This window comes from Salmo trutta, chromosome 7 (genome assembly GCF_901001165.1).
Source record: "Salmo trutta chromosome 7, fSalTru1.1, whole genome shotgun sequence".
NCBI lineage: Eukaryota > Metazoa > Chordata > Actinopteri > Salmoniformes > Salmonidae > Salmo > Salmo trutta.
Genome location: NC_042963.1, coordinates 7,013,232 through 7,129,720, shown reverse-complemented (window position 1 = coordinate 7,129,720; position 116,489 = coordinate 7,013,232). Strand labels below are relative to the sequence as shown.

At 42.6% G+C, this 116,489-nt stretch overlaps 4 protein-coding genes, 1 non-coding gene and 1 pseudogene across 13 annotated transcripts; 2 read left to right on the top strand and 4 right to left on the bottom strand.

The window, feature by feature from the left end:
- Positions 1-14,982: 14,982 nt before the first annotated feature.
- On the top strand, positions 14,983-15,065 carry trnal-cag (transfer RNA leucine (anticodon CAG)). The gene has a single exon. It is a non-coding gene; the product is annotated as a tRNA-Leu (tRNA).
- Positions 15,066-16,715: 1,650 nt separating this feature from the next.
- On the bottom strand, positions 16,716-19,759 carry LOC115196830 (ADP-ribosylation factor-like protein 2-binding protein; annotated as a pseudogene).
- Positions 19,760-19,833: 74 nt separating this feature from the next.
- On the bottom strand, positions 19,834-42,279 carry rspry1 (ring finger and SPRY domain containing 1). The gene is made up of 15 exons (XM_029757764.1): positions 41,889-42,279; positions 40,830-41,274; positions 40,075-40,127; positions 32,474-32,586; positions 24,142-24,268; positions 23,228-23,286; positions 23,027-23,093; positions 22,800-22,931; positions 22,603-22,718; positions 22,282-22,425; positions 22,084-22,195; positions 21,823-21,925; positions 21,520-21,672; positions 21,279-21,383; positions 19,834-21,167 (listed from the first exon to the last, which is right to left on the bottom strand). Exons 2-15 carry the CDS (start codon positions 41,186-41,188, stop codon positions 21,071-21,073), a joined length of 1,740 nt encoding a protein of 579 aa, XP_029613624.1. The 5' UTR covers positions 41,189-41,274; positions 41,889-42,279; the 3' UTR covers positions 19,834-21,070.
- Positions 42,280-48,227: 5,948 nt separating this feature from the next.
- psme3ip1 (proteasome activator subunit 3 interacting protein 1) lies at positions 48,228-57,311 on the top strand. 8 transcript variants are annotated; one of them, XR_003878917.1, is made up of 9 exons: positions 48,228-48,274; positions 49,643-49,701; positions 51,014-51,147; positions 51,293-51,391; positions 51,934-52,055; positions 55,384-55,517; positions 55,697-55,770; positions 55,915-56,065; positions 56,409-57,311. XR_003878917.1 is itself a non-coding variant. In XM_029757763.1 (9 exons), the coding sequence occupies exons 3-9, from the start codon at positions 51,021-51,023 to the stop codon at positions 56,395-56,397; spliced, it is 717 nt and encodes a 238-aa protein (XP_029613623.1). In that variant the 5' UTR covers positions 48,228-48,274; positions 49,643-49,701; positions 51,014-51,020; the 3' UTR covers positions 56,398-57,311. The 8 variants fall into 8 exon arrangements, 6 of the variants coding, with proteins under 6 accessions (XP_029613623.1, XP_029613618.1, XP_029613617.1 ...); XR_003878916.1 differs by having other exon boundaries at positions 56,393-57,311; XM_029757763.1 differs by having other exon boundaries at positions 55,910-56,065; positions 56,393-57,311.
- A 2,157-nt stretch (positions 57,312-59,468) lies between these two features.
- On the bottom strand, positions 59,469-86,261 carry LOC115196827 (copine-2). The gene is made up of 16 exons (XM_029757756.1): positions 85,967-86,261; positions 81,709-81,911; positions 79,960-80,139; positions 79,747-79,821; positions 79,519-79,590; positions 79,228-79,311; positions 78,950-79,039; positions 78,678-78,776; positions 78,098-78,184; positions 77,542-77,601; positions 68,654-68,787; positions 68,291-68,345; positions 66,232-66,283; positions 65,890-66,023; positions 60,767-61,003; positions 59,469-59,979 (listed from the first exon to the last, which is right to left on the bottom strand). The coding sequence occupies exons 2-16, from the start codon at positions 81,880-81,882 to the stop codon at positions 59,872-59,874; spliced, it is 1,641 nt and encodes a 546-aa protein (XP_029613616.1). The 5' UTR covers positions 81,883-81,911; positions 85,967-86,261; the 3' UTR covers positions 59,469-59,871.
- Positions 86,262-88,074: 1,813 nt separating this feature from the next.
- nlrc5 (NLR family, CARD domain containing 5) lies at positions 88,075-108,077 on the bottom strand. 2 transcript variants are annotated; one of them, XM_029757755.1, is made up of 48 exons: positions 107,704-108,077; positions 107,025-107,325; positions 106,732-106,782; positions 106,105-106,185; positions 104,089-105,811; positions 103,917-104,000; positions 103,711-103,794; positions 103,431-103,514; positions 103,201-103,290; positions 101,132-101,182; positions 100,876-100,905; positions 100,665-100,748; positions 100,465-100,548; positions 100,238-100,327; positions 99,840-99,920; positions 99,630-99,713; positions 99,385-99,468; positions 99,185-99,274; positions 98,527-98,571; positions 98,378-98,434; positions 98,168-98,251; positions 97,880-97,963; positions 97,683-97,772; positions 97,517-97,576; positions 97,253-97,336; positions 96,917-97,000; positions 96,666-96,755; positions 96,493-96,558; positions 96,135-96,221; positions 93,437-93,520; positions 93,258-93,344; positions 92,859-92,918; positions 92,697-92,747; positions 92,495-92,578; positions 92,303-92,386; positions 92,104-92,187; positions 91,932-92,015; positions 91,766-91,852; positions 91,612-91,695; positions 91,406-91,507; positions 91,219-91,302; positions 90,660-90,743; positions 90,344-90,427; positions 90,136-90,219; positions 89,954-90,031; positions 89,760-89,843; positions 89,591-89,674; positions 88,075-89,457 (listed from the first exon to the last, which is right to left on the bottom strand). In XM_029757755.1, exons 2-48 carry the CDS (start codon positions 107,320-107,322, stop codon positions 89,376-89,378), a joined length of 5,559 nt encoding a protein of 1,852 aa, XP_029613615.1. In that variant the 5' UTR covers positions 107,323-107,325; positions 107,704-108,077; the 3' UTR covers positions 88,075-89,375. The 2 variants fall into 2 exon arrangements, with proteins under 2 accessions (XP_029613615.1, XP_029613614.1); XM_029757754.1 differs by having other exon boundaries at positions 106,105-106,188; positions 107,704-108,076.
- Positions 108,078-116,489: the final 8,412 nt, after the last annotated feature.

Genomic DNA, 116,489 nt, shown 5'->3' with positions numbered 1-116,489 from the left:
GTTGAAGAATACTAGTGAAAGCAGAAGGGGTATTTCTACTGAAATGTATGGTATTGAAATACACTTTTTTTCACCTTTATTTAACCAGGTGGGCAAGTTGAGAACAAGTTCTCATTTACAACTGCGACCTGGCCAAGATAAAGCAAAGCGACAAAAACAACAACACAGTTACAACATGGGATAAACAAACGTACAGTCAATAACACAATTGAAAATCTGTATACAGTGTGTGCAAATTAAGTAAGGAGGTAAGGCAATACATAGGCCATAGTGGCAAAGTAATTACAATTTATCAATTAACACTGGAGTGATAGATGTGCAGATGAGGATGTGCAAGTAGAAATACTGGTGTGCAAAAGAGCAGAAAAACAATATGGGGATGAGGTAGGTAGTTGGTTGGATGGGCTATTTACAGATGGGCTGCGTACAGCTGCAGCGATCGGTAAGCTGCTCTGACAGCCGATGCTTGAAGTTAGTGAGGGAGATATGTCTCCAACTTCAGTGATTTGTGCAATTCGTTCGTCATTGGCAGCAGAGAACTGGAAGGAAGGCGGCCAAAGGAGGTGTTGGCTTTGGGGATGACCAGTGAAATAGACCTGCTGGAGCGCATGCTACAGGGGTGGGTGTTGCTATGGTGACCAGTGAGCTGAGATATGGCGTAGCTTTACCTAGCAAAGACTTATAGATGACCTGGAGCCAGTGGGTTTGGCAGCAAATATGTAGCGAGGACCAGCCAATGAGAGCATACAGTTCGCAATGGTGGGTAGTACATGGGGCTTTGGTGACAAAACGGATGGCACTGTGATAGACTGCACCCAGTTTGCTGAGTAAAGTGTTGGAGGCTATTTTGTAAATGACATCGCCAAAGTCAAGGATCGGCAGGATAGTCAGTTTTACGAGGGTATGTTTAGCAGCATGAGTGAAGGAGGCTTTGTTGCGAAATAGGAAGCCGATTCTAGATTTAATTTTGGATTGGAGATGTTTAATATGAATCTGGAAGGAGAGTTTACAGTCTAGCCATACACCTATGTATTTGTAGTTGTCCACATATTCTAAGTCAGAAGCGTCCAGAGTAGTGATGCTAGGTGGGCGGGTGGGTGCGGGCAGCGATCGGTTGAAGAGCATGCATTTAGTTTTACTAGCATTTAAGAGCAGTTGGAGGCCATGGAAGGAGTGTTGTATGGCATTGAAGCTCGTTTGGAGGTTTGTTGTCACAGTGTCCAAAGAAGTGCCAGATGTATACAGTATGGCATCGTCTGCGTAGAGGTGGATCAAAGAATCACCCGCAGCAAGAGCGACATCATTGATATATACCGAGAAAAGAGTCGGCCCGAGAATTGAACCCTGTGGCACCCCCATAGAGACTGCCTGGGCCAGTTGCTGCGGGGGGTGCAGAGCGGTTGGCCGGGGTTGGGGTAGCCAGGTGGAAAGCATGGCCAGCCGTAGAGAAATGGTTATTGAAATTCTCGGTTATCGTGGATTTATCGTTGGTGACAGTTTCCTAGCCTCAGTGCAGTGAGCAGCTGAGAGGAGGTGCTCTTATTCTCCATGGACTTTACAGTGTCCCAAAACTTTTTGGAATTAGTGCTGCAGGATGGAAATCTCTGTTTGAAAAAGCTAGCCTTTGCTTTCCTAACTGACTGTGTATATTGGTTCCTGACTTCCCTGAAAAGTTGCATATCGCGGGGACTATTCGAAGCTAGTGCAGTGCGCCACAGGATGTTTTTGTGCCCTGCTACTAGAGCTGCCCTGGTCAACTGTAAGTGCTGTTATTGTGAAGTGGAAACGTCTAAGACCAACAACGGCTCTGCCACGAAATGGTAGGCACCACACGCTCACAGAACCGGAGTGCTGAAGCACATAGCGAGTAAAAATCGTATGTCCTCGGTTGCAACCCTCACTACCGAGTTCCAAACTGCCTCTGGAAGCAACGTCAGCACAAGAACTGTTCGTCGGGAGATTCATGGCAGAGCAGCCGCACACAAACCTAAGATCACCATGCGCAATACCAAGCGTCGGCTGGAGTGGTGTAAAGCTCGCCACACTTGGACTGGAGCAGTGGAAACGCGTTCTCTGGAGTCCGACAGATGAATCTGAGTTGGCAGATGCCAGGAGAACGCTACCTGCCCGAATGCATAGTGCCAACTGTAAAGTTTGGTGGAGGAGGAATAATGGTCTGGGGCTGTTTTTCATGGTTCGGGCTAGGCCCCTTCGTTCCAGTGAAGGGAAATCTTAACCCTTACAGCATACAATGGCATTCTAGACGATTCTGTGCTTCCAACTTTGTGGCAACAGTTTGGGGAAGGACCTTTCCTGTTTCAGCATGAAAATGCCCCCGTGCACAAAGCGAGGTCCACACAGAAATGGTTTGTCGGTGTGTAAGTTCTTGACTGGCCTGCACAGAGCCCTGACCTCAAACACCTCTGGGATGAATTGGAACGCAGACTGTGAGCCAGGCCTAATCGCCCAACATCAGTGCCCGACCTCACTAATGCTCTTGTGGCTGAATAGATGCAAGTCCCCGCAGCAATGTTCCAACATCTAGTGAAAAGGCTTCCCAGAAGAGTGGAGTCCGTTATAGCAGCAAAGAGGGGACCAACTCCATATGAATGCCCATGATTTTGGAATGAGATGTTTGACAAGCAGGTGTCCAGATACTTTTGGTAATGTAGTGTATCATCTGTCGAGACTGACTACTTCAATGACATGTCATGAGGGTCAACGCTCCAAGTTCAAGTCGAGTATCATGTTACAATATTTGTGAGACTCGATTCAAACCCAAGTCATAGGATTCAAGTCCACAATTCTATTGCTAATATAGCTACAATACAGTAATAGATCATAAATACAAGTACTTTCTGAGTGTGTACATGCTCAACTATCAGTAGATATTAAGCTATGTGAAGTTACAATTTGTGAAAATTGGAATGATGAGTGTGTAAGAGGTATGTGTGTTTGCCAGCCGGACCGTGTATAACGGAGCCATATTCCCATAGTGGAGTAAGGAGACACACCAAAAGGGATACAATATGAGGGATCTTTCTTCATCACCATGACAGCATCATACCCTCTTGCTACAGTGTGTGACATATTTAGTTAACTCTCAGTGACTATAAATAATAAATGAGGCCTCTGGTATTTTCTGAGTGGAAAGTGGAAGGAACAATAACCTCTCAAATAATTTTGATGGCAGCAGATTACCACCATGCTGTTACATTGCTTGGGTGGTGCTTGCTTTTGCTGACACACAGAAGCCCCTCTGTCCAGCTTACACAGGGGGCAAACAAGTGTGTCAGACACTAAACTGAGGAATGCTGTGACAGTCAGGTTTCGGGAAAATGGCCCACAGGACTTCTTCCTCATAGCACCTATGTGACAAGCTTCTTGACAGTTGACCAGTATGACAAGTCACACTAAGTCTCTCTCTGATCCGAATGTTCACACAGGGAGAGTTACTCTCCGCAGACCGCCACTGAAATAATAAGCATCTTTCATCCTCTTCTTCGCGCTTGTGCCAACGCTGAGACATAAATACTCTCCTCCTGACAGTGCGGGTGCGTGTATAAAAGCAACAGATACTATTAATAAGAAGGGGCTAGAAGAGTCCTATATGGTGAGCTACCGAGTGGCTAGGACAGGCAAGCCCCATACTATTGTGGAGGACTTAATTATTCCTACTGCCACGGTTATGGCTGGGACAATGCTGGGGGGGAAAGGCCCAAAAAACTATACAGACAATGTCTTCATCAAACAACACTGTTTCACGACGCAGGACATGGCAGGAGATGTTTTGAAACAATTACTGCTTTGCATACAAGCCAGTGAATTCTATGCACTACAGCTGGATGAGTCAACAGACGTGGCGGGCCTGGCACAGCTCCTGGTATATGTCCGTTATGTTTATGGGGGTCAATATAGGAAGACATCCTCTTCTGGAAACCAGGACAACAGGAAAGGATATTTTTAAAGTACTGGACAGCTTTGAAAAATCAAATAGACTTTGGTGGTTAGGATGTGTTGGTATCTGAACTGATGGCGCAAAAGCCATGACAGGGAGACATAGTGGAGTGGTAACGCGAGCAGTTGCTCCCGATGCCACTTGGGTACACTGCAGCATCCACCGAGAGGCTCTTGCTGCCAAGGGAATGCCTGACAGCTTGAAATATGTTTTGGACACTACAGTGAAAATGTGAAAACTTTATGAAAGCAAGGCCCCTGAACTCTCTTGCATTTTCTGCACTATGCAGTGATATGATATGTTACGGAATTCCAATTTGAGCAGCAGCAGCTGAAAAATGAGCTCCTACAAATATTGAAATTTACATGGTTTTTAGAGTGATGTACATCGGAAAAAATCAAAAGAAAACTGCAAGACTGAATAGGAGAAAAAACAAGCAACAAACAAAGAAGATAGGCTTTTGAAAAAAGTTACTATTTTTCATAAAATTGTAGTTATCTTAGCTAGCTGAATTGTTTACCAGTTGCTAAGCAGTTGCTAGGGACTCTTTTGGAAGAAGCTAGCTAGCTAACGAAGAATAACAAAGAATATCTAGTGAACAAAAGAAAAGAAAGAGAAAATCAGGACAGAAGAAAAAGGATATCAAAGTGAATCAGTTCTCTAAAGACACAAGAGACAATAATACAAGAAACAACACTTCTGTAGCTTGTCAACTATGTGTCTGTCTATCCCTGTTCTTTCCCCTCTGAACAGGCCATACAAACGCTTCACATCGCGTGGCCGCTGCCACTCTAACCTGGTGGTCCCAGCGCGCACGACCCACGTGGAGTTCCAGGTCTCCGGCAGCCTCTGGAACTGCCGGTCTGCGGCCAACAAGGCTGAGTTCATCTCAGCCTATGCTACCCTCCAGTCCCTAGACTTCCTGGCGCTGACGGAAACATGGATTACCACAGATAACACTGCTACTCCTACTGCTCTCTCCTCGTCTGCCCACGTATTCTCGCATACTCCTAGAGCATCGAGCCAGCGGGGTGGTGGCACTGGAATCCTCATCTCTCCCAAGTGGACATTCTCTCTTTCTCCCCTGACCCATCTGTCTATCTCCTCATTTGAATTCCATGCTGTCACAGTTACCAGCCCTTTCAAGCTTAACATACTTATCATTTATCGCCCTCCAGGTTCCCTTGGAGAGTTCATCAATGAGCTTGACGCCTTGATAAGTTCCTTTCCTGAGGATGGCTCACCTCTCACAGTTCTGGGTGACTTTAACCTCCCCACGTCTACCTTTGACTCATTCCTCTCTGCCTCCTTCTTTCCACTCCTCTCCTCTTTTGACCTCACCCTCTCACCTTCCCCCCCTACTCACAAGGCAGGCAATACGCTTGACCTCATCTTTACTAGATGCTGTTCTTCCACTAATCTCATTGCAACTCCCCTCCAAATCTCCGACCACTACCTTGTATCCTTTTCCCTTTCCCTCTCACTCTCATCCAACACTTCTCACTCTGCCCCTACTCGGATGGTATTGCGCCGTGCCAACCTTCGCTCTCTCTCTCCCGCTACTCTCTCCTCTTCCATCCTATCATCTCTTCCCTCTGCTCAAACCTTCTCCAACCTATCTCCTGATTCTGCCTCCTCAACCCTCCTCTCCTCCCTTTCTGCATCCTTTGATTTTCTCTGTCCCCTATCCTCCAGGCCGGCTCGGTCCTCCCCTCCTGCTCCGTGGCTCGACGACAGAACAGAACAGGGCTCCGGGCAGCCGAGCGGAAATGGAGGAAAACTCGCCTCCCTGCGGACCTGGCATCCTTTCACTCCCTCCTCTCTACATTCTCCTCTTCTGTCTCTGCTGCTAAAGCCACTTTCTACCACTCTAAATTCCAAGCATCTGCCTCTAACCCTAGGAAGCTCTTTGCTACCTTCTCCTCCCTCCTGAATCCTCCTCCCCCTCCCCCCCTCCTCCCTCTCTGCGGATGACTTCGTCAACCATTTTGAAAAGAAGGTTGACGATATCCGATCCTCGTTTGCTAAGTCAAACGACACCGCTGGTCCTGCTCACACTGCCCTACCCTGTGCTTTGACCTCTTTCTCCCCTCTCTCTCCAGATGAAATCTCGCGTCTTGTGACGGCCGGCCACCCAACAACCTGCCCACTTGACCCTATCCCCTCCTCTCTTCTCCAGACCATTTCCGGAGACCTTCTCCCCTACCTCACCTCGCTCATCAACTCATCCTTGACCGCTGGCTACGTCCCTTCCGTCTTCAAGAGAGCGAGAGTTGCACCCCTTCTGAAAAAACCTACACTCGATCCCTCCCATGTCAACAACTACAGACCAGTATCCCTTCTTTCTTTTCTCTCCAAAACTCTTGAACGTGCCGTCCTTGGCCAGCTCTCCTGCTATCTCTCTCAGAATTACCTTCTTGATCCTAATCAGTCAGGTTTCAAGACTGGGCATTCAACTGGGACTGCTCTTCTCTGTGTCACGGAGGCTCTCCGCACTGCTAAAGCTAACTCTCTCTCCTCTGCTCTCATCCTTCTAGACCTATCTGCTGCCTTTGATACTGTGAACCATCAGATCCTCCTCTCCACCCTCTCCGAGTTGGGCATCTCCGGCGCGGCCCACGCTTGGATTGCGTCCTACCTGACAGGTCGCTCCTACCAGGTGGCGTGGCGAGAATCTGTCTCCGCACCACGCGCTCTCACCACTGGTGTCCCCCAGGGCTCTGTTCTAGGCCCTCTCCTATTCTCGCTATACACCAAGTCACTTGGCTCTGTCATATCCTCACATGGTCTCTCCTATCATTGCTATGCAGACGACACACAATTAATCTTCTCCTTTCCCCCTTCTGATAACCAGGCGGCGAATCGCATCTCTGCATGTCTGGCAGACATATCAGTGTGGATGACGGATCACCACCTCAAGCTGAACCTCGGCAAGACGGAGCTGCTCTTCCTCCCGGGGAAGGACTGCCCGTTCCATGATCTCGCCATCACGGTTGACAACTCCCTTGTGTCTTCCTCCCAGAGTGCTAAGAACCTTGGCGTGATCCTGGACAACACCCTGTCGTTCTCCACTAACATCAAGGCGGTGACCCGATCCTGTAGGTTCATGCTCTACAACATTCGCAGAGTACGACCCTGCCTCACACAGGAAGCGACGCAGGTCCTAATCCAGGCACTTGTCATCTCCCATCTGGATTACTGCAACTCGCTGTTGGCTGGGCTCCCTGCCTGTGCCATTAAACCCCTACAACTCATCCAGAACGCCGCAGCCCGTCTGGTGTTCAACCTTCCCAAGTTCTCTCACGTCACCCCGCTCCTCCGCTCTCTCCACTGGCTTCCAGTTGAAGCTCGCATCCGCTACAAGACCATGGTGCTTGCCTACGGAGCTGTGAGGGGAACGGCACCTCCATACCTTCAGGCTCTGATCAGGCCCTACACCCAAACAAGGGCACTGCGTTCATCCACCTCTGGCCTGCTGGCCCCCCTACCTCTGAGGAAGCACGGTTCCCGCTCAGCCCAGTCCAAACTGTTCGCTGCTCTGGCAGCCCAATGGTGGAACAAGCTCCCTCACGACGCCAGGACAGCGGAGTCAATCACCACCTTCCGGAGACACCTGAAACCCCACCACTTTAAGGAATACCTGGGATAGGATAAAGTAATCCTTCTAACCCCCCCCCCTTAAAAGATTTAGAGGCACTATTGTAAAGTGGTTGTTCCACTGGATATCATAAGGTGAATGCACCAATTTGTAAGTCGCTCTGGATAAGAGCGTCTGCTAAATGACTTAAATGTAAATGTGCGTTTTTGGAGCATAGCCGGTCCTACATGGGGGCTGAGGCAGCATTGCTGCATGTGGGCTGGCTATGTACTGTAAATCCAATACAATTTTATTGGTCACATATACATATTTAGCAGAGGTTATTGCGGGTGTATAGACACAGCAGGGCAGGGACAGCCCAGATCAGGGGTCTCCAATCCTGCTCCTGGAGAGCTACCGTCCTGTAGGTTTTCGCTCCAAACCCAGTTGTAATTAACCTGGTTCAGTTTATCAACCAGCTAATTATTAGAATCAGGCGTGCTAGATCGGGGTTGGAGTGAAAACCTACAAGACAGTAGCTCTCCAGGAAAAGGGTTGTAGAGGCCTGGCCCAGATTGAGTGACTCCCTGGAATTACACCCCGTGTAAGTCATGAATCCCCTCTTTCACTACATCAGACAACACAGAAGTAAGGACAGTGAATTAGACACAGTCAACATGTACACAGACTCTGAAGAAGAGATTTAGAGCTGTCTGTGGTCTTCAGGAGGTCTTGTTCTTGATCCTTCCTTCTCCTGCGGAGGCAGCTGTAACACTTGGTGTGCAGACATCTCCATCAACACAGGCTGAGTGTGTGCTGCAGTGATGCCAGGAGGAAGTCACAGAATGGAGACAGAAACCTCTGCCCAGAGCTCACCCCCTCACAATAAAAACACTGTCCTGGGCTTCCTTCCAACATTCAGAACAGCAGTGTGTGTGTGTGTGTGTGTGTGGAGCGAGACACCCTCCCAGACCTGCAAGACCCCCTCCCGAAGGACCTGCACCGAGATAACCCATGCTAAAAGTACCTACACCCAGACCCCAACCAGCTGAGACCACCCCAAACAAACCCTGGCCACACCCTATATAGGCCCCCCCTTGATCAGACCTATGCTCCTTCTGCCACCCCCATGGCCCCTGCAGCAAGGACCTCAACATGACAGCCGCACATATGCCAGACCGTGAGAAGAACAACAGGCCTAAACCCCACTAATGCACCCCACAAAGCCCCATCTTGCGACCTATGAGGTATGTATCAGATGCTCAACATGCTCTGCTCACACCTACTGTAATGGTCCGGGCCTAAACCACACAAAAGCAACACTAGACACTATGGAACACAAAGCTTTTACTATGTCATCCTGGAATATACAAGGTCTGAGGTCATCTGCTTTTGGCCTAAAGAGCAGGAACCCAGACTTCATCAAAGAAATTGGAAATACAGACATTGTCATTCTATAAAAAGCATAGTATAGAGGAGACGGACCCACTGATGACCATCAACCAAACTACTAGGTGTGAAACAGGGAAGAGACTCAGTGGGTATGTTCATTTGGTAGCAGACCTAACCCACTCTATTAAATTAGTCAAACCAGGAACATTTCACATCTGGCTAGAAATTAATAAGGAAATTATCCCAACAGAGGAAAATGTCCTCGTGTGCTACCTATATCCCCCCAATAGAATCTCAATACTTTAACGATGACAGCTTCTCCATCCTAGAGGGGGAGATCAACCATTTCCAGGCCCAGGGAATGTCCCAATGTCAGAACTGGACAAGAACCTGACACACTCTAGGACACGGGGGACAAACACCTACCTGGAGGTGACAATATTCCCTCCCAAATATGCCCCCCTAGACACAACTATGACAAAACAACCAACAACAATTGTTCACAACTCCTGCAGCTCTGTACATAGTCAATGGTAGGCTTTGAGGATACTCCTATGGTAGGTACACCTACAGCTCATCCCTTGGCAGTAGTACTGTAGATAACTTTATCACTGACCTCAACCCAGAGTCTCTCAGAGCGTTCACAGTCAGTCCACTAACACCCCTATCAGATCACAGCAAAATCACAGTCTACCTGAACAGAACAATAGTCAATCATGAGGCATCAAAGCCAAAGGAACTGCACAATTTTAAGAAATGCTGTAGTTCAAATTGTATTTGTCGCATGCACCGAATACAACACCTTACAGTGAAATGCTTACTTACAAGCCAACAATCCAGTTAAGAAAAATACATTAAAAAATAACAAATAAAGTAACAAATAATTAAAGAGCAGCAGTAAAAGCAGTTGCCATACCAGGCAGTGATGCAACCAGTCAAGATGCTCTCGATGGTGCAGCTGTAGAACCTTTTGAGGATCTAAGGACCCATGCCAAATCTTTTCAGTCTCCTGAGGGGGAATAGGTTTTGTCGTGCCCTCTTCACAACTGTCTTGGTGTGCTTGGACCATGTTAGTTTGTTGGCGATGTGAACGCCAAGGAATGGTGGCATGCTCGGTCCTCCTTTTCCTGCAGTCCACAATCATCTCCTTAGTCTTGATTACGTTGAGGGAGAGGTTGTTGTCCTGGCACCACACAGCCAGGTCTCTGACCTCCTCCCTATATGCTGTCTCGTCGTTGTTGGTGATCAGGCCTACCACTGTTGTGTCATTGGCAAACTTAACGATGGTTTTGGAGTCGTGCCTGGCCATGCAGTCATGAGTGAACAGGGAGTACAGGAAGGGACTGAGCACACAACCCTGAGGGGCCCCCGTGTTAAGGATCAGTGTGGCAGATGTGTTGTTACCTACCCTTACCAACTGGGGGTGGCCCGTCAGGAAGTCCAGGATCCAGTTGCAGAGGGAGGTGTTTAGTCCCAGGGTCTTTAGCGTAGTAATGAGCTTTGAGGGCACTATGGTGTTGAATGCTGAGCTGTAGTCAATGAATAGCATTCTCACATAGGTGTTTCTTTTGTCCAGGTGTGAAAGGGCAGTGTGGAGTGCAAAAGAGATTGCATCATCTTTGGATCTGTTGAGGCGGTATGCAAATTGGAGTGGGTCTAGGGTTTCTGGGATAATGGTGTTGATGTGAGCCATGACCAGCCTTTCAAAGCACTTCATGGCTACAGACGTGAGTGCTATGGGTCAGTAGTCATTTAGGCAGGTTACCTTGGTGTTCTTGGGCACAGGGACTATGGTGGTCTGCTTGAAACATGTTGGTATTACAGACTCAGACAGGGAGAGTTTGAAAATGTGAAGACACTTGCCAGTTGATCAGCGCATACTCGGGGTACACGTCCTGGTAATCCATCTGGCCCTGCGGCCTTGTGAATGTTGACCCGTTTAAAGGTCTTACTCACATCCGCTGTGGACAGCGTGATCATACAGTCATCCAGAACAGCTGGTGCTCTCGTGCATGTTTCAGTGCTACTTGCCTCAAAGCGAGCATTGAAGTAATTTAGCTCATCTGGTAGGCTCGTGTCACTCGGCTGATGGAAGGAAATTAGTGTAGAAACCTACCAAGAAACTATTAGGCAACAACAAATTCAATCCCTTTTAGACAAGTTCCTGGACAAAACATTTCACTGTAATAGTGAAGGTGTACACTTTGTAGTAGAAAGCCTAAACAGTATATTTGACCCTTCAGCTTCCCTATCAAATCAAAAATTGTCAAACAGACAATCTAAGAAAATGAATAACATTGACAAATGGTTTGATGAAGAATGCAAAAACCTAAGAAAGAAATTGAGAAACCTATCCAACCAAAAACACTACGGAAAAAGAATGAACAGCACGTCAGAAATCAGCTCAATGTAACTGAAGAATCCATAGAATCTAACCACATCTGCGAAAATTGGAACACACTAAACAAACAACAGCACGAATGGAGATGTGTGGATAAACTACTTCTCCAATCTTTTTGGCTCTATAACAAAGAACAAACAGCAAAAACATATATATGATCAATTACAAATCTTTGAATCAGCTATTAAAGACTAGCAGAACCCACTGGATTCTCAAATTACATTGAATGAACTACAGGACAAATTACAAACATTCCAACCCAAAAAGGCCTGTGGTGTTGGCATCCTACATGAAATGCTAAAATAGACCACAAATTCCAATTGGCTAAACATTATAAAATCAATGTTCACAAACAAGTGAGTGGTAAAAAATGGCAAAAAGACACATTTCTTTCCACAGGGCCATGGGATGAGACAGGGATGCAGCTTAAGCCCCATCCTCTTCACCATATATCAACAAATTGGCGAGGGCACTAGAACAGTCTGCAGCACCCGGCCTCACCCTACTAGAATCTGAAGTCAAATGTCTACTGTTTGCTGATGATCTGGTGCTTCTGTCCCCAACCAAGGAGGACCTACAGCAGCGCCTAGATCTTCTGCACAGATTTTGTCAGACCTGGGCCCTGACAGTAAATCTCAGTAAGACAAAAATAATGGTGTTCCAAAAAAGGTCCAGTTGCCAGGACCACAAATACAAATTCCACCTAGATAACGTTAGAGCACACAAAAAATTATACATACCTCGGCCTAAACATCAGCGCCACAGGTAACTTCCACAAAGCTGTGAACAAGCTGAGAGACAAGGCAAAAAGGGCCTTCTATGCCATCAAAAGGAACATAAAATGTGACATACCAATTAGGATCTGGCTAAAAATACTTGAATCAGTTATAGAACCCATTGCCCTTTATGGTTGTGAGGTCTGGGATCCACTCACGAACCAAGAATTCACAAGATGGGACAAAAACCAAATTGAAACTCTACATGCAGAATTCTACAAAAATGTCCTCTGTGTACAACGTAAAGCACCAATTAATGCATGCAGAGCAGAATTAGGCCGATACCCGCTAATGATCAAAATACAGAAACGAGCCATTAAACCACCTAAAAGGAAGCGATTCCCAAACCTTCCATAACAAAGTCATCACCTACAGAGAGATGAACCTGGAGAAGAGTCCCCTAAGCAAACTGGTCCTGGGGCTTTGTTCACAAACACAAACAGACCCCACAGAGCCCCAGGACAGCAACACAATTATACCCAACCAAATCATGAGAAAACAAAAATATAATTACTTTACACTTTGGAAAAAATTACCAAAAAAACTGAGCTAACTAGAATGATATTTGGCCCCAAACAGAGAGTGCACAGTGGCAGAATACCTGACCACTGTGACTGACCCAAAATTAAGGAAAGCTTTGACTATGTACAGACATAGTCTTGCTATTGAGAAAGGTTGCCGTAGGCAGAGAAGACATGCTATGTGCACACTGCCCATAAAATGAGGTGGAAACTGAGCTACACTTCCTAACCTCCTGCCAAATGTATGACCATATTAGAGACACATATTTCCCTCAGATTACACAGACCAACAAAGAATTAGAAAACAAATCCTATTTTGATAAACTCCCATATCTATTGGGTGAAATACCAGTGTGCAATAACAGCAGCAAGATGTGTGACCTGTTGACACAAGAAAAGGGCAACCAGTGAAGAACAAACACCATTGTAAATACAACCCATATTGATGCTTATTTATTTTCCCTTTTGTACTTTAACTATTTGCACATTGTTACAACAGTGTTTGTCCATTTCACTTGCTTTGGCAATGTAAATATGTTTTCCATGCCAATAAAGCCCCTTGAATTGAAAGAGAGAAAAATTAAGACATGTCATGCAATTCTACATGACTGGAGACTTTAACAGAATATTTTTTAATAGCTCACAAATTATCGAAATGACAGGCTACTTTGACACTAACTGAGATCAATAAAAACGACCTTTGTCTTGAATCCATCAACAGCCTAGACCTAGGTGTGTGGAGACACACGTATTGTACAATATGAGGAGATTATATTCCTATAAATATAACAAGAGGCCAGACAAGGGAGGCAGATGGTTTGAGCTCTGATATGTATTATAGTCCAACGGGTAGGCAAAAGGCAGGTCGGGGACAGGCAAGAGTTCATAACCAGGTTCACTGTCCAAAATGGTACAGTTCAGCAGGTAGGCTCGAGGTCAAGGGCAGGCGGAATGGTCAGGAAGGCGGGCTCAGAGTCAGGAGAGGCATGGGTCAGAACCAGGAGGACGAGGAAAAACAGGGACTCGTGAACACCAGGGGCTAGGAGAAAACCGCTGGATGACAATACAAGCTTTCCAGTTTCACTGACTCACCCAATGACGCACAGCTCATTCACCAGCAATAGCCGAAAGCATCTCTCTCTCGTTGTTCGCTCAATTGGCCTATTTGTAAATTGACAACATTTGGTAGCCTACAGTGTTCTTTTTTTCAGCAGAATCCATTTCCTTTCCAACCTGAGTTTTCCAGCGGTTGTATTTGAAATATTGCAAAAGGCCTGTTTTGGCTGCATTCTGTTCACTGACAGATTTTCTGCGTGTTCCCGACTGTAGGCATGCCTTGTGATTGGGCTACACTCACGCCACAGCTAGGCTATTTATTTTAAATATGCTATTGATCCTCTGTGGCATAATTATAGGCCTACTTCTGGTGTAGTACTCTAAATTATTTCATTTCTTTCTGAACTGACAGCTGTAATTATATACATTTCGCAAATGTATTTCAATTTATCAGGGGTTCTGCAGCACGGTTCTGGCGGCTATCATTATATAAGGAAATAAATTAAGTGCAACGCTGGAGATGAATTGCTTGCTGTTTGGGGTTTTAGGCTGGGTTTCTGTACAAGTACTTTGTGACATGTGCTTATGTAAAAAAAGCTTTAGAAATTGGATTGATTCATTCATGTCTAGCAGTGAGAGGGAGAAAGATCATAGAAAGTGAACCATAAACCCGGACGGGCTCAACATGAATCAATTCTTAGAATATTAGGCACGTTTTCACATGACCTTTTTATGGGGTAGGAGAATTACAGAGGCAATTTGAATTAACTAAATGTTTACATTGCAAACAGTGAAAATAATGTTTCATTACACGAGAGGTACCGGATCCTGGAAAATGGGTAAAGGAACTGATCCTGTTCCGGCAGAACCGGCTCAAATTAAGCACTGCTACTGACCAATGCAACGAGACAGACCAATGCTGATGGGAAAAGTATTTTTAGAACGAAATATCGCCTAACAAGTAGCCGTGCTACATTGTTATTTCCCAATTCAACAAATAAATAAATGCTATGAGAATTGCACATAGCTTCCAACGGAGGACAAATTAAGAAAATCAAGCTTGCTACAGTAACTTAATGTTATTCAAGGGTTTGAAACAGCTAATTATTATATATGCTAGCTAGCTGCTAATTTGCGTCATAGCTCGCTGATATCCTTCCTTGTTTCATTATTTTTTCACTTGTTAATCGCCATACTATTGTTACAAAAGTAGCTCGCTGGCTATGTTTCCTATAATTTTATTGACAATTCTTACTCGGGTGCACATGTTCATAACTACTACAATAGTCTACTAAAACAACGTCAGGATGGCCGAGCGGTCTAAGGCGCTGCGTTCAGGTCGCAGTCTCCCCTGGAGGCGTGGGTTCGAATCCCACTTCTGACAATAGTTTTTGGTAATTTAATAGTAGTAGGTAGCCAGTAACTAAATATTCGTTATTTTTTTTAATTAAACTCAATTATTGAATTGATCAATAAATGGTGTTCTAAAATAAATAACTGTAGCCTATGATGATTACGCGGTGATAAAACATAGGGAAACATTTTAGGCAATGTTATTGTGAATATTTGTATTTTGCAACTAAAAGCAAATTGATATAGGCTAGGCTACGCTACGCTTGCATTATATAGGCTAGGGTTTGGACACGAGTTTGTGACAGGCACGGAAAAAAGCTATTGAGAGCCGATATAGACAATGTCTTAATCCAGACAGTAGGCTAACAGTGCCTTTAGAAAGTATTCATACCCCTTGATTTATTTTTTTGTCTCACCCATCTACACACAATACCGCATAACCTCAATGTGAATTTATTGAAAATAAAATACAGACATCTCATTTACATAAGTATTCCCTGAGTCAATACATGTTAGAATCACCATTGTCAGCGATTACAGCTGTACGTCTTTCTGAGTAAGTCTCAAAGAGCTTTGCACACCTGGATTTCCACATTCTTGTTAAAATTCTTCAAGCTCTGTCAAATTGGTTGTTGATCGTTCCGCTCCAGCTATTACCACGAGCCGTCCTCCCCAATTAAGGTTCAACTAACCTCCTGTGATTGTAATTCAATGGAAAATGGAACATTTAGGCTGTATGCTCATATAGTTTTTTCTTCTTTATCAACATCTGTTCTCTATCTTGTAGGTGATGGTGTATAATACTGTGGCAACCGTTCTGTACCTCGCAGCGTTTCTGGCCAATGCTGCATCTGTCACGCCTGACCATTACGGCCATATGGCAGCTGCTAAGGTAAGTCTAGAACAGAGCACCTGGTACAGACATACAAAGACACATGCAGACCGAAACATTGGCTGCATTTACACAGGCAGCCTAAATGTGATATTTTTTTCACTAATTGGTATTTTGACCAATCATATCAGGTCTGAAAAATATTTGACATGAAAAGATCTGATGTGATTGGTCAAAATACCAATTAGTGGAAAAAAGATCAAGTAGTAGGAGGGCCAGAAACAAACTTCTGTGTTTTCTATTCATTCTGCCCATAACTGTATAGAATGTGGATATCCACACTTCCTGTAAAAGGTTTTCTACTTGACAATGAAAAAATTGCAAGTACTGATTGGAATGTATTCAGACTCGGTCTATATAGCCCTCTGTAAGGGGAGCGCTTGTCTAAACAAGGGCTTCTCATGTGTTTCTGTCACTTATCAACTGATCAGAACTAGGTTAACCAACTATGAAGTCAGCCAGCCTGTCTGTGTGCCTTTTTACATGTCTATGGCTGTGTTTGCTATTTACAATGAGGCATATGACAAGCCCTTGATCTTCCTGGGAGGAACAAGCTAGTCACCATAACATTGGCCCTGTTGCACAAAGACATGGGGCTATTAGTGTGTCTAACAGAGCTTATCAACAGTTTCACCATGCATAGGACATTAAAGTGTGTTTAAAGACATGCATCTCCTGCCTTTTACAACCCAGGAAATCAGAAGCCCAGTGACTCTAGAGTAAAGACAATAAATATTCCCATCCTACCATTAATATTATTTGGCCAGAGATTTTCACAAACATCATAGATGTAGGTCAGGAGTCAGACTTTATCAATATGTAGCATGTATGGCATGACAACAAATGGAAAATGAGCTGGCTAAAGCCCATACAGATATGACAACAAGTACTGACAACCCACCTGCCCATCCTCGACATTGCCAGTTAAGAAATCAACAATATCAATTAACTGATAATCGAGAAATAATGAATGCAGGCATGTATTTTATGATAACATTCTGCTCTCATGTCTGATTTGGTCTTACTATGTGTTTGTCACTTGTTCTGTTTTTTTGGCATCGTACCGACATATACAGAGCCAGCACCTTCTTTTACAACATGGCCTGGAAGTCGAATGGAGGTAATGCAGTCTGCAACTGTGGTCCTGCATAGGACTACCCTACTACTTATCCTGAGAGACCTTCTCCATACACAGAGACTTGTACAGTGTGAACCGAACAGTGACAAGAGGAGATACCGAGCCTGCTTATCAAAGAACAGCTAGATTTTTAAAAACAGGCATCAATAGATTTTTGAGATGTCAAGATTATGACTGGAATAAAGTCTGGAAGCATTTTGCAGCCCCTTTCTAAGTATGTTGCTATGGTAACCCCACCACTGCACATCTATCAGTACACTCACTCATGACTCACATACTGTACATGCTCCCATACATAACCACTATGATCATATACTCTAGGAAAGTGTCATGAATTATACTATTTATAATGTAATACTTGTAGATACACAGGCATCCCAATGGTCATTCTGAAGACCAAGAGAATCATGTGTTGTGTGCGCTGTGGTTTATCCACACCAGTACACTTTTTAAAATAAAGTAGAATGTGATTTTACAGAATGTCATTATTTGAAACCCTTATTTACAGACAATGGGACATAAGCAAATATGCACAAACCGGTGACATTCACTGAGTGCATGACATAATACAAATACTGTTTGTTTTAGAAACTTCAGACATGTGTACTGATGTAAAAACTCAAAAAGTAATTGAGTTCACAAATTCAATAAAAAATCCTTGTACCATGAGGACAAAAGTGTCCATCTTCACCAGAGAATGGCTAGACATAAAATATACTGATACCATTCCCATTGCAAACCTGCAACAGTTCAAATACAAAAGGTGAGCATGGGCAAGACATGAACACTTATGTTCTGTCACCAGCAGCACTACACTATTTGACATGAATGTGTATGTTTGTAGGTTTGGGGATGATTCTTCATCAGTTATTTCAGTTCTGTTGTTCTGGAGGTGATGGGTTTAGAGGTTGCAGAGCTGAGAGACCTCACCACTAGGACATCACTGAGGTCCAGCCCTCGGCCCTCCCTCTCCTGAAGACAGAAGGTATAGGTGCTGAGCATAGACATCACATCATGGCGTCTATGAGAGCACAGGCAGCACCATTGATGATCTCCATTTTGAGGTAGTCAATTTTATTTTTCTACTACTTCTAGGAGTTGGCAAAGAAACTGAAAGGGTGCACACTGGCACCTAGAGTGTTTTGTTTGAACAGGTATAAAGCCAAGGTTGGTGATTTACTGCCATCTACAGTAATGGAATGTTTCCTCACAAGTATAATTTATAGGCTGATCCTTCCTGGTGACCTGGATGGAATTATGAGATCCTTCCTTAACCCTTAGGGAGTCCCACAAAGTTGACTACTTCAAAATGGTTAAAGTCCTCAATGGCACTGCCCATACTAAACTGGCTTTTGGGCACTAGAGTCCTCCACCTATCTCTATGTTTCTGACACACAACAACATAGAGACAATCCTCTCTAAACAAATGATTAGTGCAGATCCTAAAATTAAAACATCCAATCGGAAACATTCTGGGTTGTTACTCACTGCTCTGTAGTCAATTAACATTTCCTTGAAGGCCATAAAATCTGTAAATGTAAGCAACATGTCAAAGATGTCTCCTGACACCTCATCTTTGTGCTGCCTGAAGCAACATTATTTTTTTGTGAAACGAGAACCACATGTTGTACTCTGCAGTGAGGTGTACTTGGTTTACAAGGGGCAATGTGCCACCTAGTGGCAGCATGTAAAGAGGGGAAATGTACTTACTTGAGTAAATGGTTAAATGTGCTCATGTTGAAACAGGGAATCCTCTCCATCAGCTGCTGCTCAAGGCGTTTCTCAAGCATCTCAATCTGAGGTTGGAGTAAACAATATGTATGATCGAGACATACTTTAAGTTTTTTTTTAAAATACGCTCTACAGACAGTTAGTTCAAACAAGGGAGGCAGATTAACATTAACACTGCTTTACATATTCGTTGAAGATGGGTGTGTAGGTGAGTTTGTTCTCCTCTAAGTCAAACTCCAGGTAGTGTTTCTCCATGAAGCTCTGTTGCAGGTGCTGGAAGTCGTCCTCTAAGGTGGAAATTGAGTAACATTATAGCAATTAATTTAACCTTTACACACTGAAACATGTCTAAGACCGCAATTTACCAATGATGATGTCTTCAATACTCCCAATGACAGCATCAAAGGCAGCATCAGCATCTGATGAGCTAGGGAGGTTAAAACACCGTAGTCAGCAACCAAACAATATAAACCATTATTATCTTCTAACCTAGCTACCTCACTCACTTTCTCAGACATACACATACTTTCAAACAGCAAAATTCTCTTCCTCTAAATCAATCATTCCAACTCCACCGCCCAGCAGATCTAAAAAAATAAGACATTGCATAGAATTAGAAATTACAAAGGATCTCAATGATAACGTGTCAACACATTAGCTAGCAAGCCTAATGGAAGCTAACATTAAATTAGCATGCAAGCAAGTTACCACACTAAAGGCTAGCAAGCTCAGCAATAGATAGCAATCATTGCCATCCGACTGTATTTTTATGATTTACAATTTGTCAAGTTACTTACTTCGCTCTTTCACGTCCATTCTAAATCTACTTAGCTAGCTATCAAGCTAACGTGTAGGTTTGTCTGATTTTCGGTAATGGCTTCCAAAGCACCAAATTACCAAGGCAACGAAAAAACCGCTCCCTTCAGAAAATTAAGTCCCTGGAGGAAACAGATCCCAGCTAATTAGTTCCGGAAGTACAGTAGAGTACGGTCAGGCTCTCAACATCGTGTGAACTGAAATGAACGTTCAATGTTTAAGTGCGTTAATAGGTTCTTTATTGCAATCATGGACTACATTTATTTCCCTTTTCGTCCCATGATAATGCGGCATGGCATACACATCATACATTCTGGCTGATGATGCGTTTAGTAGTTATGTAGCTAGCCTGCTAAATCTTGTCAATAAAATTGGCATCTTTGTTGTACAAGCAACACAATATATTTATTACAATTATCATAATCCAGAAAACAATGATTATTCAGTAAATCACATCTTTGTGACCCCTGGGGCTACTCCATTAAAGACAGATACAATTGAACTTTTAACTCTTAATTTCTTCCATGACTAACTCATTGTCAGGAATGGACTGGAGACGACTGGTCCTCCATATTTACACACTGTGGCCAAATGTAGTCATTCATATTGATCAAGATGTAGTAGCTTCTGATTTTCCACAACCACTTCATATAACCCCGTAATTAAAATGATCCCAATTAGCTGTGATTTCAATAACCCAAATGTCCTTATATTTTGTTTGAATTGTAGATAAATATAATAGTATTTTGAATAACAGTTAATTCATTACGTTTTCAATCTCATTTATAACAGCATGGTTACTCAATCAACCCAGAAATGCTTCAAGAAGATGAGAGAGGGACACAAATCTGTGCTCAGTATTGTATGATCGAGCAGGGCCTCAACATCGTCACAGCCAACTGAGCCAACCAAGGCTGTCTTTTCGTTGTTGTGCCTTTACGTTTAGACAGAATAAAACAAGAGAATCACAGATACATGTAAAACCTCTGAGCAGAGATACACGGGACACATTGACCAGAGCCTAAGGGACGGAACATTAGGCAGATCCATGTGCAGACACTGTGTGAGTTTATGACATTAAGATTGATGGGGTGATTCTGGAAATGCTGTTGCCTGGTAATGTCTCTAATTGTCTTCCTCCCACTGCCCCCTCACTCTCCAAGCACTTTTTTTGCTCCCAGACGGGGTGTGGGGCCCCATCTCCTCACAGAGAGAACGCGCCATGGAGTGCAGCAGAAGAAAAGGTTATCCCTCCTTGCCCTATTCTCCCTACACTATCCCCCACACTGTATCTCTCCTGGAGCTCTGTCAGGTCCCATCACTCCCTCCTCATATTAGGCTCAGGGTCCGATCAGGAATCCTGGCACAGCCTCACAGTCCTATTGGTCGGGTTGATTACTGGGATAAAGGTGATTGGAGGAGGGGAGGAGCGTTCATGTCCTGGTTTGAAGGTGATGTGTCAGGACACGTGTGAGATGAGTCTGACACGTGTCTGAATGTCCTGGCGACACAACGGGCAAGTCTCCAGCTGTAAGGCACACTCCATACACATCCCACTAAGGACACAAACACACACAGAGACCACGTAAGGAGCTGTAATACACAGGCAAATGGCTAGATACTCAATACAGGTACAAGGGCTGAAACAGAGAGGGAAGTTGTTGTACCTGTGTCCGCAGGGTCTCAGCTCTGTATCGGCCATCTGGTCACAGCAGAGGGTGCAGCAGTTGTCTCTGATGCTCACCTGCTTGAGCAGGGCCAGGCGCCGGTGTCTGAGGAACACACACAAGCACAAACAGTCACTAAATGGTACATGGGTGTTCACATAATGTGCAGTTGTCCTGTTCAACTAGAGTGATCATTTAAAGCCTAACCATTTTGCCCAAGGCTACATTAGCTCAGACTTACCTGGGAAGGATAATCTTCTCATCAGATGCCAGCGAGGCAAAGTCATTGAAGGTGCTGAACTTGACAGACGGGGGATGGCGGAAGGGCTTCGCCCCAAAGTTAAACTCACATTGTTGGTAGGACATGAAACTTGCTGCTGCAAAGAAGCCAGACCTGGAAAAAGAAAGGAAGTAGGAAGACTAATAAGGATATTGGACGTGGAAGTGAGTTACTGAAATGTACAGTATGTCAATACTTGTGTGGGATGCACTTTGGATTATGGCCAGAAAATAGAGCAAGCAGGAGCAGGGTGTGTATACTCACGTTGCAGAGGAAAACACCTGCTTCTCTGAGGGGAGCTGATGTCCATTCAGGTAGAAAAGCATCTGCTTCTTACTGAGGTCCAGTAGGAAACCTATGGCATCTCCTACAGATCAAAGAAAGTGTAAGGCTTAAGCATATGCTTGTAAGGGACAGTCGTTCGGTAACAAATGTGTGTAAGCAGAGGTGTTGACAGACATCTCCCCATTGCAGCCTGCCTCTGAGCTACAACATGATACTGTATTGAGTTTGGGATGCACTTACCCTCTTTCCAGCAGGGGTGGGAGTGTGGTTTACTGCGAGCGTTGTACCAGATTAGCTGCCTGCAGCCATCATATGCACACGAGTATTCATCATCTCCTATCCCATAACCCTCCTGAAACACACACATTATGGCATTCAGTCTCTAGCAGAAATAAACACTGCTTGCTCTGTGTACCAGTACAGCATGTAAGCACATACATGGTTGAGGAACTTGCTGTCTTTGGTGGCCCAGCCAATCTGCATGACCCCGGAGGTGACCACTGTGACCTCATAGTACCACACGCCTGAGTCCACACAGAAGGTACAGCGGACACTCTCAAAGGAGGACGCGTCGCAGCGCGCCTTGGGAGAGGGGAGAAAAGGGCAGATCCATTATCTCTATGGAACAAGATGATACTGATCAGTGTAATACTGGCACTTAGCATGACAAACAAAGTATAATCATTTATTGTGTGCGCAACAGGGATCATTCCAGTCACACTGCTCTGCCAGGCGTGTTACAGAGAGAGGTCCCCTCACCTCCAGTCCACTGGGAGAGATCTTGAGATACTCGCTGACGTCGTTGCTGTTCAGCATGGCGTCAATGTTGCTCAAGTTCACCTTCTCGTAGGTGAACTGACGGCCATCTTTCAGGACTGAGGAGACAGGATAGAGGGAATATTAACAGTCAGTGGATGAGAACTGTCTTCCCTAACATGATGTAGCCTACTACTCACAGAGATTATCCAGGCTCCATTGGGAACAGAAGCCGACCTGGCGCTTCAGGTAGTCTGTGTGGTCAGCCCACGATTCCAGAACCCCCAGTCGGTCACTTATACACGACTCAGACACTGTTAGCTTGTTCTCACCTGCAACAGGGAAATAAGTTACTAGTCCGTTTTGTGGCCAATGGGATAGCATAGCAACCTTCAGAAGGATGTGCAGGACAAGGGGACAAACTCACTGGTCTGTGAGAACTTCTCCAAGGCTATGAGGGCAAAGAGCATTACAGTAGGATGGGCCTCAGAACTCTGGGAACAGAGATGTTCAGATAAATTAGACAAGGTCTCAGCCTCATTCTACAGAAAAATGACATGTAACCCAAGTATGACTACTGACAGCGCAACAGCATTTGGGTGGTTCTACATGTTTGTTGTGGTCTCACCAGGCTCTCCAGCAGGTACCCCAGGGTTCCAGGGCTCAGGAGTCCAATGCTGGCTGGACCTGAGACATGAGACATGTGGAGTGGGCATTAGGTGAAGGAACAACGCTAAGGGCCACAGTAAAGGCACAGGATTCCACCCACCCCAAAAAATTATTATATATAATATTATGTTTCACATGCGCGGAATACAATGGGTGTAGACATCATCATACCGTGAAATGCTTGCTTACGAGCCCTTCCCAACGATACCGAGTTAAAAAAGAATAATACAAAGAAAAATAGCAACACAACGCTTCCAGAGAAAGACAAAAGTTTGGGGTGTAAACAAACAGACATTGAATAGTAGAGGCAACCCCTGTTGGGTATGTCAGACAGACTGAGTTGTCTCACCCTGGCCACCCTCTCCCCAGCCCAGTGCTGCAGGCTCAGCAGAACTGTCAGAGCAAAGGCAGAGCATTCCGGCCGTGTCACGACAAGCATACAACTCAAACCTGCAGGATCAGCTCTTTCAGTTCACAATGACCATTTGGTATGCCAAATACTGGTTGGGCAACTAGGGTCAAATAACCTGTGGCGCTTGAGAGCATTTTCATTTTTCACTGTTGATTATGTGAGTTCAAGAGTATGTGTGTGGGGTTTGGTTTTACCATTTTTGTGGGGACCAGAAGTCATCAGGTTTAGAAAAATAAGGAAAATTTGGACAAGTGGGGACATTTCGCCAGTCCCTACAAGAAAAAATATTTTTTTAGGCTTAAGGGTTAGGTTTAGAGTTACAATTAGGGTTAGGTAAGGTTAGGTTAAGAAAAATTGGATTTTGAATGGGAATCAATTGTCCCTACATGGATAGTAAAACAAACGTGTGTGTGTGTGTGTGTGTAAGAGAATAAGGGAGATCAGGTTGCATCCACACTTACCAGCCAGTTTCTCAGCCAGGCAGCCCAGTACAGCAGTAGTGTTGCGGTGCTTAGAAGGGATGATGGCATCCTTGCGGGCCACAGTGGCACTCAAGCTCAGCATCTCGGACAGCTTCTGTAGAGCATCCTGACAAAGGAGGGGAAACAAGCACTGTTTTGAAAGCTCAACACAGGAAAACAATGTCTCTTGAAATCTATTGAAACTTCATAGTCTTTTCTTTCATAATACAGTTCCTTCAGAAAGTATTCATACCCCTTGATTTATTCTACCTTTTGTTGTGTTACAGGCTGAATTCAAAGTGTATTCTTTTTTTCCTCACCCATCTAAACACAATACCCTTTAAATGACAAAGTAAAAACATGTTTTTAGAAAGGTTTGCAAAATCTATTGAAAATGAAATGCAGAAAATCTATTTTACATAAGTAATCACACCCGAGTCAACATTTTGTAGATGCTCCTTTGGCAGTGATTACAGCTGTGAGGCTTTCTGGGTAAGTCTAAGAGCTTTTTACACCTGTGCAGCATTTTACCATTATTCTTTAAAAATATTATTCAAGCTCTGTCAAATTAGTTTTTGGTGGTTGCTAGACAACCATTTTCAGGTCGTGCCATAATTTTAGAAGTAGATTTAAGTCAACTGTAACTCGGCCACTCAGGAACATTCACCGTCTTCTTGGAAAGCAACTCCAGTGTAGATTTGTCCTTGTGTTTTAGGTTGTCGTCTTGCTGAAAGGTGAATTCATCTCCCTGTGTCTGGTGCAAAGCAGACTTAACCAGGCTTTTCTCTAGGATTTTGCCTGTGCTTAGCTCCATTCTGTTTCTTTTTTTATCCAGAAAAACTCCGTAGTCCTTAACAATTACAAGCATACCCATAACATGATGCAGCCACCACTATGTTTGAAAATATGGAGAGTGGTACTCAGTAATGTTGTATTGGATTTGCCCCATACATAACATTTTGTAGTCAGGACAAAAAGTAAATTGCTTTGCCACATTTTTTTGCAGTATTACTTAAGTGTCTTGTTGGAAACAGGATGCATGTTTTGGAATATTTTTATTCTGTACATGATTCCTTCTTTTCACTCTGTCATTTAGGTTAGAATGTTGTTGATCCATCCTCAGTTTTCTCCTATCACAGCTATTCAACTCTAACTGTTTTAAAGTCACCATTGGCCTCGTGGTGAACTCCGTGAGCTTTTTCCTTTCTCTCTGGCAACTGAGTTAGTAACGATGCCTGTATTTTTGTAGTGACTGGGTGTATCGGTACACCATCCAAAATGTAATTAATAACTGCACCATGATCAAAGAGATATTCAACGTCTGATTTTTGTATTTTTATCTACTAATAGGTGCCCGTCTTTGCAAGGCATTGGATATTCTCCCTGGCCTCTGTGGTTGAATCAGTGTTCACTGCTCAACTGCGGGACCTTACAGATAATTGTATGTGTTAAACACTTATTGCACACAGAGTGAGCAACATATTACGTGACTTGTTAAGAAATGTTTTACCCCTGAACTTATTCATGCTTGCCATAACAAAAGGGTTGAATATGTATTGTCTCAAGACATTTCAGCCTTTCATTTTTAATGAATTAGTAATAAAAAATAAAAAACATAAATCCACATTGACATTATGGGGTATTGTGTGTAGGCCAATGACCCAAAAAATATATTTAATCAACTTTAATATTTTATAAAATGCATCAGTCAACTTGTCCCGTGTGGGTCAGTTGGTAGAGCATGGTGTTTGCAACGCCAGGGTTGTGGGTTCGATTCCCACGGGGGACCAGTACGGAGAAAAAAAAATTATGAAATGTATGCATTCACTACTGTAAGTTGCTCTGGATAAGGGCGTCTGCTAAATGACTAAAATGTAAATGTAAATGATTTAACAAGTGCATCCTTGAAAAAAGCACTGTCGTTGCACCAATGTGTACCTAGCCATAAACATCAATGCCTTTCTTAAAATCAATACACAAGTATATATTTTTAAACCTGCATATTTAGTTAATATTGCCTGCTAACATGAATTTCTTTTAACTAGGGAAATTGTGTCACTTCTCTTGCGTTCTTTGCAAGCAGAGTCAGGGTATATGCAGCAGTTTGGGCCGCCTGGCTTGTTGCGAACTGTGTGAAGGCCATTTCTTCCTAACAAAGACCGTAATTAATTTGCCAGAATTGTACATAATTATGACATAACATTGAAGGTTGTGCAATGTAACAGCAATATTTAGACTTCGGGATGCCACCCGTTGGATAAAATATAGAACGGTTCCATATTTCTGAAAGAATAAAAGTATTTCTGAAAGAGTAAACGTTTTGTTTTCGAAATGATAGTTTCCGGATTTGACCATATTAATGACCTACGGCTCGTATTTCTGTGTGTTATTATATTATAATTAAGTCTATGATTTGATAGAGCAGTCTGACTGAGCGGTGGAAGGCAGCAGCAGACTCATAAGCATTCCTTCAAACAGCACTTTCCTGCATTTGCCAGCAGCTCTTTGCTGTGCTTCAAGCAATGCGCTGTTTATGACTTCAAGCCTCCCGAGATTAGGCTGGGAATACTATAGTGCCTATAAGAACATCAAATAGTCAAAGGTATATGAAATACAAATGGTATAGAGAAATAGTCCTAGAATTCCTATAATAAATACAACCTAAAACTTCTTACCTGGGAAAATTGAAGGCTCATGTTAAAAGGAGCCACCAGCTTTCATATGTTCTCATATTCTGAGCAAGGAACTTTAACGTTAGCTTTTTTTACATGGCAAATATTGCACTTTTACTTTCTTCTCCAACACTTTGTTTGTTTTTGCATTATTTAAACATGTTTCTATATATATATATATATATATATATATATATATATATATATATATATATACATACATACATACATACACACACACATATATATACATACACACACAGTGAGGGAAAAAAGTATTTGATCCCCTGCTGATTTTGTACATTTGCCCACTGACAAAGAAATGATCAGTCTATAATTTTAATGGTAGGTTTATTTGAACAGTGAGAGACAGAACAACAACAAAAAACTCCAGAAAAACACATGTCAAAAATGTTGTAAATTGATTTGCATTTTAAATGAGGGAAATAAGTATTTGACCCCCTCTCAATCAGAAAGATTTCTGGCTCCCAGGTCTCTTTTATACATGTAACGAGCTGAGATTAGGAGCACAATCTTGAAGGGAGTGCTCCTAATCTCAGTTTGTTACCTGTATAAAAGACACCTGTCCACAGAAGCAATCAATCAGATTCCAAACTCTCCACCATGGCCAAGACCAAAGAGCTCTCCAAGGATGTCAGGGACAAGATTGTAGACCTACTAAAGCCTGGAATGGGCTACAAGACCATCGCCAATCAGCTTGGTAAGAAGGTGACAACAGTTGGTGCGATTATTCGCAAGTGGAAGAAACACAAAGAACTGTCAATCTCCCTCGGCCTGGGGCTCCATGCAAGAGCTCACCTCGTGGAGTTGCAATGATCATGAGAACGGTGAGGAATCAGCCCAGAACTACACGGGAGGATCTTGTCAATGATCTCAAGGCAGCTAGGACCATAGTCACCAAGAAAACAATTGGTAACACACTACGCCGTGAAGGACTGAAATCCTGCAGCGCCCGCAAGGTCCCCCTGCTCAAGAAAGCACATATACATGCCCGTCTGAAGTTTGCCAAAGAACATCTGAATGATTCAGAGGACAACTGGGTGAAAGTGTTGTGGTCAGATGAGATCAAAATGGAGCTCTTTGGCATCAACTCAACTTATGCTTTGGGGGTGTTTTTCTACTAAGGATACAGGACAACTTCACCGCATCAAAGGGACGATGGACGGGGCCATGTACCGTCAAATCTTGGGTGAGAACCTCCTTCCCTCAGCCAGGGCATTGAAAATGGATGGGTATTCCAGCATGACAATGACCCAAAACACACGGCCAAGGCAACAAAGGAGTGGCTCAAGAAGAAGCACATTAAGGTCCTGGAGTGGCCTAGCCAGTCTCCAGGCCTTAATCCCATAGAAAATCTGTGGAGGGAGCTGAAGGTTCGAGTTGCCAAATGTCAGCCTCGAAACCTAAATGACTTGGAGAAGATCTGCAAAGAGGAGTGGGACAATATCCCTCCTGAGATGTGTGCAAACCTGGTGGCCAACTACAAGAAACGTCTGACCTCTGTGATTGCCAACAAGGGTTTTGCCACCAAGTACTAAGTCATGTTTTGCAGAGGGGTCAAATACTTATTTCCCTCATTAAAATGCAAATCAATTTATAAAATTTTAGAATTTGCGTTTTTTGGGATTTTTTTGTTGTTATTCTGTCTCTCACTGTTCAAATAAACCTACCATTAAAATTATACACTGATCATTTCTTTGCCAGTGGGCAAACGTACAAAATCAGCAAGGGATCAAATACTTTTTCCCCCTCACTGTATGTATGTATGTAATACAAATAATAATAAAAAATCCAAAAATGTAAAAAAAATAAAAAAATCGTCCGATTAAATCAGTATCGGCTTTTTTTGGTCCTCCAATTATCAGTATTGAAAAATCATAATCAGTCGACCTCTGGTTGAGATGTGTCTGTTACTTTAACTCTGAAGCATTTATTTGGGCTGCAATCTAAAGTTCAGTTAATTCTAATGACCTTATCCTCTGCAGCAGAGGTAACTCTGGGTCTTCCTTTCCTGTGGCGGGCCTCATGAGAGCCAGTTTTATCATTGAGCTTGATGGTTTGACACTGCGCTTGAAGAAACTTTCAAAGTTCTTGAAATGTTCCAGATTGACTGCCCTTCATGTCTTAAAGTAATGATGGACTGTCATTTCTCTTTGCTTATTTGAGCTGTTCTTGCTATAATATGGACTTGGTCTTTTACCAAATAGAGCCATCTTCTGTATACCACCCTTACCTTGTCACAGCACAACTGATTGGCTCAAATGCATTAAGGAAAGAAAGAAACTGCACAAAATAAGGTACACTGGTTAATTGAAATGCATTCCAGGTGACTACCTCATGAAGCTGGTTGAGATATTGCCAAGAATGTGCAATGCTGTCATCCAGCCAAAGGGTGGCTACTTTGAAGAATCTCAAAAATAAAATATATTTTGATTTGTTTAACCCTTTTTTGGTTACCACATGATTCCATGTGTTATTTTTTTGTTTCCTTTTGGAATTCAAATATATTTATGATAATGAAACAAGGAAAATATATATTCTATTATTTTATCTAAGAACCTTTATAAATAATGCTGCCAAATTACTTAGTAAAATCTCCTGCCAGTTCAGCATGTAAGAAACACTACATGACCAAAAGTATGTGGACACCTGCTCGTGGAACATCTCATTCCAAAATCATGGGCATTAATATAGAGTTGGTCCCCCCTTTGCTGCTCTAACAGCCTCCACTCTTCTGAAAAGGCTTTCCACTAGAAGTTGGAACATTGCTGCGGGGACTTGCTGCCATTCAGCCACAAGAGCATTAGTGAGGTTGGGCGATTAGGCCTGGCTCGCAGTCGGCATTCCAATTCATCCAAAAAAGGTGAGGTCAGGGCTCTGTGCAGGCCAGTCAAGTTCTTCCACACCGATCTCAACAAACCATTTCTGTATGGACCTCACTTTGAGCACAGGGGCATTGTCCTGCTGAAACAGGAAAGGGCTTTCCCCAAACTGCTGCCAAAAAGTTGGAAGCACAGAATCTAGAATGTCATTGTATGATGTAGCGTTAAGATTTCCTTTCACTGGGACTAAGGGGCCAAACCCGAACCATGAAAAAAAGTTTTTTTTTAAAAGTCCCAGACCATTATTCCTCCTCCACTAAACTTCACAGTTGGCCCTATGCATTGGGGTAGGAAGCGTTCTCCTGGCATCTGCCAAACCCAGATTAGTCCGTCAGACTGCTACACGGCGAAGTGTGATTCAGCACTCCAGTGAACGCATTTCCACTGCTCCAGAGCCCAATGGCGGCAAGCATTACACCACTAGGTGACGCTTGGCACTGCGCATGGTGATCTTAGGCTTGTGTGCGTCTGCTTCGGCCATGTTAACCCATTTCATGAAGCTCCCGAAGAACAGTCCTTGTGCTGACATTGCTTCCAGAAGCAGTTTGGAAGTCAGTAGTGAGTGTTGCAACCGAGATACGATTTTAACGTGCTTCAGCACACGGCGGTCTCGTTTTGTGAGCTTGTGTGGCCTACCACTTCGCGGCTGAGCCATTGTTGCTCCTAAACGTTTCCACTTCAAAATAACAGCACTTATAGTTGACCGGGGCACCTCTAGCAGGGAAGGAATTTGACAAACTGACTTGTTGGAAAAGTGCCATACTATGACGGTGCCACGTTGAAAGTCACTAAACTCTTAAGGCCATTCTACTGCCAATGTTTGTCTATGAAGATTGCATGGCTGTGTGCTCGATTCTATACACCTGTCAGCAACGGGTATGGCTGAAATATCCAAATCGAAGGGGTGTCCACATACCTTTGTATATACAGTGCCTTCGGAAAGTATTCAGACCCTTGACTTTTTCCACATTGTTACATTAAAGTCTCAATCTAAAATGGATTAAATAAAAAAATATCCTCAGCAATCTACACACAATATCCCATAAAGACAATGCGAAAACAGGTTTATAGCAAAAACCAAGCCATGAGTTCGGTGGAATTGTTTGTAGAGCTCCGAGACAGAATTGTGTCAAGCCACAGATCTGGTGAACGGGACCAAAAAATGTCTGCAGCATTGAAAGTCCCCAAGAACACAGTGGCCCCCATCATTCTTAAACAGAATAAGTTTGGAACCACCAAGACTCTTCCTAAAGCGGTCTGCCTGGCCAAACTGAGCAATCAGGGGAGAAGGGCCTTGGTCAGGGAGGTGACCAAGAACCCGATGGTCACTCTGATAGAGCTCCAGAGTTCCTCTATGGAGATGGGAGAACCTTGCAGAAGGACAACCATCTCTGCAGCACTCCACCAATCAGGCCTTTATGGTAGTGGCCAGACTGAAGCCACTCCTCAGTAAAAGGCACGACAGCCCACTTGGAGTTTGCCAAAAAGGCATCTAAAGGACTTTCAGACCATGAGAAACAAGATTCTCTGGTCTGATGAAACAAGGATTAAACTCTTTGACCTGAATGCCAAGCGTCACGTCTGGAGGAAACCTGGTACCATCCAACGGAGAAGCATGATGGTGGCAGCATCATGCTGTGGGGATGTTTTTCAGCTGCAGGGACTGTAAGACTAGTCAGGATCGAGGGAAAGATTAACCGAGTAAAGTACAGAAAGATCCTTGATGAAAACCTGCTCCAGTCCCAACAGGACAACAACCCTAAGCACACAGCCAACAACGCAGGAGTGGCTTCGGGACAAGTCTCTGAATGTCCTTGAGTGGCCCAACCAGAGCCCGGACTTGAACCCGATCGAACATCTCAGGAGAGACCTGAAAATTGCTGTGCAGCAACGCTACCCATCCAAGCTGACAGAACTTGAGAGGATCTGCAGAGAAGAATGGGAGAAACTCCCCAGATACAGGTGTGCCAAGCTTGTAGTGCCATACCCAAGAAGACTCAAGGATGTAATCACTGCCAAAAGGTGCTTCAACAAAGTACTGAGTAAAGGGTAAGAATACTTTTTATTACATTTTTATAAATTAGTGAAAATGTATAAAAAACTTTTTTCTTTGTCATTATGGGGTATTGTGTGTAGATTGATGAGGGGGGAAAAACAATTTAATCCATTTTAGAATAAGGCTGTAACCTTACAAAATGTGGAAAAGGTAAAGGGGTCTGAATACTTTCCAAAGGCACTGTATATCCTCAGTTTGTTTGATAGTTTTCAATTTTTTATCCTTTTGCACTTGTCAGTCATGATTGTATGTTAACATGTGTTAGCATCTCCATTTTATAATCCCCAGAACCACAACCTCGTATCACAAACTTACCTACTGGCCTTACAAGCCATCAAATCTACAGCCTACCCCGATGTGCTCCTGTGTCCCTGTACTGTGCTTTTTAGTTAGTTAATAAGTACCCTGAACTGGAAACCTTGTCTCCAACCATCATTCCTGCTTTCTTACAGATGCACCATAGTGGCAACATCACTACTCAACCCTAGTTATTTTTAGTAACTATCAATCCCCCACCCCCATCCCTACCGGAACATGAGCTTGGTGTGTTGTAATCAGCTGCTATCAATGAGTGTCTAAGAGTGGATGGCCATGCTTTGGGAAGTTGAGCTTTGAATTTGAGTTTTGTGTAGGCATTAGGCAAGGAAGATGAATCTTGGAGGCATTACACAGAAATGACCCAGATGGTAACTAGTACTCACTTTGGTGGGCAGTGGACACTCGTCAAGAAGCAGGGTAATCACAGCTGGTCCCAGTGGGTCGTCCAGCGGTATCACCCGGATCAGAGACTGGACCACCTCCAACCAGCCGTCATCTTAGGGTGGCACAGGGGGTGGGGTAGGGGGAAAAAGTGGAGGTTAGCAGGGGACAGCAGGGGACAGCAAAACTGGTTAATTAACAGCCTCTTTGTAGTTGTCACACTTGATGCAGATATGTGCAGTCTGAGGTTTAGTGTCTAAGCACGTCTGCTTGGAGGCTTTGTTGTGCATCACTCAGCTGTCCAGAAACTTAAACTCAATTACTGTTGAATTTGGTGGAAAGTGAGGTATTATTTTGGCTTCTCTTCCCCCTAGCCATCCTTAATTCAAAATAATTGAATAATTTCTAACCTTTCCCTGTGATAAAACTATGTAACTCAGTTTTAACTTCTGTGGCAACAGCAGCACATAAGGCGGATGGATGTCTTTTGGACATTTCCATGTAAAAGGACCCATGAACAGCAACTGCTCATAGGAGTATATGAAATTGGGTGTCAAATGAAATCTAAGCATCAATATTGAGAAGTGAATCCACATACATATCCATTTTACATCCTAAAAATTAGGAATAAGCATAGGCTTTGATTTCTGGTCAAACAGATAGAAAAGGGCTCCTTGAAAACATTGACCAGATTAAGGTATTTCTAATACCTTAAAACACAATATTGAAGTGAAGACCCCTGCAAACTACACCGAACAAAAACAAATGCAACAATTTCTAAGATTTTACTGAGTTAGTTCATATAAGGAAATCAGTCATTGAAATAAATTCATTAGGCCTTAATCTATGCATTTCACATGACTGGGAATACAGATATGCATCTGTTGGTCACAGATACTGTACCTTAAAAAAAAAGTAGGGGCGTGGATCAGAAAACCAGTCAGTATCTGGTGTGAACACCATTTGCCTCATGCAGCACAACACATCTCCTTCACATAGAGTTGATCAGGCTGTTGACTGTGGCCTGTAGAATATTGCCGCACTCCACTTCAATTGCTGTGCGAAGTTGCTGGATATTGGCGGGAACTGGAGCACGCTGTCGTACACGTTGATCCAGAGCATCCCAAAGTTGCTCAATGGGTGACATGTCTGGTGAGTATGCAGGCCATGGAAGAACTGGGACATGTTTAGCTTCCAGGAATTGTGTACAGATCCTTACATCATGGGTTTGTGCCTCATCATGCTGAAACATGAGGCGATGGCTGAATAGCACGACAATGGGCCTAAGGATCTCATCACAGTATCTCTGTGCATTCAAATTGCCATCGATAAAATGCAATTGTGTTCGTTGTCCGTAGCTTATGCCTGCCCATAACATAACCCCACCGCCACCATGGAGCACTCTGTTCACAACGTTGACATCTGCAAACCGCTCGCCCACACGACACCATACACGCCTTCTGCCCGGTACAGTTGATACCGGGATTCATTTGTTTTTTACTCCTTTTTCTCTCCAATTCCAAATTGGTATTTAGTCTTGTTCCATCGCTCCAACTCCCCTACGGACTCGGGAGGCGAAGGTCGAGAGCCGTGCTACCGCTGAAACACGACCCTGCCAAGCCCCACTGCTCTCTTAACCCGGAAGCCAGCCGCACCAAATGTGTCGGAGGAAACACCGTCTAGCTGGCGACCGAAGTCAGCTTGCAGGCAACCAGCCCGCCACAAGGGATCGCTAGAGCGTGATGTGACAAGGAAATCCCGGCCGGCCAAACCCTCCCCTACCCGGACGATGCTGGGCCAAATGGGTCTCCCGGTTGGCTGTGAAACAGCCTGGGATCAGACCCGGGTCTGTAGTGCCTTAAAACGTAGCGCCACTCAGGAGGCCCGAAGAGCACACTTCTCCAGCGTGCCCGTGAAGTTGAGCATTTGCCCACTGAAGTCGGTTATGACGCAGTCAGGTCAAGACCCTGGTGAGGATGATGAGCACGCAGATGAGCTTCCCTGAGATGGTGTCTGACAGTTTGTGCAAACCCCGTTTCATCAGCTGTCCGGGTGGCTGGTCTCAGACCATCCCATAGGTGAAGAAGCCAGATGTGGAGGTCCTGCGCTGGCGAGGTTACACATGGTCTGCAGTTGTGAGGCCGGTTGGATGTACTGCCAAATGCTCTAAAACGACTTATGTTAGAGAAATTAATATTAAATTCTCTGGCAACAGCTCTGGTGGACATTCCTGCAGTCAGCATGCCAATCGCACGCTCCCTCAAAACCTGAGACATCTGTGGCATTGTGTTACGTGACAAAACTGCACATTTTAGAGTGGCCTTTTATTGTCCCCAGCACAAGGTGCACCTGTGTAATGATCATGCTGTTTAATCAGCTTCTTGATATGCCACACCTGTCAGGTGGATGGATTATCTTGGCAAAGAAGAAATGCTCACTTAACAGGGATGTAAACAAATTTGTACACAAAATGTTACAGAAATAAGCTTTTTGTGCATATGGAACCTTTTTGGAATCTTTTATTTCAGCTTGTGAAACATGGGACCAACACCTTAATATGCTGTCTTTTTTTGCCGTGGTATAATTCTGGCATTGAGTATCGTGATACTAAACCTGGTATCGAAGTAAATTCTGGTATCGTGACAACACTACACTAGGTGAGTACAGTAAAATGTACTGTATGAGTACAGTATAATGTATTGTACTATACTGTGCTCTACTTTGATGTCCAAACTTGTGAAACAGACCTCTATGATTGGTTCAGGTTTGGTCCTAACCAACCAAATGAGGTGTTTTTTTTAGGGCAGAGCTCATTAAAATAATAGCCAGTGTGAAGAATATAAGTATGCAATATCCTCCTTACTTTTGTGTACCTATTCTAGAGCCCTATAAAAAGGGATGGGCAACTTTGATAGGGTGGGGGACCGCAGTTGTTCATTGGTCTGTGTACCCACATCCATACATGCAGTCAGAGCTGGCTCTAGCCTTTTGGGGTCCCCAAGCGAAATTATGTTGGATCCCACCATGTCGAACAAACAAATTATCTTTTGGCATTTATCAAATTGTACTGAAACTGTTTCCATCACAGCTGTCGTGATTTTTTTTTTTAATACACTATGACTTCACTTGCATAAACACTGTTGATGTAAATATGGTTAGTGACTGACAGAGAAACTGACAATGCACAACATTTCGAAATTGCACTACTACTACTACTACTACTACTCTAACGCTCAACAGTAAGTTGAGACCGACTGAGTTCATAAAATAAAAAAAATGTAGACACGGCCTACAAAAAGGGGGGCCGCAGGCCATCAGTTGCCTATCCCTGTACTACTACATCAGTTTATTTTTAATCCTAATAACGTTCTCTCCTGGGCTTTTTTCCAGGTTTCATTTCTTCTCCATTTTTTTGCTCTCAAAATCATACTTTAATAGATAAACAAAAACTGGATGTTCTAAGTCCGCAACAATGCTTACACCCCATCAGGAGACCACAAGGTCTAGAATTTTGTTGTTGTTGTGGTGTTGATACCCTAATTCAACTGCCCACCAGCAAGATACTTATTGATGCAAATAATCATGATATCAGGCTCCTTTGCAGTTAACATTTAATTGAGAGGGTTTTTGAGAAAAGTCTTCTGGTAGATGGAAAGGCTATCGCTAACGACTACACAAAGTGGTAGAGAAATGTGCCCACAAAGACAGGGGCATTACCGCGTTAATAGTGATGCATTTTGTTCATGGCTTATGATCATCTTAGGTATATTAATAAATATTTTAAAAAGTTCAATACATTTAATTGATTTCCTAAGTTCAATAATTTAAAAAAATATTGTTGAATTCTGTTTTTAAAATGTTTGGATTACATGATTCTGTCCACGTTCACAGCAAATGTTATAGGGCCCTACTATTCAGGCTATATCGCCATGAAGAGAATGACATTTATATCCATAATTATGCATTTCTGTATAGTACAGATCAGGGACCCATGATGTAATTCTGTTAACGGCTGTAAATCCACTTTACTTACTGTAGTTGAATAAGTCAAGGTGTCATTTCATAGCTGACACCCCATTCCTTCTGCAGACATCTTTGAATCTTAATTCGTAGCAAATATTTAAAAAGAGTTTTTGGTAAATATGGTACATAAAAAAGCTGAGGGAGATTTTACAGAAATTCTGTTTACAAATGTGTTTTTGTAAAATGTTCAGTGTAATTTGTTAAAAGTATGTGGGCACCTGCTCGTCAAACATCTCATTCCAAAATCACGGGCATTAACATGGAGTTGGTCCCTCTGCTGCTGTGACAGCCTCCACTCTTCTGGGAAGGCTTTCCACTAGATGTTGGAACATTGCTACGGGGACTTGCTTCCATTCTGCCACAAGAGCATTAGTGGCACTGATGGCTCGTAGTCGGCGTTCCAATTCATCCCAAAGGTGTTCGATGGGTTTGAGGTCAGGGCTCTGTGCAGGCCAGTCAAGTTCTTCCACACCGATCTTGACAAACCATTTCTGTATTACCCTCACTTTATGCACAAGGGCATTGTCATGCTGAAAAAGGGCTTACCCCAAACTGTTGGCGCAGAGTTGGATACACAGAATCGTCTAGAATGTCATTGTATGCTGTAGCGTTAAGATTTCCCTTCACTGGAACTAAGGGGCCTAGCCCAAACCATGAAAAACAGCCCCAGATCATTATTCCTCCACCAAACTTTACAGTTGGCACTATGCATTGGGGCAGGTAGCGTTCTCCTGGCATCAGCCAAACCCAGATTCGTCCTTTGGACTGCCAGATAGTGAAGCGTGATTCATCACTCCAGAGAACGCGTTTTCACTGCTCCAGAGTCCAAAGCCGGCAAGCTTTACACCACTCCAGCTGACGCTTGGCATTGCGCATGTCGATCTTAGGCTTGTGTGCAGCTGCTCAGCTATGGAAACCCATTTCATGAAGTTGCTGACTAACAGTTCTTGTGCTGACGTTGCTTCCAGAAGCAGTTTGGAACTCGGTAGTGAGTGTTGCAAACGAGGACAGATGATTTTTACACATTACGCGCTTCAGCGGTCCCGTTCTGTGAGTTTGTCTACCACTTCGCGGCTGAGCCATTGTTGCTCCTAGACATTTCCACTTCACAATAACAGCACTTACTGTTGACCGGAACAGCTCTAGCAGGGCAGAAATGTGACGAATTGACATGTTGTAAAGGTGGCATCCTATGACGGTGCCAAGTTGAAAGTCACTGAGTCCTCAATTTATACACCTGTCAGCAACGGGTGTGGCTGAAATAACCAAATCCACTAATTTAAAGGGATGTCCACATACTTTTGGCCGTGTAGTTGGATGGTTTGTTCAACTTTGTTTGGCATACATTTTAAAGTGAAAAATCTGAGTCTCAGCGTAATTCCGTTAACAGGGAATTACCCTTTTACAGATATCCACAACATCAGTGTGTAACATTAGAAAAGTCCCACTCCTATTCCTGATAACAGGCCCAGGAATAACTCCATTCTACCCTTCCCAGTAGCAGTGACTCAACACCTGACTGCTCTACTCCAAACCTACCAGTCTCTCTCAACCATCAAAACAACAGATGCATTTATAAATAAAGTAAACAGTACACAGCTGTAGGAACCAGTCCCCCCAGGATTCTGCAATCGCATAATTCAATGCAAAAATCAAACGGCGCATATTACGCGAAAGCTCACAATTTTGACCAATCCCCGCCCTTTTAGCGCATAAAAGGGTCCAATCAAAAGCAGGTTCGTAATTATGACCAATTACCGTGGAAAATGGCCCAATCCAAACACACATCAACAAAGTCCCCCCCCCCCCCCCCCCCGGCCTGTCAGTGTTTTCACGTGCAAAGATGGCTGATTGTTGATGGCTGACAGGCAGTACAATGAACAGAAATCAATCATTTTCCATCAAAAATAACAGCTAAAGTGCAAAACAATTTCCAAATGTTTTACATGAAAGTGGTGGGAAATTGTTTTGCACTCCGTGCAACGTTGTGCTGGAACACAAGATAAAGTCGACTATCAACAGTCATTTCGAATCAGCAAAGCATATGAGAAAGTCAGAACAGTTCCCACAGCAGCGGCAGAACACCATGACTGAAGTGGTAGCAGGGAAGACTGTGGCAAGCGCTGAAAGAATCAAGGTGAGTGGCGTTTTACTCAAACTTTTACTCCGCTAACCTTGGCTTTAGTAGGGTGGTCGGCACTCTGCTCTCCCCAGGATGTCTATGGGGAGCGCTGCTCAAAGCACGGAGTGCAATTTGTCAGCTTTGCCGTTTTAAAAACTCTCTGTAAAACTTAATACGGATCACGAAAGCACAATCTTCCTGGATTTTTTAGAAATGGTAATACTGTTTTAAAAGTACAAATCAACCACAATACTCTATTTCTACGTTTTCTGTTCTTTATCTCCCTTACGACCCTTTCAGAAAAAAAAAAGAAAAAAAAATCACAATCAAGTATTTTGAAGACAACTTATGCAAAATAAATATTGATCCTCAAATTGAAAGCATTTTTTGAGAGAGAGTGTGAGTGGGAGGTTCATCTCGTATTGATAGCAAGCCCCAAGCCTGATGGAGAGGTGTGTGTGAGTGGATTATGACACACGGATATATATTTTATCTAATTAATTGGTGCAATTGTTATTTTTCAGATTTTTCACCTTCAGAAAAAGAAACAGCCCGAAAGAGCACTTTGTCTCTAATTGTTTTCATGGAGGTTGACCTTAAGATATAATATGTCTTAATTGCAAATTGGACCCCAGGTGTTTCTTTTGTCCTAGTTTAATCTTTTTTAGTACCTACAGATTATGGGGTACATATTTTTACTGTTGAAAATAAACAAAATTGAGCACTTTAAATGCTTCTAATTGTTTTTGTATTATGTATTCTGCTTTAAAAGCGAGCACATATGACTTTTTATTGCTTTATATGAAATTAACGTGAAAAAAAACATTGCAAAATGTAGCTCGGAATTTCAGAAAAGATGCCACTAAATCAAGCATTTTTGGCCGCAGAAATCACAAAAAAGTCACGAAATCCTGGAGGGATTGGGCAACGAGAGGAGAGACAAGCTGGCTGGCTGGATACAGATGTTAAGACTGTTAGGCCCTGCTAGATCCACCTCTGAAACCAGCTAAAGAGAGGCTCAGACTGCCACTGACTGTCCACAAGAACTAGCACCATGCTCTGGCACTATGGGTCTTGCTGTGGGATCAGGTGATATTGTCATGATATTGTCATGACTAATAAGCAGGCGCAAAGGCATTTCATTATTGCCTTAGAGACTGAATAGGAAGCCTGCATTAGTATCATTGTGTGGGCTAGAAGAGCCTTTAACAGAGAGTAATGACTGGCAAAGCCTGGGAAACCTTATGATCCACTCTATCGATACCCAGAGGTTACAGCTGCCAAGAGGACACACTAATTACTTCATTTGACACAGAGGAGACAGCCACAGAGGACAGAGCTCCTGTTACTGTTCTATCTCATACAGAAGAACATGTACAATCTTTCTTGAGAAAGTTATGAAATCCATGTATTACATCAATGCTTACGTACAGTACCATATAAGGACATTTGTCTTACCCGTTTCTGCCATCTCATGCAGCGTGATCATGGAGTAGGGGGGCTCTTGGTCGCTAAAAAAAAAAAGTGTGATTGTGAACAGAGAATCTTGTGACAGTGAAGCTCAATAGTCATCACATGTAATGTGTGGGTGCATTGTTAAGTATCTTTCTCTAAGCAGTTATGAAATTCAGATGACAAGCTAGAGGCAGAGTGGAACAGTGCAATGGATGGGTGTGCGGCTGCAACTGTTGAGGATGATGTTTTGTCTGATAGAGAGGCTGGCCCATTGGCCTTCCTCATCCTGCCTATAAATCTGACCAATGACAGTAGACCCAATGCTACCTTGGGAACTCATCCTGGAGGATAATCCCAGAGAAGAATCTGTCTCTGCTCACAGGTTCAAGTCCTTCATCATTAGATCGTAAAATCAGACCCAGACCTCTATAGCTCTGAGGAAGCATTCGGTCAGCCTAAACACTATTGACAGGGTTCTGAGGGAGCAGAGGAAGCTGTCTGGAGGATAACACCTCAATGGCCAACAAGCTTGTAACAAGATGTAAGCCTATCCCGAGTGAGTTTACACACCCCTCAAACATCTTAAGACCACGGAGGTGCGTACTGTGAATGTCTGAAGTGCCAACAAAGGGCCTGCACAATCTGAACAAACTGTACTACAGTCCAGACACATAAGACCTGTGAAGGGAAGCAAAGTTTATTCTGCATGCCATGTCGACTTGCTTGGTTGGGAATTAGACTACATTTCAAACACTTACTTGTCAACTAGAGTCCTGATCACAGCTAGTGTGTCCAGCACCAACCCATCCACGTTTTGTTTCTTCCGGCGGGGTTCATGGGGTCCCCGGCCACGCCGTGGGGGTCTGACAGGATCCCGGGGCCGACTGCTTCGTGCCTCAGGGGGATCGGCAGCGGGGTGATCAACTCGCCTGAGTTGCCTGCGAGTTGTCGATCCATCCTCCAAGTCACTTTCTTCTCTACAAACGCAGCTGTTTCCCATAGTTCCAGATGTCTCGAGGCTTTCCCAAAACCGTAGCGATAACTGCTCCAATGAGAGCAGCAGAACCTGCACAAGGCTCCTGCTGGCACAGAATGCAATCCAGCTAGCTACTATCATATCATTTGGAGCCCTGGTGGAGGCGTCTCATGATGATTCCGGTGGGGACGTCAGTCATCCTGCTGCTGCGGATGGATGGCAGATAGCTAGGAGGGAGTAGCACAGATCAGCAGTGCTACAGTGAGCAAAAACCATCCTAGCAGGTGGAAGTCCACGTGCACTTCCCAAACTCTAACCTGTGTAAAATAACATGTATAGAAATAATAGCTAGCTACATGTTTTAGAAAAACAAAATACACTGCAAAATGAAATTATGTAGCTAACGTTAGCTAGTAATGTTAATCAGCAACACTAGCTAACATTATAGACGGCTGTTTGGCAGTTATATTTCAGGGAAATGTAGTTAGCTGACTAGCTAGCTAACTAACGTTAATTTGCTATTACCAATTTACGCCAAGGATAAATTGACTGGCTGTGACAGCCATGTTGAAATTGCTAATGAGTTACCTGTACTGTAGGTAGTTAACGTTAGCCATATGACTGAGAACTTTTATTAAACTAGCTAGCTATAATTAGATTACCAAATTATAACACTAACCTGTTGATGCCAGATAGTAAGCTAACATAAATAGTAAACAGGCATTTCCCACACGATAACTAGAAATAGGTCTAGGCTACTAGCTACATAGCCAATGTTGGCTCTCATGAGATGCTTGTTGGTTCTAGTACAGCAACGAAAAATAGCTCGCAAGTTACTTACCTCGCAAATGAGCTGGTAGTGTCCTCGGTTAACTATAAAATAAATTGTCAGGATGAACAGGCCTCAAAAGCTTTACGAAAAAAGCGTTTACGTTAGGTTAGCTAGCTAACGTGTAGCCTGTTTTGCTAGATAACGTTAGCTATATATAAAAAAAAAAAGGAGCTTGCTAACGCGAGCTGGTAAACTAGAACAAGCTAGTTAACGTTCATATTTAATCCACTCTTTCTTAATTCAATCGAGTATGTCAGTTACGTCCTCAAACCCCTTTGTTTGATTTCGTTGACGGCAGTACTGATAGCTAGCTAGCTAGTTCCGTAGTGTCGGCTATCCTCCATCTGATCAGCTGTCACCAGGACAGGAGTAGCTCGATGCGGCTTCGCTATTGTATTAGCACGAGTTTCTAAACTTTTTGTTCATTTTTTGGTTTCTTAACGACTGCCTTTGGTACTATGGACGAGGGAGTTCAGAGACCTAACCTCAAGTAATTTTAGATGTATATGTAATTTGGACTGGAAGCTATTGAACATTTGATCTGTACGTAAATTAATAACCACAGCTGTAATATAATACATATTTGTAGAAAATCAACAGGGAGGAATTTTGAAAAAATAAAAGGTGTCCATTTGATAAGAGAGGTCACGAAACCCAGCGCAATTGTCTGTAGATCTGCAGCTCATAGGGAGAGTGAGCTATTGAAAATTAGACCCATCACAGAAAAGATTCATAAAATCTGTGAAATTAAAAATTGCAATTATAATGGATGTACTATGGAGGGAGGTCAAGTGGTTTTAGATGTATATGTAATTTGGACTGGAAGCTATTGATTATTGTAAGATATGTAGGACTACGTGAATGAATAACCAGGATAAATATTTGTAAAAAATCAAATGGAGGGAATTTTGAAAAAGTTACTTGATTTGATAATAGAGGTCAAGGAGCACACCACACTTGTCTGTAAAAAAAAAATACACCAGATAGGTGCAGTGAGATGTGTTGTTTTAGGGTCAGCCATAGTAGTACGACACCCCTGGAGCAAATGTAGATCTCTGGCACATTCAAGTTGTTACTGATAACCTACATTGCAGTTGAAGACACTGAAATACATGGATATTACAATACATACACAATAACAACACGTTCAAGTTTAAATCACAAGTGAAATTCATGACAATATGTACACTACCGGTCAAAAGTTTTATAACACCTACTCATTCAAGGGTTTTTCTTTATTCTTTACTATTTTCTACATTGTAAAATAATAGTGAAGACATCAAAACTAAACTCAGCAAAAAAAGAACGTCCCTTCTTCAGGCCCCTGTCTTTCAAAGATAATTTGTAAAATCCAAATAACTTCACAGGTCTTCATTGTAAAGGGTTTTAACAATGTTTCCCATGCTTGTTCAATGATCCATCTACAATTAATGAACATGCACCTGTGGAACGGTCGTTAAGACACTAACAGCTTACAGACGGTAGGCAATAAAGGTCACAGTTTTGAAAACTTAGGACACTAAAGAGGCCTTTCTACTGACTCTGAAAAACACCAAATGAAAGATGCTTAGGGTCCATGCTCATCTGTGTGAACATGCCTTAGGCATTCTGCAAGGAGGCATGAGGACTGCAGATGTGGTCAGGGCAATAAATTGCAATGCCGTACTGTGAGACGCCTAAGACAGCGCTACAGGGAGATGGGACGGACAGCTGATTGTCCTCGCAGTGGCAGACCACGTGTAACAACAATTGCACAGGATCGGTACATCGGAACATCACACCTGAGGGACAGGTACAGGATGGCAACAACAACTGCCCGAGTTACACCAGGAACGCACAATCCCTCCATCAGTGCTCAGACTGTCCGCAATAGGCTGAGAGAGGCTGGACTGAGGGCTTGTAGGCCTGTTGTAAGGCAGGTCCTCACCAGACATCACCGGCAACAATGTCGCCTATGGGCACAAACCCACCATCGCTGGACCAGACAGGACTGACAAAAAGTGCTCTTCACTGATGAGTTGCAGTTTTGTCTCACCAGGGGGGATGGTCGGATTCATGTTTATCGTCGAAGGAATGAGCGTTACACCAAGGCCTGTACTCTGGAGCGGGATCGATTTGGAGGAGGAGGGTCCATCATGGTCTGGGGCGGTGTGTCACAGCATCATCGGAATGAGCTTGTTGTCATTGCAGGCAATCTCAATGCTGTGCATTACAGGGAAGACATCCTCCTCCCTCATGTGGTACCCTTCCTGCAGGCTCATCCTGACATGACCCTCTAGCATGACAATGCCACCAGCCATACTGCTCGTTCTGTGCGTGATTTCCTGCAAGACAGGAATGTCAGTGTTCTGCCATGGCCAGCGAAGAGCCCGGATCTCAATCCCATTGAGCACGTCTGGGACCTGTTGGATCGGAGGGTGAGGGCTAGGGCCATTCCCCCCAGAAATGTCCGGTACTTTGCAGGTGCCTTGGTGGAAGAGTGGGGTAACATCTCACAGCAAGAACTGGCAAATCTGGTGCAGTCCATGAGGATAAGATGCACTGCAGTACTTAATGCAGCTGGTGGCCACACCAGATACTGGCTGTTACTTTTGATTTTGACCCCCCCTTTGTTCAGGGACACATTATTCAATTTCTGTTAATCACATGTCTGTGGTACATGTTCAGTTTATGTCTCAGTTGTTGAATCTTGTTATTTTCATACAAATATTTACTAATGTTAAGTTTGCTGAAAATAAACGCAGTTGACATTGAGAGGACGTTTCTTTTTTGCTGAGTTTATGAAATAACACATGGAATCATGTGGTAACCAAAAAAGTGTTAAACAAATCAAAATTATATTTGAGATTCATCAAATAGCCACCCTTTGCCTTGATGATAGCTTTGCACACTCTTGGCATTCTCTCAGCCAGCTTCATGAAGTAGTCACCTGGAATGCATTTCAATTAAGAGGTGTGCATTCTTAAAAGTTAATTTGTGGAATTTCTTTCCTTCTAAATGCGTTTGAGCCAATCAGTTGGGTTGTGACAAGGTAGGGGTGGTATACAGAAGATATCCCTATTTGGTAAAAGACCAAGTCCATATTATGGCAAAAACAGCTCAAATTAGCAAAGAGAAACGACAGTCCATCATTACTTTAAGACATGACGGTCAGTCAATATGGAACATTTCAAGAACTTTGAAAGTTTCAAGTGCAGTCACAAAAACAATCAAACGCTATGATGACACTGGCTCTCATGAGGACCACCACAGGAATGGAAGACCCAGTTACCTCTGCTACAGAGGATAAGTTCTGCTTCACAGAGTTCAAGTAACAGACACATCTAAACATCAACTGTTCAGAGGAGACTGCGTGAATCATGCCGTCATGGTCAAATTGCTGTACACAAACCACTACTAAAGGACACCAATAAGAAGAAGAGAATTGCTTGGGTAAAGAAACTCTAGCAATGGACATTAGACTGGTGGAAATGTGTCCTTTGGTCTGGAGTCCAAATTGGAGATTTTTGGTTCCAACCGCTGTGTCTTTGTGAGATGCGGTGTGGGTGAACAGATGATCTCTGCATGTGTGGTTCCCACAATAAAGCATGGAGGAGGAGGTGTTATGGTGTGGGGGTGCTTTGCTGGTGACACTGTCTGTGATTTATTTAGAATTCAAGGCACACTTAACCAGCATGGCTACCACAGCATTCTGCAGCGACACGCCATCCCATCTGGTTTGGGCTTAGTGGGACTATCATTTGTATTTCAACAGGACAATGACCCAACACATCTCCAGGCTGTGTAAGGGCTATTTTACTAAGAAGAGTGGAGTGCTGCATCAGATGACCTGGCCTCCACAATACCCCGACCTCAACCAAATTGAGATGGTTTGGGATGAGTCGGACCACAGAGTGAAGGAGAAGAAGCCAACAACGGCTCAGCATATGTGGGAACTCCTTCAAGACTGTTGGAAAATCATTCCAGGTGAAGCTGGTTGAGAGAATGCCAAGAGTGTGCAAAGCTGCCATCAAGACAAAGGGTGGCTACTTTGAAGAATCTCAAATCTCAAATATATTTTGATTTGTTTAACACTTTTTTTGGTTACTTATGTGTTATTTCGTAGTTTTGACGCCTTCACTACTATTCTACAATGTAGAAAATTGTCAAATAAAGAAAACTCCTTGAATGAGTAGGTGTTCTAAAACTTTGGACTGGTAGTGTACATTCAGGAGTTTTGTGTATTAATTTGTAGCAGGCAGACTTTTCTGTCTCACTGTTCAAGTGCCCCTTCAGAGACTGGCTACCTGCCTGCCGAGGCCAAGTGTCAAGCAGATCCTACGGCAGTACACACCTGCTCGTAGTTCCACAGGCCAGGAGTCCTTGGCCTGTAAATAAGAATTTGTTCTTAACTAACTTGCCTAGTTAAATAAAGGTTAAATAAATAAATCAAATAAAAATGTGCATAGGTAGGGAATGGGCAACTTTTGTTTATATCTCTCAGTCCTGGACTCCTGGGCTGCGGAATTGAGAGCAGATGTGTACTGTGGCAGGATTTGCTTGACACTTGTCCTCGGCAGGCAGGTAACCAGTCTCTGAAGGGGAACTTAAACAGTGAGACAGAAAAGTCTGCCTGCTACAAGCTCTCAAAGTCTCACATCAGAATTAGACGTTCATCCATGTTTCTCAAACGTCACATTTCGACATGGATGGAAGTCAAATACTGACTTGTATCAACGGGTGACCTGCCTGGAAGTCAAGGCACAGTTTCTCTCTTCATTAAGTGAGGGCAGTGATAGTGAAGTCAGATCATTGTTGTATCCAGGATATTCCATGCTGAGGATGATTCATCAAGCACGCTTCTGGATGAGCTCAAGTTGGTCAGAAAGGGCTTGAGTTAAGTGGGCCCAATAATGGACTAAAAGCCTAACCTTACTTCTTACACGTTCTGTTTAGAGACGAATTGGCTCTGGCAACCAAAACAGCCAAATACTCCATCTAAACGTGAATTGATTCTCAATTGCGGTACGGTTCTAGAAACATAAAGCCCTCTATTTTCATATCACATCAAAACAATTTTAAAAATGCTAAATATACTGTACACTGTTTTAACCGGTTTTAACACAGTTGCAGCCAACAGTATTTTTCAGTGACAACACGTTTGTGGCGTCCGTCTTCCGTTTACACACAGTTGTTCGGAGACACAGATAGCTAATTAGCACAGGTACGCCTCTGTCTTTTGTCTGTTTTCCATGAACAAGTGCTGTAACATGGAAATATGGCTGTGTGGGAACCCTATATAGGCGTGTTGTAATTAAACTTTTTTTTTACTATTTCTCTCTGATTTAAAAGATACCTTCCTTATGTTTCCAAAACCGTACCGCAAGCGATGCGTTTTAACGTTCGTAAAACAAGTGTCGGGGCTCCCCCGGTCCGAAGATACTATCGCCAATAGCCGCTAAAAGGTAGTTAGCGTCTATGAATGGGTTAGAGTTTAGTGGATCTGAAAAATGGGAATTCTAATGGGTGTATCATGGATAAGGCATATCTGTGACTTTGCTACAAGTGATTTTAGCTCTGTTATGTTAGTAGGCTACATATACTAGGTTGCATAAGTGTGAGAAATATCTTATGTAAAAATCCAGAATTATTTTTACATAAAATGTCAAAATGTAATTGTTGTGGGAAAAAAAACACATTTGATTTAAGATCTCTAGATTTCTAATTTGAAATAAAAATGTAGTTTTTCTGAAAACACCAGTTTCTGCTGATTGCACTTTTAAGACGGTCCCTTAGCCGCAAACGCGAAATATTCACCCATTGAAACCAACATAAAGTCACTTTTTGAAACCGAGTTGATTGAATAAACGTTGTGCCTTGCTCTCTATCGTCATCTTATTCTATATGTATCACTCTAAGCATCACAAAACTTTCCGTCGAAGAGACTGACAAGCAAAATCCGAATATCTAAACTGAAAACAAAAATATGGCAGTAATTGGATGGAGTGGTGGTGATGATGTCAATGGAAGTTTTCTCAATAATCCAGAATCGTTCTACAACCAGTAAATTGTAGATTTATAATTTAGGATTTCTAATCTGCAGTTGCAAATTAGATTGTTATACAGTTATCCGAAAATGTTTAAATAAAGTATGTGCGAGAATCCAACCAGAGCCATTCAGCTGTAGCTCAGTAAATAAGCATAGTTATTGCCTGATAATGTATAACATTATGGCTCGGTTACTAGATTTACAAAAATAATCTTCCACACAATTTTGAAGACACAGTGGAAGTTAATACGTATTTATTTACATAGATTGCAACAATTATTCAGGCCGATGCACAAATGGGAACTATATTGTTTCTTCACAAATTATGCGGAACCTATTTACTGGGACACGTGGCTCCGTGGATTGGGTAAAAGTGTCCTAGCTAGCTGTGTTGTTGTTGTTAAATATAACATTTGTAATCCAAAATGTACGATCATTGATTCATATATGAACAATTGTAATCATTTTTGAACGCAGATATATATTTACATTATAGAAGCGGTATTTAACCATTATTTCGCAACGAGCTGCGTGCTAGCAGTGTTGTTGGCAATGAACTAGTTTTCTAGCGAGACAGCTACACTAGCGAGCTAGACAGCTACACAATGTATTTAGCAAGATAGCTAGCTGTCTTAGCTAGCTAAGTTTATCCTCTAAATTTCTATTCGAAATCCGTTCTTATTGGTTAGCTAATCAATCTTATGAGCCCGTAGCTAATAGACTGATCAGTTAGAGTGTGGAACCTAGCCGATTTAAACTCAACTCCAAGATTTACGATGGAGTTGAGCGGCGACTATTGTGGGCAGACTGGAGCTACGACGTAACGTAAAATTCAGTTTGATAAAAAACGATTGATTTCAGCAACCCCAAAAATTGTCCAGTTACACAAGACATTGATCTGTGTAATTGCGTGCTATTCTCTGGATGCTGAAATCAGTCGTTTTTGATAAAAACTTCAAGTTGTGACGTTGGATCACTAGTCCGCCCACATAAACGCCGCTCAGCTATCTTAAATCGTTGAGTTTTGTTGGATAGAAGAAACCTAGTCAGCAGGTATCCAATAATATGTAGGCCTAACTAATAGTTTGGTAGGTTCCCCCATAGATAGCGACTACCTATCTGGAAACGTAAATTACAAAAATGGAATATCAACCCTTAGTTCACTTGGTAGAAGCTAGCTCAAATATAATGACAGCTAGCGTGCAGAAGACCAGGGTTTCCCAAACTGCACGTTTTGGTTTTTGCCCTAGCACTACACAGCTGGTTAAAATAATCAAAGCTTGACGACGAGTTAGTTATTTGAATCAGCTGTGTAGTACTAGGGCAAAAACCAAAATGTCCACCCAGGGGGTCCTAGGACCGAGTTTGGGAAACCATACAGTAGATGGCTACACTACACATTTCTTCAGTCGACCACTAGAGAGAGGCATAGCCTCATAAATTATACATAGGTGATAACCAATGACTGTTTCCAACCATGGTAACAGATTTGGTCCTAGGACCCCCTGGGTGGACATTTTGTTTTTTGCCCTGGTACTACACAGCTGATTCAAATACCTAACTCATCATCAAGCTTTGATTATTTGAACCAGTTGTGTAGTGCTAGGGCAAAAACCAAAACATGCACTGAGTTTGAGAAACCTTGGTCTACTCTATGTACTCTAATTGTTCATCTTATGTCTAAATTTCTCCTTTAAGCACACTGTTCTGAATTATTTTATTATCTATCCAACAGATGATTTCTTGACCTGGTGTCTGTGGTCTACTTGATTAAGTTGAGGCAAGTAAAGTAAAGTAAGTTCTCAATCTCCACTGTATACCTCTATTTTGATGGATCCAAAAAGCATCAGTTTGATGAACTTTAAAAGGGAAATCTGCAGTTGTTACATTTTTTTGACTCGTCATTTAATGACATGTACCCATTAATTCTTGAAGAATATAACTTATAAATGCCACGTGCATCGTTCAACAGTCTTAACCCATCAGAATCCAGCAGCATACCACCCTGCATCCCACTGCTGCCTTGCCTCTGAAGCTAATAAGCAGGGTTGGTCCTGGTCAGTCCTTGGATGGGAGACCAGATGTTGCTGGAAGTGGTGTTGGAAGACCAGTAGGCAGTCTTTCCTCTGGTCTAAAATAAAATATTCTCATGCCCCAGGGCAGTGATTGGGGACATTGCCCTGTGTAGGGTGCCGTCTTTTGGGTGGGACGTTAAACGGGTGTCCTGACTCTGCGGTCAGTAAAGATCCCATGGCACTTATCGTAAGAGTAGAGGTGTTAACGCCAGTGTCCTGGCTAAATTCCCAATCTGACTATCATGGCCACCTAATCATTGCTAGCTTCCAATTGGGTCATTCATCTCCCCTGTAACTATTCCCCAGGTAGATGCTGTAAATTAGAATGTGTTCTCAGTCAACTTACCTGGTAAAATAGAGAATCCTAAATATAACCTTGTTTTATTCCAATGTTTGTAAATGTAAACAAACACCATATAGCCTCAAAACATGTTTAAAACTCTAATTTTGATATCATGGTTGTCTGTGCCATAGCTCGGTCTATGAATTTGAGAGTGGTTGTCTGTGCCATAGCTCGGTCTGTGAATTTGAGAGTGGTTGTCTGTGCCATAGCTCGGTCTATGAATTTGAGAGTGGTTGTCTGTGCCATAGCTCGGTCTATAAATTTGAGAGTGGTTGTCTGCCATAGCTCGGTCTATGAATTTGAGAGTGGTTGTCTGTGCCATAGCTCGGTCTATGCATTTGAGAGTGGTTGTCTGTGCCATAGTTCGGTCTATGAATTTGAGAGTGGTTGTCTGTGCCATAGCTCGGTTTATGAATTTGAGAGTGGTTGTCTGTGCCATAGCTCGGTTTATGAATTTGAGAGTGGTTGTCTGTGCCATAGCTCGGTCTATGAATTTGAGAGTGGTTGCATTTCTCCAGCCCCATCCCTCAGCTTTTTGCTGAAACAGGGGCAGGGAATGCTTTTATCATTTAAACTGCTGATTTCCCCTCTAACAACTCTTTGCTATTACAGATGTATAACGTGTTTTCCGTTAGTCTATTGTGGATGCTACTGTTTGAGCTCAGGTTTGTGCATGTACCTTTTCAAGGTGTGAGATGGCAGTGCCAGCGGCCGGGGGTGTAGACCTCAGTCGGAAATTTGTGTCAGAGACCGAGATCGAGGAGAAAAGGAAGCAAAGACAGGAGGAATGGGAAAAAGTTAGGAAGCCAGAGGACCCAGAGAGTAAGCCATCTGCCACTAACTCCACTCTACCTCCCAAAATGTACACAGACACAAGCAATATCTTTCTTCATGCCTGTACACTTGTCTCCTCTAAGCATCTGCATAGCTTTAGTTTCTGTGTGTTTGTGCTGTCTCCCTAACACAGAGGCTCCTGAGGAAGAGTATGATGGGCGTTCACTGTTTGAGCGGCTACAGGAGCAGAAGGACAAGAAGCAGGAGGAATACGATGAGCAGTTTAAATTCAGTAAGGGTCTCGCTCTCATTTATTTTAGTCCTTCTCCACTTTCCCTGCAACAGCCCCTACCACATACTGGGACTTCACATTGGATATCTCAGATTAAACTCTTGCATCTATGGAATGGATAGTCAGACTCTGGACCTGTTGAGTAGAAAGTATTTGTTACGCTGGGAGTGTGTACATTTTTATATTATGAACCTGTTTGTGTGAACAGACAGAACTATGTAATGTATCAGAAGAGGAGCAGGGGTAGATTATGACCTTGTCTTGGGAATGAGTGGAGCCTTCTGCCTGGCATAGCAGCTTCCCTGCTTTTCCGTTTCCCTGGTGACCAGCCTACTATTAGCAGTCACCCTGGTGGCCGTATGTGTCTTGTAAAGCTATATGCTCTTTCAGCAAGGATATTTAAGGAAAATAGAAAGCGTTTTGTTTTGTAATAACCCTTCTCCAACTCCCATGGCCTTAAGTTGAAATGATCAGATAGTATTATTGTATTGGTACTACAGTACTTAGACATTTTTTCCATGGGAATTGTCTTCTCACCACAGAGAACATGGTCAAAGGCCTGGATGAGGATGAGTCTCACTTCTTGGATGAGGTCTCCAGGCAACAGAGCCTGGTGGAGAAGCAACGCAGAGACGAGGAGCTGCATGAACTAAAAGAATACAGAATATCCTTTCAGTTTCAGCTGTATACTCCCTCCCCATAACTCTACGTTTCTCTCTTTAACACACACACAGAGCAAAAACACGGTGTATCCATTTTCATGTCATTTTATTGCAGGTTTTTTTTCTTCTTCTGTCAGTAGGGCAACATTTAGTAGGCATGAGTCACACAAATAATGGATCTATGTGTCAGAGCCGAATGTGAGAGCCAACTACTCTCATACTCCCTGTGTTTCTCGCTCTCTTTCTCTGTCACAATATTTTGGTGGGGTTGAGTTTTTTGCTCTCTTGACAGTAGATTAGGCTCGTCTTACCCCTTTACTCCCACTCTCATCTGATGGACAGGAGGAGGCAGTCAGTCTACAGGCTTCAGGTCAGTACCAGAGCACATGAGCGGAGTTGAGTGGTTGGAAATCCTGCTCACCGCTCCGGCGCTCCATGTCCTTTCCAACCTCTCCGCTAAAAACTGCGCTCACAGAAAGAAAACTGCTGCTCCAAATTCACTCCATTCATTAAAATCACAATTTAACCAACACCTATCTATTGTTGTGACTACCTGGACCTACCATATGGTTTTGAAGTATTGAAACCAAACCATATGATTTGAATGAAAAGTATTTGAGTAAACATGAAAAGGTGAATGTAAGAAGCGTACATCATTTAAAAAAGGCTTCATGTCATATTAAACTGCATATAAACACTCTAAATAGGTCAGGAGCCAGACGGTGCCTAAGAAGGAACGAAAAGGAATGATTTAGTCTATATTATTTCAAGGCTGTAGCCTACAAAGAAGTGCATTGTGAAGCATTTGCGAGTGATACACAATAGGTTGGTAGGGACGTAAAGAGCTCAGCATGTTGTATTAAATTATTATAGTCTGTAAATGGTGCATATAGGCCGTGCCTTACTTAGAATGAAATTAAAATTTAGTGCCCTTGAATACATTTTTAGAAACACGAGTTTGGCCAGTCTGTAACTTCATGCGATGGTGCCTGGAGAGCCGGCCAGCAGTGGAGAATATATTCTCCACACTTGCAGAGCCACTGGGGATGCTAAACACCCTTTTGGTCACTCTCGCCAGGCTGAGCAGAGAGAGTTGTTGTTTCTGTAGGTAGGCCTAAAGGTTTTTAGGCAAAATAACCCAATCAAAACAGAAAGCTCCTTGAAAGTGGGAATATGCCAGGCCTATTCGGCCAAATCAATTATAGCCTATTGTATAGGTAATAGAACAAAAATGAACGAAACGTTTAAAAGATCAGATTTTTTGTTTGTAAATACTTTGCTACAATGACACTCTTAGTTATCTACCCACCACGTTCCTTTCTTTTAGCATGTGTACGTTGTAAGTACACCATCATGCTTTAGGGATACGTGTCTTCAGATTCCACAATGATTGTTTAGTTGTGGACACTACATCACCCCGCTCCCTCTCTTGCTCTTGGTCCTCATCTTTGTAAGTCACTTTGATTTTGCACCTGTGTGTTTTATCAGTTTCTTTATTAAAATATTTAACGAAGGCATGCTGGGCCGGGCATGCCCTGAGCTTGTGAAGTGAGTGCTACTGGAGCGAAATTGGAGCAGGCGAGAAGGCTGACGCTCCAGCCTTTCGGAATCTCGCTCCTCGCTACAGTAAAATTAGGCTCGCTCCGCTCACGTACTCTGGTCAGAACGAGTGCTCTTCCACCTTGTTAGTGCTCCTACTCTCAAACATGACATACAGTACAGCCTCAAACACAGAACCACATTATACATGCCGAGAAACCATTAGATAAAAAAAATGTATGGGTAGCCTCCCGGGTGCCACCAGAGATTCTGGGTTTGAGCCCAGGCTCTGCCGCAGCCGGCCGCGACCGGGAGGCTCATGGGGTGACGCACAATTGGCCCAGCGTCGTCCGGGTGAGGGAGGGTTTGGCCGGCAGGGATATCCTTGTCTCATCGCGCACTAGCGACTCCTGTGGCGGGCCGGGCACAGTGCACGCTGACCAGGTCGCTAGGTGTACATTGGTGCGGATGGCTTCCGGGTTGGATGTGCGTTGTGTCAAGAAGCAGTGCAGCTAGGTTGGGTTGTGTTTCGGAGGACGCATGGCTCTCGACCTTCGCCTCTCCTGAGTCCGTACGGGAGTTGCAGCGATGAGACAAGACAGTAACTACTACCAATTGGATACCACGAAATTGGGGAGAAAAAGGGGTTAAAAAAAAATATTTAAAAAAAATTATAATAAAAAAATGTATGGGTAAGATTACAGTTTAAGGGTGCGTAGACAGTGACAGACAGGTAATTAGTGATAACTTGATTTGGCATATAATCATGATAACCTCACAGTGAAGAGATGATTAGCCATTCCTGATCTGACACTGTTCCTTGCCGACCTGTCCAACCCGAACGTTAATGGGTTGATCCTCAGCACGAACACTTTTACCACGCAATTTTGTGAATGGAAAAAGCATGATCTCTTTTCTCTTAACGTGTAGTGGTTTTAATTTATCTATTTTAAAGTGTGCTGTATGCTTTGTATGTCCACTTAACTGATATGAACGTATGTTAATGTATGCAAAGCTGCTCTCACGCCACATATCTCAGCACTGCTCAGAGCCACGGTCCTGTGGTCATCCATTATAAATTCAGCCATAGTTAATAACGTGACTGACTTGATAGCCTGCATTTCTCTCAATCTTTCTCAATCAGGCTGTCATGTACAATCATGATGCATGGAGCATGATCAGACAATTATGCTATTGTGTAAGGGAGAAAATAAATGTTTCCTCTCTCTTTCCACTGACGACCAGGTTTGTCTGCAGATGGAAGAGGAGGCATTGTCATGGCAACCAAATCCTACTGAGGGCTGGCTTTTACGCTGATGGGAGACAGTTTGAAGTGCTTACTGCAGAGAACCATCAACCAGATCCTGTTGTAATATTCTGATTTGGCCTAGTTCAGCTAGTTTTCCCACCTGGTCACAGGGTTGTTTAGAACTTCAAAATGTGTCACTTTTCCAGGGCGTTGGTGGAGGCCCACAGATAGACTAGTAAGTGGAAAGAACAGGCTGGATTTATGAGGACACACCTGGACTGTGGCTAGATGAACCCCGAATGCGATTCGAGTGTGTACAACTTATTTTCCTGTATTCACTCAGTCAAACATTGTTGGAAAATCTATTCTGACAGTCAGTGCTAGCCCAGTGGGCAATTTCCTGCTCAGAAGTGATTGTGAAATGTGAATTAATTGTGAGTCACCTGGTGTCCCCATCACTCCTATCAGCAGTTAATTATCACATCTAGGATCTGCACGTCTGAGTTATTTTCCATTTCCTCTCCTTAACTCCTGGATCTCACAGTGCTCTGAAAAAACTGGCATCTAGTGAGAGTCGGAAGGAGCCAGAGAGGAGGGCGGGTCCTAAACCAGCAGAGGTCAAGACCAGTCACCTGTCCCAGGCACACCTGTTGGCTGGGGCGTTCAAGCGACGCAGGTGAGGCCAGTGGCCACAGTACTTTTAGACCTAGGTCACAGTTTTCAGATCATCTGGATATAGTGTTGGAGGATGTAACACAATTATAGGGGAGTGGTGGAGTTGGGTGAGAGTGGGGGGGAAAAGTGAATTAATCTGCATGTCTCTAGTCTCTCTGTTGACTTTACTTTCTCCTGCAGCTCTTCACAGTCCTCAGACAATAGCAAGAAACAGAAGGTTGAGGAGTCTGCAGCAGGGAATGGGGGCCGGACAGGTGGGCTGAGACCTTCTTATAATGTAACAGCTGCTCGTCATTTCACAATTGAGTGCTCTTATAACACACACTCTTCTATCTCACATGTATGACCTCACCGACATCGGTAAGTGTGACTGGCAGTGTGTTGTGCTCTCAGAGCAGGAGGCGGGCAGAGGTGTGGTTGAGCAGGGCTCCACAGTAAAGACAACAGGTGTCCTCCACCTTCCATCGGCCGCCGTGTGTGTGGGCATCCTGCCGGGCATGGGAGCCTACTCCGGCAGCAGCGACTCTGAGTCCAGCAGCGACAGCGAAGGTAGCATGGACAGGAGCATCTTTCCCATAAAGAGATACAGAGTCTGCAGATAGACACATACTCATACGCTTACACACACACTCATTCACACAAACAGGCTGCCGACACCATTGCTTTCACAGCTGTATGAGTTACTGTTATTCTAAGTCATTAGCAGCGTTTCCATCAAGTGCTTTCCAGCCCAGAGTGGCATAGTTTATGATTTCTTCATAATCACTAAATATGAATTTAAACCTGTTAAATTAACTTCAATGGCATTGTGGTTTTGGTGTTGTGCATTCAAACATGACACCTCCCCCCTTCCTCCCAATATGACATCTCACACAGTTTAAATCCCTGGCAGCCTAACCTGATGACATCCCTGTGGCTGCAGCTCTGCTATTGGCCAAGGAAACAGTGACTGACAGCTGTGGATCAAGGACAAGACTGCTAGACTGTCACATCACATTCATACCTTACCTTAGACAACATCAAGAAAGCGAGCCAGTCTCAGATGCAATGTATGTGGAAATGCTTTTCCTTTAGTTTTTTTTGTGTTTATTTTTGATGCGTCAGTGCGAATAATGCTGGATTTTAATGGATTTCTTTCTCTCTATGAAAATGTGGGTTTCATCATGGGATGATCAAGGCTTGGGGAGAAGAAAATAAAAAGTTTTTCTGTTTTCTTTGTTTATTTGGTGTGAAGAGTCAGCCTGGTTTCCTAGACTAGATGTAACATAGTAAACTAAAATCCGCGACACTCAAATTAGTATATGTTACATTTGGTGTGGTTAAATAAGACAGAAGGTTTTATAAGACAAAAACTAAAGGAGGGTGGATGAGTGGGTGAATAATGTGAACGTCTAGCAACCCAAAGGCTGCCTGTTTGAATCTCATCACGGACAACTTGAGCATTTTAGGTAATTTGCAACTACTTAACTACTTTTTTGCTAATTCCTAAACTTAACCCCTAGCCTAGCTGATGTTAGCCACCTAGCTAACATTAACCACAACAAATTGGATTTCGTAACATTGTACAAGTTGCAATTTGTAACCTATCAAAGATTGTAATTCGTAATATATCATACGAAATGGATGATGGATATCCACAAATTAATACGTACCTAACATATACTAATTTGAGTGTCCCGGATGTTTGTTTACTATGTTACATCTACCCCTGAGTACAGGTTGAAAGAGTTGGTGTATGCGAGTGCATGAATGAAGATAACTGGAACGAAATACAGTTTGAGTAAATTGGAATTGACTTCTGTGTCTGTTTGTACTCATTCACTTGCAACCGATTAGTTGTGACAAATGAAAAATAAGTGGCGCTAAGAAATCTAAGTGTAGGGATATATTTCTCAGGGCACTCTGAAAGAAGCCTTGTTTGTACAGCATACACATTCAATTAAAGTTGATAAAGTTTAAATGGATTTAATCTGGCACATCCAGGGTAATTTAATTTAAGCTCTGTGTTTTCTTGTGAAGCAGAGGTTGAGTTCCAGCCCGACTACATTGCAGATGCATGCCAGATCTTACAATGCATGGATAGATACAGTATGTTATATCTGCTAACCAGACACGCAACCATTTGTCGCGTTCAACGTTGCAGTTGACGTTAAAGTCGAGACAGGTCGCGTTTCCCTGCTCACACTTGCATGCATCAACCAATGGTTGCGCGCCACATCATTGACTGCTGTTGGGCAGAGTGCATAACATATAGGGCGTGTTTCTGTACTTAGACGTTGTTTTTCCCCCCAAGTTTCCAAGTCTTGAACACATTGAAGTCGGAAGTCAGAGTTCCCAGTTGTTTTGAATCCAGCATAACCACATACGTTATAGCAATGTGTCAGTCGATGACACAGTCGTTGACATGACACGCAACCATTGGTTGTTGCATCACCTTAGCTGTGGCGCACGCCCATGATGTGGTTAGCTGATACAAAAACCCCTAACCCCTGGGCAGAGGAACGCGCCCTGACTTCTACAAATCACCTGGCCAGGTTTTAGACTACAGCGTCAAAATTGTGATGACTGACTGATAGTTATAATGCTGATTTGTAAATCAGTCAGTCTCGACTCGCATTTAAAGTTGGCAGTAATGTTGAATGTGCCCGGATCAATTGTGTCTAGTCCTTTCAAAGTGTGTTGCATTATGAGTAAAACATTGTCAGACTTGCGCTTACATGTCACCTGCATGACCTTTACAAAACACATGTGATCGAAGGTCAATCAGTTTCTGATAAAGTCACCTTCAAGTTGCTGCAGTTGCTTCTCACCAACTGTACCATGCATTCATCACCTGCATTGTGGGAGGCACTATTTGGCAACCAATCAATAGGGTGTTTTTGGTTGACCCACGCGAATATGACCAAAGACTTGACTGAACAGGAACCAACTTTGCAGCAATTCTAAAGCTACAGGGGATACAAATGAAATTGATATTTGAGACCTCTCTTGAACCAATTAATTGTACACACGTTATGTTTTCACTTTGTGAGTGTGTGCTATAGGGGTACAGAAACGTTTATTTCGACATTTATAAAGACAAAAAAGCAAGGCTCAGATCAACACTGATCTTGCTGTTGGAAAACCACTACAGTGTCGAGACTTTCGACTGTCGCAGATGGACCTCGCCGAATTTCGTCTACAGTCACCTTCGTTAGCCTTACTGCTCGAACACACCCAATATTTGTAGATCAGTCAGTCACAATTTACCCATGATACATCACGGTTTTGATGCTCTTGAATATGCCATTGGTTGATGCAACGCAACACCTGCGCATCTAATCGGGCAGGAACTAGACCAGAATGTATTCATTGCGCACGTTCATAGACTTCGATAGACATCGCATCATTGTGTATGTCCCTTTATGGCGTCTATGAGAGCATGGGCAGCGTTATTGAGGCCATCTCTATTTTTGAAGTAGTCCATTTTCTTCTTCTCCTATTTCTATGAGTTGACAAACAAACTGAAAGGGTGCATAGTGCCACCTGTAATGTTCTGTTTGAACAGGTATAAAGCCAAGGTTGACGATTTACTGCCACCTGCACTTATGAAATGTTTGCTCACAAATATAATTAATTGGCTGATCCCTCCTGATGATGAGGATGGTATCATTTGATCCTTCTTTAACCCATAGTCACACCCAGTTGACTACTTCAAAATGGTGAATGTCCTCAATGGCACTGCCCATGCTAAAACTGGCTCTTTTTTTGGCCACTAAAGTCCTCTATCTATCTTTAAAGGTGAGTCAAGGCTGAATAATCTACAAATCACCTTGCATCATAAATAACTACTCAAAAAATAACTACTCAATATTATTTGTAGATCAGTCAGTCACAATTTACAATTTCTCTCGAACATGGCCATTATGTTGGCTCGACATTATGTTCCAGTCAAACACAGTGCACTGCACAGTGACATTTATGTAAGTTTATTTACCTGCGTGGTAACATAAATACATGGTGAACTTTATAAAATCAATTACAACACCTTCAAGGTACAAGTACAACAAATTACAATTCAATGCATAAAAGATACATAAGAACTTTTCATAAACATTTCCTTTTCAAAACATAGAATATTGTATAAATTTACATTCAGTATACAGTATACACATTTCTAAAATTCCCTTTCCTTTCAGGGGACTGCAAAGTAGTGTTCTTTGCCACATTTTCCTCCTCCATAAAGTCTTGCTTTAAGATGTAAAAACAAAAAATCAGATAAATACATATAAAAAAAAAACTTTTCATGCACATTGTTTTTTGTAAACAGTGAGTCGATATTTGCAACATGCATGATTAACCAAGGCCTTGGGCTTTCACTCCAATGCTGTGTTGCTAGGCGACAGGTTCCTCTGTTTGAAATACTGTGTGACCTGTTGCGGCAGCTCAGCCAATACTGATTTGGCTAAAGTTTCCTTCGGAGCCTGTGAGAACATGACGGGAAAATAAAAGTCACATTAGAGATCTCTAAATGTCAGTGATTTTAAAATAATAATGCATTTGAATCAACTTTCATCCAGTAAACGTTTTGGGAAGTAAATCTTTTACTGGATCACTCCATATGCTCTGTATTAAAGATTTTTTCATTTCCTGCAGATGGACTGAAGCTACAGATTGCCCACTCCCACACCCACTCCCAATGCTGTTTACAGATGTGATTGAAATAAATACATTACAGCAAGCATCATCTCTAATTTGTCTAGCAACAACAACATGTTGTGGTTTTAACATAGGGATATAACAGTCATTTTTTCCTGATCTTGTCCACATTCTGATTGTACCCACATTTTTAGACAGGTGTAGATCATTAAAAGATGCAATGTGATCTGATTGTGATCAGGTCTTCCTGACCACCTCCGGAGGTAGTCAGACATGCAGATGTCTGGATAGCTTACAAATGTAGACAGATCTGGACAGTTTAACCATTTAAATCATAATGATCCCACCCTCTAAAATCAGTGACAGGTGATGCCATTGACTTATGGCATCAATATGTGTCTTAAAATAAATATCATTTTGAAAGAATATCTGTCAAATACTTTTCATACAGGGAGGGACCAGGATAACTGGTCACAATGCGGACACAGTGGACAGATAAGAGACTCTTTTTACTACCATGTGTTGAAGCACGGCTACACTGTGGGTACAATCAGAATGTGGGAATTTATACAATCCTTTTGTTTCACCCTATTAAACATGTGAGACACTCACATTTCGGAAGTCCCTGAAGGGAACAAACTGCACAATGTCTCTGACTGCCTCCTCTCCTGTGTAAGAGCGTAACACGCTGCTGTCCCCATCCAGGAACTCCATGGCAGCAAAGTCTGCATTGCCCACTCCAATAATGATGATTGACATGGGGAGTTTGGCTGCCTGAACAATGGCGTGGCGGGCCTCATCCATGTCACTGATCACCCCATCTGTGATGATCAGCAGAGTGAAGTATTGCTGCAGGGGGAGAAAGAGAGAGATGGGTGGAGAGAAGGGGTGATTCATGGACAAATCCACTCAAAAAATATTTTTCATTTTAAAAATGTTATTAGTCTACTGTTGGTACAGTCCCATAATGTTTTGCATGTCAGCAGTCAAGTTTTCAAGATATAGGATTTTCAAGAAGCAAAGTGTCACTTGCCACATCATGAAAACTTGACTGCTGACATGCTTATCTGTGGACTAATGAAAAAAATACCAAAATATCGTTTTTTGTGGATTTTTCTTTTAAGCTTCGGGGATGATGTGAAGGAGACTTGAAGGTGAATATAATCATGTAGGGACAGAGCAGGAAAGTTTGTTCAGACAGAAATGACATTTAGCCAAAATATATGAAACTGTTCCATTTAGCCACATGGATTACAGACCGGTTTCAGTATGATGGCTACTGTATAACCACATCTCCGAAGTGGCACTGGTGCTGGAATAACAAATTAGGGATAGATTCAATCGTTATCGCAGAAGTATGGCGGAAGATCCTCGTTATAACTCGATTGAAGTCTTTCGCGAAGACTGCATGCACGGTAAATGCTGCATATGTCGGCTCAATCGGAAATGATCTTAAAATGTGTATGCGGATCTTCCGTGATACGGATTGAATCCAGCCCTTAATATTAAGGCAATTAATATCAAAGCTCCATGTCCTCATTGTAGACACACATTTCGTTAATAGCTTTTGATGTACATTAACTCAGAACACCTTAGAAGAGCACAGGCAGATTACTGATGATTGCATTACATTGTGGAGAAATTGTTGTACACAGGGAGAGGGAAGATGAGAGACAAGATGAGAAGGAGGAAAAAGGAGCTTTAATACAATCCCATTCCACTCCTGCAAAACAGGAGGGTGGGGGAAGGAGGATTTATATAGTCACACAATCCCTGTCTCCTGTTCTTTCTGCTGCAGTTTGCTGATAGTCATATTTAGCATGGAGATTTACATTTGCTCAGCGTGGCATCATAATGAAATCTTCTTCCAGCTGTAAGGCTGGTTAGAGAGCAGACAGCAGCACAGTCACACTGAATTATCACACACGACCTGGAGAATTAACTGACTGGAGCCCAAAAAGACCCACTCCCACAAGCACAAATGTCAAAGGCTGTTCTGGTCTTAAGGGATCAACGGATTTCTTAATCATACCGCAGTGCGCAGCCAAAAGCAGTAACAGCATGTCTGTCTGATTGTCTAGTGCGAGTCAGTGTAAAGCTATGGTCTGATGACCATCATTTCGTCCTGTGGGTTTATTATGGCCAGGTCCAAACCATGAGGGTCAGAGAGAGCAGCACTTGTGCAGGATGAGAGGGCCTCTAGCTGCTTCTCCAAACACAGCCACTGACACAAAGACCCTCAGCAGTTCCCACGTTCCATGCTCATTTCTATGTAGATTACTTCAAAAATGCCCCCCAACCCACTGCGGCTTTCTGTTCTCAAAAGGAAACAAAGCAATCTGACTGACATGAAATGCCCTGGTAATCATCCAAATGGGAGGGCTAGACCTATGTTAATAAAATAATCTGTTTTTTTTCTTCTTCCGTCTCTGGCCATTGTCAGTGTCCAGTGCTCTAACTAACAGACCACAAAAACATTTCCCTCTAGGTGAGAAAAGCTCCATTACTGCTTGGCTAGGTTTTGCTTTAAGTGTGGAATACACACATTGAGGCATAAAGTGTGGAATACACACATTCGGAGGCCAGGATTAACTCTCCTGGCCTTCTGGCATGGTTGATGTGATGCTGTGATGCTGAGACATCAAGCCCTGCGGGCCAATGTGTCACAGCTCCCCAACATCTTCACACTTAGCAGGAGCACTGGGCTAAGAAGAGAGCTGAGGCTGACTTATTTTCATCCTCTTCACACGTGCACATGCACACACACATACACGCACACACACACACACGCACGCACACACACACACACACACACGCACACACACACACACGCGCACACACACACACACGCACACACACACACACACACGCGCACACACACACACACACACGCACACGCACACGCACACACACACACACACACAAAATACACACAGAAGCACACACACACTCTACATTCATACAAAAGCACACGCATGCACACATTCGCTGTTTCAATTGCACTCAACATGCACAAAAATATGTGTGCTTTTACTCCCTCAGAGACATTCAGACAGGTATAAGTTGACAAGTTCACAAACACAGCAACACACACACGGCTTAGCTGTTGTCTTTACTAACTGCTCTCCAGTAATCTCTGTAGTCTTGTCAGTAGCTTCCTCCCACACAAACACAGTCCCTCAGATATGCTAGCTGTTGCGACCCCTTGCTCCTGCCTGCTTCTCGTCAGAGGGGCCACCAGAGCTGGCATGTGTTTGATAAAAGCACCCTCCCCCTGCTGTGGACGCTGTTATGTCTGCTCATTTAATGTACTTTAACAGGCCCGCTCATTAGTAAATCATTATCTAAGGGACAGAGACAGACACAGCTATCTCAGCCGATTTGTACACACTCACACACACCCACAATCATTTTCCAAGCCCAGGGGCAGACATCTACAGTGCCTAGCAGGTGATTTGTGAGTTCACATGCGCACATACATCAAGGTATTTATCTCTTCCATTTCCAAAACCTTGTGAAGTGAACACAATAGCTAATTTGTCTTGTTTTTACTGTAAACATACCAGCAAATTGCAGTAAAATTATCCTTGGTCCCTCTCTAGTTCTCTGTTTCACTCATATTTTCTGGGGTGACAGAGTGCAATTAGGGACAAAAAGCTCCCAGGAGCCTAAAGGATAATTAATAATAACAAGCTATTACTTCCTCCAAACCCACAGGCTGTGTACATCTGAATGTGAAGCCAGGAAACAGAAGGTCCAAAGAGGGGTCTGGACTGTATTTTCACTATTTTCAGGGCATAAGAATATTATCTATATTCTTAACTGGGACATTCCGTCCTGGTCTTTCTTCCTTCCCTGGAGGAAAATACTTGTTAACTGTCTCATTCTAGGCTGTTCACACTACTTAGAAAAAAGGGTTCCAAAATGGTTCTGCGGCTGTCCTCATAGGAGAACCCTTTTTGGTTCCAGGTAGAATTATTCTGGGTTCCATGTAGAATGCTCTGTGGAAAGGGTTCTACATCCAAATGGGTAATACCTGGAACCAAAAGGGGTTCCTCAAATGGTTCTCCTATCGGGACAGCCCAAAAACACTTTTTGGTTCTAGATAGCACCTTTTTTTCTGAGAGTGTACAGTTGCTGTCACATCCTTGCGGTCACATTCTCCAGTGCTGCATCTCTGTCAAGAGTCAGATCCCTCTCCCGTCACAGAGCAGAGACAGAGAGAGAGACCATTCTGTTGGACTGCAAAGAGAAAAGAGCAGACCTCTAGGCCACGCCTCATTAGTCATTAAAACCAATAAACAACAGGTGAAAAGAGGGAACATTTGTTCACTGAATCACCTTCTATAAATAACTACAGATGTAGGATCTTAATTTGAGCCGGTTTGCTACAGCAGGAAAATAATCCTACAGCAACAGGAAATGTGAATTATTATGTGGTTTATAATTAATGGCCATTTTTGTAGGGGCTGATCCATTTTTCGAAAATTAAGTCTGAAATTTCAAAGTGGAAATTACAAACTTCAGAAGCCTTTTTAAACTTTAAATACACTACAAGTTTTTAATTGCCTGCATTGCAGGAAAGTTCCCCTGCAACAGGAGGATCAAAATAACATCCTACATCTATATAATTGAAAGGGGACTTTATTGGCTACTGTCCTCTTCTCTCCTCTGGGCTGGTAATAAGAGCAGAGAGAAATTGTGAGCGCTGTTCAAAATGCCTCTGCAGACTTTGAACTGACAACTAGAAGCAAAGTTTTCTCACACAGCAATTAGGATCTCTGTTAGTGCTGGATCCAACTCTCCATCTTACATACCCTGAGTCAAAAACACACACACACACACACACACACACACACACACACACACACACACACACACACACACACACACACACACACACACACACACACACACACACACACACACACACATATATACACAGCTTGCTGATAGGCCCATGAGAAAAGCAGTAAGGGGACTCATTATTTTCTGATTACAGCATGCTGAGCAGCTCTGATGGGAACAGACCTGTCTGAGAGACACAGGAAAGAATTGTTCTTAAAGGGAAAGCTGTCCAACGGGCTGAATTCTTTTCATTGTAACTGTGATGACTCCACCAATAAGCTGGAGTCTGTAATGTCTCATTATGCATGAGCGGTAGAGTACAGAGCACTACTGTTGTAAAAACAGGGATGAGTGGAAAGTGTTTGAATAGGGTGCGTGTAGAGTAGATGATGTATTAAATACTCCAGCTATTTTCCATATTGTTAGATATGGCCTTTGAGTTGCTTCAGCTGTGGTGAGGGTATGTTTTCCATGGAAATGTAATCGTTCTAGAAAAACCTCTACCCCGGATCAAGAAGATGTCATGTAAGGACTCAGTGCTAATACCTTTCCAACCGTGTGAATGTTGAACGGTTCTGTGACTTCAGGAGCTCTGGGTTACAGTTGGAAACCTGTCACATGGTCAGCCTGTGTGCTACCATAACTGGCCACAGGCAGTGGAACAGTGCTCGTGTTTACTACAAAGTGCATCTGCCTCTAAAGTCAATAAGTATTGGTAATGTGGGGGGATTTACATGTCATTTAGAACTAGTAATGTTGACTCATACTAATGACATGAGTTTGGATGGCCATCAGAAAACAGCAAAATGATACATTCAATAGAATGAAAATGGATAAACAATGAAACAATGAAAGTAGTGGTCCTAATAGTGCTAACGAGCACTCACCGCAGCAGTCTCCTGTTGCAGGGCCTGGGTGGCGAAGCGGGCCACATGGGTGATGATGGGGGAGAAGTTGGTTGGGCCATAGAAGCGGATGTGAGGCAGGCAGGCAGAGTAGGCCTGGGCAATCCCCTCCACACCTGACCACAGGAAACCCACATGGAAACCATGTCATGGAAAATGCTTGACAGCAAACTCAGACTCTACACAGAGGGTTTTAGTATGGTACTTCTCTAATACATTAGACAGAAGTCCAACTCCATTGAAAAAGCAAGAAACCAACTCTGGTAAGTACAGCCTGTAGTAAGGTTTTAAATAGGAGTTACAGATAACATAGTAGTTGCTCACCTTGGCAGAATGGATTGGTCGGGTCAAAGTTGATGGCAAATTCATGAGACACCTGCAGGTTCAAGAGACAAAGAAACAAGGCTCAGGTGCAGAAACGGAAAATTGAGAATGTCCAATGGCTGTGAGAGAGACAGTAGAGGAATGTGGGTGCAGTAGAAATCTGAATTTGCATTGTTTAATTGTAACTGGTGGGAAAAGTAGTGAATTGTGTATGTGATCAAATTATATAATTATCCCCTCCCCCAACCCTTTTTCTGTCACTTTATCTATTCTATTTAGCTTTCCTTCATGCCAATTCCATTACATACATTCCCATCCCTGCAGTGCCCTTTCATTCCCATCCCTGCTGTGCCCTTTCATTCCCATCCCTGCAGTGCCCTTTCATTCCCATCCCTGCAGTGCCCTTTCATTCCCATCCCTGCAGTGCTCTTTCATTCCCATCCCTGCAGTGCCCTTTCATTCCCATCCCTGCAGTGCTCTTTCATTCCCATCCCTGCAGTGCTCTTTCATTCCCATCCCTGCAGTGCCCTTTCATTCCCATCCCTGCAGTGCCCTTTCATTCCCATCCCTGCAGTGGCCTTTCATTCCCATCCCTGCAGTGCTCTTTCATTCCCATCCCTGCAGTGGCCTTTCATTCCCATCCCTGCAGTGCTCTTTCATTCCCATCCCTGCAGTGGCCTTTCATTCCCATCCCTGCAGTGCTCTTTCATTCCCATCCCTGCAGTGGCCTTTCATTCCCATCCCTGCAGTGCTCTTTCATTCCCATCCCTGCAGTGGCCTTTCATTCCCATCCCTGCAGTGCCCTTTCATTCCCATCCCTGCAGTGCCCTTTCATTCCCATCCCTGCAGTGCCCTTTCATTCCCATCCCTGCAGTGGCCTTTCATTCCCATCCCTGCAGTGCTCTTTCATTCCCATCCCTGCAGTGCCCTTTCATTCCCATCCCTGCAGTGCCCTTTCATTCCCATCCCTGCTGTGCTCTTTCATTCCCATCCCTGCAGTGCTCTTTCATTCCCATCCCTGCAGTGCTCTTTCATTCCCATCCCTGCAGTGCTCTTTCATTCCCGTCGCTGCAGTGCTCTTTCATTCCCATCCCTGCAGTGCTCTTTCATTCCCATCCCTGCAGTGCCCTTTCATTCCCATCCCTGCAGTGCTCTTTCATTCCCATCCCTGCAGTGCCCTTTCATTCCCATCCCTGCAGTGCTCTTTCATTCCCATCCCTGCAGTGGCCTTTCATTCCCATCCCTGCAGTGCCCTTTCATTCCCATCCCTGCAGTGGCCTTTCATTCCCATCCCTGCAGTGCCCTTTCATTCCCATCCCTGCAGTGCTCTTTCATTCCCATCCCTGCAGTGGCCTTTCATTCCCATCCCTGCAGTGGCCTTTCATTCCCATCCCTGCAGTGGCCTTTCATTCCCGTCGCTGCAGTGCTCTTTCATTCCCATCCCTGCAGTGCTCTTTCATTCCCATCCCTGCAGTGCCCTTTCATTCCCATCCCTGCAGTGCCCTTTCATTCCCATCCCTGCAGTGCCCTTTCATTCCCATCCCTGCAGTGGCCTTTCATTCCCATCCCTGCAGTGCCCTTTCATTCCCATCCCTGCAGTGGCCTTTCATTCCCATCCCTGCAGTGGCCTTTCATTCCCATCCCTGCAGTGCTCTTTCATTCCCATCCTTGCAGTGGCCTTTCATTCCCATTCTTTCAACCTCTTGCTTTCTCCTTCCTCCAGTCCTCTCAGACCACAGATGGGTTAAACCTCCCTAAATGCTTCCCATACAGTATCTGAAAGCAAGGCTAAATATTCTGTCTATTTCTGTTGCTCATCCTCCTCTTCCCTTTGTCCTTTACATCAGTGCAGTGCCATGGCAACCCAGATGGGACAACAGTTGTATAATCATTGGATTATGCATGTATTATACATATTATACATATTATACATACTCTTTATCTCCGCGATAGCATTCTCTTCCAGTCGCCCTCTTCTCTTTAACACTCCTTTGGCTCTACTTCTATCATATGTAGTGTGCTGTGAAAACACACACTCGCATACAGACAGTACACTTACCTTCCAGTCTGGAGGGAGTTGAGCCCCAAATCCCAGAGCAGGAAACATTTTGTCACTGAGGAAGAATTGCAACAGATTGGCAGTGTTGAGCTACTTCATCAAAATTCAACATAGAATTTTGCATTTTTGGAATGTTGCAATACACTTGGGTTGGTAGTTTATCATAAACAATTAAACCTACCCACACAATCTGATACTTTGAAGTGACATAAAGAATATGACTGAGTAGACACAGAATTAGAAGAGTTGAAGGGACCTTTTCGTAACTTAAGACTGATGTATTATGAAAAATATTATACTGTATGTATCTGTGATATGGTCATAATGAGTCCTGTCAGTAGTGTTTACTATAACGGGACTCACGTGTCATAGTCCTGGATGATCTGGCCCACAGCCAGGATGGCTGACAGGTATTCGTTGCTGCCCAGAGGATTGATGTAGTGAAGAGAGGAGGGCTCCCGGGGGTTCCCATTAGATGCTGTGAAGTCAATGCCAACCTACAGGAATAGCAAGAAAGGAGACAGACATGCTCACAAACACAAACAAAGTCTATAAATCGATTCAAAATATGAATAGATGTGGAGCGTATAAATAGATTTCGGCCTTATTTCAGGATCCTGTCCTCAGGAAAAGTGACTTCATTCAGAAGGTTACAATATAAACATGCTAATTTGCTCAAAGATTACAACTGACAAGCCCTCCCTGAAGCGGCGAGTACAAGCGTTCACATACAGTGGGGGAAAAAAGTATTTGATCCCCTGCTGATTTTGTACGTTTGCCCATTGGCAAAGAAATGATCAGTCTATAATTTTAATGGTAGGTTTATTTGAACAGTGAGAGACAGAATAACAACAAAAATATCCAGAAAAACGCATGTCAGAAATGTTATAAATTGATTTACATTTTAATGAGGGAAATAAGTATTTGACCCCTTCTCAATTAGAAAGATTTCTGGCTCCCAGGGGTCTTTTATACAGGTAACGAGCTGAGATTAGGAGCACACTCGTAAAGGGAGTGCTCCTAACCGCAGCTTGTTACCTGTAAAAAAGACACCTGTCCACAGAAGCAATCAATCAGATTCCAAACTCTCCACCATGGCCAAGACCAAAGAGCTCTCCAAGGATGTCAGGGACAAGATTGTAGACCTACACAAGGCTGGAATGGGCTACAAGACCATCGCCAAGCAGCTTGATGAGAAGGTGACAACATTTGGTGCGATTATTCGCAAATGGAAGAAACACAAAAGAACTGTCAATAACCCTCGGCCTGGGGCTCCATGCAAGATCTCACCTCGTGGAGTTGCAATGATCATGAGAATGGTGAGGAATCAGCCCAGAAGGATCTTGTCAATGATCTCAAGGCAGCTGGGACCATAGTCACCAAGAAAACAATTGGTAACACACTACGCCGTGAAGGACTGAAATCCTGCAGCGCCCGCAAGGTCCCCTGCTCAAGAATACATATACATGCCCGTCTGAAGTTTGCCAATGAACATCTGAATGACTCAGAGGACAACTGGTGAAAGTGTTGTGGTCAGATGAGACCAAAATGGTGCTATTTGACATCAACTCAACTCGCCGTGTTTGGAGGAGGAGGAATGCTGCCTATGACCCCAAGAACACCATCTCCACCGTCAAACATCGAGGTGGAAACATTATGCTTTGGGGGTGTTTTTCTGCTAAGGGGACAGGACAACTTCATCGCATCAAAGGGACGATGGACGGGGCCATGTACCGTCAAATCTTGGGTGAGAACCTCCTTCCCTCAGCCAGGGCATTGAAGATGGGTCGTGGATGGGTATTCCAGCATGACAATGACCCAAAACACACGGCCAAGGCAACAAAGGAGTGGCTCAAGAAGAAGCACATTAAGGTCCTGGAGTGGCCTAGCCAGTCTCCAGGCCTTAATCCCATAGAAAATCTGTGGAGGGAGCTGAAGGTTCGAGTTGCCAAACGTCAGCCTCGAAACCTTAATGACTTGGAGAAGATCTGCAAAGAGGAGTGGGACAAAATCCCTCCTGAGATGTGTGCAGACCTGGTGGCCAACTACAAGAAACGTCTGACCTCTGTGATTGCCAACAAGGGTTTTGCCACCAAGTACTAAGTCATGTTTTGCAGAGGGGTCAAATACTTATTTCCCTCATTAAAATGCAAATCATTTTATAACATTTTTGACATGCGTTTTTCTGGATTTTTTTGTTGTTATTCTGTCTCTCACTGTTCAAATAAACCTACTATTACAGTTTTTCTCCATTGGTTTGGCTCATTTCTTGAAACAGAAATTACATTCTCAAAACTACATGGACAAACTTCCAAACCACTTGGCAATTGTTCACAACAGAATTGAATTTCTCATTCATTTCATCAAATTGCAAATGTCTAAGTACATGTCTCAATGTCTCAGTACATCTTTGCAAATGATTAAGTACATGTAGCCTACATTTAGCACAATTTCCAAGTGAATAGATCTTATCGATCTAAACTGATTGTTGATTCTCAGTCTAATGGTTGTTCGCTCCAAAACGTGTCAGCGTCATTTCATTGTACAAGTCATCACATGCACAATAGTCTGTTCAATTGTCAAAATTAGTCAAGAACATAATACCATGAATACCATATATGAATCCCTTGGAACATTTGATAAATGTATTGCAGCAATTGACAGTCAGGTGAAACTAGAACTTGACTAACGAAGGAGGAGTTTCACACATCTCAGATGACCAATCAAACAGTATGTTTAGTTACCTGACATATGCTGTCCATGACTGTGAATGCTGCCAAACATGTATGTAAAGAGCTTGACCATGCAGGACCAGTACAATTTCTGAACATGGAGGCACCTGGCCAAGTAAATGAACAAGGGCAACTGCCTGCTCGAGGAAGAGGAAGAGGAAGAAGAAGAGGAGGAGGAGGAGGAGTAAGGGTGCGTGGTGGTGGAATAGGGGGAACAGGCCGAGGAGCACGAAGACACCATGCTGTCCCGGATGAAATTCGGGCCACAATTATAGACCATGTCATCAACCATGGCCTCACAATGGCGGAGGCAGGTCGCCGAGTGCAGCCTAATGTGCCTCGCTCAACAGTCTCCTCCATCATCCAAACCATTCGCAGGGAAAACAGGTATGTAGTCAGTCAATGATGGAATTATATGTTGTATACGACAGGACACTGTGCATAGAGCAAGAAATACATTTATTTACACATTTACCTATTCATTTAGTGTGTGTGTGTGTGTGTGTGTGTGTGTGTGTGTGTGTGTGTGTGTGTGTGTGTGTGTGTGTGTGTGTGTGTGTGTGTGTGTGTGTGTGTGTGTGATAGGCCTACAGTAATATCTTACCTCAATGGGATGTTATGATACTAAAAATGACAAGAAAATCATTGGAGAAAATAAACTATGGAATAGTTTATTTTCTACAGTATTGATGATACAGTTTACAGTAGTATTCCAGTCACTGTGCAGTGATGCATTAGAATTGTGGTAAAGTTACTGTAAGTAAAACAACAATACAATTACATAGGTAACACATTCTGTAAGGAATACATAAGGTATACATTACGAATGGAGTGTTGTCCTTTGACTTCTATATCTAGGATTGGACGACAACCTTGCACGGGTGGCAGAGGAAAACTTCTCAATGAACAACAAGAACAAGAGATCTGTAACATGGTGATGGCAAATAATGCCATCACATTGAGACAGATCCGCGCTGCAATCCTGAAAGACAATGCCATATTCCAAAATGTCAACTCTATAAGCAACTCCACAATAGACCGGATATTGAAGAAGCATCAGATGACAATGAAGCAAATTTACAGGCTACCATTTGAGAGGAACTCTGATAGAGTGAAAGAGCTGCGGTACCAGTATGTACATGTAAGTCAGTTACTGGTTGTCCATCATTATAACCTTTTTACAATTAAGCAGTGGTTCCCAAACTTTTTTGGCTTCAGTACCCACTTTACCTGATTTGTGTATCCAGGTAATCCAGGTATGGAAGTATTTGATTTATCTGACTTCAACATTTCGCCTAAAAACTGCAGCTTACTGTATGATGCAATTATCATTATAATCCTTATTTTGAAGAATATAACATACAATAAGAAAAGGGGTCAAAGAGCTGCAATTAGTGCCTCCCATGTAAATCTATCTAATACTGTGGGTTTTACTGTAACATTTCAGTAAGTCTAGTCATTGATGATTTCCCCCCTCCCCTTTCTGTAAAATACCCCCTGTAGTACCTCTGCATAGGGGTACATGTACCCCAGGTTTGGAACCACTGGAGTAGTGGCCAGTAGTATATTGAACTTGTGGAGAACATAGAACATTCCTATGTAATTGGTAGTGTATGACTCTTCTGTATGACTGATTTAATGTTTTTTTTTTACGCTATTGTAGAGAATAATGGCATTGGAAGGAAACGAGACCCATCGTATCCTCGTGTTTGTGGATGAAGCTGGCTTCAACCTGGCCAAGGGCCGAAGACGTGGCCGTAATATTATTGGCCACCGGGCCACGGCGGATGTCCCAGGCCAGCGAGGGGGCAATATAACTATGTGTGCTGCCATATCTGAGAATGGTGTGGCCACTCACATCCCCAGTCTTGGCCCATACAATACACAGAAGCTCCTCATCTTCTTGGACCGCCTTCATTTTGATTTGATCCCTGAAAATGAGAGAGGTCTCGTAGGGCCTCACCTACCACAATATGTCATTGTATGGGACAATGTGAATTTCCACCGTGGCCCGCTCATCAGGGCCTGGTTCACTACTCATCCAAGGATGGTCATGGTGTTCCTACCACCTTACTCTCCTTTCCTCAATCCTATTGAGGAGTATTTCTCCGCTTGGAGGTGGAGAGTGTATGAGCATCGGGCTCAAGATCAGAGGTCCCTGCTCCATGCAATGGACGCTGCGTGTGAGGATATTACAGGAGATCAGTGTAGGGGATGGTTGCGACATGCACGCCGTTTCTTCCCTCGTTGCATCGCAAGGGAGAATATACGCTGTGATGTGGACGAGAATCTGTGGCCAGACAGACAGCAGCGTGTGGATGGCCAGGAGGGTGAGGATGGTGGCCAGGAGAGGGAGGGTGAGGACAGCGACCAGTGAAGAACTGTTAGTTGTGAAACTCCAGCTTTATTTACAGCACTGTAGGCTACATATCATTTTCATTGTTTTTTGTTTGTGTGTTTATATTACAGTATATTATGCTGTATACATTTTCTTTTTACTCTGATGTATGGAAGTTACTTTATGTGTGTGAATGATAATGGTTACAATTTCCTTGGCAGTATGAGTGCAATGTGTGATGTCAAACCTTGGAGGCTACTCTTACCCTAAAATCCTATTTCTTTTTTTCAGTTTTATACACAATTGTATTCTGTTAGCTGGACAAAAAACAGTACAGTAACCATTGTCAATGAAGGACTGGGCTAAGACTGAAAGGTGGACATGAGGGATATTTCAATGGTCCTCTGCCATAGTGACAAAACATCTAAACATTTTGACTTGCAGTGCTTACACAATGCCAAAGGGACGAAGCATTTTGGGGGCACTGACTGTTTATATGGGAAAGGAATTTAGTTTTGAAGTATGAGTAAACAGTTTTAGGAGAGACTTTTGCAAGTGAGCTATAGTGTTGTGCTGAACTGTAAGACTGTTTTGCCAAATGATCTTAGAGTTTTGAGAATGTAATTTCTGTTTCAAGAAATGAGCCAAACCAATGGAGAAAAACTGTAAAATTATAGACTGGTCATTTCTTTGTAAGTGGGCAAACGTACAAAATCAGCAGGGGATCAAATACTTTCTTCCCCCATTGTACAAACAAGCCCACATCCTCATGCAGTCCATGCTACTGCCTTTAACCCCCATCTCCTCCAGCTCCTACCAAACCTGTGGCTGACAACTGGACAGCTTCCCTTGTTCAATAGATGGACAGAAAGATAATGAGGGAGAGAGAGAGATAGAGAGAGAGAGATAGATAGATAGATAGATAGATAGATAGATAGATAGATAGATTGGACAGAATTAGGGTGCCACGTCTTATGCCCGACCCCATGCGTCTCAATCAAGCTCTAGGTAAGATGATGAGTGTGCTGATCAGGCAACTGACTCACATCTTCAGCTTTAACTCCCTTAGTACAGATGAAGTACCACACTGTTTCTTAAACATATCTCTAACCCTTTGTTACACTCTTTGAAAAAAAGGTGCTATCCAGAACCTAAAAGGGTTCTCCTATGGGGACAGCCGAAGAACCCTTTTGGAACCCTTTTCTTCTAAAAGTGTAGTGCTTCCGAAAGAGCCGGTGGTGAGGTAACAAGCTAATGTACAATCAGATGACCTTATAGATGAACACTGTTCTACTGAGGACTGCTCCCCACCGCAGGCCTGACCTTTAGGCTGGTTTGACCATTGTTCTAATGCTGCTTTTATTACAATGTTATAAATATTGTGCTCTATAGTCAAGAAGGTTTTTCCTGCAACCACCACAAATACTGTTTTCTTCAATATAAGCAGTGCTCCTCATCTGCATCTCTGTAGAGAAGATTTCCCCTCTAACAGATTAGCATTAAGTATAACTGAATTCTGTGGAACAGAGAGAGAGCCCTGGGTCTCTCACAAAAGAAAAAGAGATTAAGAGAACTGCAGCAAGCACAGTTGAGGATTTAGATTCACATTCCTTCCCAAACACCAATCTCGAGCTGAATTATAACAAGCAGGTATAATATCCATGAAGCACACATGGGTGAACTATTTAAATATTTGAATTATCATAGTGGATTAAGGTAATGGTGTTACAATCTTACTGGGGGTTTGAACACGTTTAAAAAAAAGAAGGATATACATAATTTGACCAAGTAGAAATAGGAGTATCTCCTCTTTTAAAATCAGATACATTTAATAAAACTGTCAGGAATCATTGCACATTTCCTAGGTTTTAGAAAATGTCAACTAAAAGACAAAATCTTATGGATACAGTACAAACACAAATTCCATTGGTCTCTCAAGGGTGACCTATAAGATGTAGCCACCTAAAGCCAAACCATCAAGTTGTGTCTTTCCAGTCATACCCCTATACTGTTTTCTGTCTCTCCCTCTCTGTCATTCCTGCAAAGTCTGCTTTGGCACAAAACACAGTAACTATGGAAACACAAATGTTATATTTGCTTATAAAAAAAATCTGACAATAACATTGGGATAAAATAATTGGTTGAACAGGACCACACATAACCTGCTCATCAGAACAATGTTTGTGGTCCACAACCACATAAATAAACACAACTAGTCACATACAGGTAACTAAAAAGTGGTGGCAAGATGGAACAAGTTAATATTGCCATTCAGGGAATAATAAAAAACAGGTGGAGTTATTTTGTGGCCACAAAGTATCTACAGAATATTGGCATAAAAGTCTACATTCTCTCTTGGTATGTACTAAAGTATTTACAGTATGCAACAGCATGTCATCATGGTGGTAACAGTTGTTTTTACACGTTTCTAAAACCTGGGTGCTGAGAACATAGATAAAACACAGATTTTTGCAGAGTAAAGGGCACAGTTCCTCTGAGTATTTCACGGTAGCACGGATACGTAAGTGGTGGAGGTGTAAAGTGTTTCAGCACCATTGGAGATAAATACCCTGGCTGGCCAATAACGGAGCACTGACACAAAGGTGTGACATCACCAGGGGACGCACAATGTTTCTCCCATCAGCCTGAGCCCAAAATAGACCAATGATGATTTGATCCTTCTACAGAGAATTCGGAACCTACCATGTTTCCAAAGATGTACAGTACTGTAAGGTGCATTTAATGAATGAAGTAGCATATGCAAGTGGTTTATGTTCAAATTAAAAAATAAACGTTACATTAAAATATACACCACCGTTCAAAAGTTTTGGGGATTACTTAGAAATGTCCTTGTTTTTTAAAGAAAATTACATTTTGTTGTCCATTAAAATAACATCAAATTGATGAGAAATACAGTGTAAACTCTCCCTCCCTCCCTCATTATCTTTCTGTCCATCTATTGAACAAGGGAAGCTGTCCAGTTGTCAGCCACAGGTATGGTAGGAGCTGGAGGAGATCTGAGTAGCAACCATGCACCTCAATGTCAACAGTGAATAGGTGACTCCGGGATGCAGGCCTTCTAGGCAGAGTTGCAAAGAAAAAGCCATATCTCAGACTGGCCAATAAAAATAAAAGATTAAGAAGGGCAAAAAAAACACAGACACTGGACAGAGGAACTCTGCCTAGAAGGCCAGCATCCCGGAGTCGCCACTTCACTGTTGACGTTGAAACTGGTGTTTTGCGGGTACTATTTAATGAAGCTGCCAGTTGAGGACTTGTGAGGCGTCTGTTTTTCAAACTAGACACTCTAATGTACTTGTCCTCTTGCTCAGTTGTGCACCGGGGCCTCCCACTCCTCTTTCTATTCTGGTTAGAGACAGGTTGCGCTGTTCTGTGAAGGGAGTAGTACACAGTGTTGTACAAGCTCTTCAGTTTCTTGGCAATTTCTCACATGGAATAGCCTTCATTTCTCAGAACAAGAATAGACTAACGAGTTTAAGAAGAAGGTTCTTCGTTTCTGGCCAATTTGAGCCTGTAATCGAACCCACAAATGCTGATGCTCCTGATACTCAACTAGTCTAAAGACGGACAGTTTTATTGCTTCTTTAATCAGAACAACAGTTTTCAGCTGTGCTAACATAATTGCAAAAGGTTTTTCTAATGATCAATTAGCCTTTTAAAATGATAAACTTGGATTAGCTAACACATCGTGCCATTGGAACACAGGAGTGATGGTTGCTGATAATGGGCCTCTGTACGTCTATGTAGATATTCCATAAAAAATCTGCCATTTCCAGCTACAATAGTCATTTACAACATGAATAATGATTACACTGTATTTCTGATCAATTTTATGTTATTTTAATGGACAAAAAATGTCCCTTTCTTTTTAAAAAAAAGGACATTTCTAAGTGACCCCAAACGTTTGAATAGTAGTTTATTTCAAAATGTATTTGTTAGTATGTGTGCGAACATACAGTACGTGTGTGTGTGTGCGCAGTGCGTTTGTGTTCCATCCTGAGTTATGTGTAATTTTACATGTTGGAGTTCATTGCCAGGGGTAGGTGGATGTCTGAGTTACTGTAGGTGGGTGGCAGAGACGGTTGAGAGTAGGAGTAAAGGGTCAGAGTTTACAGGTAGAGTGGGAGACACACTGAGTTGAGTGATGACCTCATACTCACAGTGAACATGATCTGGCATCCACCTAAAATATAGTCCAGGAAGGTATAGTCCCTTTCAACCTGAGAACACATTATTCAAACATTATTCAAACTCTGCTCATACTTTTCCATACTCAAGCAAGTTCAAATTGTTTTTCCTATGGATAAATAATTGGAGGAGGCGCGGCAGTCACACTTTGGTAGGACTGAGTCATCTCCATATTCAGTAATTGGCTGCCTGAACAAAGGTGATTACTGCAGGCAGAACCGTGGTGGACTGTGTGAGACTGACAGGTGTTTTGTGCTGATATTAATACATGAATTTAATAGGGATTTGGAGCCATTACTTTAATCCCTGCCTGAAGCAAAGCCACATTACAGGCATTTTGTTTTTTAATAAAAAATACTATTATGAAGGAAAGTCATTAGCTGTGTGCATAACGCTTTAATGTGGATTCATAATACATTTAAAGCTGTTTCCCTTTAGACTTAATATGCCTTTTTGTGATTTCCATAATGGGTTGACTAATTAAGAGGCATAGTGTATATCTATTAGTCTTTGCGTGTTTTGGTTCACCTTGCATGACTTCAGAATGATGATTCCAGAGTTTTTGTAGCTCTTTTTCTTCTTCTGTTTTTTCGGATTAATGCATTCAAATTCGACCTGGCGGAAAGGAACACTAAGTGAAAAATTACAACTAAGACCCATCTGCACGCCCACACAATTTACACTCATTCTCACACCAGCTCTATTTGGATTTCTGCCATTAGCAAATGACACAAGGTTTTCAGGAAGAAGTTGACAGCCAAAAACTGAAGTAAAATGTAACTTCCTACTTCTCTCACCAGGTGTTACCAAGCTGTAAAATAAAGTGTTACCCAACATCTCTTAGTGACGTTAAAACAGGCAGTAGATTGAATTGGTGTTAGTAAATAAACACTTGCGAATATCCAAATGAACGGGCATCCTCCATTCAGAAATGGTGAGCTGTGTTAGGTGCATTGAGACTGTAGTGTCTTAAGTGAGTCACAGTGAGGAGTGCTTTGAGATTGGAGACAATGTGAAAATGGTCTTAGATCCACATCAAAGCATGACTAACCCATACAGAACAAACTCTCATAGATAAACAGGAACAGATCTAAAATCCATCCCTCACCTCCAGTGAATTCTGGGCTTCACTCATCTTGGTGACAGTGGTCTGAAACTCTCCAATGAAGTCATGACTTCCGTCGTTGTCGTAATCATAGCACAGTACCTGTAATATGAGACAACACACAGGAAGGACAAAAAGATCAGAACATTCCGTAATACCACAAGAAATCACTTCAAATGTATTTGGCTTTTTACATATCTAAAAGGGGATTCCCTCGCTAACATTTTCATGCCGCCGTCCTCAGATTAATGCACATGTTGGTAAACCTCACTTACCTTGATGCTCCTGTCTACGTCCCCATCACAGAGGGAGATGAGTGGTACTGTGAAGGGCTTCCACACCGGGTCCAGAGTGTTCTTTATCACCTGCAGCACAAAAACAGCTACAGAGATACAACTTCTTCCATGTCATGTGGAATACAGAACTCAGAAGCTAGGTCAATCCAGTTAATGTATTCCCAGGTGGTAATACACCTTGTTTAGTGATATAATACACTTAGTTCTGCAGTGTTGACATTGAAATAGTCTAAACAGCCACCCCCGAGCCGACTCACCTCTGTCCTGTGGACCAACGTCCATTTCCCATCATCTCCTTGCTTGTGGAACTCTAGGTAAGGGTCCGATTTACCAAAGAAATCCTGCAAAACAAAGCAATCTTGTTTGACAATGGCCCACATAGCTGGTCTTAGATCTGCTGGCATACCACGGTGAAGACTTGGAGAGGGCATTGTTGTTGTTTCATGAGCGTTGTCTTTATTGACAAAATCATATTGTTGTTCCAAATATTACGTAAGAACTTCTTAACGGTGATGATAATATGGTACTACATGGGCAGTGACTCTTACCTTCTTGTCAAGCTTTCTCCCATACAAGGTCAGTGTGATTAGTCTATTGTCTGACAGCTCCAACGCAGTTATCTGTACACAAGAGAACCTGTTACTGTATTGTATCCAGTGTAAAACTGTACCATGTTACAGAACGTGTGTGTGTATGTGTGAGTGCGTGTGTGTGGACATGTCTTTATTTCTTGGATCGCTCTGTGGGTATGAGTTGTGCAAGCATGATGTTCTCACTGTGATGGTTCCTTTCCCAGCTGGCTTGCCATTGGCCAAGGTCAGTGACCGGTGAAGTTTCTTATTGGACACAATCTAAAGGTAACAGACCAGAGAGAGAAGTGAGTGAGGGGTGAAAATGCCCAACTGCAAATAAACATAACAAACAGGTGATAAACAGATGCAGAAAGGGGTCACAGACAGACTCTAAGAACAGTGTGACAGGTAGCATACCACCCCCAGTGTACAGATGTACTCTCCCAGGAAGTCATGTTCATACAGCTGGCTGCTGCACTTGTCCTCATCAAACAGGGCAAACTTGAGCTTCTGGACCTCCTCAAAATGGTAGTCCACCTTAAATTTCACCCCAAACACTGGATTCAGGTTATTTACCGCAGTCTCTGTTCGACCAATCTGAAAATGATACACAGGAATATGGTTTTGTCAAACAGCTCCTGTATTCACACGCACAAACGTGCCAACACCGAGTACACAGAGTGGATCACAGGAGGCTGGTGGCACCTCAATTTGGGAGGACGGGCTTGTGGTAATGACTGGAGCGGAATTGGTGGAATGGTGTCAAATACATCAAACACATGGTTTCCTTGTGTTTAACGCCATTCCATTCACTCCGTTCCAGTCATTATTATGAGCCGCCCTCCCCTCAGCAGCCTCCACTGGATTGGAGGTGGACATGTGGAGGTGTGTAAGGTTGAAAAGGCCTTATTCATGTGAAAGATAAAACTAGCTGGTGGTGACTAACACAGTGTATGTGTGACTCACTGATAGAATATTCACATAGTCCTCGACCCCTATTGTGCTCTTATCTCTGAGGCTAGACTGGCGCAAACTGTACATTCCAACACTGCTCTGTCTGTTTGACTGGAACCCCTCGCCTCTGTGTCTCTCCCAGCATCTTCTCTGACTGTTACCTCCCTCCTCTTTCTGTGCTATCACACTTCCCTCTTTACCCCTACAGCACAGATGGCTCCTCCACCCAGAGTGAACCCTTCTCTCACGCCGAGACAGACAGGAAGAAAAGCCCTTCCCTTTAAAAACCCTTCACTCCTCTATTTCTTCTCTGCGTTTTTGTTTCATATAGCTTTGGAATGTTTGTGTATAGTTGTGTGTTTCATATGCTGTAGCTTTCATCATGATCCAAAGAGAAACCATTGTCAGGATGACTACATGCTCAGTGAGTTTAAAGAGATTAAATGTTACACCTCTGGAATAGCAGACATCCTCCGAGGTACTTTTTACATATAGGCTACCCGTTTTCAAAACCCACTGGGTATATTCCATGTCCCTTCCCTGTTTGCCTGTAAGTTCCATTCCTCATTACTCTTTCCACGCATCACGAACATCATGACTCCTTTGTTTCCGTCCAAATTTCCATGGTAACTGCAGCAACCGCTTTGCTGGTTTCATGTTGGAGCCTGCCCTGTTGACCGACAGCCCAAGCCTGCAGCGATCACACTTAGCCTGCTTCAACACAACAGTACCCAGGCAGGCAGGCAGGCAGGCAGGCAGGCAGGCAGGCAGGCAGGCAGGCAGGCAGGCAGGCAGGCAGGCAGGCAGGCAGGCAGGCAGGCAGGCAGGCAGGCAGGCAGGCAGGCAGGCAGGCAGGCATGTCTTTCCCTGGCAATGAGAGGGCACCCGGAGCGCACACACAGATCCACACTCCTCAAGACACTTCAAAGACGGCTCTGGATTGATGTTTCTTCATTGTATATTGATAACACTGTGTGTTATTGCGAACTTGGCGAGTATCATTCCCAAAAAAATTGAGAGCAATCAACAGTCAGAGGATATTTGTTAATGATTATTTCACCCTCTCAAGTGGTTTACTTCACCACTTTATTCAACCCCTACAATCCTTCATTCCTTCCACTTTTCCAACAGTCATTTCTCCTTTTCTCTTCCTTTATAATTGATCCCCTCAACCTTTCCCAGACATGCCCAACCCTCCTCCCCCCTCCTCACCTCAACCCAGTTGCTGTCCACCTCATGGAAGAGCACTAAGAAGGGGTCAGACTTGGAGGCCACGTCTCTGTCCAGCAGGTTGCCACAGCACACGGACAGCTCCACCCTAGTGACGCAATTCTGGGGACCCATGGTTGGCCCAGAGTCAGGCCCCGTGCCAAGCGTGTAGGCCATGCTCGCAGGAGTGTCAGCCCTCCCACAGCCTAGGAACACACACAGCACAGAGAAACAGCACTATGAATGACATTACTGTAGCGTGGAGCATTCTGTAGAGACTCATAGGTTCAAAATAAGATAGAGAGACGCACAAAAACAGGAGGATGTTTAATGCAGGGCGGTTAATGACAGAGAATTTGAGACCTATCATAAATTCTCATATTCCATATTCAATAGAACATTAAACACATATTTGATCCATGTGCAGTATCCAGAGAGTTGAATGAATCAATTCAGCTGCATGAAAAACAAAGGTCAGGGTCGCATGCAGAATAATTGATCTACAGGGGTCCTTCATGTGTCATATGAGAGAATAAAAGCTGTACTCTGTCAAATATTCATACACAGGTAACGTAATGTAAGGACATGAGGAGTGTGGTGAGGGCTCTTGTTGCTAAGCTACTAATGTGCCATTGTGTAAGACCCTCCCTCCACTGCTGGTGCTAGTGGAACCAGGGTATAGGAAATTGATTATAATACCAACAGATCACAGATGTAGGACTGCATACAGTTACTTTTTCCACATTTTGTAACGTGACTTGTTCTATAATGGATTAAATTGTTTTTTCCCTCATCAATCTACACAGAATACCCCATAATGACAAAGCAAGTTGTACATTTATAAAAAAAATTAAAAACAGAAATATCACATTGACATAAGTACTCAGACCCTTTACTCAGTACTATGTTGAAGCACCTTTGGCACCAATTACAGCCTCGAGTCTTCTTGGGTATGACGCTATAAGCTTGGCACACCTGTATTTGGGGAGTTTCTCCCATTCTTCTCTGCAGATCCTCTCAAGCTCTGTCAGGTTAGATGGGGAGCGTCGCTGCACAGCTATTTTCAGGTCTCTCCAGAGATGTTCGATCAGGTTCAAGTCTGGGCTCTGGCTGGGCCACTCAAGGACATTCAGAGACTTGTCCCAAAGCCACTCCTGTGTTGTCTTGGCTGTGTATTTAGGGTTGTTGTCCTTTTGTAAGGTGAACCTTCGCCCCCAGTCTGAGGTCCTGAGTGCTCTGGAGCAGGTTTTCATCAAGGATCTCTCTGTACTTTGCTCCGTTCATCTTTTTCTCCTTCCTGACTAGTCTCACAGTCCCTGCCTCTGAAAAACATCCCCACAGCATGATGGTTTCCTCCAGAAGTTACGCTTGGCATTCATGCCAAAGAGTTCAGTCTTGGTTTCATCAGACCAGAGAATCTTGTTTCGCATGGTCCGAGAGTCCTTTAGGTACCTTTTGGCAAACTCCAAGCGAGCTGTCATGTGTCTTTTACTGAGGAGTGGCTTCGGTCTGGTCACTCCACCATAAAGGCCTGATTGGTGGAGAGCTGCAGAGATGGTTGTCCTTCTGGAAGGTTCTCCCATCTCCATAGAGTAACTTTGGAGCTCTGTCAGAGTGACCATTGGGTTCTTGGTCACCTCCCTGACCAAGACCCTTCTCCTCCGATTGCTCAGTGTTGACGGGCGGCCAGCTCTAGGAAGAGTCTTGGTGTTTCCAAACTTCTTCCATTTAAGAATGATGGAGGCCACTGTGTTGTTGGGGACCCTCAATGCTGAAGACATTTTTTGTACCCTTCCCCAGATCTGTGCCTCGAAACAATCCTGTCTAGGAGCTCTACGTACAATTCCTTTGAATTCCTTACAAGTGAATTCCTTACAATTGCTCTGACATGCACTGTCAACTGTGGGACCTTATATCGACAGGTGTGTGCCTTTCCAAATCATGTCCAATCAATTAAGTTGGTGAAACATCTCAAGGATGATCAATGGAAACAGGATGCACCTGAGCAAAATTTTGAGTTTCATAGCAAAGAGTCTGAATACTTCTGTAAATAAGGTATTTCTACTTTTATTTTTAATAAATTTGCACAAATATCAAAAAAACTCTTTTCACTTTGTCATTATGGGGTGTTGTGTGTAGATTGATGAGAAAAAAAAGAATATTTATTCCATTGTAGATTAAGGCTGTAACATAATAAAATGTGGAAAAGAGGAAGGGGTCTGCATACTTTCCGAATGTACCATAAGTAATGAACTGAAGTAATGCATTGTAAGGTTATAATGAACACTGAAAATAAAAAAATAAAACCAAAATGCGATTTTTTTCTACATTGTCATTTTCTGATATGGTTAATGGACTGTTATATGTAGGCGCCGTATATGAGGCTCTCTATGACGCTCGTTCCATCTAAAGGTCATATATGAGGCTCTCTATGACGCTCGTTCCATCTAAAGGTCATATATGAGGCTCTCTATGATGCTCGTTCCATCGAAAGGTCTTTCCATTATCAATATCTTTGGGGCGGCAGGGTAGCCTAGTGGCAGAGTGTTGGGCTAGTAACCGCAAGGTTGCAAGTTCAAATACCTGAGCTGACAAGGTACAAATCTGTCATTCTACCCCTGAACAAGGCAGGTAACCCACTGTTCCTAGGCTGTCATTGAATATAAGAATTTGTTCTTAACTGACTTAAATGAAGGTATAAAATAATTAGATTCAACCAAATCAAAAGTGTACAATGGGAGCATACTGAAGTGTATAACATCATCACACTTCCAACCTAAGTGTCTTCATGGATGGGTGGATTTGCAAGCAAGTGTACAAAAGCATCATATTCTCAATTGCTGGTATAATGTAAACAGGTAAATGTCATTTTGGTATCAGCAAAAATATTATACAGAAGACATCATAATCTTGCTCACATACCAAAAATAAAGAGGATGATAACTCACTCCATATCCCCCAACAGCCCCTCAGGCTCAGTCCATCCAACATTACAGTCACCGGAGTTAACATATTCTTCAAACCTAAGGCAAAGCTTTGGCCAAAGTACGATGCACATCTTTGTGGGATAGTAGGAAATGGGGAAAGACTACAGGATCTGAATTAGTGACTAGAGTCTGGAACTGTCTCAGTGACTTGAATTCTAAAATAAATAATGCCACATACTGTAGGCGTATTGAAGTTCAAATAAAATCTTTGATACTTTAACCTATTAGTTTACATTGCGCCATGTGCGTCGCTGAATATTCCCTTATATAATCACACACTGAAAACTGATTTGAATACAGTAGGCTACCTAAAAGAGTTATAGACCCAAGTCACCACCCTCAGTATCATGTTGTTCTCCTCTCTGTGTTCAGTGTGGTAGAAGGAAGTGACCTCACAGATAAACAGGTCTGGTTGTCTGCAAACATAAAGTGCCCTTCGGGTGCCCCTTGAGCTGTTCTAATCAGCAGGAAAACTTTTCTCAGACCATTTATTCAGATGGTAAAAAGATTAAATTGGGTATTGGGCCAGTAACTAGGGACATCATCTTCAAATGGTCCAGGCTAAGTCAACACATATAGATACCCATAGATCTATCAAGATGACTATCAATCAAGACAATTGTGAACCCAAGCTGAAAATTGCATTCCCATCTTCACTCATCTCAGTGCTGAAGGACTAGACTGACTGCATCATCTCATCTACTGTGAGAGCAAATGTCACTTGAGAATACTTATGGGGGTGGGTGAGAATTTTGATGGTTGCGTACAAACATTTCAGAATAGATTTTAACTACCAACAAAAGAGATGAGCACAGGTCAATCCAGAGAAAGATGGAGCAAAGATAGATACAGAAAGAGAGAGTATATGTCCCTTTTTAATAGACAGATAAGAGTGAACCTGAGAAGTAAAGACATGAGTCTGAGGAGACTGACATTTCTACTTTAGAACTAGAGACAACTGACTCGTTTCCTCTTGTGGTTGACAGCTTGAGCTTTGTGCTTTCTTTTCACATTAACATCTGACATATCCTGTGTGCCACCATACATATTTGCATCAGTTTGCAATTTCAGGAAGCAGTACATTGAACATTAAAATTACAATCAATCAATATCCCATAAATACACTGACAATATTTCAGTCAGCACACATTGGAACACATTGCATTTTTTATTAAAAGAGACATTTACTTAATTGACATGTTTCCAGACATAATATATGAATATCGTTAAATCGCATAGGATAAAAATACACAAGTGCCCCAATATTCACTTACCTTGGTAAATGTGATTTTTTACTAATACTCTTCTCTGAAGAACGCTTCTTTCTTGATAACTTTAACACTTTCTTTCTATGCACACATTGACGTTATTTTCATGATGTCCAAAACATATAATCAAGGGAATACAAATTGTTGTGGTTGGCCGCGAGGGGAGGTCATTCTGGTCTGTGACAGTCTCTCGCCGAGTGGTGTAGTGGAGCGATTGAAGTGGTCGCGCATTGCAACTCCACCCGACTCAATCACACGCGCTCCCCTCTATTCAGTTGATAATTGCCTTCAGCAAAATGAGAACATAAATGCTCTGGTTCGGGAATAGCTACATACTTTTCTTAACATAGACTATTTTTGTGTAATCATTAATCAGGGCCGAATGTTATATAGCCCAATGCGTTTGACACATAAGTACAGTATATTAGGGTACATTACTGTTTCCATTAAAGTTAACCCTAAAAGCCCCAACATATTTTATCTTTAAAAATATGTAAAGCACAAGCAGTAACACGTTTTCTTTCCTTAACCATTTGTAACACACGTTTTTTAATTCTCAAAAATAAGCATATATTACATTTGTTTTACACATTTAGTCAAATGTATGCACTGACGATACAAAACATGCTCTTTCCATGACATAGACTGACCAGGTGAATCCAGGTGAAAGCTATGATCCCCTATTGATGTCACTTGTTAAATCCATTTCAATCAGTGTAGATGAAGGGGAGGAGACAAGTTAAAGAAGGATTTCTAAACGTTGTGACAATTGAGACATGGATTGTTCCATTCAGAGGGTGAACGGGCAAGACAAAATATTTGAGTGCTTTTGAACAGGGTATGGTAGTAGGTGCCTGGCGGTGTGTCAAGAACTGCAACGCTGCTGGGTTTTTCACCCTCAACAGTTTCCCTTGTGTATTCAGAATGTTCCACCACCCAAAGGACATCCAGCCGACTTGACACAACTGTGGGAAGTACTGGAGTCAACATGGTCCAGCATTCCTGTGGAACGCGTTGGACAACTTGTTGAGTCCATGAACCGACGAATTTACGATGTTCTGAGCAGTGGCGGTTCTAGACCATTTCAACTGGGGGGGCCAAGCTGGGGCCAGTTGTACTGTTAGAGGGGCCAGTTACATGAGACGTTATTGTTGTCATATCATTTTCTTCACTGCATTGCAGGCATTAGCAGGCAAAATACCATTTTCATAATCATCATCGTTGCCACTGTCAAATAACAGATGTAAAAAAAAAAAGATAGCAAAAATTAGTTATGTAAAAATTATTTCATACTCCACATTTAGGGGGGCCACAAGGGGGTCCAAAATTGTTGACACAGGGGCACGGCCCCCCCCCCCCCAGAACCGCTAGTGGTTCTGAGGGGGGGAAAAGGGGGTGGTGGGGGTGCAACTCAATATTAGGAATATTAGGAAGGTGTTCCTAATGTTTGGTACACTCGGTGTACGTTTTTTGCAACTTGTGATAAAGTATAGTATTCATTCAGTGTTCTGTTTCTGAGAATTAGACGATTTTGCTTATTTGATGTTCCGATACAACCTAAGATAGTCTGGACATTATAGACGCCAGTGCCATCAGACTTTTAGCTCTGACTGAAGTTTAGTTCCAAAACTCGATAATGTATCCATTTTCAGAAATGTTGGTAAATTAGCTTTTCTTGTTTAAAGAACTTATGGAAGAGATTCGTTTTTTCACTATCTAATCATTGGCGTGTTCAATGACAGTATTTGTTTAAAATCTATCACTTGATGGTTTCATTTCAGAGACAAATAATGTTTTTTTGCAAAATGCTATATATGTCACACCCTGATCTGTTTCACCCCTCTTATGCTTGTCTCCACCCCGCTCCAGGTGTCACCCATTTTCCCCAATATTCCCTGTGCATTTATACCTGTGTTAACTGTCTATTGCCAGATCGTCTTGTCGAGCCTACCAGTGTGTTGACCATCCCCTGACCTGTCGTTTGCCTGCCCCGTTTTGTGATAAACATCTGTGATTCGAACTGTCTGCATCTGGGTCTTATCCTGAGTCCTGATAATATATCATTCTCACTCGCAGAGAAATTAGTACTGCTAGGTTTTACACAGTCAAATGTACCAAAAAAACGACATTTTTAATAAAGAGCTGGTCAAATGATTCATTTGTGACATCAATATTTTATAACTCAACACAGTAATATGCGATCTGTATGTAAAACATGTACATTTTAGTCATTTAGCAGATGCTCTTAACTAGAGCAACTTACAGTTGGTGCATTCATCTTAAGACAGCTACAGAAAATTGTCCAGGTCCAAAATTCTAACTTCTCCATTTGGTCAGGTCCTGTTTGATTGTCATCAAGTCCTGGGTTTATGTAACTACAGCTGATAGAACTGAGCGGACCCGACCACAGCTCTGCTGTTTCCATCATATAAAGAAATAGAACTATTCGTTAACCAGAAGAGCAACTTGGCTGATAAAACAATTTTTTTCTGTCACTTGGGTCCAGTCTGATCTAGGGTATGGGTCGGGTCTAGTTGTCATTGGGTCTATTCGGGTAAGAGAATACACTACGTAAACATTTCAAATGAAGGCACCCAGTTTATTTTCCCTACTGATTCACAATAGAACCTCCTGTTGTGAAATTGTATTGCCATCTAGAGGTATGTTCAGATAAAAAAAGAATCACTATTTACATGGAATATGAAAAAGACATGTCTCACACTTTATTAGACCAACGTGCATGTGAGATTAAAACATGAACATTGCAAAAACAAGTGTGAGGAATAAGAAATAAATGAGCAGATGAGCAGAAATGCATCTAATAACGTAACAAACATGAGCCGTGACATTACAATCCAGCAGTGCAAGAGAACTAATATTCAAGAAATAAGAATCACACCAAGCAGGGGTTTCCATTAGAAAAACAATATTTCAACTCTACCTCAACGCTTAGTTAACAAATGGGGAGAGGTCAACATCACATAAATACTTCAAGTTTTACAAACCAAGATAGAGAGCGGGAACACCTGAAGCATAAACTTCAGTTATTAGTTTGTCATTTGCTCACTCTTTCTACCTGAGGTGGACATGTGTTTTTAGCAAAACACAAACAATCAATAAATCCCTGATTCAAAATCAATCCAGAAATAAATACGAGAGTGGAGACTATGAGCTGATTGTCCAGGAAGAGGAAGGGAGAAGTATAAAGAGAGATTTGTCTCATCTCTTACATCCTCTTACCAGGGTTGGAATAAAGGTTCATTGTTCCTCCTCCTCCTGGATGATATTATTGTTTGTTTGAATTTGATGACATGTAAACAAAATCAACTTTAAGTGCATAAAACCATAAAATAAAAGTGCAAGTTTACTGTTCTGCTGACACATTCAATGAGTGAGATTAGATGTTTGTGGAGATCTATGTGGAGGAGAAGTTGAGCCTCTTCTCTCTCTGTCTCAGTTTCTGGGCATCACTGGTAGAAATAACATTCCTCCACAGTCTGGTCAAACACAGGGAGAGGACATTTGTAAAAATGGCATTGCACACAATAAAGGCAGTATCCAAATTAATAGTCAGTATAATATATTTATACAATTGACAGTTTACCAACAAAAAACTTCCAAGATATCTACCTGATCACTTCAACTGATGGACAAGACTGTAAGCTTCTGGCAAGTGCCTCTGCTCCAATAGTGCTGATTCTGTTAGACTCTAGACTAAAATCAAAGATATAAAAGAACACATCTGATTATAAAATCCTTTGAAAACATGTCAATGTAAAAGCATACACTTAGCACTCACTCAAGTCTCCTTAGCTTCTGGCATTGTGGTAAAACCTCGGCAAGCTTCACTGCGACATCATCTCCACAATCATTCCACGCAAAACTGACCAAATGGACAGGAAGTGAAAAAGGGAGCGAGGAAACATGGTCAAATCAGTCGTGAATATTCAGATCATGGTGAATATTGCTCTGTGCTGTCTGGATTTCCCTTACCTGACATCCTCTGCACAGACACAGTGAGCCAGGCTGTCAGCCAGACCAGCAAGCTCTGAAGTCCCTATGGAGGTCAAGCTGGAAGACAACTAGTACATTAAAAGCTTGTCTCTTGGGCAGGGAATATACAGTATCTATTATAGCGGATTACACATAGATATATATATATATATATATCTTACTGTATCTTTGTCAAATACTTCATGGAGATCAAGGCTTTGGAGATACTGACAGATCCTTTTGTACCAATCTCATTCTCTGAGAGACTTTTCAGAAAATCACAACCATGAACATAAACAAGGGTTAGGGTTGCAGTTACATGGCATAAAATCAATAAATAAACGTAACTTGATCCAAACCACACACAAAAACTGATGGGAATAGACTTACTCTAGAACCCTGAAGTGAGTGAGAGTGGGCAGAACTTGTCCCATCTTGACAGCACAGGCAAGGCTGAGATTATTCCTGGACAGACTGGGATATAAAGTCATAGGTCAGACGGTGCATTGCTTGCACTCAAAATGATATTTTGGTCATTGTGAATTCAAAATGTTATTTTGGTCATTGTGAATTCAAAATGTTATTTTGGTCATTGTGAATTCAAAATGTTATTTTGGTCATTGTGAATTCAAAATGTTATTTTGGTCATTGTGAAAGCCCAGCGGAAATAGGGCACTTTGGATTGATAGTTTGGGCTTGGCCTTACTTGAGCTCCTCCAGTGCTGTGCAGGTTGTCAGGGCCTGGACCAGCCTCTCTCCTGCTTGGTCACTGATGCAGTTCCCTGATAGGCTGAGACACAAAAAAGGAAAGAGGCTGGTTGTGTGTTTTATATAGTCTATAGAGATATGGACCAACATTCTCCATCTTCTAATCATTGAGAGGAAAATGTGTCCATTTCATACCATAGCTCATAGTGTTACAGCAGTATGTTTCCTCTGCAACAGTTCAGGAAGTAGAATAAGATGGACTTTGTGATGGAGAAAACATAATTATATAATAACGTTGCAATAACAAATAAATCAGCACTTTGAACCAGCTTTATACCTTTCTGATGATGATACATCTACAAATGTTTGCATAAATCCCACACACACCAATGTTGAAGCCCATTGGAATATTAGCTGACACTTTGACACGTTCTAAGATCGGGTCATGTGACAGATTCCTGATGCATATCTTAGCTTCATTTGACACATTAATTATGCAGTCAATTTTTTTGTCCAGGGCCATTCCCCATCCATTCCTCCAGTCCAATAATCCCTACCTGATCTTCCTCAGGCCTGTCCAGGTGGGCAGGTGTTTGATAAGCTCCTCCACTCCTTTATCTGACATCCTCATCCCCTCCAACCTGCAGGCCAGACACACATTGACAATAGCACATCAAACGTGATGTCTAGTCCATGCAGAAGTCAGATACTACTTGACATTTGTGTTATCGTGGTTCTACTCACTCTATCTCCTCCATCCCTCTGAGCCCCTCCAGAGAGGCCAGCAGGACCAGAGTGGCCCCCTCCCATGGGGATCCAGTCACCATGGTAACTATATTATTCAGACTACGGGACGGATCACATATCATTGGTAAAGATAACACTCTACACCAAATCTGTCTCAGGCACAGCAAAGTCCACTACATTCTCAGTCAGGAAGCTCTACTCACTTCAGCCTCTTCAAGGAGGTCATAGCATGGAGCCCTTGGGCCAGGCACACTGTGCTCTCCTCATCCAGCTGTACAGAGTCAAGGCTGTGGACAGGATACAGATATTTAACTCATGCCCTTAATAATAATAATAATAATAATAATAATAATTTACCTGATCCCTTCCAGAGAGAGGCACTGTCCCAGCCCTCTCACCAGCTCCAAGGCCCCTGCTGGTGTCCAACCATAGCAGAGGGACAGACTAGGGGACGGAGGGCACAGTATTAGTATTGTTGTATCACTGGCCAGGTGGTTGAATACAAGAATACAAGAGTTCTTACTTGATTGTTCTGAGACGAGGAAGGTTTTGGAGTGTTCTGGTCAGAGCTACAGCTCCTCTGTCAGTAATCACATGACCAGACAAACTGAGGGAGAGAGGAGAGAGTGGTGACAGGTCAGAGTCAGGAACGAAAAATAAAAAGTAGGCATAGGGGATGAATGACAATCACTTACTTCAAGCTCTCAATGCTTTTAGCCTGCAACAACCCCTCGGCAAGGAGCAATACCACATCTTCAGAGGTTTCTTTTGATTCAAGACTAGGAAAAAAGACAAGAAAACATGTTTTTCATGTGTAGCCTAAGATAGTCATCCTTGGTCATCAAAACACTCAAAAGACTTTCCAACCCCCAAAATCCATAACATCAGCCTTACCTGAGTTTCCTCAGACTAGCTAAGGATGGTAGGACAGAGCAGAGCAACTCTGCTCCCACTCTACCAATGCTGGTCAATGACAAACTAAAGAGGAAAATAAGAAATATGTATAACTTAAAACTAAATTCGACATTAGAATCATTTTCACTACTTCCAAAGTATTTGCCAGGTCTCTTTCTCACAGATACTTACTCTAGCTCCTGTAGCAGAACACAGCTCTGGAACACAGTCTGCAGAGACACTAGGTGGTGCCCTTGCACTGCACAGTCTACCAGGCTGAAAGACACAAGAGGCAGGACCATATGATAGGGAGAGCTCACATGCAGTAACCAGTTCTGAGCCAGCTCACACACATTCCTGTTGATGTAGGAATAATAAAGGAAGATGCTTTCACCTTATGGTCACGGTAGACAGAGAGCTAGACATGTCTGTAGAAGTGCCACCACTGAAACTCAAATAAAGGCAGCTCAGTCAAAACGGAAAGAGTGTGTTATTTTTATCTTCGCATCTAAAAAACATTTTGGAAATAGACAACGTAATTGTCTTTCAGCTTTACCTGGTAGCAGTGGGATTTTGGCATTCTTCCAAAGTAATGTGTACAGTGGATTTATTTATCCTGCAAAACAAGTTCACACATCCATTATGCATGTCGTGTTCTATTTTCCTAGACTTAAATATTACCTAACGCCAACATGAATGCTTGAATGCCAACATGTTCCCGATTGGCGCAGCAGTCTAAATCACTGCATCTCAGTGGAAGAGGTGTCACTGCAGTCCCTGGTTCGAATCCAGGCTGCATCACATCCGGTTGTGATTGGGAGTCCCATAGGGGGGCGCACAATTTGCCCAGCATCGTCCGGGTTTGGCCGGGGTAGGCCGTCATTGTAAATAAGAATTTGTTCTTAACTGGCATGCCTAGTTAAATAAAGGTAAAATAAAAACAATGAATTCTCACCTGATGGTGTGTATGTTGGGGTTCAGGTTCAAGCAGCAGGAGACCAGGTTTACAGCTGCTCCTGCTGTGATCCATGGCTCCTCAATACTGATGGGAAATTAATACAGAGATGTTTACACACTCATGCAAGAAATCCCACACACAGACACCACAGGCCATTCCCATATCCTTCTCCTCACCTGATATAGCGTTGGACGTGACCACACCTCAGCTGCTTCACCAAGTCTTCAATCACCTGAACACTCAGTCCGTTGTTTCTTATCCTGAAGTAAAAAAGGCACTCATTTTGCATTCAATAACTTGGTGTGTACAGTTGAAGTTGGAAGTTTACATACACCTTAGCCAAATACATTTAAACTCCGTTTTTCACAATTCCTGACATTTAATCCTAGTAAAAATGCCCTGTTTTAGGTCAGTTAGGATCACCACTTTATTTTAAGAATGTGAAATGTCAGAATAATAGTAGAGAGAATGATTTATTTCAGCTTTTATTTCTTTCATCACATTCCCAGTGGGTCAGAAGTTCAATTAGTATTGGTAGCATTGCCTATAAATTGTTTAACTTGGGTCAAACGTTTCAGGCAGCCTTCCACAAGCTTCCCACAATAAGCTGGGTGAATTTTGGCCCATTCCTCCTCACAGAGCTGGTGTAACCAAGTCAGGTTTGTAGGCCTCCTTGCTTCCACATGCTTTTTCAGTTCTGCCTACAAATTTTCTATAGGCTTGAGGTCAGGGCTTTGTGATGGCCACTCCAATACCTTGACTTTGTTGTCCTTAAGCCATTTTGCCACATCTTTGGAAGTATGCTTGGGGTCATTGTCCATTTGGAAGACCCATTTGCGACCAAGCTTTAACTTCCTGACTGATATCTTGAGATGTTGCTTCAATATATCCACATAATTTTCCATCCTCATGATGCCATCTATTTTGTGAAGTGCACCAGACCCTCCTGCAGCAAAGCACCCCCACCCCCGTGCTTCACGGTTGGGATAGTGCTCTTCGGCTTGCAAGCCTCCCCCTTTTTCCTCCCAACATAACGATGGTCATTATGGCCAAACAGTTCTATTTTTGTTTCATCAGACCAGAGGACTTTTCTCCAAAAAGTACCTTCTTTGTCCCCATGTGCAGTTGCAAACCGTAGTCTGACTTTTTTATGCCGGGTTTGGAGCAGCGGCTTCTTCCTTGCTGAGCGGCCTTTCAGGTTATGTCAATATAGGATTCGTTTTACTGTGAATATAGATACTTTTGTACCTGTTCCTCCAGCATCTTCACAAGGTCCTTTGCTGTTGTTCTGGGATTGATTTGCACTTTTTGCACCAAAGTACATTCATCTTTAGGAGACAGAACGCGTCTCCTCCCTGAGCGGTATGACGGCTGCGTGGTCCCATGGCGTTTATACTTGCGTACTATTGTTTGTACAGATGAACGTGGTACCTTCAGGCGTTTGGAAATTGCTCCCAAGGATGAACCAGACTTGTGGAGGGCTAAAAAAAAATTCTGAGGTCCTGGCTGATTTCTTTTGATTTTCCCATGATGTCAAGCAAAGAGGCACTGAGTTTGAAGGTAGGCCTTGAAACACCTCCAATTGACTCAAATGATGGCAACTACCCTATCAGAAGCATCTAAAGCCATGACATCATTTTCCGGAATTTTCAAGTTGTTTAAATGCACGGTCAACTTAGTGTATGTAAACTTCTGACCCACTGGAATTGTGATACAGTGAATTATAAGTGAAATAATCTGTCTGTAAACAATTGTTGGAAAAATTACTTGTGTCATGCACAAAATTTTTTGTACATTTTAGTCATTTAGCAGATGCTCTTATCCAGAGCGACTTACAGTAGTGAATGCATACATTTCATTTCATGCATTTTGTTTTTGTACTGGCCCCCCGTGGGAATTGAACCCACAACCCTGGCGTTGCACACACCATGCTCTACCAACTGAGCCACAGGGAAGGCCAAGTAGATGTCCTAACCAAATTGCCAAAACTATAGTTTGTTAACAAGAAATTTGTGGAGTTAATTATCGCAAAGGTCAAGCCAAGGTTATTATAGTTTTGTGTTTTTACATTTGTGTTTATTTCTATTAGTTTTTCCATTTTTATTTGAAATTTAGTTTAGTTATAAGTCATTTTCAGACCTAATTTGCTAGTTTTTCTTTAGTTATAGTTATATTTCATTTTTATATTAATTAGTTTTAGTTTTAGTGTTAAGGACAGAAAGCATGCGTGGGAGACTTAGAGCCATTTGTGTTGTATAATTTTTTTGCGGTGGGGTTTAGGATTTTACCTCTTGCAACTGGAGGGCAGTAGGCTAATACATCAGGTGATGGGTAAGGTCATAGGTTAGGTTAGGTTTAAATTAAAGTCAATATCAATGTGACTTGGATTTAAAAGGAATAGTGCAGACTGGAGTAAAAAATATGGTGGACGGAAACGCTCTCTTGCCGATGTTTACACCAATCCAATGCTTTTTAACTTTAGTAGTACATGTAAGAAGAATCAAATTAGCTAACTAGCCACCTTTTCCCCCCTGTTAGCTAGTGTTAGCTAGTGATTGTGATTCACAAGCTAGGCCTATTTGAAACATTGCTATCTCCTGGTTGCATTTACCTCCTGGTTGCATAAACCCACCGAAGTCTTGAAAACCTGTTTTGCCCAAAGTTGAAGAAAAAATAAAACTGAGCATAATTCACAATGTTTTTAATTTAGTTCATTTTGGAGTCAAAGGTAATAGCTTCAGTATAGTTTTAATTTTTCAAAACGATTTGTTATTTATTTCATTTCAGTTTACTAAATAGTTTGTTCATGATTTGTTTTCGTTTCATTTACTATAATAACCTTGGGTCAAGCAATTCTCCCAGTCCCATTCTCACCTCAGTTTGACCAACTGAGCAGCACAGCGTGTCAGAATCTCTGCTAGTCTCTGCAGATGGTCAGCCCCAAAATGACACTCTCTCAGACTGCAGGGTTCAGGAACCGTGAAGCAGAGAGAGAATGAGAAGGTGAGAGACTGAGGAGATAGAGGTCATGCCCATGAGTCATATGGAAGAGGTTTGATATAATTTATACAAGCAATCCTTTCAGTTTCGATATGAGTTTTATTTTTCTGGGAGCAAAATAAACAATACTTCCTGTTCCACTAGCTAAATGAGTTTACACTATGGTGATTCTGCGACTGCCTTAATTGATTTTATGAGTATTGAGTAGAAAGTAGTAGCCTTGTTGTCCTACCTCAGAGTTTTGCCACAGTCACTGTCCTGTTCAAAGCGGATGAGCGACCTCTCCTCAGTTCCCAAACTACAGACAGACATAAAAAGTGACCCAGGCTTTCATACTATATATATGGGGGTCTAGACAAGTAAATGTTCAGTTTGCCAACATGGTATTGTTCAATAGAATTTTACCTGACTTCAACTGCAGCCACCTTCTCACAGGTCGTCACTGTGTTCACCAGGTAGAGCGCCCCCATCTGGGTCAGTCTGTTATCATTAAGACTGCAGAGAGAAACACATACAGCTGTACAAGCAAGCACAACTAACCTCCATAAAGCTAGAACAGATGCATCTGCTAGCACTCAGGGAGGCAGACCAGCACTAGTGGTAATGGAGTTCACCGTATGGACTGAAGGAAGATGGGGTGTTGCAATGAGCCTTACTTCACTGAGCTGGCAATCCGCAGCCTTGGCAGAGAATCCACAAAGCTCTTCACTCCCTCGTCTCTCAGGAGGTTACTGGATAAACTGCACCGTTGAAAATAATGGGTTATTATTCACTATGAGAAAGGTTGGTTGAAAATGTGTTGAAAAATAGCCACAAAAAACACCCTAAAATGTTCAGCGAGGGAAAACACAGTTTGACCATTGGTTAAGGCATATACTCTAGTAGTGTAAGGTATTTCTGGGAATACAGCACAGTAGTTGCGAGTACATCATTTATAAGCACTGCTATTTTTGTTCAAATTTGGGCAGTGACCCAGGGACAGGGACACTCACTCCAGGTCAGACAAATGAGGACACTGCTCCAGGATCCCAGAGAGTTTCTCCACATCTCCACTGCTCAGTGTGTACTGCGTGAGTCTGCAGAGGTGGCACAGAGATAGACAAACAGACATGAGGTCAGGGTTAAACCAGGTTAGAGAGAAGAACTACTACATGTGACTGATTAAATACAGCTTAATTAACCTAAAACCTTATTTCTGTAATGTAATATAACATTTCTATACATGGGAACAGTATAAGCAGATAAACCGCATTCACCTGCAAGTTGCTTGTTTTACTTTCATGTTGACGAACTTGATGAACGCTTCTCCTTGGGGCCTTAGAAGTACATCAAAATGTAAGGTCATTTACATAAACACAGTTCATACTGTACATATAAAACCAAATGTATGAACCACATGAATGAATGATGAGCCGTACATACCTGAGTTCCACAGCTCTGACACGCTGACAGTCTATCAGAGATCTGACCAATAACAACACTCCGTCCGTAGACATCTGGACATGGCTCAAACTGTGGGAGGCAGGGAAGAGGGGCGGAAGAGAAGGACGAGAAATGAACACCTTACTGGTGTTGTGGCCCTGAGACTATCATTACTGAGCAGGGTGAAGAATTCTCACTTGAGCAGCTGAAGAGATGTCATCTTAGGCAGGATATTCAATAGATTTTCAATGGCATCGTCCTTGAGGGATCCATGGGAGAAACTGAAACGATAGAGAGGCAGAATGGTTTTAGAGGATTGAGGAGGAAAACATCATACATGTAACACACTAAGAAGAGGGAGGGAGTAGAACATAGAAACTATACTAGATATTATACATAGATATTGCACAAGACAGTATATTATAGTTAACCATGAAAGACAGAGACAGAACATAGACATAGTTAGAGGTAACATAAGAACTCACTCTAGCTTCAGTAGGCCGGGACACTGTACCAGTCTTCTACACAGCCTGGTCATGTCAGTGGGGTGGACATCACTGTGAGTTAGGCTAAAAACAAAAACACAAGCTTGGGATTATATTGCAGGGTAAAGTGAATGGGATATTACACGGACAAGAGCAATTCAGAAAGTAATTTGCATGTTAAGACTTCTGTCTAAAACTTTAGTGTCCTACCTGAGTTTCTTATCCTGTTCCATATCTGGTGAGGTCCTGAGTGCTTCTGATTGTATTCTAAAATGAAAATGATTCAGTGAATTGTTATTTGGACTACACCATCCAACTGAGTTACAGAATTGGTATACTGACAGAAACAACTTTATTACCTTTTACTGGAATGGAATTTCAGGAACAGCTTCTTCCCCCCATGACTGATACATTTAATATTTGTATAAAAAGAAAAAAATACTAATCAAACATAATATGATTTCAATAACTTTTTACCATGCCCATTTTACACAAGATAGAGTATAGGATATAGCTAGATAGAGAGACACAGACAGACAGACAGACAGACAAGATATATACTATAGATAGAGTGATAGATGGATATATACTATAGATAGATTGATAGATAGATATATACTATAGATAGAGTGATAGATAGATGTATACTATAGATAGATATATATATACTATAGATAAAGTGATAGATAGATATATACTATAGATAGAGTGATAGATAGATATATACTGTAGATAGATTGATAGATAGATATATACTATAGATAGATATATACTATAGATAGAGTGATAGATAGATATATACTGTAGATAGATTGATAGATAGATATCCACTGGGAACAGATTTCAATTCAATGTCTATTCCACATTGGTTCAATGTAATTTCATTAAAATGACATGGAAACAACGTTGATTCAACCTGTGTGTGCCCAGTGGGTAGATAGACACATAGATATATACTGTAGATAAATAGATAGATAAAGAGAGAAAGAAAGAGAGAGAAATAGGGTAAGTGAATACCTGACATTCACTTCGCTCATGTTCCTGTGTGAGCAGAGTGTGTCAGCTAGCAGCACCACCCCTTCCATGCTGACTGCATTCTCACTGACACTACACCAAACAGAGGGTACAAGCATTGGTTTGATGGCCAGAAATAGCTTTGAACAAAAAAAGCTAAAGCAAACGAAAGGGAGGAAAGGTAAGTTCTAAGATATTCTTACTTGATTTCCTGGATGGTGCTAAGCTGAGGTAAGAGGTCTAACAACTTTTTTAGACCTTTGTTTCCCAGAGAATTGTTGGAAATACTGAGAAAGGCAAAGAACAGGTGGGGGGGGGAGAGATAAACAGACACAAACAGACACAACCCAACTCTCTGAAACTTTTCACAACCCAACTCTCTTTTCACAACCCAACTCTCTGAAACTTTTCACAACCCAACTCTCTTTTCACAACTCAGAGCACTTACTCCAGCAGAGTCAGAGCAGAGCAGTCCGTCAGATTCTCACACAGATGGTCCAAGTGAGGGGGACGAAGACCACAGCCAATCAGACTGTACACAGGGGTTAATGAGAAACGAGGATGAAAAGAAGAGACAATATCGTATAACTTTATAGCCATTATCCATATTGTTATACACAGTGAATACAGTGTATAACAACTTGAATATTGTACATACCAAAGTTTCTTAGACATCTCAGGATGTTGTTTCTCTATCCCCCCAGCAAAAAGTATGGACGCACGCACAGGGTCCTGCAGGCTGTCATGAGGAAACATGGGGAAAATGCACATCAGTCAGTGTTAAGGTAACATTTTCAGAGCATTCTAAAAAAATCATGATCATCGAAGTTGTACATTAGAAAAGAACCACAGTATTGTAATTGATTGCTTGTTTATAACGTCTGGTTTGGGCCTATCACAAGCCACTTGACAGAGACACCCTCTGAAGTGTGACGCTACCAGGAAGTGATGAGGTAATGTGCTGGTTTTATTGTGGTTGTAGTTTACACACAATAAAAGGGATGCAGTCTATATTGGCTCGATCTAAGAAATGAAGGGGTGTTATGCACAACATACCTGATGTCTACTTGAACCACATCAGGACATACAGACAGGAAACTGGTCAGAACCATCAACCCATCAACCGATATGGGAATCTCATTCAGACTGTAGACACAACCAATAACCGTATTAGGCTACATGACTGGGTTCAAACATAATATATATATATATATAATATAGGACAGGCACAAGGTCATGACCTTGTCAAAAGTCTAACACTTGAAATGAATGATCAGTCTTACACAATCTGTTTGGAGACGTTCAGCTCCTGTAGAGAGTCAGTCAGGGCCTTGAGAGTATCAGCCTTGATGTCGCCACCTGAGAGACTGCAGGGGTTGCAACATAACGGCAAACAGAAAGTCAGATTGTCTTAACTTATTTTGTGTCTTTACCCACAGTCTGATCTGACTTGTTCAAGGACACTGGGTACATATTCACTTACTCCAGGACAGAGAGGCCAGGACATCTCGCTAGCAACTGACACAGTCTGTTCATCTGGTCAGTAGTGAATCTGCAGTTCAACAGGCTGGATGACATAAAGAGACAGGAAAAAAAACAACAGCAATGTTACTCAAGGAATTCAGAAGCTCAATTGAAATATACATGTATAAAAGCCTGGGTTCTGTATAAGAACACATTTGAGAATTTCATACCTGACAGTCAGTCCAGTTTTATCCTTAGAACTTGAGACAATTAGAAAGGCAGAGAAAAGGGGTCAGGCTGATTAATACAGTACAGATTTCCTTAAATGTAGCATAGAAAAACAATGAAATAAAAGCAACATTTTCTCAAAGAGCTATGAAACGTGAGCTTGATTTTCATGGGCCTGTTGGTACACCAAACAATGAAAAAATAAATGAAAGTTGCATATTATTTTATTTCACCTCATTAAAACAAATTGAAACTCACCCTTTCATGTCTAAGCTTGAGACAAACAGGACACTGCCGTCCTTCATTCCCCTGCAAAGAGAGAGAAAAACATAGTTTCCATCCCCAGTATTTGTTTTTTTCAGTTACAGTGTCTTCAGAAAGTATTCACACCCCTTGACCTTTTCCACATTTTCTTGTGTTACAGCCTAAGTTTAAAATATATTAAATTGAGATTTTGTTTCATTGACCTACACACAATAGCCCATAATGCCAAAGTGGAATGATTCTTTTAAAAATGTTTAGAAATTAATATGAAATGAAAAGCTGAAATGTCTTGAGTCAATAAGTATTCACCCCTTTGTTATGGAAAGCCTAAATAAGTTCAGGAGTAAAGTTGCATGGACTCACTAGGTGTGCAATAATAGCGTTTAAAATGATTTTTGAATCACTATCTCATCTCTGTACCCCACACATATAAATATCTGTACGGTCTCTAAGTAGAGCAGTGAATTTCATACACAGATTCAACCACAAAGACCAATGCCTCGCAACAAAGGGCACCTATTGTTAGATGGGTAAAAATAATTGTGAAGTTATTAATTACACTTTGGATGGTGTCTCAATACACCCAGTCACTACAAAGATACAGGCGTCCTTCCTAACTCAGTTGCAGGAAAGGAAGGAAACCGCTCAGGGATTTAACCATGGTGACTTTAAAACAGTTACAGAGCTTAATGGCTGTGATAGGAAAACATTTGTATGGATCTGTCATGCCCTGATCTGTTTCACCTGTCTTGGTGATTGTCTCCACCCACCTCCAGGTGTCTCCTGTTTTCCCCATTAGTCCCCGGTGTATTTATCCCTGTGTTTCCAGTCTCTCTATGCCAGTTCGTCTTGTTTTGCCAAGTCAACCAGCGTTTCTCCTAGCTCCTATTTTTCCCAGTCTGTTTTTTCCTAGCCCTCCTGGTTTTGACCCTTGCTTGTCCTGACGCCGAATCCGCTTGCCTGACCACTCTGCCTGTTCTGACCTCGAGCCTGTCTATCCCCTTGTACTGTTTGGACTCTGACCTGGTTAATGACCTGCCTTTTGCCTACCCCTTTTGTTGTAATAAATATCGGAGCTCAACCATCTGCCTCCTGTGTCTGCATTTGGTTCTCGCCTTGTGCCCTTATAGGATTAAAAACATTGCATTTATTCCACAATATTAACCTAAATGACAGAGTGAAAAGAAAACTTGAACAGAATAAAAATATTAAAAAACATGCATCCTGTTTGCAATAAGGCACTAAAGCGAAACAAAAAAAGATATGTCCTGAATACAAAGCGTTATGTTTGGGGAAAATCCAACACATCACGGAGTACCACTCTTCATATTTTCAAGCATGGTAATGGCTGCATCATGTTATGGCTATGCTTGTCATCGGCAAAGGAGTTTATTTTACGATAAAAAGGAACGTAAGAGCTAAGCACTGGTAAAATCCTAAAGGAAAACCTGGTTAAGTCTGCTTTCCAACAGACACTGGGAGACAAATTCCCCTTTCAGCAGAATAATAACCTAAAACACAAGGCCAAATATATATACTGGAGTTGCTTACCGAGATTACATTTAATGTCGCCGAGTGGCCAAGTTACAGTTTTGACTAAAATCGTCTTGAAAATCTATAGCAAGACTTGTCTAACAATGATCAACAACCAATTTGACAGAACTTCAAGAATAAAAAAATAAAAAAAAGGGCAAATTTTCTACAATCCAGGTGTGCAAAGCTCTTAGAGACTTACCCAGAAAAACTCACAGCTGTAATCGCTGCCAACAGTGATTCTAACATCAATTGACTCAGGGGGTTGAACACTTGTGTAATCAAGATATATTAGTGTTTTATTTTTCATTTTATTTTTTACAAATGTTCAAATTTTTCTTACACTTTGACATTAAGAGTATTTTGCGTAGGTCGTTGACGAAGAATGACAATTAAATCCCTTTTAATCCCACCTTGTAACACAACAAAATGTGGAAAACGTCAAGGGGTGGGAATACTTTCTGAAGTATGCAGATTACAACTGGAGGTTCTATTTGTAAACACTGGAAGTGTCTATTGTTTGAACTCACTCAGCATAGAGTCCCTGGATGGAGGGGCTGGAAGTAATCTTCTCTAGAAGGATGTAGATACTCTCCAGAGAGCAGCCATTCCTCCCCAACCTGAAAACATACAAAACACATAGGCCACATTACAAAAGTGCAAGCTTGCTGAAATGTAGAAATAAGAGACACTTGTAATAGAAATAGATGGCTAGGATCATGCAACGCAAATTATCCAGTCAAGGAAACAATAAACTCACGAGACAGAGGCCAGACTGGGCAGCTTGGGAAAGATGTCAGCAATCTCCCTGACTCCGCTGTCTGTCAGGCTGTTGTCACTGAAACTGTCAGACAGACAACACAAATCACTTTATACAATGCAAAACCTGTTCAATACCGAATCAGACCAACTGTACTTTCATGGCAAATAAGGTACTGTATCTTTAACCACATTTGGTTAGATCCTGATAAAAGGGTTTATCAAATCTTGAAGTGGTGGTAATAATCTTTGGTTGTTACGGTAAGTAAATAATCATTTACTTGAGCTCTGTGATCAGTGGACAGCTCTCCAGGGCTCTGGCAAGTTTGGCAGCTCCCACATCAGTGAGGTTACCACAGATAAACCTGGGGAAGAGGAGCAGAATTATTCACGTCACACTTTGACAATTCGCGTACACATCCACACACAAACAAACAATTTTGAAAGTTGATCATTTCAAAACTGAGTGACTCAGTGAAGGACTCACTCAAATCTTTTCAGGGTTGGTAGTCTGGGAAGGATGGAAGAAAGTTTATCTGCAAATCTGTCGTCATACTTACGGCTTCGAAAACTGAGGGATTGTTAAAAAAAGAGGAAATTAATTTCATGCAGGATTATCCTTGTTTAGTACACAGTGTATAAATGAGTCATGAACTCACATTAGAAAGTCGATGTGCTGGCAGCTGGGTAGAATATCGAGACACTCCAGCTCCATAGAACAGGCTCCAAAGTCCAACCCGATGCCCACTCCAGCAGACGAGACGACAAAGGCCAGAGCATCCAGATCAACAGGGTTCAATGTTATGTTCCTTAGTTCAAAGCAGGGACGTGACCCCACCATCTCCCTGGCCAGCTGGGCATCCTGGGTCTCCTGGACACAGTGGCACAGCTCCACCACCTTGGGCCCAGTCAGGTTGGTGCTCATTGCCAGGCTTCGGAGCAACTTGCGAACTAGTGCCAGGCGTTTCTTCACCCACCCCACAGCCCCCACTCCCCGAACAAGTTGGATCAGGTAGGAGGAGCAGGCTGGTGCAGCAAGCCCACAAACATACAGATGGAGGGAGTCAGTGAAAACCGTCTTGGGGTCTGATTTCGTGGTCCAGCGGGTCTTGAAGTTGAACTTCTTCCTGAGCTGGGCATCTGTGATGTCCTCGCTGGTCATGATGTGTAGCGCGCCCAGAAACTCTTGCATGGTGAGGTGCATGAATGTGTAGCCCTGGCCTTTAGATCCATCCTCATGGGTCAGGTCCACCTGTGAGAGGAGACCAGCCTTAGTGGCGAAGTCCACCAGGTCTGGTGGAACCTCTTCAGACAAGAACACGATCTTGCTCCCCTCCAGGCCCCTCATGGCCAGGCGGCCCAGCAGTGTGACCTCTGCCCTGTGACTCTGCAACAGGGGTGTGCTGCTCCCTGGGCATCGGCTCAGAAAGGCACAGAGGATCTGGAGGTAGACCTGAGTGAGGGTGTTTGGAAGCTGGGGTAAAAGCTGAGACCCACCACTGGAGAATATGTGGTCCAGGCACACACAGCAGATATGGCAGAGGGCTGGCAGGTAACACATGGTGAGGAGGTGGTGGTTGGCCAGTAGATGACTCACTGCCTTCTCCTTCAGATCCAGACCCTTGTCCTGGAAGTACTGTTCAGCATATTCTTTCACACTGCGCTGGTTGAAGCCTAGCAGCTCCCCAATGCAGTCCACAGAGCTCTCCAAGTCTGTCACATCCCGAGGTCTACAGGTAATCAACAGAGTGCATCCTGGGAGGATTCTGCGACTGCACAGGCCTGAGATCAGCTCTGCCATGGGGAGCGGGCACAATGGGCTGCTCAGTTTCCCTGAGTGGGTGATTTTAGTGTGAAACTCGTCATAGCCATCAAAGATCAAGCATATTTTCTCAGGGTTTTCAAGGATGAAGTCAAGTACAGCGGTACACTCCTCCTCCCCACCCTCTGGTGGGAGGAAGAAGCGAAAGAGCAGCTCCTTCAGAGAGAGCGGCCGAGCCACGAGGTTGAGCTGGCGGAACTCTAGCAGGATCAGTAGGTGAAAGGAGGGAAAGGCGCCCTGTGTCCATTTCTGGCCAAGGCAGTGCATCAGTAGTGTCTTCCCTGACCCTGCCTGGCCTAACAGCAGTGTGACCTGGGCTTCTGAACCCAGGAGGGAGTGAACAGTCACCCTGTCCTCCACAGCCCCCTCCTCGTCCCCCTGCGGAAGCTCTGAGGGGCTCAGAGCTCCATCAGCCCTGTCTCTGGGTCTAACATGGGTTCTGTGGCGCAGACTGACCCAGGCCTCTTCCAGAAGGACCTCCTTCACCACACCCTGCATCACCCTCTCCCACCTCTGCAGTAGAAATCTCCTCACAGCAGACTTGTAGCTTTCTACGTGGTCTGGACATACAGAGAACATCTTATAAAATAACACACAACATACTCCTGACCTGAACACAGCTACATGACTACACGTTTATGAGGCTGTTCATGACTTTGTTTACAAAATATATTTTGTGACTGTGTACTAATTTCAAATCAAACAACTTTCATAAAGTGAAGACAAAGATACATTTCAGGTAACAGAGGTAGCTCACGCAGTATGCAAGTCCTTTAAAATTGAAACTCCGTAAGAAATCTTACTGAGATATGCCCCCCCAAAAATTGAGTGTCATGAAAAGACTGGTACTTACCTATTCGTGGGCGTTTTGCACACCAACCCTGAGATGGTATATACTCATCAACCAGGGTATAGCTGTTGTTTTCAATGACTTCTTCTGAGAAGAAAACAAAATGGAGAGAACCCAATAAGGGACAAATAGGGGAAACCCAAGAAAATATGAAGAAGCACAGTGGTTAAACAGAATTGCATAAACATTGGAAAAGACACCCTTCTCCAGGGCCTTTTGGGGGCCCCTAAGCAAGATTTGGCTAACAAAATTACAAACAAAATCAATGGGGTCCCCCCAGATGTCAGGGCCCCTGGGCACGTGCCCTGCATGCCCATCAGTATTGGCCATTAGTACACATTAGTACAAGTTTAGATAGCTGGCTAGACTAAATGACCAATCTAAAAACAGTTTGCGAGTTATGTCTGAAACAAAACCACTATTTTACTTCCATACGTATTTAACTATTTTAATGCTGTTTTTAGTGTGTTAACTGCTGTTGGACCTTTGACTTATTTCTTGCCTGAATATCACAGAGGTGTCATCTTACACAAAAAAATGAAACACTTCATATCTCCTTAAATTATTATGGAAAAAGAGGGTAAAAACTGACTGAACAGCTGCAGTAAAATGTAATGATTGATTGATTACCTGGATCACAGAGGGATAGTGTCTCTCTTGCCGGTGTAGGCCAAGGATCACCTGCACAGTCAAACAAATCAAACTTCCAATATGGGTCAAAACTAAGCCTAAGTCTATCCACAGAGTTACTGCATTGTCAGTGGGGTTTTTATTGTTTATTGTTGGGTGTCAACATTTGAGGGATGGAAATGGAAAGGAAACCTCACCCTGATATCAACATCTTCCCCATAACTGAATAAATAGGCTATAGTGTGGATATTCTGGATGGTCAGTATGGGCAGGCACCACAATGTCTTACTCACTAGTCACAGATCCGGCCACAGACATCAGCCGAGATTCCAGACGCATTGGCATGTCGCAGTGCATGCAGACCATTTGAAGAAATTGGCGGCAAATAGCAGGGTCTGTTGTCCTGAAGTAATTCAACACCCCCAGGATGCGTTCTCTGTGGCTGGCAAGGCGCACTAGCCGTTCCCGCGCTCTGCTGTCCATCATTTTATAGAGTATGGCGAGAACTGCATCATCTTGATAGCTCAGAATGTCTGCCAGCTCATGGGTCTCCTGTGTCAATACAGTCTGGACATCTTCCTCTGCTTCCATCAGCTGTACAAGTTTAGGATACATTTTACAATAACATAAACTTCGGTTTGATTACGTTTAATCTATAACTAGATTATAACACAATCTCAAACAATTTCACAGGGAGCAAAGCTAAATAGTTACACTGCATGTTCGCAAATACATAAGTTTGCTTCACAAGAAAAGGCAATGCACTGTAAGGATAGGCGTTGTTTTGGGTGCAAGTTTGGATTGGTTGCTGAGTACAATATACTCCACCACCACAATCTACTTCGTGTTGGGCGCGCGCGTTTGGATGGGCTGCTACGTAAAGTATAGCCTACTACTCTATACAAAGTCAATTAACTATTGACCTATTTTTTTAAATAACCAATATAAGTGTATGCCAAAAGTATAACTTACCAAATGTAGCTGTTGGTCGCATCGCTGCAGCTCAGCCTACAATAAAGTGAAACTCAAACCAAATAAGATGCGTTTACTTTCGGTTTCGTTTTTGAGTCGTTTTCATTAGAAACCGACCGCGGTATGTGTGCGAGCATTGCGAACGACATTTACACATTGAATAATTTCATGCAAACTGCTCGCGCGCTTCAACGGGTGTCCATAGCCAGTCTCCAAAATAATATGGCATCTAAAGCTAATTTCCTGAATTTCAACACAATCTAATATGACCCATGGCCCTTCTAGCCATCTCTATTTAAAACAACAAAAAGTAAGTAAAAATGTCTACAGTCATCAAGCTAGGTAAGAGACCATTATTAAATATGTTTAAGTAATTGATAAGACTGAACTAGATCAATGATAATTCTGTAATCAATATTGTGTTGCACCTTTAACCAATAGCCTAACAAATGAACAACTATTTTAAATAAAGTATAAAGACTTAACTTTTGATTGTCTTTATTAAGACATCCTCTATACCAAATTTCCGCCAGCCAGCCCAACCCCCAACTCAACTCTCTCCCCAACACAACTTTCTTCCCATTTTTTTTATGTCTCAAGGGAAAGGTTTGGAAATCAAAAGTTTAATAAAACACACAGAAACAGGACATCCTCCATATAATTAATATCATAGGCCTAATAGTACTGTAGAGCTCTTTTTACTTGCACAAAATATAGCTGGGTCACCCTGTCCTGCCCTTAGCCTTCCATGGCCCTGCAGCTCCCCAACCCAACACACTCCACTCAGCTTTAGGATATTAGTGAAACATTCATTATTGGTTTCAGGTGTGTTAGGCCAAGGCCAAAGAGACAACCAACAGTATGGAAGAACCCCAGGGCCAGGACTGAGCAGCCAAGCAGCTAGGGATTGCCTAAATAGGTATCTCCCCTTGACGTGGGCATGTTTTCAATACAGACTCCTTTTGTCGTATAGTATTCCATATAAGGAATCCAGACCTTATGAAAGTTGCACAGTATACCCTTAATCTTGTAATAAATAAAATCTGGTGATACACAACTTGACATTTTTGCCACCCATTGTGACATTGTGGGTGGATAACCAACCTTCCAATTAATGGCAATGCATTTCTTAGCTGCTATAAAAGCTAGGTTACTGTAATATATACGCTGGGAGTCGGAAAAACAAGTGTAGGGGGTGAGTTTAAAAATAAACGGAACATCGACCAATATAACAACCACGAGTAGCGTATAGACATGAAATACATAAACAATACTGACTGAAGAGAGAACCTAAGGGAGTGCCAGATATAGGGGAGGTAATAAGTGAGGTAATGTAGTCCAGGTGTGTCTGATGATGACCTGTAGGTGCGCGTAATGATTGATACCAGGTGTGCGTAATAATGGATCCCAGGAATGGTGGTTAGTATACCGCCGACGTCGAACGCCGGAGGGGAGTAGACGTGACAGTTGCACAGTTTCTTCTGATAACAGTCTCCAGTATCAACATTTCCAAGTAAACAAAACACGGAGAATCTGTAGACATGCTGAGATACTCTTTGCCAGAATTCACAAGACCATAACATACACAAACATGTCCCCTTTTTGTGTTTTACACCTACATCGGAATAAAGACATTTCTGAGTGCATGATATTCAGTTATTCCTGATGAGACCCCTGTCACCGTCTAATCCTGCTCAGATGAGGCATGACAAAGAATTACCTTGGTGTACATTTATACATTATCCAATAATATAATTATTTGTTCAATAATTGAAATGAACATTATTCCCAGATCCCAGACAGTAGCCTACCCATCAACTCAAGATGGAACTTTGTATCCAATCAGTGATTGTTATAATATACTGCAAAATTCACCTGAGCTCCGTAGACTGGTCTTCCCTGGCAGTCTGATCCTGCGAAGACATTATGAGCATAGTGTTGCGTACTGACTGTGCACCATGACAGTGAAGTCTGAAGAGCTGTTTATACCGTGTCTGTGTAAAAGTAGGGAATTAGCTAGGGAAACTGACAGATAAATAACATTACATTGCTATACTGTTTAATAAAACTGTAACGGCTGTCGTGGTGAATGGACCAAACTGCAGACAGAATGTGGATACTCATCTTTTTAATATATACGAGCAAAGCATCCACAGGAAAAACAATACACAAACGACAGGACCAGAGAAGCAGGCTCAACAAAAGCAGTGCTATCAAACAACTACCCACAAGTGACAAACAAAACACACACCTTTTTATAGGACTCCCAATCAGAGGCAACTAGAAACACCTGCCTCCAATTGAGAGTCCAGCACCCAACCTACACATAGAAAACTACCCTAGAACATACACATAGAAATACAAACATAGACCAGTGACCAAAAAAACCCGTAATACATAAATAAACTACCCTCTGCCACGTCCTAACCAAACTACAATAACAAAATATCCTCTATACTGGTCAGGACATGACAAAAACTCACATTATGCTGAAGAAACGTCAGAATATATTGGTCTTCAATCGTTTGGCGGTGGTTTCATCGTTTGATTCAGGTCTAGTGTGATTGAAATTTACTTCTGTTGTAACGGGGCAAAACAAAAGCTACAAAACATTTTCATACACACAACAGCTGTTAGACACTGCTACCTGACAGATAGCTAGAGGCTAGCTTCAGCTGAACTGGCTGTGGTAGCTACTAGCTAGTGGCTAGTAGTTCATTCACTTCAGTCAAGAAGGGATGAAACATTGGCTAACGTAACATGTCAGTTACACTCCTAGCTCAGCACTGGGAATATATATTTTCCAGTAAAACAGCAGATATCTTGCCAGCTATATCAGTCAACTAAAGAGTAGCCAGTTTCTGCTCTGCTTGCTTTAACCAGACTGCAACTGCCTCTGATAATCTCTCCCGTGCTGGTCCTATATGGCAGCCTTTCAGAAGCTTTGCCTTCAAACAGCATGTCCGCATGATCATTGGTGTCTGTGTGGTCCTAAAGCACACCGGTGCAGCGTTTTGTGTCACAGTGCAATTATAAAATGTTGGCGGGGACAAAAATGCAAATTTCAGAATGTGGGGGGGTCATGTCCCCCCATCCCCAGTGAAAGTTGCGCCCCTGTATTCAAGTAATAAAGAATTCCCCCCAACCACGCCCACAAATTGGGGAAAGCAAACAGTGTGAAATAGCCACATTCATTGTCGATTTTTATTTATACAGAAATAACAAAACATTCCCAAAAGCTGCTGTGTTGTTCAATGTACATATAACCTGGTCAAAAATCCCAACCTACGGTCCGCAATGCTCCCACATAGGGAAATAGGGGCATGAGGGAAGTAACAGGGTTCCCCAATGGCAACCGGTGGTTTGATTTGGCCCCTTCAAGTTTTCGATTTTTTTGGATTAAACTTTTTTTATTTAAATATTTTATTCTTGAACATAATAGACTATAAAAACACCAGGATATAAACTCCAGGTGATTTTAATTGAAGAAATATGTTCCCTAGTATTCCCACGCATAATAGAGAGAAATTATTATGTTTTAGTCAAACTATATCGGTTTGGGCTTCTTGCGGTCAATTTTCAGTCTACAAAGTATTTGTAATTATGATTACATTTTAGTAAGTTAGTAGACTCTCTTATCCAGAGCGACTTACATGAGCAATTTGGCTTAAGTGCCTTGCTCAAGGGCACATCTACATATTTTTCACCTAGTCGGCTCGGGGATTCGAACCAGTGATCTTTCGATTACAGGCCTAAATGCCGACACTGCCTTTTCCGGCCCCTTGAACATCATCTAGTTGAGGATCCTGCCCTACAATATAACTTTTTTATATAAGTAGAGAGAATGCGGAGCAGGCAGTGTTGAAAAGTAATCTTTAGATATATTGTACTTTTCTTAAATGTACTTTTGTAATTGACTAAAACAATCAGACAACAAGAAAATTGCATTTGGTAAAGGTTAACTTTTTGCAGTGAGCCAATGGGGTAACCTCGGCACAGGTTGTTTTCTCCAGAGGCGGGCAGGCGGCGACGCTCTATCTGACTGGGAGGGTTCAGGGTTCGTCGAACATCTCGTTCCAAAATCAAGGGCATTAATATGGAGTTTGTCCCACCTTTGCTGCTTTAACAGCCTCCACTCTTATGGGAAGGCTTTCCACTAGATGTTGGAACATTGCTGCGGGGATTTGCTTCCATTCAGCCACAAGAGCATTAGTGAGGTCGGGCACTGTTGTTGGATGATTAGGCCTGGCTCGCAGTCAGCATTCCAATTCACCCCAAAGGTGTTCGATGGGGTTGAGGTCAGGGCTCTGTGCAGGCCAGTCAAGTTCTTCCACACCGATCTCGACAAACCATTTCTGTATTGACCTCGCTTTGTGCACAGGGGGCATTGTCATGCTGAAACAGGAAAGGGCCTTCCTCAAACTGTTGCCACAAAATTGGAAGCACAGAATCGTCTAGAATGTCATTGTATGCTTTAGCGTTAAGATTTCCCTTCACTGAGACTAAGGGGCCTATGCATTCGGGCAGGTAGCGTTCTTATGTCATCTGCCAAACTCAGATTTGTCCGTAGGACTGCCAGAAGGCGAAGCGTGATTCATCACTCCAGAGAAGACGTTTCCATTGCTGCGGAGTAGAATGGCAATGAGTTTTACACCACTCCAGCCGACGCTTGGCATTAAGCATGGTGATCTTAGGCATGTGTGCGGCTGCTTGGCCATGGAAACCCATTCCATGAAGCTCCTGACTTACAATTATTGTGCTGATGTTGCTTCCAGAGGAAGTTTGGAAGAAGAATTTTGCAAAAGAGGACAGATGATTTTTACGTGCTCCAACACTCGGCGGTCCCGTTCTGTGAGCCTGTGTGGCCTACCACTTTGGGCTGAGCCGTTGTTGCTCCTAAACGTTTCCACTTCACAATAACAGCACAGTACAGTTGACCGGGGCTGCTCTAGCAGGGTAGAATTTTGACAACCTGACATGTTGGAAAGGTGGCATCCTATGATGGTGCCACGTTAAAAGTCACTGAAAGCTTTAGTAAGGCCATTCTCCTACCAGTGTTTGTCTATGGAGATTGCATGGCTGTGCGCTCGATTTTAAACACATGTCAGCAAAGGGTGTGGCGGAAATAGCCGAATCCACTAATTCATAGCGAAGGGGGTGAATACATATGCACACACCACTTTTCCATTTAGAATTTGTTAGAATTTATTGAAACAAGTAATTTCTTTCACTTCACCAATTTGAACTATTTTGTGTATGTTGTTGGATGCGGGTGAAACTTTGAACATTGTTATACTCATAAGTATAGGAACATTAGTTACAAAAGAGACATGAGCGGTGCCATCATTATGGCATGAGTGGTGAGTGGTGCCATCATCTACCACGAAAATCTACTTCGTATTGGGCGCGCGCGTTTGGATGGGCTGCTACGTAAAGTATAGCCTACTACTCTATACAAAGTCAATTAACTATTGACCTATTTTTTTAAATAACCAATATAAGTTTATGCCAAAAGTATAACTTACCAAATGTAGCTGTTGGTCGCATCGCTGCAGCTCAGCCTACAATAAAGTGAAACTCAAACCAAATAAGATGCGTTTACTTTCGGTTTCGTTTTTGAGTCGTTTTCATTAGAAACCGACCGCGGTATGTGTGCGAGCATTGCGAACGACATTTACACATTGAATAATTTCATGCAAACTGCTCGCGCGCTTCAACGGGTGTCCATAGCCAGTCTCCAAAATAATATGGCATCTAAAGCTAATTTCCTGAATTTCAACACAATCTAATATGACCCATGGCCCTTCTAGCCATCTCTATTTAAAACAACAAAAAGTAAGTAAAAATGTCTACAGTCATCAAGCTAGGTAAGAGACCATTATTAAATATGTTTAAGTAATTGATAAGACTGAACTAGATCAATGATAATTCTGTAATCAATATTGTGTTGCACCTTTAACCAATAGCCTAACAAATGAACAACTATTTTAAATAAAGTATAAAGACTTAACTTTTGATTGTCTTTATTAAGACATCCTCTATACCAAATTTCCGCCAGCCAGCCCAACCCCCAACTCAACTCTCTCCCCAACACAACTTTCTTCCCATTTTTTTTATGTCTCAAGGGAAAGGTTTGGAAATCAAAAGTTTAATAAAACACACAGAAACAGGACATCCTCCATATAATTAATATCATAGGCCTAATAGTACTGTAGAGCTCTTTTTACTTGCACAAAATATAGCTGGGTCACCCTGTCCTGCCCTTAGCCTTCCATGGCCCTGCAGCTCCCCAACCCAACACACTCCACTCAGCTTTAGGATATTAGTGAAACATTCATTATTGGTTTCAGGTGTGTTAGGCCAAGGCCAAAGAGACAACCAACAGTATGGAAGAACCCCAGGGCCAGGACTGAGCAGCCAAGCAGCTAGGGATTGCCTACATAGGTATCTCCCCTTGACGTGGGCATGTTTTCAATACAGACTCCTTTTGTCGTATAGTATTCCATATAAGGAATCCAGACCTTATGAAAGTTGCACAGTATACCCTTAATCTTGTAATAAATAAAATCTGGTGATACACAACTTGACATTTTTGCCACCCATTGTGACATTGTGGGTGGATAACCAACCTTCCAATTAATGGCAATGCATTTCTTAGCTGCTATAAAAGCTAGGTTACTGTAATATATACGCTGGGAGTCGGAAAAACAAGTGTAGGGGGTGAGTTTAAAAATAAACGGAACATCGACCAATATAACAACCACGAGTAGCGTATAGACATGAAATACATAAACAATACTGACTGAAGAGAGAACCTAAGGGAGTGCCAGATATAGGGGAGGTAATAAGTGAGGTAATGTAGTCCAGTTGTGTCTGATGATGACCTGTAGGTGCGCGTAATGATTGATACCAGGTGTGCGTAATAATGGATCCCAGGAATGGTGGTTAGTATACCGCCGACGTCGAACGCCGGAGGGGAGTAGACGTGACAGTTGCACAGTTTCTTCTGATAACAGTCTCCAGTATCAACATTTCCAAGTAAACAAAACACGGAGAATCTGTAGACATGCTGAGATACTCTTTGCCAGAATTCACAAGACCATAACATACACAAACATGTCCCCTTTTTGTGTTTTACACCTACATCGGAATAAAGACATTTCTGAGTGCATGATATTCAGTTATTCCTGATGAGACCCCTGTCACCGTCTAATCTTGCTCAGATGAGGCATGACAAAGAATTACCTTGGTGTACATTTATACATTATCCAATAATATAATTATTTGTTCAATAATTGAAATGAACATTATTCCCAGATCCCAGACAGTAGCCTACCCATCAACTCAAGATGGAACTTTGTATCCAATCAGTGATTGTTATAATATACTGCAAAATTCACCTGAGCTCCGTAGACTGGTCTTCCCTGGCAGTCTGATCCTGCGAAGACATTATGAGCATAGTGTTGCGTACTGACTGTGCACCATGACAGTGAAGTCTGAAGAGCTGTTTATACCGTGTCTGTGTAAAAAAAAGAAGGGAATTAGCTAGGGAAAGTGACAGATAAATAACATTACATTGCTATACTGATTAATAAAACTCACATTATGCTGAAGAAACGTCAGAATATATTGGTCGTCAATCGTTTGGCAGTGGTTTCTTCGTTTGATTCAGGTCTAGTGTGATTGAAATTTACTTCTGTTGTAACGGGGCAAAACAAAAGCTACAAAACATTTTCATACACACAACAGCTGTTAGACACTGCTACCTGACAGATAGCTAGAGGCTAGCTACAGCTGAACTGCCTGTGGTAGCTACTAGCTAGTGGCTAGTAGTTCATTCACTTCAGTCAAGAAGGGATGAAACATTGGCTAACGTAACATGTCAGTTACACTACTAGCTCAGCACTGGGAATATATATTTTCCAGTAAAACAGCAGATACCTTGCCAGCTATATCAGTCAACTAAAGAGTAGCCAGTTTCTGCTCTGCTTGCTTTTACAACTCTGAGAAAAAATTCAAACCAGACTGCAGCTGCCTCTGATAATCTCTCCCGTGCTGGTCCTATATGGCAGCCTTTCAGAAGCTTTGCCTTCAAACAGCATGTCCGCATGATCATTGGTGTCTGTGTGGTCCTAAAGCACACCGGTGCAGCGTTTTGTGTCACAGTGCAATTGGAAAATGTTGGCGGGGACAAAAATGCTAATTTCAGAATGTGGGGGGGGGGTCAAATACTTATTTCCCTCATTAAAATGCAAATCATTTTATAACCTTTTTGACATGCGGTTTTCTTGATTTTTTGTTGTTATTCTGTCTCTCACTGTTCAAATAAACCTACCATTAAAATTATAGATTGATAATTTCTTTGTCAGTGGGCAAACGTACAAAATCAGCAGGGGATCAAATACTTTTTTCCCTCACTGTACACTCAATTAGTATTTGGTAGCATTGCCTTTAAATTGTTTAACTTGGGTCAAACGTTTCGGGTAGCCTTCCACAAGCTTCCCACAATAGATTGGGTGAATTTTTTCTCATTCCTCCTGACAGAGCTTGTGTAACTGAATCAAGTTTGTAGGCCTCCTTGCTCACACACGCTTTTTCAGTTCTGCCCACAAATTTTCTATAAGATTGAGGTCAGGGCTTTGTGATGGCCACTCCAATACCTTGACTTTGTTGTCCTTAAGCCATTTTGCCACAACTTTGGAAGTATGCTTAGGGTCATTGTCCATTTGGAAGACCCATTTGCGACCAAGCTTTAACTTCCTGACTGATGTCTTGAGATGTTGCTT

Bases quoted from the DNA above. Each gene is read 5' to 3' on its own strand.
- LOC115196827 (XM_029757756.1), bottom strand. From the start codon at position 81,882: ATGGCCTACACGCTTGGCACGGGGCCTGACTCTGGGCCAACCATGGGT. The intron at 79,312-79,518 runs GTAAGAGTCACT...TTTGTTTTGCAG, and splicing joins GGAGAAAGCTTGACAAGAAG to GATTTCTTTGGTAAATCGGA. The intron at 77,602-78,097 runs GTGAACCAAAAC...ATGTGTTCTCAG, and splicing joins TCATTCTGAAGTCATGCAAG to GTTGAAAGGGACTATACCTT.
- nlrc5 (XM_029757754.1), bottom strand. From the start codon at position 107,322: ATGGAAGCAGAGGAAGATGTCCAGACTGTATTGACACAGGAGACCCAT. The intron at 100,549-100,664 runs GTAAGTGAATAT...CAACCCCTGCAG, and splicing joins CCTGGCCTCTCTGTCCTGGA to TCTCTCAGGTGGCGACATCA. The intron at 92,919-93,257 runs GTGAGAATTCAT...CTTGTTTTGCAG, and splicing joins CCCAACATACACACCATCAG to GATAAATAAATCCACTGTAC.
- rspry1 (XM_029757764.1), bottom strand. From the start codon at position 41,188: ATGATAGTAGCTAGCTGGATTGCATTCTGTGCCAGCAGGAGCCTTGTG. The intron at 22,932-23,026 runs GTGAGTTTGTCC...TCCCTGTTGCAG, and splicing joins GGAGAAGTTCTCACAGACCA to GTGAGAACAAGCTAACAGTG. The intron at 21,673-21,822 runs GTGAGTATACAC...TTCTTTTTCCAG, and splicing joins CAGGTGTTTTCCTCTGCAAC to GTCTGGCTTCTTTGCAGCAG.
- psme3ip1 (XM_029757758.1), top strand. From the start codon at position 51,021: ATGGCAGTGCCAGCGGCCGGGGGTGTAGACCTCAGTCGGAAATTTGTG. The intron at 55,518-55,696 runs GTGAGGCCAGTG...TTTCTCCTGCAG, and splicing joins GGGGCGTTCAAGCGACGCAG to CTCTTCACAGTCCTCAGACA. The intron at 55,794-55,914 runs GTAACAGCTGCT...CTCTCAGAGCAG, and splicing joins GGCTGAGACCTTCTTATAAT to GAGGCGGGCAGAGGTGTGGT.